Source organism: Ochotona curzoniae, unplaced genomic scaffold (genome assembly GCF_017591425.1).
Source record: "Ochotona curzoniae isolate NIBS_2020 unplaced genomic scaffold, NIBS_Ocur_1.0 scaffold_3890, whole genome shotgun sequence".
Classification (NCBI taxonomy): Eukaryota; Metazoa; Chordata; class Mammalia; order Lagomorpha; family Ochotonidae; genus Ochotona; species Ochotona curzoniae.
This window is the reverse complement of record NW_024467115.1, coordinates 36,091,037-36,233,138: the sequence shown is the minus strand read 5'-3', so window position 1 is coordinate 36,233,138 and position 142,102 is coordinate 36,091,037. Positions and strand designations below refer to the sequence as shown.

At 52.8% G+C, this 142,102-nt stretch overlaps 2 protein-coding genes across 2 annotated transcripts; one reads left to right on the top strand and one right to left on the bottom strand.

Annotated features, from left to right (window-relative positions):
• Positions 1-53,057: 53,057 nt before the first annotated feature.
• EZR (ezrin) lies at positions 53,058-80,955 on the top strand. Its single transcript, XM_040965328.1, has 13 exons — positions 53,058-53,170; positions 68,642-68,725; positions 69,682-69,777; positions 70,310-70,584; positions 70,822-70,905; positions 71,512-71,658; positions 74,622-74,718; positions 77,255-77,418; positions 77,512-77,642; positions 78,157-78,317; positions 78,496-78,588; positions 79,478-79,726; positions 79,820-80,955. The coding sequence occupies exons 1-13, from the start codon at positions 53,159-53,161 to the stop codon at positions 79,982-79,984; spliced, it is 1,758 nt and encodes a 585-aa protein (XP_040821262.1). The 5' UTR covers positions 53,058-53,158; the 3' UTR covers positions 79,985-80,955.
• Positions 80,956-81,087: 132 nt separating this feature from the next.
• On the bottom strand, positions 81,088-132,858 carry SYTL3 (synaptotagmin like 3). The gene is made up of 16 exons (XM_040965393.1): positions 132,560-132,858; positions 129,632-130,168; positions 127,603-127,821; positions 120,894-120,958; positions 107,862-107,913; positions 106,275-106,344; positions 104,802-104,874; positions 102,688-102,812; positions 97,720-97,854; positions 91,534-91,712; positions 88,725-88,827; positions 84,673-84,843; positions 84,108-84,213; positions 83,314-83,419; positions 82,107-82,312; positions 81,088-81,394 (listed from the first exon to the last, which is right to left on the bottom strand). Exons 2-16 carry the CDS (start codon positions 129,757-129,759, stop codon positions 81,285-81,287), a joined length of 1,848 nt encoding a protein of 615 aa, XP_040821327.1. The 5' UTR covers positions 129,760-130,168; positions 132,560-132,858; the 3' UTR covers positions 81,088-81,284.
• Between the last annotated feature and the right edge of the window lie 9,244 nt (positions 132,859-142,102).

The window sequence follows — 142,102 nt, the reverse complement described above, 5'->3', positions numbered from 1 at the left end:
GTCAGGCTGCCGTCAGGAGCCAACAGATTCACTCAGGTCTCCCACCTGGCTGCATAATTTACCTTTCAGCTGCTTTAGCAGGAAGCTGCATCAGAAGTGGAGCATTCAGGCCTCAAACTTGGGCTAGAGCAGGGGTGCATCAGGCTACAGAAGGCTCAGCCTGCTGCACTGGCAACCCATATGGGTGGCAGCTCAAGGCCTTGGCTGCTTCACTTGGCTCCAACTCCCTGCTTGCTTCCTGGGAAAAGCAGCAGAGGACAGCTCAAGTGCTTGGGCCGCAGCACCCACAGGGGAGACCCAGAAGAAGCTCCTGGCTCTCAGCTTCAGACCAGCCCAACACTGGACATTGCGTCTCTTTGGGGGAGTGAACCAGCAGATGGAAACCACTTGGGTAGGAGACACCAACACGGGAAGCTGCACTTTAACTACCTGTTATCATGCTGGTCCCTTTTTGAAAACTTCCCGATAGGGGAATACTACAGAGCAACCCATAGTGTGGGGTCCTGGACAATTACTTTTTAACTTAGTTTATTTTGATTAGAGAGATCTGCCATTCACTTAGTTCATCCCCAAATACAGCAGTTCAGGCTGGAGCCAGTCCAAACTCAGGAGCTCAGAAACAACTCCCGGCCTCCCCCATGGGCTGTAGTAACCCAAGTACTTGAGCCATTAGCACTGTTTCCCAAGTTGCACGTTAAAAGGAAGTCGAAAGTAGAGCCAGGACTGAAACCCAGGCACTGTGAGAGGCTGTGCAGCTGTTCCAAGCAGAAAACAAACCACGGCACCAGTGCCTTTCCTATAGGCAATTTTGTATGTGTGTGAGGTGGGGGGAGGGTGTGTGGAGGTGCAGTGGTGGGGACCACCATCTATATATAAAGGATTTAAATTGTCTGAAAACACTGTCAGCCCAGTCCTGGCAGTATAATCCTATGCTTATGCCAGCAACCAGCTCTCTGCTCGCTGTTCTTCCTACAACCCAGGCTTAACACACAAAAGCATAGTAGAGAGCTATTCAGGGCATCTGGTCAACCCCAGGCATGGTACAGGGATGGACAAAAAGATGGGTCCAAGTTCAGAGTGCTTTTTCCAAAAAGCAGCCACTTCACCTGGGACTCAGAACAGGAGCCTCCTGCTCCAGTTTAAGCCCCAGAGTGGTTTACCTCTGCATTTAACAATTCTGCTTTGATGCTGCAAAATTCATGACAGCTCTGGTTGGTTTTCATTTTGCTGAGCATTCTATTACAGGAAAAGTCAGCTTACTCATCCCACCTCATGATAATGCCATTTCATTTGTCTTCCGGCTTCCACTATAAAATAATGACTTTCAGTGACTCCTCTGTGCATCTCCTGTACAGGATGCTTGTCTAGAAGGAATCACTGGATCATAGCATATTATGTTTCCAACTTCATTAGCTTCAAATGATTCTACCAAGTGACTGCCAAATTAAAGGCTCTCACATAAATTATTTCCTGTCCACACTCACAGCATGATTCTGAATTCCTGCCAATATCAAGGGTTTGAAATGTTGTTTCACTATGGCTTCAATGTTCAATTTCCTGATTTGACTTTTTCTGTTCTCTTGCTGTTTTTCCTTAGTGAACTGCCTGTCATTTTTTCTTGAGTGATTTGTTATTTTGCCATTAGGTCTTCATGTATTTGCTATTAGGTCTTCATATAACTTGCTATGAACACTTAGGGGCAAATCCATTGCTCACAGCTTTCTAGTCAGTGATCTGGTCTTTCATTCTGCAACTTGCCTTTTGGGTGCGAAAGCTTTAAACTGGACACCGGGGTTTATTAACTTCTTATTTATGCTTTCCATGACTTGTAAACAATCTTTCCCTAGCCCAGGGTTGCAGCATACTCTTCTAAGTTGGGAGATTCTCTTTCCTGCTTGGATCTTTAACCTGCCCTTGAGTCAAGGTTTGTTTACATTGTAAGACATCTTCGCCTTGGGTAATGAGCTGTGGCTGACGTGTCTCCGCCCCAGGTGTGCTTCCTGTGCTCCGTCCTCTACGTCATCCATCTGCTGTGCCCTCCCCAGCACTGCCCTGCACCCGCAGGCGTTTGTGACAGTGGCTAGTTAGAGCTGCTACAATAATCCCTAGGCCCCTTCACAACTAGTTACTCTTTATGACTCCTACAGAAAACGAGTATTTTTTCAATGTTTTATTTTTCAACCATTTGTTGTCTGCTGCAAAGCGCACACAAGCAGGCTTGTCACGCGTCAATTTGAAAACGTCTGTCCCTTCAGAGGCTGATTGGTCTATCAACACTCATCACTATTATTGATGGATTTTTACCCATCAATATTATTGTAGATTTAGTGTATGTATCCACATGTTCCCTTCCCCCTTCTCCACCTTATTTTGGATTGAGGGGCTTGTTTCAGTTATTTTCTCCATCCCATGGATTCAGATGCGTGTTTTTTTAATTTGGGGGCTCTCAATGTCAGTGATGTCAGAATCACCTTGAAGGCCTGCTACAACCCAAGGCACAGGGAACCACATTTTGAGAACATTGTTTGGGCTGCCATGGTGGCTCAATTGGCTAAATTCTCACCTTGCAAGTGTTGGGATCCTATTCAGGCACTGGTTCATGTCCTGGCTGCTCCACTTCCCATCCAGCTCTGTGCTTGTGGCCTGGGAAAGCAGTGGAGGATGGCCCAAAGCCTTGGATTCCTGCACCCATATGGGAGACCCAGATCAAACTCCACGTTCCTGGCTTCAGATTGGCTCAGCTCCAATGACCACAGCCACTTGGGGAGTGACCCAGCAGATAGATCTGTCTCTGCTTTTCTCCATAAATCTGATCTCCCTTTCCAATCGAAACAGAGGGAGAGAAACATGGTTCTACTTCTGTTTCTTTAGTGTTCAGCCTGCAATTTTTAAGGTTAATATAAACAAAGTATATCACGGGCAAGCATTAGGGTGTAGTGGGTTAAGCCACCTCTTGGGATATGCTAAGCATTCCATACCAATGCCAGTTCAAGTTCTGGATCTTCCATTTCACCTTCTTGCTAATATGCCTGGGAAAGCATCAGATGGTGTCCAGGACCCTCGGATCCCCACCACGCATGTAGGTACCCAGATGCAGTTCCTGACTCCAGGCTCTGGCTGACTGCTGAAGCCACTTGGGCAGTGAACCAGCAGGTAGAAAACCTGTCTCTCTCCATTTCTTTCTGATGCTTTGCTTTCCAAATAAATAAGTCTTTTTAAAAAATAAACAATACCTATACTGTTCCTAAAACTAGGAAGACTTTAGAATAATCCAACTATAATTTTCCTCTCCTTTCTCCACATGTGTTTATGACCCAAGGTTTTAAAGTTTTATTTTTATTATTTTTTCATTGGAAAGGCGGATATACAGAGAGGAGAGACAGAGAGGAAGATCTTCCGTCCGATGATTCACTCCCCAAGTGAGCGCAACGGGCCGATACTATGCCGATCCGAAGCCAGGAGCCTCTTCCGGGTCTCCCACGTGGGTGCAGGGTCCCAAAGCTTTGGGCCGTCCTCGACTGCTTTCCCAGGCCACAGGCAGGGAGCTGGAAGGGAAGCGGGGCTGCCGGGATTAGAACCGGCGCCCATATGGGATCCCGGGCGTGCAAGGTGAGGACTTAACCACTTGCGCCACCGCGCCGGGCCCGACCCAAGGTTTTAATTCTACTTTTTTTCCAAACCTCCCAAATCAGACGATATCCTTTTCGGACTAAGGATTTACTAACTTCTTTGCTGAGTTGTTCTCGTGAGCTTCCTTCCAGACTTGACTTCCTTCTGCACCCAGCACATCCTTTAGGAGTTCCTTTGATGTACACCTGCTGGTAGAATATACTCAAGACTTTCCAGGGCACTGCTTGGTTTGTTATTTGGTTTCCCATTTCTGATTTTGCTTCGATATGAAAATGTTTTTCCACTCACACTCTTGAAGGGTCATTTAGGTTGACATAGAATTTTGTAGCAAAGATTAGCAGGGCACAACATCTGAAGTCGTAACACCTGCCTTGACCCTGTGGCTGCCTGTGGAGGTTTTTCTTCAGCAATCTCAACATCACTGTGACGTGTCCTGGGGTTTGCTCATTTTACTTATTCAACCTGGGACTCACTGTTTTCTTTAAGCCAAGGAGTCAGAACTTTGAGCAATTTCAAGAAAATCTCAGATATCTTTTGCTGATAATCACCTTTATGCATTCTATTCCCTCCTTATAGAATTTTTATCAGAAATATGAATAAGAATTCCTAATTTCATCCTTCACGTTTCTTAATTCTTACAATTTTCCATCATTTTGTTCATGATTTTTTTTTCAGTTTTAAATCAATTCCCTCTCTACCTTTCTTTCTTTATCCATATCAAGGCATTTAATCCATTCAGATTTCTCAGCAGGGGTTGGGGAGACGGTTCAAAATTTGATTAAATGTCTTGCTTCTCAGAAGCTTTTAAGCGATCTTAAGGTTTTTTTTGTTTGTTTGTTTGCCTGTTTTTAAAGTTTATTGAAACTAATCCGTTATGAGAAGGTGGGATAGTAGTTACTCTTGAGGGGTACCAGTAATGACTGGAAAGGCACTAACGATCAGAACATCCGGGGCATTGGCGAACCAGGTGTGTGCAGTGTCTGAACATCTACCCAGCTGTATACCTGTTCCCTTTCTACTGTATACACTGGATAATAACATCTCTTACTCCTTTCTGACATGCACTGTTAAATGTAACCAAACATTTTAGGTATGTTTGTTTTACCTTCTGCGTTTGATAATGATCTGAAGCTCTTAAGGGTTTGTCCTGACTCTACCTTTAGGGGGTTTTAAATCCTGGATGAGACTTCATGTCCATCTAGGGCTTATCTCCGGGAACCATATAAGGCCTGGGTTGAGACCACATCTGGCAGGAAGGAAGGACCTGCCTCACCTGTCTCAGATGTGCAGAATCCCCACCACTCGGGATCCTGAGATGCACTTCTCATATCTGCCTCATGACCTCACTTTGCTAAAATCAGCTTTTGTTCTTTCACTCTGTCCCATCTTTGCTTGACAGTATAGCTCCTTCAGTATCTTAGCACATGCACAACTCCTGCTTTCAACTCCCTAGCCTGCATGGGTCCCCGCCAACGTATCATCTGCTAGGCCCACAAGGCTCACCATGCAGCAGTTCGCCAAGATGGCCAACACCCCAGCAACTGGTTCAGTGGAGCTTCCAACTCTAGCTTTATTTCCACTCATGACCCTTGGGAATCTCCTTGGCAGTCTTCTGATATCCTAGAATTATTTCAGCCCAGTTTATCACATGTAACCCAGCATTTGTAAACATCTCGCCTTTGAATTGTTCTGCTTTTGTTGTTGTTTCTCTGTTGGCAGAATAAGCCCATCCAGTCAAATGCCTACTCTGTCTTGGGAGCAGGGCACAGGGCCTTGGTCCTTCAGTGAGGCGCCAGCAGACCTCACAGGACGCCACTGACCACAGCGCCCAACCCTTAGAGGGACGCTCACTGGGCAGAAGCAGCAGGTTTCCTTAGCACGGAGCTGGGCTTCCAGCCCTTCTGGTCATTGCAAAGGGAGTTAATGACCTGTATCCAAACTCTTTCTCCTCAAACTACAAAGAGTGAGTTTTGTTATCTGCAAATGAGTCCTGCCTGACACAGACATCAACTCACCACACCCAAAGCTCAACTCCAAATGGACCAAGTGTCAGACCTGACACTAGAAACCACTGGAAGAAAACACAGCGAAACACTTCGGGACATTGGTTTAGACAAGACCCCAAAGCACAGACAACCAAAGTAAAACTAGGCAAATGGAACTGTATTAAACCAAGAAGCTCCTGTCCAGCAAAAGAAACAATCAACAGAGACAAAAAATCTATAGAATGGGAGGAAATAGTTGCAAACGATTCATCTGTCAAGAAGTTAATATACAGGATATATAAGATGTTTAACATTTTTTAAAAATCCACAATTAATCTGATTTTTAAAAAAAGATTTACTTATTTTATTTTAAAGACAGTTCTATGGAGAGAAAGAAAGTCAGAGAGGATTTTTCATCTGCTGGTTCACTCCCCAAATGGTTGCAACAGCCAGAGCTGAGTTGAACAGAAGCCAGAGGTTTCTTGGTCTTCCACGCAGCTGCAGCGGCCCAAGGACTTGACTGCCCTCCCAGGCCATAAGCAGGGAACCGGAACAGCCAGGGCTATAACCAGCACTCGTATGGGATGCCAGAGCTGCAAGGCAGAGTATAATCTATGGGATCACTGTACCAGCCCCAATAATTTTTAAGTAGGAAAGTTATCTAAATAAATATTTCTCTAAAGGTGATATATCAAGTAAGTAAGTATATGGACATCACTAATCATCAGGGAAATATGAACCAAACCACAATAAAATCACCTCGGTCCACTTGGAATGGTTATTGTCCAAAAGACAAAATAAAAGGTATTGGTGAGGCTATGGAGAAAGAGAACTCGGCTACACTATTGGTGGGAATGTAAACCCGTACAACCACTGTAGAAAACAGCATGCAGTCTTCTCAAAAAAAAAAACAAAAAAAAAAAAAACCACTGAAACCACACTCCCATATTATCCAACAGCTCAGTCTGACATATACAAAGAAGATGAAATTAGGTTATGAAAGCTATACCTGTACATTCATGCTTACTGTGGCACCATCTGTAACAGCCAAGATATGAAATCAACAAAGTTATCCAACACAAATGAATGGATTTTAAAAATGACATAAATACACAATAGATTATTCAAGCACAAAAAAAGGAAAGAGATCCTATCATGTGCAAGAACATGAACATTATCCTGCATGACATGAGTCAGGCCCAGAAAGACAAATACCACACGTTCTCACTCTCCTATAGAAGCCAGAGAAGGATCACTCACACAGGAATAGGAAAGGAGTGGTCCCTGTGGGGCGGCTGTTAAGCTGAGCTTGGGACACCCACATCCCACTCCACAGTACTCGGTCCAGTCCCATCCGGCTTCCCTGGGAGGCAGCAGGTGATGGCTCAAGAACTTGGCTCCCTGCCACCTTCATGGAAACTCATGGAGTTCCCGGCTCCTGGCTTCACCCTAGCCCAGCTCCGGCTACTGTGGGCATGTGTGGAATGAACCAGGGGACAGAAACACCCACTCTCACCCCCTACCTGTGCCTCTCTCTCTACCTGTCCTCTGTAGCTCTAACTTCCAAATTTCAAACAAATAAATCTTTTTTAAAAAGAAAGCACGCTTCATGCAATAAAGTACACATGTCAATTGATAAAAACAAGAGGTAAACCTCTCTCTGCTAATGTTGCCCAGCTCCCTGCCCCAGTCCTGGCTGCCCCACTTCCCAGCTCCCTGTTTCCCGTATCCAGCAGCAGAGGAGGGCTCAAGCCCTTGGGTCCCTGCATCCATGTTGGAGACCTGGAAGCAGCTCCAAGTTCCTGGCTTTAGACTGGTCTGGCTCTAGCTGTATAGCCACTTGGAGTGAATCAGCGGACGGAAATCTCTCTCTATTCATCTATTTCTACCTTTCCCTTTCTCTCTGTAAATCTACCTTTCACATACAAACAAATCTTTAAAAACAAAACAAACGAAAACAACCAGGAATTTCCAAGTAGAGACAGTGGTTAAACCCCCTCCATTACAAACAGAAAAAATACATCATAAGACAGAAAAGCAGCACATCAGGACATGCTGCCACTGCTAGCTCTATTTTTTTAAATATTCTCAGGGCAAATGTATGCCACTTTTTGCAATAAGGAAGCTGTGTTCATGCCTCACCGGACTTAAACCACATACCGCTCAACAGCTCCCCACACATCCTGTTCAGTTGTGATCCTGGGTCATCCTGCCCTGGTCTCAAGCAACTTCAGACCCTCCGAGGTCCGCAATGACCTTGGCTGATTTACCACCTTGAAGACTATGTGGGAGACACGATTTGGCTGGGTATCTTTTCTCCTAGAGAACAAATGACTAAGGAGGTAGCCAAGAAGGGAAATGTGTGCTGGGTTCCCTCCAACACCACACACAGGCAGGCCCAGCCTAGAGCTCTGAGCCAAAGGAGGTGATCTCGGGCTGCCTCCAGTCATGCCCCAGAGGCTGCAAAGACTGATTCTGAGTTCAGAGAGACTAAGTGGGAGAGATCAGAGCCCCCAAAGAAGCTCAGAATCAGAGGTGAGAGTCTCAGGCTCAATATCCAGTTGTAGATACAGGCGAACAGAAGCAGCTGCCACACTGGTGTTGTACGGGCAGCACAGGGAGCCTGCCTCACACTTTTCACACATTCCTCCCCTAAACCCCTACCTCCTCTATGACCCACACTCACCCCCACCACCATCCCTGCACCTGCAGCTCATTCCTGCTAAGGCTGGGCTCTGGTTGTCACCGTGCTACACAATCATGCCAGCATTGCCCGCACTTGATTCCATACCTAGTAGGTGCCCAAGTGCCACTGACCAACAGAAAGTTGGGGTAGCCCAGGATGACCCCAGGAAAACAGGGCTTATCCAATTCTAGAAAGATGCCAGTAGTTGGGACGGGCAAGAGCTGGTGCAAGCACTAGGAGGCAGGATATATTGAAAGCCCTCTGATTTGAGATCAGTGCATCACTGCAGATGGGACCTTTCTCCTGGGAGGCAGAGCAGACGCTCACGACTCATGGACCGGTTGGATGGATGAGATGCAGGACCAGGGAGGGCGAGCTGGTTCTTACCCCGGAAGTAACATGCAGAGAAATGAATGGTTCTGAGTGACCATGGACAAGCCAAAAAGCCATTCAGAAAAACGAGGCAGCCATCAAGACAGACATGAATCGGAGTCTGACTGGATGTAAAGGTCACAAACGGGGAAGAACCACAGATGCTGCCGACAGATGAAGCCTGAGAAGAGTCCATTCACTCCCGTCCCACTTTCCTGGACACTGGGTTGAGCACTCACAGGCCCTGGCCAAAGAACTGGAGATAAAAAAGAGAAACACGGGCTGCCCCCAAGCAGCCCAGGGCTTCGGAGGATAAAATCAGCAGGCCTAGCAGGGGTGTGGGGCTGCAGGACTGGCCCCTGGCCTCGGCCCCCTGCAGGTGCCTAAGGTCTTCAACTGGGTCTGCCAGGCCTCCTGTGTGGCAAGCCTTCCTCACCAAGGCTTTACCCAGAGGCAGAAGCCCCTGGAACCTCCCCAAGGGGATGGGGAGACCCTCTAGGACTTGGAGAAGGGGAGCACTGGGGATGGGAAGGACCTCCAGGAGCATCAAGCACCACCGAGGTGTGGTGGGCAGATCAAACAGTACCAGGCTCCGTGTATTTCAGCATTAGCGTGCTGTCAACTCCCTCCTCTTCCCACTATTCTGCAGACAGAGCTGGGATGCTGGACGTGGGAGTCACGAATGGTAACTCAGTGTAGTGAAGAAAGTCTCCTGGCAGCGTGCCCTGTTCTTCACAACTCCTCACCTGGTCTGCCAGCAGGACCGGGAGGGGGCATGAGAAAGCCAAGCAGTCACACACAGGGTGATGTGCAGCAGAAGTGACGGACCAGTGACAAGCCTGGGACTGCCTTAACCCGTCTTCCCTTCTAAGGATATTCACGTTTCATTTCACAAAGGTCTTGAAAGCCCTTACAAGAAAACAGATGAGGGAAGGCACGCCCCCTCCGGAAGCAGGCTTTATGAGTGAACACAGAAGAGGGTGGAGGGACCACCTGCCTGGCCCGGGATTCCATCCTCCAGATCCAGGTCCCGCCACCTGGGGCGTCCATGGAGGGGCTGGTCCTGCACATTCTGACAGTTTCCCAGGCACCCACACGGGGGTGTGGGAGGGCCAGGCGGAGAGAGCTGCCAGAGACAGACATCCGAGGGCACCGGGGTCACAGGCTGGAGTGATGACTACGCCCCACCCGTCTCTCCCAACACTGGCATTTCAGATGATTTCACAAGCGACGGGAGGTATGTGGTGCTCCTTGCCTATCAGAGCTTTAGATCTGGGATTCCAGTCAGCCCCTGGGAAGCATCAAGAGGAAACCTCTGTTCCCACAGCTGGCTCTGGGAAGCTGACCTCCAGTCCCTGGGGGCACTGTGACTGTTCTCATGTCCACACCACACAAGAGACATAAATCCAGTTCACGCCCAGCTCACCAGACCCTTGACACCGGGTCTCCAATAATCCTGAGAAACAAATGCCTTTTCAATGTGTTTCTACTATGCAGAAAAGCATACACAGATTGGGGGCATCTACTGACCTATTGCTGGCCTGGAACCTGCAAAAAGCTAAGAGGCTGCAACAGTGAATAAGCAGTGGCCAACCCATTCCCTCAAGCAAAACCCATGCGTATTTTTTGACTGATTAAAAACTTAGCTTGGGGCGCAGCGAGCTAAGTCCCCACTTGCAGTGCTGACATCCCGCATGGGAGCCGGTTCAAGTCCTAGTTGCTCTACTTTCCATCCAGCTCCCTGCTTAAGGTGTGGGAGAGCAACAGAGGATGGCTCAAGTCCTTGGGGCCCTGCACTCATGTGGGGGACCTGGAGGAGGCTCCTGGATCATGGGTTAAGAATGGCTCAGCTCTGGCCAGTGTAGCCATTTGGGGAGTGAGCCACTGGATGGAAGAACTTTATTAACTCTCGTTCTCTCCTCCATCCCTTCTGAAAATAAATATTTTTTAAAAATTAACTTTTTTAAAGATTCACTTAAATCCTCCACCAAATGACTACACCTGAAAAAAGTGAGAGGCCAGGAACTCCACCCTGGGCTCCTGCATGCGGGAGCGGGACCCAGGCACTCAGTTACAGTGTAACACTCTCCCAGGTGCACCAACACCTAATTTCTCCACTTTTCTATATTCAGCCTACAAGTTACATCTGCCAACACTTTGATATTGTCACAAATCCCGTCCCTCAAAAGAACGTGTAACTAAACGAATCCAGACAATTCAAACCTGTGTTGTTCAAGCTCAAATACAGCAAAATGTTTAACAACCTAGTGGGCAGGAATCCCCCTCCTACTTTCAAGTCCTTTGAAGAAGGGAAACTAGAAAAAAAATACAAGCCTGAATCTAGTAGAATCATAATTAAAAAAAATACAATTAAAGGAAATATTAACAAAATTGAATAATATAGAAAATTCAGATTGTCATCATAACCGTTATCAGGGATGAAGGGGGAGGAGCTCACTGCAAACCCACAAACATTAAAAGAATAACAAAGGGGGAGACGCTGAGCACCTGGAAAGACGCCAGCTGGGGAGCCACATCCAGCCAGAGTGCCCAATTCCTGCACTGGCTGCTCCACTTCGGATCCAGCTGCCTGCAAAGGCACCCCGGGGAGGTTCAAGCCGCTCTGTTCCGTAGCCTGCTTCCTGCCACAGCACAAGGAGGCGGGGTGGTGGGGGCAGCAGGTAGTACCTGCTGTAACTAGGCCCTCACCCCTCACATGGCACACCTGGACTGAGTTCACAGCTCCTGGCTTGGCCCAGCTTTGGCCATGGCAAGCATCTGAGGCCTATCTCTGCCTTCCAAGTAATTGTTGGCTGAAAAAAGAAAAAAAAAAAAAAAAACCCTTAAGTATGCACCCTGACCAAATGGGGTTTAGCTTACGAATGCAAGATCTGACAACATCTAAAACACAGACAACATCTACAAGACCATATCCATTAAGAAAGGTGGGAAATGTATCTGACATTAGTACATGAGGAACAGAAAAGGAACTCTCCAGAAACATCTAACATTTGTTAACATGAGGAAAGCCCCTTAAGACCAGCAACAAGGCAGGCTGTACATCCCCCTGGCCTCTCAGCACTGCACAGCAAGTTCCAGCTTGTCCAATAAGGCGTACAACTTAGCAAGAGCTACACAATTTGGAAGGGGGAAACAGAATCGTGCCTATTCAAAGCACAGGATTCAGCAACTCCACAAAAGCCTTCTATAGTGAATGCCACTTTATAGCGAGATGGGAGGGTACAGGACAAACACACCCAAACCAACTGTACCTGGTAACAAACAACGAACGCTTGAAACTTCAAACCTCTAAAAACGACTATCACTCAAAAAAAAAGCAGCCATACATCTAACAACAAAAAGACCTACATCCCGACGACTACAAGATGCTACGACAAACAGCAAGAGGCCATATTCAAGACTGAAAGAGACAATATGGCTATCATCTGAATGTTCCTGAAGGTACCAACAAGTGTAAAATACCCGTGCCAAAGCAGGAAGACAGAGAGGAACGGGTAGGGCCTGTTCTCTAACCTGAAGAGCCCCAAACTCCCAAGTTTGCTGATCCGAGCAGCGTAAGGGATAAAACCCAGGTGTGGTGACCCCCGGCAGGGCCACCTCACAGGATGAATGAACCCCTTTCCCCTGGAAAGGTGAGTGTTAGCACCTCCGGCCTTCATGTGGTCCGCCCCCCCAAAATGAGCCTGCCCCCCAGAGGGCAGAGATTCCTCTCATTCAGTCCCAAAGCGCCCGCAGCGGCTCATAGACCACACACGTCGGCAAAGAGTGGACAAACAACCTAGCGGGCAGGAAGGCAGGAGGAAGAGGGCGGCGATGTTCCACCGGAGGACCGGTTGCCAACGCGTGACTCAGACAAACACCCGGGACCAAGTCTCGGCCGCAGCAGCGCAGACGACTTCCGGGTCTACGTCAGGCGCGCGCAGGTGCGCGGTGGGCGGGCCCGCCTCGCAGGTGGAGCGGACACGACTGCCCCGCCCTTCGCCCCGCCCTTCTCCCCGCCCCGCGCACCTGCGCGCGCAGCAACGGACCGCGCGCAGAGCTCCGCGCCTGCCGAGCCGGCCCTCTCGTATTTATACGGTGCTATTTTAGTCGCACTCCTTGATTGGCCGGCTGCAGGTGACGACACGCTCGCGCGCCGCGGAGATGTGGTAGTGTGCTGGGGGCAGGGATGCTTCCGGGGGCGGCTTGGCAGTGTGAAGGACGTGTGTGGTTTGCAGGCGTGGTCGGCGGGGCCTGGCTCCCCCGGTCCCCCGACTGCCCGCCAGGTTCCTGCCAGAAAAAGGCGTTTCTGTGCCGGACCGGCCTTGGCGGAGAGGAGTCACCGGCCGGCGGAAGCTGTCGCCCTGCCTGTGTGGAGAGATGGCGCATTCCCATTGTTGGCCCAACCAGCCAACATGGTTGGACACCTCGGAAAGAGCACGTGTCCGCCGCACTGGCACCCTGGATTCTGGGTGACCATCAGTCAAGTGGACTTAGAGGGGACCCTGCCAAGCCAGGGCAGTGTGTTGGGTGGCTGCCCGTTCGCGAAGGTTCCAAGACCCCGGTTTCCGCTTAGAAACACAATAACACAGAGGCCTCTGAGGTGGCTTCCATTTAGCACTTGGAAGCTCATTTGATACTTGAATCTGAACAAGAATAACGAATGTTCCTTAAGTCATTTCAGAGTGCCAGACATTGTGAAATTCCTGACAAGTGTTTCATTGGGTCCTCACGGAATCCCCACAATTTAGACTCTTGCGAAACCCGTGTGACACTGAGATTCCGGGTTTTGCAGCTTTTGGCTGAAATCACACGGTACCCCGGTAGCAGCGCCGGGACTGTCTGGCTGCAAGTGTGCCCTGAGCTAGGAAACTCCGTGTCATGTCGAATTGGAAACTTCGGCACAAAAAGTTGAGCTCAATCACCAAGTCGCAACAAATCCTCAGGAAGGCTTGTGTCCTGCAGCTGGTTTAAGGAAAGATTTGCTAGCAGTTAAGAAAATGGGGTTCTCAGGGTCCTTGTCAACGACTTCTCTTGGGAAACAGATCCGTGAAACCAGCAGAATAGAGGTTTTATTGGAAAGGTATTGGACTGGACTTGGAGACAGGACTGTTCACTGAGTGGCCTCCCTTAGCCACGTGGTTGGTTAGAACCAGGAAGCAAACAGATAAGGGCCAGTGCTTGGGAGGTGGGCAGTCCTGGGTATATTCCTTGTTTATTCTCTCGTCAGATTTCAAACTTGGCTGAACCTTTGAGGGGTGGATTGTGTGATGTTCCTGGGTGAAAGTGCCATCCCCATGTATGCACAAGTGTTCTGTTGCTCACCCCTTCTGCTGAATGATTAAGAGGAAAAGCATCTGGTGGTGATGATATCTTTATTGTTCCTTTTACACAGCTGTGTTGACTGTACTAGTTTCAGTCGGTAGTTTGGGCTTAATTCAGACTTAATTACCAAGCATGACTTCAGATATCTTCCCAGAAACCTCCTCACTCCCAAAAAGCAGTTTTAGCTTTACTTGTGTCCATCATTCATTTAGCAGGTAATTAGTGAAAGTCTGTTTAGTATGTGGCGTGAGTTGGTTTTGTTTGTTTTTTGTTTTTTTGATAGAACTTTTTGAAGATATTTCAGTATTAAAGCTTGGATCACAAACAGATATTAGAGAAATATGATACTTTGTGGTAATAACTGATTCTTTTTGTTTCCAAGTTCCAACTCTGAGCAACTCTTAATGGAAATACATTGGTCTGGCAAGAGTAAATACACAAACAGGAAAATAAAACTTTACTGAGAAAAACAGGTATACTTGTGGCCTCACAGTTAAGGTGCCCATTTAGATACCCCCATTGCATACTGGAGTGCCTAGATTCAACATCAACCTTGAGCTCACTCCAGTTTCCTGTGGTGGTGGAGTACTTGGGTTTCTGCTCTCCACTTGGGAGATCCACATTAAAATACCAGCTCCCTGGCTCAGTGCTGGCCATTGTGGGCATTTGGGAAGTGCACCAGCAGGTAGTAGCTTTACATCTAAAATGGGTTTTTAAAAGGTGATTTTAAAATTTTTTATTTTTACTGGAAAGGCAGATTTTACAGAGAGAAGGAGAGAGAGAGAATTTCTATATACCATTTCACTCCCCCAGATGGCCACAAGAGCTGTAGCTGAGCAGATCCAAAGCCAGGAGCCAGGAGCGTCCTCCAGGTCTCCCGTGTAAGTATAGGGTCCCAAAGCTTTGAAACATCCTCTACTGCTTTCCCAAATAATAAGCAGGACGCTGGATGGGAAGTGGGGTAGATGAGACACAAACTGGCACCATGTGGAATTTGGTTGCTTGCAGGTAGAGGATTAACTAATTGAGTGATCACATTGGATGCTGTCCCCTAACTCTTTACTTTTGCCCCAGCACTACATCTTCTATTGACAAAACTGAGGAACCAAACAGTAGCAAATAGTGCCAATGCTCTCTGCTACTGCTAAGCAAGTGCAACAGCTGCTGTTCTAGCCCCGAGCCAATACGGACCTACATTTCAGATGAAGCACCAAGTCATCCATTCATTTAACATGTATTCATTCAACAAATATATGGATTTTTAATTTGTTTATTTTTATCAGAAAGGCAGATATATAGAGAAAAGGAGATACAGAGAGGAAGATCTTCTGTCCACTGGTGTACTCCCCAAGTGGCTGCAACGAATGGAGCTGAGTCAATCCAAAACCAGGAGCCAGGAGTTTCTTTTGGGTCTCCCACATGCAGGTCCCAAGATTTTTGGCCATCCTCAACTGCTTTCCCAGGTCACAAGCAGGAAGCTGGATGGGAAATGGAGCAGCCAGGACATGAACCAGTGTGTATATGGGATTCCAGCATGTGCAAGGCAAGGACTTTAGCCACTAGGTTATCTTGCCGGGACCTCAACAAATAAATTTTGCTGTATTTACACAGCACGCATATACAGATGAATAGGAAGAGATCGCGGTCCGTGCTATGGAAGGGCCTGCAGTCCAGCAGAGCAAAGGAGATGAACAAGCAGATAATTCAGTTGAGAGCCAGTCACCAATAGAGAGGATAAACCTCTGTGCAGGGGTGTGAAGTGGATGATGGAGAGCCCAGGCCCACACCAACACAAGCTCCAGAGTGCAGATGGCACCAGCCCCATCTGGAGGGCAGAGTGGGCCTTAGCAGGAGTTACCAGAGCTTTCTAGAGGCTGCCCGCTAAAGCCCATGCTGCTGCAGGACCAGTTCTGCGCTGTTTGTGAATGTGGATCTGCCCCCAACGCGAGCTGTGGCGAGACATTTCATGCTGTTGCAGTGTTCTGGGACTAGAACTTCAGGTGAATTTGAGGATTTCTCAGGGAGACAGTGTTAGCAGATTGCACAAACCCTTGCTCTTGGATGGAAAATGCATGATCCTAGTGCCTGGGGGATAAGAAATCACCACTTTGTAATCTGTACAGTTTCAGTTTTCCATTTAAAAACTACAAACCAAGACCTTCTTACTGCCATTCCTCACTTACATACAGTAAAATGCAGGTTGAGAGTCCAGAAGGGTTAGGAGCTTATAATACCCACTGAAGCCCCAGTCAGGGCTTGTGTGTCGCACTACAACAGGTTTAAGCCAGGCTGACACAATAGCTCGATTTGCTAGTCCTTTGCCTCCAAGCACCAGCATCTCATATGGACCCCAGCTGTGTTCCAGTTGCCTCACTTCCCATCCAGCTGCCTGATATGGCCTGGGAAAGCAGAGGACAGTCCAAAACCTTGGGACCTTGCACCCACATGGGAGACCTGGAGGACGCTCCTGGCTCCTGGCTTTGAATCAGCTCAACTCCAGCTATTGTAGCCATTTGGGAAGTTAGCCAGCAGATGGAAGATCTTTCTGTCTCTCCTCCCCTCTATAAATATACCTTTCCAATAACATTAAATAAGTCATTTAAAAAAAAAAAAACAGGTTTATACCTCCATTTGCAATGCCAGCATCCCTCATGAGTATTGGTTCACGTTCTGGCTACTTCACTTCTGATCCAGGTTTCTACTAACACACCTGGGAGAGCAACATAGAATGGTCCAAGTCCTTGGATCCTGGCTCCCACGTGGGAGAACCAAATGGGATAAGAGGCTCTTGGTTTCATGCCCAGCTTGTTGCTAAAGCACCTGAGAAAGCAACAGAAGATGGTCCAAGTGCTTTGACCCTTGCGCCCATGTGGGAGAACAGGACAAAGCTCTGGGCTTCAGCCTGGCACAGCCCCAGTTACTGCAGTCATTTGGGGCGTAAAGCAGGGGATGGAAGATCCATCTCTCCTTCTCTCTATGTAACTTTGCCTTCCAAATAAATAGAAAGTCTTAAATGGCGATCGAATTTTAAAAACCTATATAAAAAACTGAAGTTTGTGTGGTACCTACTATTGTAGATACTAAATGCAATGGAGTGATTTTAAATTGTGTAATAAATAAATGAGGCCCTAGTAGGGAGCCTGCTTTACGAGAGGCCGTAATCGCTGCAGGGACACTATCTTCTTTTTTTATTATTATTATTTTATTTTTGATGATGTTTACACAGGTGATTAGGGTTGGAAGGGTCGAGGACGAGGGGAAAGCGGCAGGTAAGACCACTAGTTCCACACCTCCTTATCTTCTTCCTGTATCTGGAGAGAGGAGGAAGACAAAGGAGAAGCCACACCCAGCTTCCCAACCATCTCAGTACCCAGGAGTGGGGAACAGCCACCTGATGTCATCCTAGGGTCCCTGATGTGGAGCAAGTTCTGAGGATTCTGTCCAGGTGGTTTTGATAGTCCCGATATGCTGTCGATCTCGCAGATCCAAGGATAAGGAAATCCTTCCAAGATCCATTGGCTGACAGTCCACCCGTGTCTCCATTCATCGAGATTTGCTGTCAAGCTTCGCTGGTGTGGTTGACCTGTGTGTACTTCCGTCCTTCCTCTGCTGTGGTACCAGATGTTTCCACAGGCTCCAGTGCACTGCAAAATCCTCCTGCAAGTACATTGTCACATGAACATTCTTGGAAATGGGAAGGCAGTGCTCCCATCAAAACAATCCACAGAATGTGAGAGACGCACACCCTGGAAGGAGCATCTGCAGGTGCAAGGGGAATCAGCCTGGAAGGGTGGCAGACACTGGTGTTCCAGGAATGTCTGTCTGCGAAGAACATGTGGCTCAGAGTCCATCTGGATGAAACAGACACCTACCTGCTCACAGCCTCCCTCTATGCCTGGAGTTTTGATGTGTCTTGATTATTTGCCCTGACAGTGAAAGAAAGGAGTTGTACATCAGGCAAATCTGGACAGGATGACCTCCGCACTGGAATTGTCAGTAATCCTAAAAACGCATGGAATGCAAGATAAGCTCTTCTATCCCTGTGGGGAGGAGGCCTGATGCGACCCTCCTCCAAAGCTGCTGAGGATGCCCTGCTCGCTCTGGATGAACAGGACCAATGGCGGAAAGTCTGTGATGCTTGCCTGAGCAGCTTCACAGATGTGCATGGAAATCTCTTAGCAGGATAACTTCTCACTTCTGGAAATAAGTGTCAACATGAGCAGGCCATGAACATGCCGTGTCTGGCAGCTTCCCAGAAATCCTTCAAAGACTGGACCTTCCAAGGAGGAGTCAGTGGCATTCCCTGTGGACCAGCCCACGGAGCAGTTCACTAGAAGCGGATCTTTTGGGTGTCTTCAAACCAGGTATTCAGGCCTGGGTTTCAGATTAAAAAAAAAAAAAATAGACATCGTAAAAAAAAAAAATAGACATCTTAATTGGGAAATGTTTTCACAATATAACATCATAAAATACTGGACAAAATACAGTGACCTTCTCTTTAAATGCCTAATAGAACAAGACCTGCTGGTTTCAGTAACCTGGAGGCTTAAGAGTTTCGCTCCTATTTTATCACTGCTCCTAAAGTTTTTCATGAATTTTGTTAGTGAGAAGTGAAAGACATAAATTAGAATTTATTATTATTTTTTTAGATTTTTTTTTTTTGGAAAGTTGAATATACAAAGAGAGGAGGAGAGACAGAGAGGAAGATCATCCATCCACTGATTCACTCCCTGAGTGGCCGCAATAGCCAGAATTGAGCAATCTGAAGCCAGGAGGCAGGAGCTTCTTCTGGGTCTCCCACATGGGTGCAGGGTCCCAAGGCTTTGGGCTATCCTTGACGGCTTTTCCACGCAACAGGCAGGGAGCTGGATGGGAAGTGGAGCAGCCAGGACATGAACCAATACCCATATTGGTACCCATGGCACCTGACATGGACCCAAATTAGCTTCTGAAGTCAACTTGTTCAGTGAATGCGTTACTGCTGGCATTGCTAATCCACAAATATAAGATATCTACAATGCACAGAATTTCCATTCTAGAAGCAAAAGGCTTTACTGGCTGACTTCGTCCAACTTAAGTTCCAAAGCCCTGAAGCCAGGGATGCATCAGGATGGTGCACTGGCAGAGTGGGAAATTGCTGCCATTCAGAGATGCAGCAGAAGAGTAGCCAGGGTTGAGAATGGTGGGAGTTGGGTTTCTCACTATTGAAAAGAATTACAGATATGGAAGGAGAATTTAACATGCATCACATCGTGTTACTCGGAAATCGCTGGCATCAGTAGGCACTGAAGATTTTCAAAAGCACTGGGCGTGAGGCTGTGCATATGCACCCATTTTCCAGTTCTGACTGTTGGGAGAATGTGAAGTCTGACTGTTGGGAGAATGTGAAGCCATTCCAGTAGCAATAAGTACACCAAGCCCCAAGTCATGGGTTCCTAACAGCCACTCTCCTTGAGAAATAACCAGGGCTGGGCAAGCACAACACACTTCTGCAACAGATGTTTTTGGGCTATAAAGCCAGGAAGCATCTAACACATGATGTAAACAAGACCAAAGGGCACAAAAACTTCCGCTTGCCAGATTTGGGACAAGTTAAATGTCAAAATGTATAACAGAGACAAGAGGCAATAAAGTCAGTGAGTAAAATTGGAGTCCAAGAGTCCATGCCCAGCTCAAGGAAGGACAGATGACATGAACTGATAGGAGAGAAAGCTCAAGCTGACAGTAGCATGCCAGCCAGTAACTGACTGATAGAACAATGGATTGAGAAAACTCACCTGTTGGGTAACTATCACTATTAGAAAATCAGCAAGAAACCTCAATGAATACTAAAACTATTGACTGAAAGCTTGATGAGTAAAGGAATCTTGTCTTTAAAAAATCATGATTACAAAACCAAAAAGAGAGATGGCGTTATAATACCAACTGCAAGGCCAGCATCCTTTTATTCTTTAATTGAAAAGTCAGATTTGCAGTGGGAAGGCAGTGAAAGATGGCTCAGTGTGCCCCATCATCCATACGGGAGACCGGGATGGAGTTCCTTATCTCCTGGCTGCAGCCTGGCCAAGCCCACCACTTCAGCCATTGACCAGAGAATAGAAGAGCTCTTTGTCTCTCTGTGTCTCTCACTGTGTATGTGTGTGTGTGTGCCTCTTACCCCTAAAGTGCCTGCCACAGCCTTGGCTGTACCAGCCTGAGGCCAGGCATCAGTAGCTTAATCCAGGTCTCCCAGATGGTAGTAGGGACCCAAATGCGTAGGCTATCAGCTCCCAGGGTGCTCATTAGCAGGAAGCTGGAGTGAAGTGCTGGGGACATGAACCAAGCACTCTAGTATGGGAGCCAGGCTTCCTGGGCAACATCTTTACCACTGTGCCAACCACTTGTGTCTTCAATATGTTGACTCCAGGTTCTTCTGGGATTTTTCTCTGGAAACAAGCCAAGCATCTACTTGGACTTTGCCCCTTTGTGCACCCACTTGGCATGAGTAGAACAAGCACACTCACATCCCAAAGGCACTGCGCTCAGCAGAATGCCAGAATCCAGCATTCCACAACCAGCCGCACCTGATTGTTCTGGGTGGGTCATAGTTCATATCCAGAGGTCACACAGCAGGGCCCTGGAGAACCACTTTAGCACTTGGTTCTTTGGGGGGGGTCCCCAAGGAACGGAGCCATCCTCAAGCAATGTCATCCTCCCTTGCACACGTGAGGAAGAGTCACCCAGGAAGGCAGCCAGTGACACATCTGGTGGGTGACACATCTGGGTGTGTGCCGCTCCTCAGGGAGAAGCACCCGCCCCCTCAGGGAAACCCAAGGCCCTTCTCTTCACCTAACCTTCCTGAGCAATGCCCCACCTCCAGGTCACAACTTGGGCTCCAGAGCTGGAACCACTGTGCCCTACCAAAGGGTGCAGTCTCAGGAGTCTTTGGATGTTCACAGAACCAGGTGCTGAGCCTTGGTGGCATGCAGGGCATGCCTCCAGCCAATTCACCATGCCCTGCAGCCTCCATTCCCACTCCCTGCTCCCCAACAGCCCAACCACACTACCACATTCCCAAAGGGGCTGTATTCTGTGGACTCCCCCTGCTCCTCCCACAGCCTGACCCTTCCTCTCTTCTCCTGGCAAAGCTCAGCTGAGTCCCAAAGAAACAGCTCAGATGGTTCCTTCCCCTCTGAGGTCTTTCCCACAGGCCAAGGGTAGAGTTTTCTCCATTCGTCACTGGTGCTCTGGGGCAGAAGACAAGCAGTTCCTGCTTCTGTTTCATCCTCCCTTGGTGTCACTAATCTGTTCCCCATCTGTAGTGCTCCTGGCACCTGCCAAAGAGAGGCGGGGCCCGCATGCTGCTCATACCTGCAGACCCAGCACCTAGCACTGTGCCTGGCACAGAGCTGGCTCTCAGCTCCAAAGGGTACGAGTAGCATCAGCAAGGGTTCTGTTTACTGCCTGCCTCTCCCCAGCCTCGCTGTTTGCTCAATGCATCTGCAAGCGCAGCTGTTCAAGGGCATGTTCAAGTATAAACCAAGCAGAGGGCAGACACCTCCTGCCAGTGGAGGGCCAGAGGACCTGTTGCCTTGGAGGGCAATGGTCTTGATCCACCAGGACCTGGGAGGAGGAAGTCAGGGGGTGGGGACTGAGGGACTCCTGGTCACAGTAAACTTTGCTCAGCCTGAGGCCATTGTGGGAGCGTCCAAGGAGTTCTCTCTGGGTGGGGCTGCCCAGGAGGGCCGTGAGGAACAGGCCATAGGTAGCACGGTTCCACGGGCAGTGCCAAGGAGGACAGGACACAGGGTGCAGGGACAAAGGGTGGCTTGGGGTCCACTGCCTCTGCACTGGCAGCATTCCTGCCTGCTGGCAGAATTCCCCAGGAGCAGGCAGGGACGGGAGTGGCATTTGTATACTAATGGGAAGGTTGTTCAGGAGGCTCAGGGAAGAGGTGGCTTCAGTTTGGGGGGGGTGGGTACCAAGGATTTCTTTTATAAATTTATATTTGTTTGGAAGGCAAACAGAAAGAGGGAAAGATCTTCCATCTACTGTCTCACTCTCCCCATTCTTGCCACAGCTGAGACGGGGCCAGGCCAAAGTCGGGAGCCTGAACTCTGAGTTTCCCATGTAGGTGTGAAGGCCCAAAGCACTTGCTGCCCCCAAGGTGAGCATTAGCAGGAGTCAGACCGTGGAATCAGGACTCAAATTCAGGCATTCTGACACAGATGCGGGAGCTGAAGCAGCTTCTTAACGAATGCGCCAAATGTCTCCCTCCAAAAACATACCAAGGTATGGCACGCTCAGCCTCTACCTGTGACACCAGCAACCCGTATGGTTGCCAGTTCAACTCTTGGCTGGCCCACTTCTGATTCACCCCCTAAAGGCCTTGAAAAGCAGCGGAGGATGGCCAAAGTGGTTGGGCCCCTGACTCACATAGGATATCTGGGAAAATCTTCTGGCTCCCAGCTTTGGATTGGCTCAGCTCTGGCCATTGCAGACATTTGGGGAGGTAACCAGGAGATAGAAAATTCTCTCCCGCTTTCTCTCTCTCTTCCTCTCTCTGTATAGCTCTGCGTTCTAAAGATTTACATTATTTTTATTGGAGAGTCAGATTTACTTACAGAAAGGTGTTCTGTCTGCTGGTTCACTCCCCAAGTAGCCGCAATGGCTGGAGCTGAGCAGGAGTTGAATTGATCTGAAGCTAGAAACCAGGAGCCAGGAGCCTCTTCTGGGTCTCCCACATGGATGCAGAGTCCCAAACTTTGAGCCATCCTCTAATGCTTTCCCAGGCCACATCAGGCAGGAAGCTGGATGGGAAGTGGAGCAGATGGGACACGAACCAGTGCTGATATAAGATCCCAGCTCAAGCAAGGCGAGGATTTAACCAGTAGGCTTTCATGCCAGGCCCATAACTGACTTGTAAGTAAATAAGAAATGCATCTTTAAAAACACACCTTTTCATTTTTTTTTTCCACATTTTCAAGTTACCTGCATAATGGCCAACAGCAATTCAAGCTTTCACACGTGGATCAATGCGGAGACCTTGCAGAGCACTGCCAGTTGGCGTAAGGATTGTTTGCCCTGCCCTCTTTCAAAAAGGAGGGTGAAAAGTAGGGATTAAAAGGTGCCAGCAAGGATGGAAATAAATCATTGCTGTTTAGATTCTCGCCATGTCATCCGCATTCTCGGGCAGGCTCCTGGAGGCCCAGCCCAGCTGGTGCTTGGCGTCGCCTGATACCTTCTGCTTGGTTTATCTCTCCAGGGGAGACTTGGAAACAGACGTTCTGCACCTCTGCCAGCGCCTCTGCCAGCTCCACCCCTCTCGGCACCTGCCTGCCATGGGGGACAGACCCTGGCACTCAGAAAAACTGTCCTGTGTGCTGGACTGTAACACAGGGAGCTGGCCATCGTGTGATAGTGAGGTGCTGTTTAGGAACTTTTAGACTAAAAAAATAATGATTTTTTTAAAAAGATTTATTTATACTTTTTATTATAAAGGCAGATTCACAGAGAGAAAGAGAAACAAAGATCCTCCATCCACTAGAGCCGATCTGCAGCCAAGAGCCAGGAACTTCTTCCAGGTCTTCCAAGTGGGTACAGGTCCCAAGGCTCAGTCCATCCTCTACTGCTTTCTCAGGTCACAAGCAAAGTACTGGAAGGGAAACTGAGCAACCAGGACATGAACCTGCACCCACGTGGGATCCTGGTGCATGCAAGGCAAAGACTTTAGCCACTAGGCCACCGCACCAGGCCCAAATGATAATAATTTTCAAAATAATTGTGCCTGGAGCTGTGACCTCATGGCTAAAGTGCTTGCCTTGAATGGGCAGGGATCCCATATGGGCACCTGTTCTAATCCCAGCAGCCTCGTTTCCTGTCCAGCTTCCTGCTTGTGGCCTGGGAAAGCAGTCGAGGATGGCCCAAAGCCTTGGGACCCTGCACCCAGGGAGACCTGGAGGACGTTCTTGGCTCCTGAATTCAGATTGGCGCAGCATCAGCTGGTCATTTGGGGAATGAATCATCGGACAGAAGATATTTCTCTCTGTCTCTCTGTCTCTCTGTCTCTCTCTCTCTCTCTCTCTATATATATATATATATATTCTCTATATATGACTTCGCAATAAAAATAAATAAATCTTTTTTTAAATAATTAACTTAATTTGAAAAGCAGAGTTACAGAGAAAGAAGAAGCAATAGAGAGAGAACTCTTCCATCCACTGGTTTACTCCTCCACATAGTCACAGTAGCTGGAGCTGAGCTGATCCAAAGCCAGAAGCCAGGAGCTTCTTCCAGGTCTCCCGTGTGGATACCAGGTCTCGAGGTATTGGGCCAGCCTCCGCTGCCTCCCCAGGACTTAAGCAGAGTGCCGGGAGGGAAGTGAGGCAGTTGGGACATGAACCAGCGCTCCATATGAGATACCAGTGTTCTAGGCAGAGGCTTTCCTTGCTGTGCCACGGTGCCGCTGGACCCTAGAATCTGTTGGGAGTCCCCTTTTGTAGCCCAGTGTGTTTGTCTTGAGTCCCCAGAAGCCCCCCCCCCCCACCCGTGGAGGCAGGGAGCCAGATTGTTTCAGGTATTCAGGGATTGAGGCTGCTCTGCTCTCTGGCTGGCAGCTGCCAATTCTCCAGTCCCAGTTGAGCATGACCACCACCCTTCCCCCCCCAGGGGCCACAAGTGGGGAGGCGTGAAGCTGCTGCCTCAGCTGGGGCTACCCATCTTGGAAATGCCGGCCTCAGACTCAGAAGTCAGCAGACTCCACGGCTGTACAGCCCCACAGCCCTGCTGCTGTGCCAGGTCCTATGGTAAACATGTGTATAGCATCTCATTGAGTCTTCACACCAGTGCCATGGGGCTGATATTACCCACGTCACAGACTAGAAGTTACTAAATCTGACTGTCTTCCCAGCTACTAGATAGCAGGCTCAAGTTTCCCAGCTCTCACTCAACCTTGCAAAGCGTCAACAGGGTCCAAGGCTAACTTACCCAAGCACAGGGCAGCAGATATGATGTGGAGAGGCCACTGGCTTCCCTGGAGTTAACCCTTCCTACACGGCAGATCTGAGTGCTCTGGTGCTCTGCTCCATTGACTCTTATCATCGGGACCCCTCTTAACTCCCAACAGTGACCCCAGAAATGATTTGAGACCCCAGAAACCCTGGGTGAAGTGGGACCACTGGAGCCTTGTCCAGTGTGGAGTCTGAGCCTTGAGCCTCCACACTTCTCACAATCTGGAGCTGAGTGGCAGGGGGGCCCTTTGTCTCTCTCTCTTTTTTTTTAAGATTTATTTATTTTTATTGAAAAGGCAGATATACAGAGAAGAGGAAAGACAGAGAGGAAGATCTTCCATCTGATGATTCACTCCCCAAGCGGCCGCAACAGTTGGAGCTGAGCTGATCCAAAGCCAGGAGCCTGGAGCTTCTTCCAGGTCTCCCATGCAGGTGTAGGGTCCCATCCTCGACTGTTTTCCCAGGCCACAAGCAGGGAGCTGGATGGGAAGCAGGGCTGTCGGAATTAGAAGGGTGCCCATTTGGGATCCCAGCATGTTCAAGGTGAGGATTTTAGCTACACGATTGCGCCAGGCCCGCCCCTTTGTCTTTGAGGAAGAGTGAGTAAGAGGCTGCAGGTCAGCAGTCTCCATTGCATACAGGGGAGACAGTGGAGCTGGTCTGGGAATCCTTGTCCCCCTGGTGAGCGTGCACAGTGGCATGATCACCTATGTGGCCCCAGCGATGGCAATGGCCTTGCAGGCCTCATCTCCCTGGGCCTCTCCCTTGGGCCCCAAAGGAAGGGAAGGAAAAGGGAGACATAGACATAGACACTTTGATCTGTGTCGGTTCAGGGCGAGAAAAACCCAACCCCGACTCTGGAATGCTCCCCAAGGGCGGCCCCTCTGACCCCGGTGCTCTGCGCATTCTTGGTGGCTGAGCTGGAGTCACCTCCCTCCCAGGGGCTCTGGGGAGCCTGGAAGGGGACTGCCATGTCCTCCTCCAGAACTGTTGTGACCTTACAAACCTTCCTGTGAGCACCGATGTGATGTGTCAATACTTAGAGAAAACTGACATATTTGCTCTTTCTCTCCTGTGGGAAGGGCAGGCCCATAGCAGCGGCCTGCAGAGCGCTCTGCAGCACCAGTCCTGGTTCCTGGAGGAGTCCAGGCCCTGCGTGGTCTTTGGAATGTGGACCTGGGCTCCACCTGCGAGGGAGTGCTTATACAGGGGAGTGTGGCAAGGCTAAGCTGTTATGCAAAGGCACGTAGCATGAGGGCTGTGTGTCTGTGTGTGCGGGTGTACAATGGCAGCGTATTGGGGGTAAGTCCAAAAGGACAGCAAAAGGTAATTAGAAGACAAATTTATCCGAGTACAAGGAGGAATTTAACGCATTCCTACCCTGTGTGCAGTGTGTGGTGGTGTGCAGTCAGTTGCTTACAGAGTGACTGCGTGAGCAACATACTCCTGCGGGACCCCACCCCCGTGGGCCGTCTGCTTTTACAGCCTGTGGCAGGGTAAGAACACTGGAATGTTCTCTCAATAATGCGTGTTGCTTGTCTCCCTGGATGCAGTCCCATGCTTGAGGGGAGCAGCTGGTTGCTGGGTGTCTTACCCAACTCCCCATGAAGGCCGACTCCAGGCTTTACAGGTGTGAGACTTGAGGTGAGCCTCAAGGGGTCCCTGGGAAGACCCCTAAGGACAAAGGGCTGATCCACGTTAACATTCGTGCTTGCAAGACTCAAGCCTGGGACCAGGAGAACCAGCACTCCACCTAGACTGCCCAGGACTAGGATCAGCAGGGCGTAGGCGTAGAGGGTGCAGATGGGAGCTGGCGTCTGTGTTGGGTCTTCCTTTTCAGAGTCCCAGCAGGGTCAGGAATGTGGATTCTTCAGCCAGCCAGCTTACATTCCACACTCAGTTCTGCAGTGCCTTGGGAACAGTGCCTCAGTGTCTTCCCCTATAGAACACAGCAGCATCCTCCACTGAGGGCTTTTTGGTTGGTAACAAAAGCTTAGAGAAGCTTAGGAGAAGCTCTTGGGCAAACAAGAGTAGCCATTGTTCTTGGGGAACATAAACCAGCATCCTGGAGTCTGGCAAGGGACAAAGTTTCACCCCCAAAGACCCAGGAGACAGGAAAAGCAATGGAGGATGACTCATTGACTTGGGCCCCTGCACCCATGTGGGAGACCCAGGAGATGCTCCTGGCTGGTGGCCGCAGATCAGCCCAGCTCTGGCTGTAGCAGCCATTTGGGGAGTGAGCTAGTGAATAGATCAACTTCTGTGCAATTCTAACTTCCAAGTAAAATAAATAAATGTTTAAAGATGGAAAAATGAAAGAAGAAAGAGAGAGGGGGAAGGGAAGGAGGATGGGAGGAAAAAGCAAAGCCCCGCACACGTCTTCCTTCCACACATGCCTTTTGGGGTGCAGGGGAGCCGGTAGCCACTGGAAGTCAGCTCCAGGAGACGATTCCTTAGGGAAAATGCTGGCCCTCTCAGCTGCTCCTCAGGCCCAAACCTTTTCCGTTTCTGGAATAAACTCTGTGCTCTCCTAAAGTTGAATCTGTTGTGTCTGCATCTGGGCCTGGGAACTTTCTATTGCTTATTTCTGGGTCAAACAGCAAGTACGGAGGAAGGGCTCTGAACCAAATGGATGCAATATGTCTCTTTTCATGGAACTGCAACAGTCTAGAGATCATTTCGATGGTCATTGCTTCACCCTCGGAACTAACATTCCTTTAGGAAGCAGCAGCGATGTGCCAAGTTCTGGGTCTGGTGGCCCTAAGGCTGTCACAATGCAAGAGATATGGAACTCTGCCTCTAAGAGATCACAACCAATGTGTATTTCACATGATGACAGAGCCAATAAAGGACACCATCACACGCTGACTTGTGGATTTGCTAAATTTGCAACAATAAAACCAAAGGTCCCAATGGTGCTGCCTGTTAAGATGCCCTGAAGCACGTTTGCTACTCCATCCGGTCCCGAGGCTCTGAGAGAATCCCAGCCACACGTAAATTCAGCCTGGACCAGCCGAATCACACAAGTCACATGAGTCAAGGAAGGTCACGGTGCAAATCCTCCAGGGACAGCAGGGCATTCCAAACAGAACCGCTTTCACAACACTGTCCACGAGTGTCCACTGCGGGTGCTTCTTGGACTCAGAACACGCGTGGCTTTCCTTCAGCCTCCTCCTTCAGTGGAAACTAATTGTTGTCACATAAAATCTCGTCACCTAGCAACCAAACAGCTCCCGGCCCACCTTTCCCTCCACCACTACGGCCACAGAGCCCCACCCTCCCGCAAGCTCATTCCTCTCCACTGACAAATCCAGGCTTCTTTTTATAGGACCTGTGGTTGGAATAACTGCATCCGACCACTCTGCCTTGAAAGATCGGTCGATAGGAAGGTTTGCGATTGCTAAGCATTTAATCACACAGTCAAAGCCTCTGCAAGTGCCCCGACGTAATAAAATGAGAGCACCTCGGGGCTGGGCTTCCTCTTGCCTCCTTTTCCTGTCCCAGAACCTGTCCGCCTGAGCCAGGACTGCTGCTGGGGGGAGGGGAAGAGTCCTTCTGCCCAGGTTTCCACCCTCAGTGTGCAGAGGCAGTCATGCATTGCAGCATTTCTGTTCAGAGCCTGTACTCCCAGGACAACCCCCACGTCCCCCAGGGTTAACGTCATTGCCTCCCGCTAAGACAAAATGAGCACCCCTTCTTGCTTTCAGATAGCATGGAGCCATGAGACTCAGTGTTTGGGAGCGAGTTGCTAGCCAACATTCTATAGAACAAAGTGTGTTCAACGATATGACTCACAGATAAACCACTGCACCCTGGTGGACCTCAAACTGGGTGTGCCGTTTGCTGTACATTGACTCAGGGCTTAACCCTTCCAGGTGTGGGGCAATTCCACTGCCCTTCTGGCTGCTGCTTGGAGGCAGGGCTGACTGTAGCAGGAAGAGATAGCTGGCCGAAGGGGGGGCAGCACACCGCAGCCCACCTCCTCGGAGAACTTTTTTTTTTTTTAACATTCCTTCCCACTACCCATGGAGATGATGGTCCTGGAGAAATGTGCATTTCTGCAATTTATAGGAATCAGGCATCAAAACAGGACGAGTTCTTCCCTCCCTAGTCTTCACGTAGGGCAACTTCGTCTTCCAGAAAGATTCCCATGAGATTACACGCATCACCATCCACCCCTTATCCTTGTTGAAGCAGACCTTGAAAATCTATCTTTCAAGGTCGGCATTCCCAGATCTTCAACCCCTACAGCTGCAGGCCTGGACGGGAGGGAGCCGTCTGTCCCCCCGCCTACGTGTTGATTCCACCCCAATGCTGGCACGGTCCTCTGTGCGCATAGGCAGGGGTGCGGCTGAGACGTCAGCACGAACGCATTCAGCCTTGCTCCCTGCAAGCTTTTGGTGATGTGATGATGTGTCATTTTCTTCTAATTTCCGTTTCCTCTGTTTTATTGTGCCTCTTAGCATTTGTTCATCTGTTTGAAAAGCAGACTGATGAGAGAAGCAGAGATGGAGAAGGATCCATCCGCTTATTCATTTCACCAAGTAGCCACAACAGCTGGAGCGGTGCCAAACTTAAGCCAGGAGCCAGAGAGGCATCTGAATCTCCCCCAGGGGCGGCAGGGGCCCAGGGACTTGGGCCATCTTCTACTGCTTTCCCAGGTGCAGTAGCAAGGAGCTGCACTGAAAATGGAGCCTCAAGCCACTCAAGAAATGGGCATGAGAAATGGGAAGACGTTTCACAAAGGAACAAGCCCAAATGGCAAACAAACACATGAAAAATGCTCAAGCTCCCTGGCAATAAGGGAAATCCAAATTAAGACATCAATGAGGTACCACCTAACACCAGTAAGATTGGCCCACATACAGGGAAACAGCAACAATTCTTGCTGGAGAGGATGTGGGGAAAAGGGAACCCTACTCCACTGCTGGTGGGACTGCAGGTTGGTACAGCCTCTATGGAAATCAGTATGGAGAACACTCAAACAACTGAAAATATGGTATATATGGTCCAGCAATAGCACTCCTAGGAATATATCCAAAACACCTATTACATGAGAAAACAACATGCACCTCTATGTTCATAGCAGCACAATGAATAATTGCAAAAACTTGGAAGCAACCGAAATGTCCATCAGCGGAAGACTGGATAAGAAAGCTATGGTTCATCTACTCCATGGAATGCTACTCAGCTATTAAAAAAAACAAAATGCAGTTCTTTGTGGCCAAATGGGCCCAACTGCTGGCCCCATAATGCTAAGGGAAATGAGCGAATCCCAAAAGGTTAGATACCACATGTTTGCCTTAATTTAACCTGTAATTCTTTTTCTTCTTTTTGAACCTGTAATTAATACTGTCTCAACCAATGTGTTTTGAAAAATTGAACTTGCATTATTTTTAACATATTGTTTACTCAATACTATGTCAATTAATGCCATAACATTGTATGTTGTTGCTGATGTTATGTTGGGGCTTTTAATTGATCGGGATTTTACTCTGTTGGCTCTACCTTCAGACCAGAGAAGGTCTCCCCAAGAAGCCGTTGAACTTGTCTGGACAATAAGATGCTGGACTCTATGCTTGATATATGCTTGCAATGAAGGAATCTCAACTGAACTTGAACTGTGGTTACGCAACAACGGGGAGGAATCCACCATGGGAGGAGGGTTATGGGAGGGGTGGGGATTCCTATAAAACTGTATCACATAATACAATGTTATTAACAATAAAAAAAGAAAGAAAGGAAGAAAGAAAGAAAAGAAAGAAAGAAAGAAAAGAAAGAAAGAAAGAAAGAAAGAAAGAAAGAAAGAAAGAAAAGAAAGAAAGAAAAAAGAAAAGAAAAGAAAAAAAAAGAAAAGAAAAGAAAAGAAAAGAAAAGAAAAGAAAAGAAAAGAAAAGAAAAGAAAAGAAAAGAAAATGAAGCCTCCAGAACTTGAACAAGTGCTCCTAAGGGATGCCAGCGATGCAGGCAGTGGCACGACTCGCTGCACCATGATGCCAGCCTGTTTTCATCACAAAAGTCAAGCTACTTCACGTGTCCTCTGGGGTGTCAGGATGGACAGTACTGACGGGGCCAGTGATCCTCCGAACCCAAGACTTAGGAAGGCTCCAGAACCCAAGAGACAGGGCAAGTAGCTTTATAGGAGTTCATCTGACCTCCCCACCAAGCACCCAGATGTGGCAGTTATACCTCTAGGCCCCACCGTGCAGCAAGGCTGTGCCCCAGAACACATACTCAGGCCAGTGCAAGGGGCTCCGAGTTGAAGGTAACACCCTGCAAACCCCCTACCTCTGTTCCCTTCCTACCAGAAGACCCTGGGTAAGGGATTTCCCACCTCTTCCTCTCAGTTTCTCTTACTCTGTAGTGTTTTCCAGCAAAACCCGAGACCCTAGCAGCCTGTCTCTCCAGGGTTCCCAGCGGCAGCTCTGCTGTCCTGGCGCCTGGCCTGTGGGGTGTGCCCGGGAATGCACATGTCATCATGGCACGGATTGTCAGGTGAACCGTGGCTCAGACACGCATGTTGGCCAGTTCAGAGTGTTTGGCTTCACTCTGGCTGCTGTGATTTAGTCCTACAGCCCGAGTGGTGTCCTGGTCCAAATCACAGAAATCTTGTTTCCCATCCTGCCACAAAAAGCAAGCATGAGATTCAGGTATGGACAGGGCTGCTTGCTCCCACGGTCTCGCCTCGACTTGACTCCACTGTTCTTACAGTTTAAAGAATTTTTAAATCACTAATCTCTCTTTCTCTTCTCTCAAACAACCATACACCAGTTGACTGGTGACAAGTTAGCAGATTTGCTGAGCTAAGACTTTTCTAGAGCTTCTGGACTTAAACTAGCTGAGTACCGAATGAGTTTAACTGCAGTGTGCCTCTGCCTCACCACTGATGTCCCGCATGTCTCCCGGGCCGGGCCGGTGTGAAGGGAGGAGCCAGCCCTGCAGGGCCGGTAATCCACCAGATGCACCTGTGATAAGTACGACCAGACGAGTGTGCACACAGCCATCGCCGTTGCCTTCACCTGTGTCGGGCCGGCGGAACCCAGGCTGCCACACTCACCCCCAAACCTCTCCCCTCCTCCCGGGATCATGACCAGAGAAGGATTTAATGATACTATCAGCAAACAGGGAATCAGATCTTCATTCTCCCTGGCCTCTCAGGAAGAGTGAGCTAACATGTTCTTGGGTTGTAACTTGATGAACAAGCTGTCTTCCTCTCTCCTTGCTGAGAGCTTGCCCCTTTTCACCAGTGGCTTCTCACTTGGTGGCTTCTGACTGGCTTTGCTTTCTTTCTTAAGAAACAGTTTCAGAGTGGGAGTCAGAAGGAAGTCCAATCCGTCAGATGTAGGTGCGTCCGTCCTTGGGTTTCAGGTCCAGGGCTGTAGAGTCTAACCACCTAAACAACGGAGCAGTTGATACAGGAAATAAAACAAAAAAATGCTGCTGCACTCAGCACAAATGGTTCTTCACCTACGTGCTTGATTTAGTACTGACTGCTCGTCTTCTGACCTCAGCAGGTAAAATTGCTCTGTTGAGTCAAAGTGTCTTCTGCTAATACATTCTCTTAATCTGTTGGATTCTATGAAATACTGAAAATATTAGTAAAGAACGCTAGTATAGAAGACCTGTGTCCATAGTTTCTAGGAAATGGGCTTCTTAGGGACAGCACTATGACATAGTGGGTTAAATCACCAGTGTCTACCCCATACTAAAGTTCTGGTATGAGCCCTGGATGTGCCACTTGTAATCCAGCTCCCTGCTGATGTCCTCAGGAAAGCAGCAGAAGTGGCCCAAGGACTTGGGCCCCCGAACCCATGTGGGAGACCTGAATGGAATCCCAGGCTTCAGGCTTGGACAGGGCCGAGCCCCAGCCACTGCAGCCAGCTGGGGAGTAAACCAGGGCATGGAAGAGCTTCCCTCTTCCCTGGTTTCTTACTCGGTCACTTTGCCTTTCAAATACATAAACCTTTCAGAAATAGAATCTCGGGATCTAGCACAAAGGCTCAATGGTTAAATCCTCCCTTTGCAAGTGCCAGGATCCCATAAGGGTGCCAACTCATGCCCCAGCTGCTCCACTTCCCATCCAGCTCTTTGTTTATGGCCTGGGAAATCAGTTTAGGATGACTCAAGTCTTGCGATCCTGCACCCATGTGGGAGACCCAGAAGAGGCTCCCGGCTCCTGGCTTCGGATCGGCTCAGCACTGGCTGTTGCAGCCATTTGAGGAGTGAACCAGCACATGAATGATCTTTTCCTCTGTCTTCCTTTTCTGCATAGATCTAACCTGCCTTTCCAATAAAATAAATAAATCTATAAAAATATACATATAGAACCTCTTGTTTTAAAATTACTTAACGAAAGATGTCTCTTGCTTTTAAGCATCTTTATTTATTTGAGAGAGAGCTCCCATCTGCAAACTTACTTCCCAGATGCTCACAGTGACTAAAGCTGGGCCAGGCTGCAGCTGGAGTCTAGAACTCAACACTGTTGTTGCCGGTGGGTGAGATAACCCTGTGAGCATCTCTGCTGCTTCCAGCAAGCTGGAGTCAGGGGCCCAGGGTGAGTGCCAGTGTCAGGCGCCGTGACGTGGGGCCTGGAGCATCCTGACCAGTGTTGCTACCTGCTAAGCCAAGTACCTGCACGAAGAGCTACCCCCCTCCACCTCCACTCCCATAAATGAGAAGAGGGAACGAGGCAGGAAACTGCAGGTGGGAGGAGAGTGTCTGGGTCCTCGGATGCCAGCCATGACTCCTTAGCCATTCACAAGGTAGAGATACATGGCCAGTCAAATGGTCATTCATTCATTTAGTTATTCATTCTTTCAGATAACATTTGCTGAGTGCCTTCTATGTGCCAGGCACCACCCTAAACTACCATGTCTATCTTCATGGCAAGCAAAGCCGACTTGAATGTAACCAGACACCTATATGTCCAGTAGAACAAGCAGTACGAAGACATTGAAGCCGGGGGCAGGGGGAGAGTTGTTGAGAGCACCAACTTTAAAAAAGATGGTAAGAAAGGCTCTCTAGGGCTAGATGGTGTGGCACTTGAGATGCCAGCATTCCGCCTGGGCACCTGTTCAAGCCCTGGCGGAGACCTGAGGGCGGTGAGAGAGGAGGCCACACAGCACCTCAGGGAAGAGCATCCCGAGCAGGGGACCTGAGCACATGCAAGGGACGCAGACAGGAGCGTGTCCAAAACCCAGCGTGTGGAACCCTGCTCTTTTCTGCTTTCATCCAAGCAGCAGCAGCACGTGCGAAGTTCATTTTGGAGGACATCAACTGTTCCCAAACTCTGGAGCGGTGCAATGCTTCATTTCCGTTAACAGTGCTCGGTGTCAACCTGTTAATCTGGAAAGATCTGAGATATTTATTTTCTACTCTTTGGTACCTTCCTGTTCCTGATATGTGTGTGCGTGGAGGAGGGCAGGAGACTGAGGCAAGTTCAGGTCAAGGGGAAAGAACAGAATTCACAGGGTGAGGCCTGGTCAAAGTTCCTTGCAGGGAGCCAAATTCACCTGACATGTGCCTTTTGCTCTGTGCCCTGCTCATCTTCCTGTCCTAAACATAAAGGGGACGCTGGAGTCAGAGCAGCGGATCCCTCAATCATTTGGCAACAAGCATGGGGACAGAAGCATGCTCAACACAATGCTAGATGTAGCCCTGCTCCCTGTGGACGCCGCGAGCTACACTCACCTCGCCAATCTCCAGTCAGTTTGTGTGCAGAAGAGAAACCAAAAGAAATCTTGACTCTGCCAAGCCGGTCCCGCCACCCTCAGCCAAGGCAGATAGCAATCTGATAGTATCTAATCGCAGGCAGGTGTGTTTGTCCAGATCCCGGGGAGAGACTCAATCCTCTGGAGACCGGGTAGGAGGAGTTACAGTTTAGAGTCTGAATCCAGATTCCCATGCTGCATTGAGGAGGAAGTTGGTGAAAGGGGGCTGAGTTCTCCCACGGGACCCAGGTACCTGGGGAAGCTCTGCCACAGTCGCAGGCTTCCGGGTCAGTGACGGCAGAGAGCAGCCGTTCCGGCTCATTCCCCAGAGACGTGCTGGTGTCCCAGTATAGCTGAGGGGCCCAGCCTGGCTCATGTATTGGAAGACGGCACAGGTATTTGAGGATGTTGAGAGCACCAGGACCAGGCTTTGGTTCTAACGTCTTCACGCAACATCTTCCATCCTTTGATTCACTTCCCAAAAGGCTGCAACAGCCAGGGACGATCTAAAGCCAGCAGCCAGGAACTCCATTCAGGTCTCCCACACACGGTGCAGGCCCAGGCACCTGGGCTGTCTTCCACTGCTTTTCCAAGGCACACTGGCGGGGAGTTAGAGCAAGAGCACAGCAGCACGGACTTGAACCATGCTGGCTTGGGATCCTGGTGTCGCATCAACAGCTTAAACTGCCGCATCACAACGCTAGCCCTAGTAAGTCTGCACACATTTCCGGAATAGCAGTTTGAAAATTCTTTTGATAATATTGTTAAAAATTGTTGAAAATTCTCACTAGCAAGGGCCAGCATGGTAGCCTAATGGCTAAAGTCTTCACCTTGCATGTGTCAGGATCCCATATGGGCACCAGTTTGTATTCCAGCTGCTCCACTTCCCTTCAGCTCCCTGCTTGTGGCCTGGAAAGGCAGTAGTGGACGGCCCAAAGCCTTGGGACCCTGCACCCGCGTGGGAGACCCAGATGACACTCCTGGCTCCTGGCTCCTGGCTTTGGATCTGCTCAGCTCCAGTTGTTGTGGCCACTTGGGGAGTGAACCAGCAGATGGAAGGTTTTCTCTCAGTCTCTTCTTCTCTCTATAAATCTGACCTTCCAATAAAAGCAGATAAATCTTTTTTAAAATTCTAGCTAGCATATATTCAGAAAAAAACTGATCAAAATCTGCAGGCAACTTTAATGTAATTAAGTTTATCTGCTAAGAAAAAAAAAACACCAAAATTCAACATATATCATAAAGATTCTTAGGCTTTCAACTATATGCACATTTAAATGATCTGTGCCAAATATTTTAAAATGTTCAGAGTGCAATGTAAACTTAAAGCTTACTTTTAGTGTTAGTAAGGAGAAGTCAAGGTCTGGAACATTTTTAAAAGGGTCTACTTAATTTTCTCCTTTAAATACCCCAACAATGGCAGGCAAAGTGTGATTTATGCATTTTATTTGAATGTCAGAGTTACATAGATGGTGGGAGTGGGGAGGACAAAAAGAGATCTGCCATCCCCTGGTTCACTCCCCAAATAGTCAACATGGCTAGAGCTGAGGTGATCTGAAGCCAGGAGCCAGGAGCCTCTTCTGAGTTTCCCACATGGGTGCAGGGTCCAAAGGTTTTGGGCCATTCTCCACTGCTTTCCCAGGCCACAAGCAGGGAGCTGGATGGGGAGCGGAGCACCCAGGATGCAAGCCGCTCTCCTGCTCACATGGATGCAAGCACCAAGAAGATTAGCCAGCCACACACACAAAAAAATGATTTTTAAAATATACACATATATTATATTTATTTCAGCAAATATATATATTTACTTTCACAGGCGCAGTAGCAGGAATATGGGTCAGAAGTGGAGCATCTGAGACTTAAATTGGCACTTAGCTATGGGATGCTGGTATTTCAGGCAGCAGCCTAACTGCCTTAACATTAGCTCTTACTTTAAGGTTTTGAGAACCCACTGTCTTGTACTCTACGGGGGCTGCACCATTCTGCAGTGTTACCACGAGTGTACTGGGATCCGATCCCTCTGCATCCATGGTGACACCATCGTTTTCTATCTTCACGTGTGCGTGCGTGCGTGTGTTATGTGTGTGTCTGACTCTAATGAGTATGAGGTGAGGTCTTGCTTTGCATTTACCCGGTTATTTTGTTATGCATGATCAGAGAGGTTCACCAGCTGTTCACCTGTGCCTGTCTGTCATTGGTATATCATGTTTGGAGAGATGTTTTATCTCAAGCCTCTGACTCATTTTGATTGATTTATACTTCTTCTTGTCTTTATCTCAGACATGAACCTGTTCACATGTGTACTTCTCCCCTGCCCTGGACTGCCTTTTCACACTGTTGGTTATTTCCTCTGTTTTGCGTCTCTTCCATTTGATGTAGTCTGTTTTGTCTCGGTTTGCTTTTATCCCTAATGCTTCTGGTATCATCTCAGCAAGCCTCACCACATCAGATGGCATGAAAATTCCCCCCTGTGTTTTCTTCTGTGAACTTTATAGGATCCAGTTTTAGGTTCAGGTCACTAATGTACGCTGAGTTCCTTTCTGTATAAGGTGCAGGGTGAGAGTCGAGCGTATTCCTTTGCGTGAGGGTAGCCAGTTTCCTGGTGCCGTTTGTTGCCTTGTCCGCTGTGCAGGGTTAGCAGCCTTGTGGGAGCTTACTCAGCTCTGCATGGAGAGGCTTATTTCAGCTCTTTCTGTCTGGTCAATTGCTCTGTATGACAGTTTTTATGCCAGTTCCATACTGGATTGATTATCAGAGCTTTGTAATACGCTTTTGGAATCAAGAGCTATTAATCTTAAAAAAAAAAAATCCTCAAGATTATTTGGCCCATTCAGGATCCTTGGAGATTTCATAGGATTTTTTAAATTTTTTTTCTATTTTTGAGGGGGAAAATTCCCCTGAGATTTTGATAGCAACTACATTGAATTTGCAGATAGCTTAGGGTTATAGTTGAAATAGGACTTGGCTCCCTAAATACATGCAGACACGTAAACTCCAAAGTCTTTTGTGGGTTGGTGGATTACAAGTGGAATTTAACTCAATTAGGATATGGCACGTTGAGGGCTTTGGAAAGCAATTGGATGACCTGGGCTGTTGGAGCAAAGCCTGTGATGGGATTGTGATTTCCCTTTAAGAAGATCCCACACCGAGGGCAGAGGAAGGGTGCATTGTGGTGTCTCTCTGCTTGCCATGTGACCCTGCTCTACAATGTTCCCCACCCTTGTCAGCCTCCATCAGATACCAGGCTGATGGGCTGCCTGATCTCAGAGTAGAAATCTAAAAAACGAGAAAACCAAAACAAACTCCTTCCCTTGGTAGTTCTTATGAAACATGTTTTTTAATGTTCATCTATTTTCATCTACATGAAATGTAGGAGCAACAGAAATGGCTGCAACAGCTAGAGCCGGGTCAGGCTGAAGCCAGGCACCTGAACTTCTCTCCAAGTCTATGTGAGTGTTGGGAGCCCAAGCACCTGAGCCTCTTGGCTGCATGTGCAGGAAGCTGACCCAGAAGCAGAGCAGCTGGGATTCAAACCAGACCCTCCAGTACGGGATGTGGGTGTCCTAAGCAGGGGCCTCACCCGCTGCACCACAATGTCTGCTCATCCTCAAATTAGTTAAGGTCACACTAAGCTGACCAGCGCAGGCAGTGTGGCAACACTGGCTTCCAACCCGCATGCAGGGACTCTCTCTGGTCACTTGCATCTCCAGCTTCTTCAGAGTACAAGTTTTCCACCTTCTCAGCTTTTATTCCTAAGTCTTTTACTCTTGGTATGTTCAGTGGGATTATCTTCACCATCTTCTTTTGAGAGCAGCTGGTCTCCATGTGCGTTGATCAGCATTCTGCACCCGGACAGGTTTGACCTATCAGACCTGGCAGTCTGCTGCTTCCTTAGGACTGCCCGTGTAAGGCTGGGTCAGCCGCCAACAGGTTCAGTTTCACTTCCTTCGCATTCAGACGTCCTTTCTCCCAATTTCTTGCCTGGCTGCAGTGAACAGAGTGGTCAGGCCTTCTCGACCCCACCTTATTCCCAGCAGGAGGGCAGCTTTCTGTCTCCCAGTGAGTGCACTGCTGGCTGGGGTTGTGCCACAACACTGACCCTATGTAAAATATCTTTTAAAAATCTATTTTAAGCTTACGAGAAATTAACTCCAGTCACAGACTCAAAGAAAAAACAAACAAAAAAACTCGTTTATATTGCCTCTCTTCAGGTTACTTCTTTTTACATTATGTGTCCATTAATAGACATATAATGGATTCTAATGCAGAATTAAAAGTGGTTTACACATCACCACTGCAGCATTACAATGTTTTGTATTTGCCATTATATTTACTGTTAGCATTCAACTTTGTATTTTTGTATGCATTCATGCTATTGTATAAGCGATTTTAGGGGAAAGAGATTTTTGTCGTTGTTCATTTTAGCACTGCACGAAGTCCTGGTCCTGGGCACAGCAAGTTAAGCTGCCTCCTGCAATGACACCAGCATCCCATAGCAAAAATCAGGTGAAATGCCAGCTGCTCTGCATCCAAGCCCACTCACCTGGAAAGGCAGAGGAAGACAACGCCAAAATTGGCCCCCTGCCACCTGATAAAGACTAGACTAGATAAAGTTCCTGGCTTTAGCCTCGCCAGTCCTTAGCTCTTGCAGTAAACCAGTACACAGAAGACTATCTCCGTCTTCCTCCTTCCCCACCACCCGACCCCGTCTCTCTCTACCGACCCTGTCTCTCTCTACCGCTCTACCTGTTCAAATCAATACTTTCAAAAGTCCTAGCACTTAAACAACCTTGCAGTTAACACTGTTACTGTAACCACATTGATACGTTTGAGCTCCTCCTCCAAGCGAGTGGTCTTCGCTGTGAGCTCAGGCCTGGCTAGTCTATTCTGGGACTTCAGGAAGATTCCAGCTCTTGATGTGGACGGTGATTGGAAGTGTGAGTGATTTTGTTTGGTTTATTTGAGACCACAACATTACGAACAACAAGCACAAAGGCTCCTACCGTAAATAAACCAGAGTGGTTTCTGAAAGGAGTTGGCAAGCAGGCACTGGGGTATTCTGGGGCTGACTGCGGTGGGGGCCGGCCAGCAGCAGGACCTGCTGCCTGGCTGCCTTCCTGGCGCAGGACAAAGTGTTAGGTACTTTTTCCTGCATGTGGAACATTCGCTTTGGTCTCTGCAATTGTCCTAAGAGTCATTGCTGAGATTGCCACGCAGCTTTGGCTAATGATCATCTGGACTTCTGAACTCCCAAGTCAGCCTTTTGACAGCAGTCTGTGAGGACCGCGGCGCTTGCTGACTAAGGCAAGCCATCTATTGCCATGTGGCAGAACCTGGGGACATGCTGATGCATTCATAGCCGAGCAAGTGCCTGCAGTCATCAACCATCGCACTCAGGCTTGCTTTCCCACTGCTGTCGCCTGCTCCATTGTCCTTACCTGGCTGGGCTCTGTCCTGGAGCAGAACTCCAGATGTGCCCCGGTGCTCCCAGACGCTCCCAGACCCTTTCAGGTGCTCCCCAGCTGCGCTGCTCGTTCACCCCCGGAGAATATGAGCTCTTTGTTCTTCGACTTCATCACTCTTCATCAACATCTCTCAGGTTGTATCCATGTATCTGGTCCTTACTCCTCACCGTCAAGCTGGAAACTTCAGGTTGGGCAAGAAGACCCCTCAGCTCTTGCCATGCCTGAGTGTTGATTGGCCACTGGGTTCCCGGGCCTGTGATCCTGGCTGGTGTCAGCACTGTCTTCTGTCCCCAAAGCCTACACCCCACCTGGCGTGTCTCCCTCTGACTGCTTCCCTAGAACCTCTGGGGAGCTGATGGTCAGACGGCACAGGGCAAGGCTGACAATGGCATGTGCTGGGCCAAAAGCCGTCCAAGTGACGGAAGTCCCTCCAAACAGAAGGGCACACTCAGGATGCTCACTCAGTGTGGACACCATAGCAGCTGCTCCGGCAGTAGATGAGCATGGTGCCAGCCGCAGCCCTGTTCCTTTCTCCCTAGCAGAGACTGCCAAGCGACATGTTCATTTCCAGTGTAATTGACAGCAAAGCCAAGCAGAGCCTTCGGAATGCTGAATGTGCACCAGCAGGAACTGAGACATAGCAAGGGCACAGGAGCGTCAGTAGCTGGCGTATTGACCAGTGCTTCTCAGGTAGGGCAGATTTTGTCAGGCCCACCTAACAGACAGGGTCACAATCATGGCCTAGCCACTCAGGGAAAAGTCCAGCTGCAGACTGGGGCCTCTGCAGCCACTGTGCTGTGTCACCAGCCACCTCTTCCCACGTGACCATTGGAATCAGGAATTATGCTGAGGTGACCGAATTTCCCATTAGCCTTTTCAGGCATGCTTCATTGCTCAGGCCCTCATCCATGCACACACACACACACACATACCCACATGGATGGCATACACCTACACAGCACACATGCACACACACGTGTAGCCATGAACCTAGCAAGCAAAGTGGGTATGCACTCCCTGCAGTGTCTTTACCTCTTCTCCCCTCTGCTGCACAGCCAGCCAGATTCTGTGCTGTAGGAATCAGAACTAAAATATCCTGGTCCCTGGGCATGGAAGGGCAGTGTCACATGAGCCCTCAGTGCCAGGGCCAGGAGAAGGTTCTAGAGCTCTGGAAAATCTCACCAGCCCAGGTGCCCTGCAGCCTGTCTACTTCACAGCCACCAGAGGACACACGTTCCGTGCTGAACGCACAGTGTGAATTCTGCTTTCTCATGTTGGTGATGGTGTGACCACAGGCACAGGTGTGCTACAAGCCCAAGTAGGCCCAGCTACCAAGAGAGGGAAGCGACAGGCAGAGCCTCCCCTGGAGCCCAAGCTCCAAGTTCCTCATCAATGACATTGAAATACGCATGCCCAGCTATCATCAATTAGTGTGTGTTGAAGGTTTACAGTGAGAGCTAATGCTGTGGTATAGTGGATAAAGCCAGTGCCTGCAACACCAGAATCCCATGTGGACACCAGTTCAAGTTCCAGCTGCCCCATCCCTCATCCAGCTCCCTGATAATGACCTGGGAAAGCAGCAAAAGAAGGCTCAGTCCTTGGGCCCCTGTACCCATGTGGGAAACCAGGCGGAAGCTCGTGGTTCCTGGCTTCATCGGGCCCAGATCCAAACATTGTGACCATCTTGGAATGGGCCAGCAGATCTCTCTCTCTCTCTGGGTCTTTCCTTCATTCTTTGTGTAACTCTGTCTTTGAAATAAATATTAAAAAATTAAAGTTTACAATGATCTACATCCAAGAAATGGGTCAACAAGTGGTAGGCCCTCAACACAGATTCTAATTGTTTGGAAAAGGAGCAAGTGTCTCCGATAATCCTAGACTAAGTAAAAGCCACGCAGGAAATGGGAAAGAAAATCAAACTTCAGTTATCAAGACCAACCAGCACCCGGCATAGAACTATGGCTTTGTAAACCAGAACAAAGAATGCAGGGCTGGCAAAGCAAAGATACAAAGGGCCAGATCTGTAGGGCAACTCAAGAGGAAGGGGTAGAAGCCAGCAGTCAAGGAGGGACCCCCTGGTGCACGTCATGGGGCTAAGGTGCAAGGTGCAGGGCCCAGCATGAATGCCATGTGAGGCACTGGGGTGTCTTCAGGGGTGACCGAACCCTGCCATGTCCAATTTGCCAAGCTATACAATCCCATTATTCATACATCAGACAAGCGAGGCCACATCCTGGCCATGTGCCCAGGCCCTTCAGCGACCAGTGGCCACATCTCAGATGGCACAGGGGCTGTGTTCATCTGTGCAGAGGTTTATGCTTGAAACACTCTTACCACCATTATGGCTGAGTAGACGTGAAATGCCACTCCAGTCTGAAACAGCAGCTTCCAGCTTCTAATGGACGTTTTGTTTGATGACCAAACAACATGACAGAAGACAAAGTGAAAATCTCCAAGTGGATCAGCTGAGCTACTCCAGAGGCACCCAGACGGAGAGCCACAGGAGGTTCACTCATCCTGCATGGGTTCCCATGGAGAGTCGCATCGGGGAAGGGGGGAGGGCACTTGCCCCCTATCGGATGCTAGATCTCCCTGCCACAAAGCCAGGCGCAATGAGAAGCAAGAGCAGAGAGACCCACTGCAAATGGAGACTTGGCAGACAGACCCAGGCACACATGGGAACTTTATATACCACAGGGGGAACATAATCAGGGAGATAAAGAATGGACGGTGAAAAAAATGGAGCTGAGACAACCAGCTCCCTGTATGGAGAAAAACAAAACCACGTCCCTACCGAAATCCCACCTGGGCACGGGCTACATTTGCAGGGAGAGTAAAGCCCTGTCTGAGGCAGGCAAGTGGGCAGAGGCAACGGGGAGCCAGCAAATGCCTCCAACCTGGATGTGAACACACAGAACTACAAGGCGCATGACTGAACAATGCACTTACAAAGGACCAAGAAGACCCTGGCAACATCTGGAAGGAAAGGGGTGAACAGTAAGAGAATAAACCCCACACTTATAAACCAGCAGGAAGACAGAACAGGCCGAGCTCTGAACTGTGATTCAGTGAACGAAACCCCAGGGCCCATCACTCAGGGTAGAGACGCGCCTACCTGTCACTCAGAGGAAAGCACGGGGACACAAGCACGAGCCGTGTGGTCATTCTCATCTGGGCACCGACGTGGGGACAGGGGTCCTTTTCTGTTACTGTAACAGAGTGCCTGAGAGTGAGACGAGGTGGTCGGAGAGGGCAAAGCTCAGCTGGATCACCACTCCCCTAGAAAGCCAACTCTTCCTTACCCATGAGTCCATTCGTGCAGCCCAGCCACTCCCGAGCTCCCCACTCCACGTACATGACAGGACTTCCCAGCACAAGAAATCCAGGACCCACATTCTAACCGTAACAGGACCCATGCCCTCCTGGTTGGGAGGGCAAGCAGATGTGCCTCGCTCGATCCACATGAGCTCATCCTTGTGTGGATGGTAAGGCAGGTGGGTGGCTGCCCTCCCGGGACCTGTTTCTCTTGCGATCACATGTCGCAGAGAGACGGGTATGCGACGGTCTTGCCATCAGCGGGGTGGGGAGCTGGAGCAAAGCCGAGCATCCAACCTGGGAGGGGTGCGGGGGAAATGTGTGTGAGAAGGACTGTGCGGGTGGGAGAAGCTCCAGGTTTGATAAACCCACCGCAGCACGAGTGGATGATTGAAGGCATGCTGAGTGGGAGGAGAAAAAAAAATGAGAAGGCGACTCCCCATCTTATGTGATTTACATACACTAAAAGCCTGTACGTGCAAAAACAAACAAACAAACAAACAAACATCTTTTGCAGAAAATACAGGGAAACAAAAACATGTATACCATGCATAAGGATGATGGGGAAGTGGAGGGAGTGGATTCTGTTTGAATAAATACCACCTTCTAGGAAAAGACTGAGAATGAGGCCTCGGGGACACCGCCGGCACTGCATCGTGGTCATTGCTGTGTGCTGAGCGCACTCAGTGCTATGGGAAATCCCAAAGGAAAACATCCTGGCGCATCTGACCATGCTGATGGAACTATCCTGCTAGCTGAGCATGCTCGGTGTCACCCTGCGGTAGAGCCCGGGAAATCAGAGCAGAAGACTTGAGCATCACAGCCAAGTCCCCACCTAGGAACGCTGAGCCACGGGGAAGCCTCCGACATTCATCCTACTCAGGAGAAATGAGTAAATGAAACCTCGGGCATTTTGAGAGTTGGGATAGTCTTTAGAGGGAAGGGAATCAATCCTTTCCTTTGTAGAAACTGGATTCATATTTTAGGCGCGGTAAGGTAGACATTCGTGGCTGAAACATGGAGAGAAGCCATAGAAAAGTGCTGCTACTCAGAGGACGATGGGAAGGCTGGTGATGAAGGATGCTGGGCAGCAGGTGCCCCCTCAGACAGTCACAGGTTGTAGGGATCAAACATGTCAGGCTGGGGGCTAGCTCTGTGGTGTGACAGGTTGAATTGCCACTTACAAAGTCCACATCCTGTCTTTAAGCACGGGTTCAAGTCCAGGGTCCTCCGCTTCCCTCCCAGCTTCCTGGTAAAACAGGCTGAGAAGCAGCAGAGGATGGCTCAGTCACGTGGGTCACCGCTCTGCCCTCCGCGTGGGAAACCTAGATAGAGTTCCTGGCTTCTGCCTGACCCAGGCTGCTGTCCGCCTTTGGGAAGAAAACCAGCAGGTGGAAGGCGTGGCCTCCAAGGAGTCTGGGAGAGGTGAGAGGGAGGCAGCCATTGCAGCTTCTCTCGGTGGCTCAGTTCTGAGATCACGGAGGAAAAACCCAACAGCACAGACTTGCTGTGAAAGGCTCCTGCAAGTGGGCAGGCAAGCGGCACCCTGGCCACCCCTCAGGGCAACCCTGGAACAGGTGCAGCTGGCAGGGTACAGCAGTGTGAGCTGGCAGTTGGGGTGCTGAGACCTGCGTGCACAGAACTGGGGAGTCTGCTCCACCCAGGGCCAGGGAGGCAGCCCTCAGAGGAAAGCTTGCACCCAGGCTTCCCCCACTTAGGGCAGACTAACCGAGGCCTGGGGATGACAGGAAGAGCACGGAGAAGAAGGGAGACGGGGAGGCTTGGGAGCCACAAAACCCAGCCTGTCCACATTCCTAGGGACTCACCCTGGCCAGTTAGGACATGCCCCGGAAGCAGGCGAACAAACTGCCACTCTGGGATGCAGAGTAGCTTCTTGATTGGGGGATAAGCTGTGTTTGCTTTCCCGCTTAGCAATTATTTTAACAATCATTTCCGAATGGAAGTGAGACTTTCCTGGCTGCAGGTCCTGGCTCCGCTGTGGGCAGGGCCAGGAAGAGAAACATGATCGCCGGTGAGTGGGGGCCCCTTGAACAAGCAGGCTGCCCGGAGTGGGATGCTGCACCCCAACCACGTCCAGCAGGTTTATGGGCCATGTAATGAAGCAGATTGAATGTGGCATGGCCAGGGGACTGGCCGGTGATTGGGTGACCTGGAACACTGCCTATCTAAAAGGCAGAACACGCTGCTGGCAAAGAGGTGCCCAAAAGACCAGATGGTCCCGCAGGTCTCTTGGGCAGCGAGGAAGCGAAGCAGAGGCCGGGCAATCAGCTGAGGACCCCACAGACCGCTGGGGTCGCCGAGAGGAAAACTGTGTGTGCCCAGACACTCAGGGGACCCGTTTCCTCTAACACCCTCGCGGTCCGAGGCTTGGAGTTGCCAGTGGTGACAACTCCCTTAAGCAGAAGGTGACCACAGTGACCGCACACCTGCCGTTGTGATTTCAGAGAATGGCCAAGCCTGATGCTTTCTCCCAAGGACACGGGGGACAGTCAGTGCCAAACATGCCTGGAGTGACAGCATGGACAGGAGTGGGATGCCCCCTGGCACCTGGCTGGACACACACGGGACGGGTGCTGAAGCAGGTGTGCAGAGAATAAGAAAGCTGCGGTGGCCCGCTCATAAAGCTCGTAAAAGGGCCTTGAAAAACAACTCTCCTTCAATTAATATTCCTTTTACTCAAGAGGCCGACAGAGAGAGAAATCCGTCCTTTACCACTCCCCACGTGTCTGCAAGCAGGGCCAGAGCTGGAAAGCTGGGAACATGGGATTCAGTTCGGGTCTCCCACATGGGTGGCAAGGCCCCAACTAGCTGAACCACCCTAACGGCTTCATTAGCAGGAAGCTGGAATCAGAAGCAGAGCTGGGACTTGAACCCAGGCCTTCCTGGGATACAGGCAACCTGAGCAGCTAGAACTTCACAGATTTTATGTAGAAATCAGGATTCCAGCAATTGGTGCAAATGAGGCACGGGCAGGACCCTCCGCTGCTGCGTTGTTGAGGATCCAGAAGAAGAGGAGGTGGGCACGGTGGCGAGAAGGAAAAAGCCAGGAAGCAACTCATGACGATTTTTAAAAAGATTTATTTATTTTTATTGGACAGGCTATATAGAGGAGGAGAGACAGAGAGGAAGAGCTTCTGTCCGATGATTCACTCCCCAAGTGACCTCAACAGCCAGAGCTGTGCTGGTCCAAAGCCAGGAACCCGGAGCCTCTTTTGGGTCTCCCACATGGGTGCAGGGTCTCAAGTCTTTGGGCCATCCTCGACTGCTTTCCCAGGCCAGAAGCAGGGAGCTGGAAGGGAAGTGGGGCCACCGGAACTAGAACTGGTGCCCATACGGAATCCTGGCGTTCAACGCGAGGACTTTGGCCACTAGGCTACCGCACCGGGCCCCATGATGATTTTTAAATGTGTATTGTTTCTGTTTGGTAACAAGACAGGTTATTAATTGCATCTCATTTGATTGGGAGATCGTCTGCTTCACATTAGTGGATTGTTCCACAGAAAGCATTAGCTGCTGTGTCGCTGAATCTCATTTAGAAGCATGATTGTTCTCCAGCGGGGGTTGAACCAGCTCCCTGTTTATCTCCAGAGTTTAGCTTCTTGTCTTAAAAGCCCACAGATAATGGGATTAAAATAGCACCGCCACTCATGGGCACACAGCTATCTGTTGGATTATTTCCTGAAGACTTAGGGCGTTTTGCAGTTCCAAACAGTTACAACTAGTGTGCACGTTTTCTGATCCCAGGAACAGATGAAAATCCTCCTGGAGAAACTCCCGGTGGACAGCACACTGCCTGGGCTGCCTGCGGCTGGGATGCTCAAGTTATGCCTCCGTCGGGCTCACTTCTGCTGCTGCTTGCTTTTTAAAACATTGGCTTAGTTATTTGAAAGGCAGAGTTACAGCGAGGGAAGACACACATGAGGAGCCCTACTGGCTCACTTCCCAAATGGCTGCACCGGCCTGGACAGGGCCAGGAGCGGGACCTCCATCTTGGCCTTCCACACTGGAGCAGAAGTCCAGCATCTGGGCCAGCCACCACTGTCTTCTCAGATGCATTAACAGGGACCTGGATCAAAAGTGGAGGACCCGGGGCTTGAACTGGCACTTATCCAGGATGTTGGTGTCACAGACAAGGGGCTTAACCCACTCTGCCACATCACCAGCCTCTTGTTCACTTCTTATTGCTTGGTCTGCTCGTAGCTTGTAACTTCTCTGCTCCTCTGCCATGTACCGGGGGGGACAATGAATCAAGCTACAACAGCAGTGAAAACAAATTAGTCAAGAAACCCAGAAAGATCCTAAAAGTGGCTCCTGTTATTTTACTGCCTGCCTGGTTTTCCGTGGTGTCTTGGACAGCTGGTGTGGCTAAATAACAAACTTCAGGTACTAGAGAAGTGCGTTTGTAGTCAGCAGCCAAACAGAGCAGGGCCATGTCCCAGGAGAGAAGACGGGCCTGCGTCCCCCAGCCCTGGCACCGAGCCACGGCGCTCCTCTGCAAGGTCAGCAGGCCTTCATGGAACAGCTACTGTGTGTAGCTGCTGCGGATCAGGCCGGGGCTTCGGTGCTGCAGGGCGAGGACACCCAATGACGAAGTGTGGACGCACAACAGTGGCAGGAGGCTGAGTACTAGGGCAGACTGGGATCAGTCCGGTGGCAGTGAGGGCCCCTGAGGCCATCGGGGTGCAAGGTGCTCTCAGAGCAGAGGAGGGAGACTCAGGGCAGAAGCCGGAGTGGAGGTAGGGAAAGGTCCTGGAGGCCAAGGCAACAGGCAAGGGGCCGTCGAGTCCAGTGAACAAAACATCAGGCACTGGAGCGGCGCTGGAGCGTGGTGACAGAGCGACAGAGATCCCGGCCAGGGAGCAGAGGCGGGTGTGCGAGAATCAGCCTGGCGCATTCTGGGAGTGAGCAGGCGGGTCAGCTGGGTGGGCTGCCCAAGGGCAGGGGATCAAGCCCAGTAGGGAGAGTGAGGTTGACTTGGAGATTTGGGGCCAAGCAATAGGGTACCCAGTGGAGCAGATGCCAGACTAAGAAGAGGAAGGCTGGGGAGAACAGTTTTCTTTCTTCTCATTTTTTAAAATTACTTGATGATTATTAATTTTAAAGATTTATTTATTTTATTGGAAAGTCAGATATAGAGAAAGATATATATAGAAAGAGAGTAAGATTTTCCATCTGCTGATTCACTCCCCAAATGCCTGCAAAGGCCAGAGCTGAGCCAATCTGAAGCCACGAGCCAGGAGCTTCTTCTGGGTCTCCCACGTGGGTGCAGGGTCCCAAGGCTTGGGGCCATTCTCTACTGTTTTCTCAGGCTGTAAGCAGCTGGATGGGAAGTGGAACAGCAGGGACATGAACCATCGCCCATACGTGATCACGGCGCTTGGAGGCAGAAGATTAGCCAATTGAGACATCGCACTGACCCTGAATCAGGGAACTTTGAAAGATCGCCGTGATCCTTATTTCTCTGTGGCGATTCGCTCTGCCAAATGACAAGCTCACCCAAACGCCAGAGCCACAAAAAAGCAGCCAGCAGGCCAGGGAGGTCCCTGTGATTATCAACACAGGGGAAACCTCCGGCTCAGACGACATTCCCTCCCCACCCTCCCGCTTCCCTCAAGGTTATCACAAATCAACCCCCCCTCGCCACCGCCACCAAATCCTTCTGACTGTTCTTTGGAAATGGGTGAGGCTGGAGATTGTCCAACTGTCTGAGGACTTTTTTTTCCCCCCTTTGGTTGAGATTAGCCTGGCACCCAAGTGGAGATAGACTCGGAGTAGAGCTGACAGGCAGCTCAGACTGAGTGTCGGGGATGTGGCTGCTGTATGCATGGCGCCTGTGGCCTTCAGTGCTGGTGTAACCTCGCCTCAGTCCTCCATGCAAGTTAAGGGGATGGACATAGGATGCTGTCCACCACTCTAACTGAAGACCTGAAACCCCGAAGGAAGGGGTTGTCCAAGGTCAGAACCAGACCAATAAAGCAGGGTGGAGGGCCCAAGGCTTCTGGGTTCCATCCAATAACGCTATGGTAACAGAATCATGACTTTCACATCCAGGGTACAGCCCTGCAAAGGGGCATGGCAGGTGCGCTCTGCCAAGGTCTTGGCTCACCACCGTGCCAATAGCCAGTGCACAAGACCATAGACTAAACGGAGCAAGATGAACCATCAGAGGCAGCCCGTATAGGCAGGCATTGGAAAGCAAAGACACCCGACAAGGTTTCAGGCGGTGATAAGGAAGCTTTGGCAGTGTGCTAGGAGGAACCTGTCCAGCTGGAAACCTTCCCCTTGGAGGCGTTGTAAACATCTTCCCTAGCCTCCTGCCTAGGACAATCCATCCTATGTGCATTTCATTTAGAAGGAATTCCATGTGGCAGCCCCACCCCCCCAACCCCACCCACCGTGGCATTCCAAATTAAGCCTCTGCCTGCAGCACCGCATCCATTTGGGTGCCAGGGAGAGTCCTGGCCGCTCCATGTCTGGTACACGTCCCTGCAGATGCATCTGGGAAAGCAGCAGAGGATGGCCCACTGCTTTGGACCCCTGCACCCACTGGGAGACCCAAGGAAGGGCCTGGCTTTTGGCTTTGGACAGGCCCAGATCTGGTTGTTGCCACCATTTGGAGAAACTAACCAACAGAGATATCACTGTCTTCCTTCTCTCCGTAAATCATTCCTCCTCTTCAATAAAATTAAAGAAACCTTTTTTTTTTCCCTTTAAGGCCATTCCATCATGCAGAGAAACTTCCAGAAGGAACTGCCACCTCAGCTTGACCTCCGACCTGCTGCTGGGAGGTCACAGGTGCTGACAGGGTCATCCCCCCCCCCTCACTTCCGCCCAGCGCAGAGCTAAGCAGCTTGCCTGTGTGATCTTGTGCAGCCCTCACAGGCCTCCGCAGGAGGCTCCAGCAGGAGCAAAGCCCTACAGAGCCAGGAACCTGGCTGCAGTCAGTGGTTACTCTCAATTCGGACAGAGTAGTCCATCGAACACACAGGGCAACTTTATGAAACAGGTGGCAAAGTAGCTTAAAAAAAGATCTACAGAGAGAGGAAGAGTAACACACACACACACACACACACACACACACACACACACACACGGAGAGAAAGATCTTGTATGAGCTGTTTCGCTCCCCAAATGGCTGCACTGGCCAGGACTGCACCAATCCAAAGCCAGGAGGCAGGAGCTTCCTCCAGGTCTTCCACACAGATTCAGCAGACTAAGGACTTGAGTCATTCTCCACTGACTTCCCAGGCCATAATGGATTAGAAGCAGAACAGCCAGGACATGATCCGATACCCATGTGAGATGCCAGCACTGCAGGTGGAGGCTTAATTTACTATATCGCAGCACCAACTTGTGGGGTTGGTTTTGTTGTTGTTGTTTGTTTGTTGCCTCTTCGGCTTCATTTTTCTTGATTTGTTGATTTATTTTTGATGATTTTTTACATAGTTGATCAGGATGGGAAGGTGGAGGATCAGGGTGAGTGGGTGAGCGCATTGTTTACACATTTCCTTTTTCTTCTTCCTGTATTTGGGGAAGGGGGTGGGATACAAAGGGAGAAACCACGCCCAGCCTTGCCTCCCAATCACCTCAATACCCGGAGTGGGGAACGGCCACTCAGTGTCATCCCAGGGACCCCGGTGTGGAGTGTGTTCCGAGGGTTCTACTCAAGTGGTTTCAGTAGTTTTGAGATGCCGCCAATATCGCACGGCATCAACTTGTAACAGGTGCATTTTACTGTCCAGAACATTAAAGCAACAAGGAGTTCAAGAACTAGGCCTGTTCACACGTGAAGCCAGTGGCAAGGGCAGGAGAGGGGCAGGGGGAAGGTCTGTCGCGTCCATCAGTCACCTAGGGGACTTGCAGACCAGGGCGCTAGGCACCCAGTTCCTGCGCCCTAGGATGAGGCAGTGCCAGGGCAAGTTCCCGGGTGATGCCGCTTCCCCACCAGCCACCAGCCACCAGCGTGCATGTCTGCCTCGCTTATGTATTTTTAGGATTGACTGACTTTGAAGAGGGGCAGAGAGATCGTCCGCAGGCTGGTTCCCTCTGCCAGGACCCTGAATTCCACCCAGGTCTCCCACTTGGCTGCAGGGGCCCAAGCATGTGTGCCATCCTTTGCTCTTTTCCCAGGCGCGCTAGCAGGGAGTAGGCTCCAAACTGGAGCAGCCGGGACTTCAACCTGTGTACACGGGCTGCCCGAGGGGCAGTGCCTTTCAAGGAGGGCCTAGAGCTGTGTTTTAGAAAGTCCTCTTGAGAGTTTGGATGTTGTGGCAAAGTGGCTTAAGCCGTCACTTGGGACAGCCCCCCGCACCCCCGGAGTCTGGCTAGGATGCTTGGGAGGCAGCAGGTACTGGCTTAGGACTTGGGTCCTGCCCCTCACGTGGGATCCCAGACAGAACTTGTGGCCTCTGCCTTCTTCCCAGCACCCAGCGCTGGTGTGCACCTCTGGGGAGTGAACCAGCAACTCAAGAGAGCTCCTGGCCCCTACTCTTTCAAAGAAGTAAATCTTTCATCATTAGCGACAAAAATTAACTGACTTATTTCTAGAGTTGCAAAGAATGCTCCTCAGGGAGTTTTTTGCTCTCCTCCACCCCGCAAACCAGCAGAAGCCACAAATTGCTTCTTTAACCAGGGCTGGCTGGAACCCGCGGGGACTCCGGCTCCCCACGCCGGGACCCGAGGACGGCTGCGGTCCTGACTCTAGTTTTATTTACTTTTGCTTTATTTCCTCCTGTGCACGGCTAAGAACAAACTCAGACTCAGCCAAGTTGTCCAAGGGCCAAGGGACAGGTGCGGTGGGTCTTTAAATCGCAGGGCAGAGGGGGACGGCGCGGCGGTGATGCGGTCCCCGTGCGGCTCCCGAGGCCGCGGGGGTCCCAGCCAGCGAAGCCGCGGCGACCCTCCCGGCAGCCGCCGCCATTTTGCTCCGGGCGCACCTCGCAGGTTGCACCCCGCCCCGCCGGCGCCAGCAGAGTTGGGCCCGGGGCGCACGGGGCGCTCGGCACGCGGGGTCGCGGCGTCCACGCAGGTGCGGCTCGGAGCAGCAGAGCGCGTGGCCTGGGCAAGGGCTCCTGGCCCGGTGGGCGCCGAGCAAGGGACTCGACAGCAGGTGCGGTGGGGCAGCCAGCAGGCCAAGGGCAGCCGCCCGTGCGCCCCAGCAGGCGTTCTCGAGGGACCGAGCCCAGCCTGGGTGCCCACGCCGGGGGCAGGTCCGGGAGAGGCTGCAGGCTCGGTGGCCGCCCTCCATCCACCTTGCTCCTCGGTGCCCTCCTGAAGCCCCCGAGGGCCTGGGCTGCGCGGCCGCGCCCCTCCCTGCGCCCCCCGCGGCCGTTCCAAGTTCTCCGAAGTTTCTCCCGGGCTTGGAAGTTACGGTTTCGGCCCCGGGGCAACTGTTGCTAAGCGAAGTGAAAGCAGGCGGGCGTGAGGCTCTCGGGGCAAGGGGTGGGACCCGGTGGACCCGCCCTCGCCCTCCGCCACTGCCCGTCCCCTGGGCGGGGACTGCAGCCGGCGCCCCGCCCGGCCCGGTCTTAAGCGGCGGCGCGCAGCGGGCGCGGGAGTCGGGCGCGGCGGGTTCGCGGCTACGCGCTGAGTTTTCTGGTCGTTCCGCAGGTCAGGGCCGAGGACAGCCGCGTTTCTGAGGAACCCGCCAGGAATCGCCAAGATGCCGAAGCCAGTGAGTTACCCCGCGTCGTCGGGGCCTCCGAGCGGGTGTGCGCCGGGCTCGCTCCCGTGGGGGCGGGGGGTCACCTGCGCCAGGTACTGGGCTGGTGTTGGCAGGGCAGGGCTGAGCACGGAAGCCCGGGCTTCCGGTCGACTCCGAGAGAACTCGGGCAGGATGCGCGCGGACTCTCTTTTTCTCTCGGCCGTTTATTCCTGAGTCCCCAATTCTGCCCCTACCTGAACCCCATTAAAAACCGATCCCTCTCCGAGACCCTGGCTTCGTTGGCTTTGAAATTGCTCGCGGGGGTGGTTCCCTACGCCCTCCGCCGGCTCTCCCGGTTCCTCTTGATTCCTCCCGGAGTCCGAAACCAGGTGCAGCCCTTGGCTCCCCGGGGCGGGGAAGGACGTGGGCGTGGGACTGCGGGCGGGGGCCTCGAGGCCGCCTGGCTCACTGACTGCCCTGTGAACTGGACGCAGCAGGATTCCTGTTCCCAAAGCGTCCGAAGCTCTTGCCAGGGGAACGGGGAGTTGGTTAGGTCTGGGAGACCCAGGTTGGCCGCGCGCTCAGAGCGCACCTGCCGCTGGGATCCCGGGGCCTGCTGGAGCTTGCTAGCCGGGCGCGGTGGGGGGAGCAGGGGACCTTCGGAGTTCCAAGGGTGGCGCTGGACACCCGGGGGAGGGGGCTGTACTTGGCGGAGGTTCGAAATCCGCTTGCGGGTGCAGGGTTCAGGACTCGGGAGCAGTTAGAGATGAGTGTGGAATTTGTCATTTTTGCGAGGAGTGAGTTTTGCATTCTCTTGAAAAAATCTCTCCTTGACTTGTTATGTGGCCGGGGGAGGAGCCTCCGCTACTTCCCCGGGAAGATTTGCTCACGGTGCCGCAGGTGTTTTTCCTTCACAAAACTCTTTTTGGACTTTGAGTGACACACGTGACAGCCGGCATAATAGCTGTAAAACCAGCCTGGCACCACCCCTCGCCCCGCACCCCCAGCTGGGTGGAGTGGAACCTTAGGGGAGTGGTCCGGAGGTGACCCTGCCCCCTGTCGTTTTCTGAATGTCACCACTCGGGCTCAGAGATCTGGTTGCTAAGATGGCACTCGGAAAACCTGTTTCTGTCCCTGCTGCTTGTCGTCCTGTCTCATCAGCAGTTCTGTCTCATCCTGTCCTTGTCGTTAGGATAGAGTACACTTAGCACTGTTGCTGCCTTTCAGGGGTGCAGCGGGGTGCCTCTGGGTACCTCCTGCGTGGAACTGGCCTTCTCCTAAACCGCCGGTGCCCCTCCAAACTGCCACTCCCCATCCACTTGCCCACCAAGTTGCTGGCGGACTTCCCAGGGACCTGCAGGTGCAGTCACACAGGGTTCCCCAAAGTGCTGTGTGTGTGTGTGTGTGTGTCACAGCTTCCTTCCTTTTTAAAGCTCTGGGACTTTTACTGTCTGGTCGTTTTGGTTTGCTGTAAATGTCCTGCACTGGAGAGGTGCTGGTGGGCCTGCAGGCAAAGCCAGGCGTGGCTTGTGGAGGAGCCTGGGTGAACAGGATCCAAGTCTTGGGTCCCTGCACCTACACGGGAGACCCAGAGGAAGCTCCTGGCTCCTGGCTTTGGATCAGCTCAGCTCTGGCCACTGTGGCCATTTGGAGAGTGGACTTTGGAGAGGCTCGGCTGTGGGAGAGCCACAGCTATCAGTCCCTCCCCTGGGGGCGGGTTGGGGAGTAGGGGGCTGGGCAGCCTCCCTCCAGGTGAGCTGTTACCTGTCTTCCAGGGCTGTGTTGCCTCCTCTACTTCAGGAAAGCAAGCTGCGGTTGTTTTCCTCCCCTGATGGGGCCCACACCCTAGGTTACTCCTGAGAGGAGCTTAGCAGTGCTGGGTGCTTGGATCTCGGTTTTCATTTAATTTTGTTTGCTTGAATGCTTGTTTGCTGTGTTTCCATACCGGAACTTACTAACAAGCTGGAATGTGGATTTATTCAGCCAGACCAGGCAGGCTGCCCAGAGGGGCGGGAGGTATGGGTCTCTTGCACCGGGAAGCCCACTGGGTACCCTCCGAGGGGAGGCCATAGCGAGCACCCTTGCATGGCTGGGGCTGGGGAGTTGGTGCTGAAGCAGCCCTTGCACCTGGGCAGAACCGAGGAGCTGTTCCTCTTTCCTCCCCCCCAACCCCCCGTGACATGGGGACAGGAGGTCCTGTGGGGTGGTCAGGTGTGCAGTGAGCTGGCAGTCATGGCAGGGCTGCCGGTCATGGCAGGGCTGCGGCTGTTGGAGAGCTCAGGGGAACCAGGGTGCAAGCCGGAAGTGCCACAGAAGCTGAGGCCTGGCAGGCTTATGGGAACAGCCTGTCTAACCCCAGTGCCCTTGGCCAGGGTCCCAGGGGCTCCCACCTCACCTCCTGGAGAGTAGTGGTCATCTCCACTAGACATTGTCACAGGGACAGCATTTACTGAGGGCTTCGTATCTTGTGGGGTCTCCACTGTTCTGATCTGCCTCTCCTTTTTCGTCCCATCCCCGCTCCTCACCCCTGGCAGGTGGCAGAGAGTGAGGTAGCCAGGGCTGAACCAGGTGGCGGTGAGAAATGTGGCAGGGTCTGGTGCCTTGCCAGCGTTTGGAGATGCAGTGGGTCAGTTACCCCGAGGGCTGCGGACACAGCAGGCACAGTGGCAGCCTGGCACCAGTGGGGACCTGAAGCGCAGAAGGGGGGCTGGGAGCCTGAGTGTACAGATGAAGATGGTGCCTGGGGAGGCGATTGGGCAGAGGGGACAGTGTGTGGAGTCCTTAGACAAAAGGGAGTAAGGGGGCAGGGTAGGATGGGGGGAGGGGGGTAGGAAGGGAATGATAAGACAGACGTGCTCAGCTCAGGGTTAGATCCGGAAGCTGGGGGCAGGAGAGTCGCTGGAGGCTGGAGGGAGGTGACAGGAGCCGCGGCCTAGGGTGTGGAGGTCACCCAGATGAGCGCTGGTGCTCTGGGCTGTGGTGGTGACGGACAGCCTTGGGCTGGGCTGGGGGCGGGGCACCTGCGTGAGAACTGCTGCTGAGGTGGGAAACCTGGCTGAGGGCCCAGCGCTGCGGGAGGAGACGGTCTGGTTTTGTGCGCGTTGCCAGTGTGTGTGATGGGAACTGGCAACACGATTCCCTGCCTTCTGGAAGCCCACCTCCAAGGCCACTGCACCATTATTGGGCCTGGAAACAGGCCAGGAGGGACCAAGGGGCCCATGGGTAGCTGTTGGAATCTCTGCCTCCAGAGGCCAGCAGGGGGTGTCTTCACTGGCTCACTCCCCAAATGGACCTCAGTGGAATGGGCCTCAACGGCCGGAGCTGAGCCAATCAGAGGCCAGGAGCCAGGAGCCTCCTCCAGGTCTCCCAAGTGGCTACTGCAGGATCCCTAAGGACTTGGCGGCATGCTCCACTACCTTCCCAGGTCACAGGCTGGCTGGGAAGTGGAGCAGCCAGAACTAGAACTGGTACCCATATGGGATGCCAACACCACAAGGAGGAGGATTAACCTGTTGAGCCACCACACTGGTGTCATGATTTATTTTTACTTCTTTGAGAAGTAGAGGTGAGGGCTGGGCGGGTGGCCTAGTGGCTGAGATCTTTGCCTTGTACGTGCCAGGATTTCATATGGGCACCAGTTCTAATCCTGGCAGCCCTGCTTCCCATCCAGCTGCCTGCCTGTGGCCTGAGAAAGCAGTTGAGCATGGCCTAAAGCCTTAGGACCCTGCACCCATGTGGGAGACCCAAAAGAGCTCCTGGCTCCTGGCTTCAGATCAGTGCAGCTTCGACTATTGTGGTCACTTGGGGAATGAGTCATCAGACGGAGGATCTTCCCCTCTATCGCTCCTCCTCTCTGTATGTGTTTGACTTTGCAATAAAAATAAATAAATCTTAAAAAAAAAAAAAAAGGAAAGCAGAGGTGAGAGATCTTATGTCTGGTGGTTCACGCTCCAAATGGCTGCAGTGACTGGGGCAAAGCCAGAGCAGAGCTCAGCGTCAGGAGCTTCCTCTGCGTCTCCTGTGGGTGCAGGGCCAAGGGCTTGAGTCATCTTCTGCTGCTTTCCCGGATGCCTGAGCAGGAACCTTGGTAGGAGGTGGAGCTGCAGCCGGGCGTCAGGTAGTAGCTTAACTTGTTAAGCTGCAGTGCTGCTCCCCCATCCCCTCTTAAAGGCTTCTTTTTGATTTAATTATTAAAAGGCAGGCAGGCAGGCAAGAGACAGCATAAAATCTGCCATCCACTGGGTTCACCACCACCACCACCACCCCCCCCCCCACGCCCAGATGTTCCCAGTAACTAGGGCTGAGTCAGGCAGAAGCCAGCAACGCGGCCTGGGTTTCCCACGTGCGTGGCGGGAAGCCCAGCCCCCGAGCGTCGCCTGCTGCCTCCCGGGTGGACGGGAACGGGCAGCCGGCCCTTGAGCCCAGGCACTCTAACTGAAGACTTGAGTGAGAGAGTTTCTCTGTGTGGCTTTGGTGGCTTGGAGTTCCTGGTTGGCCCTATGTGCTTGGCTCTCCCAGCTCTGCCGTCGGAAGCAGGGAAGTTCAGATCGCATTTTGTTTCAGCTCAGCAGGAGCCATGGCGGCGCTCCTCGGCCACTCCAGCAGGTCTGGCGTGTCAGCACGAGCTGTGCACGCATGGGGTGTTTGCATAGCTTGCCTTCTGCCGTGTTTACCACAAAGAATAAAACTATGCTTTGGATTTCTGTGAATGGTTTAACGTTTCCCCGCAAAGCTCTTGTGCTGCCGTGCGACGCAGAGACCTGCGACTGAATTTCTAAATAAAACGGGGGAAAAAACGCAATCAGGTCTCTTCTTGCCGCCTGTCATCCAAGAGGCCATTGAGCGGATCAGCCTCGAATCTGTCCTGTGTAAAATAACGGAAGTTTGGAGGTGGCAGGAAGTGTTTTGTGCTATAGTTGGAGACAGAGTTTTGTATGTCTTTAATACCCAGTCTCCCTTCTGATGCTGGAAATCGCTTCCTGCCCGTCCCCATTGTCTCCCACCCTGCAGGGTCACCTGTCAGCCACGTGCAGCGTGCGTGGCGTGCTAAGCATTTGGGAGAGCTCTGCTTGTCTCCCACCTTGCTGCTCACGTGGGCTCACACACAGGCGCCATCACGTGCCTGGCGCTGGGGCGACTTTGCCTCTCGGGTCAGTTCTCAGCCCAGGAGGGCGGTGACCGGGCATGAACTCCCACGAGGCTGCTTCCGGCTGGAGGGGTCAGCTCCACTGACCCTCACGCGCTCCGGGCGCTTGTATCACCTGGCGGAGGACGTGGCCATGCTGTCTTAAGGAGGTGGGAGGTTTCCTCCACAAGTTCCTTACCCTCCTAAGCCAACGTGTCCAAGAAAACGCTGACCTTGACTCCTGGTCCTGAGAGAGGCAAGCAGAAGTGGCCTGCCACAGGATTAGACCGTACTCATCAGCGAAGGCATGCCGGGTCACCCGTGTCCTTTGGCTAGGTTTGGAGTTGCCAGCCGAAGCTTAATCTTGTTCTCTGTGTTTGCCAGAGAGGGGGGTTTGAAGGGGCCTGGGTGGACAGTGGTCACCTCACCTCACGTGCTGTCAAGAATGGCTCTGACATTTGTCGTCCGTGGACTTCAGCCAGCCTTGGCCCGTGTCCATACGTTCTGCCGGCTAAGGCTGAAGATGCATGGATTGACTTGAAGAGCAGTGTTTGAGATGGAGAGAGAGATCCTCCGTGGGTCGCTCTCAAAAAGCCCTGTGAGTTGCTCGCTGGTGTTGAGAGCTCCCTAGCTCTGAGCACAGACACCTGTCGTGAAACTGTCCCTTGTGGCTGGCGTTCTTGTCACCCACCAAGCTATGGTCCTAGTGAGAGAGCTCCGGCGTGTGCTAAAAAGAAAGCAGTGTATACTAATCATTTGAGTTGAGAAGAGAATGTTGTCTAGATGGGGTTTTTTAGTATTGCTGATTTTTTAGAAAAAGATTTATTTGAAAGGCAGACACACAGGCAGGGGTAGGGGGCTGGTCTTTCATTGATTGATTGATTCACCCCCAAGGGCTGGGGCGGAAGCCAGGAGCCAGGACTTCGGGGTCTCCCATGTGGGTGCAGGAGCCCAGCACGCTGCTACTTTCCCAGGCCCGATCACAGGGAACCAGATTGGAGGTGGAGCAGCCAGATTTCGAACCTGCATCCATGTGCAATGTTGCCAGTGTGGGCGGCGGCTTAACCCACTTAACATGCTTTGCCACAGCGCAGGCCCCACTGTTTTTGTAGTCAGGATTTACCAATGCATTTGAAAGGCAGAGGGAGAAAGCATTGGGCAGAATAAATCCGGGCTGGGCAACATGTGATGGGCTCTGTTTTTGTTGATCAGTCACTCTTGTTTAAAACACCAGCCATAGCAATCTTACCTGAGACGGTGTTTTCATGTAGGCCTGATGAGGGGCACCGTGTCATTCACCCACAGAATCTTGTCTCGCTGATTCGGGGAGATGGGTTGATGGGATGTCGTGCCCCTTGCTGTGTCTGTGCAGTACTCGCACGCCAGTCTTCGGGGAGGAGAGCCAGGCCTTGTTAGATCAGAGCCCCGATGAGTCGGTAAGGGCCTCGAGCATCAGCGTGGATCCATGTTTCATGTTAAGAAATGGTGCTCTGTGTGTGTGAGCACAGACGTCTTGTTCGCCTCGGTCTAATAATTACAGGCGTTGGGGTTGGGTTGCAGTGTTTGCTTACATAATACTTGGCTGTTGGAGTGGCGTTCTAAGTGGAATTTAGTGCAGAGGAAAGGGTGGAGAGACACTCAGGCCCTGGCCAGCGTGCTGCGTGGAGCTACAGCGTGATCAGGTGGCAGGGCACATTCGTGTGCGTGGCGCAGCTCGAGGGAGATTGAAGATGACCTGAGTTGTTCCTGTTGGGATTCCGAGCTGTGTGGGTGGGCTCATGAGAAGCTGGTGGAGCCGCCTGCTGAGTTTTTCCAGTAAAGAGATGTACGATGGCCTGGAAGCAGGCCGGCACAAGCAGAAGGAAAAGCAGGGTAGATGGAAGGCCCTGGAACAGCAGTGGCCGTGAACCTGGAGGGAGCCTGTGGAGGCGAGTCCTCTGCTTTCTCTTTTTCATGAGCCTTTCCGATTTCCCATGATGGAAAGTTTCAGATGTGCTCGAGGGGTGACGGTGGAGATACGTGTCTCCCCTTGGTTCCAGGGAAATGTCTGAATCCTGGAGGCACTCAGTGAGGGGAAAGTCTCCCGTCCCTGGTGCAGAGGGGGTGGCATCCCAGGTGGGAGGAGGAACGCACGCCATCCCAACTGCGAGTCAACGCACCTGCTTTTTCACACTCGGCTTTCCCATCCCACTCTGGGCTAGTAACAAAGCCATTGGAAATGAACTCAACAGGAGCTCATGTATGCTGCTGTTTTAAGAAGCCCAAGACCAGCCAGTGGCTGGGGGCCCTGGGGTGGGCAGGCTGTGACATGCCCCTGATGACAGCCAGAGTACAGTCCCACACTGGGTGTGACCTGCCGACAGTGTCGAAGCATAAATGGATAAGCTTGCCTTTGTAACTTAATGTAATTTCAGAAGTTCAGAGAGAGACGTTTAGCCAGGGTTTCCTTATCTAGGCAAACTGTGTGAGCTTGCCGGTGTAGTTTGAATTTTTGTTTTAAATAGGGACTTTACATTCTCACTGCATAGTTGGCTCAGGTAGGTGACAGGAAGACTTTTGGCCGAGTGTAGGTCAGCCCTGTGAGGTGTGGACTGTGCCTGGGGGATTGTGCTGTCCATGTCGCTGCAGCCAGGGGCACTTGGCACAAGGGTGGCTTCTGGAAGAGCCTGTCTGCAGAGGAGTTAGGTTTCCACGTTCGCACCGTCTCTCAGGCTATCCCTCCTGCACTGGGTCAGGCAAGGGAAAGCTCTCCACAGTTCCCAAGTCCCCAGGGAAAAGAAAACATCCCAAGTGGGCTATGAGGACCTGGAGGGCTCTGCTTCCACCTGCAGCTGAAAGCATCTCTGCGTGTAATGGCCGACTTCACCTTGGCTCCCGAGCCTGGGTATCATTAACCTCACACTCCGTGACCTGCGTCAGTGCTGGGCTGTGAGTGACACACCGGGCAGCAGTCACGAGCTGCAGGACCCGGAGTCCACAGGTTTATAGATAAAGAGAGAGTGACCTTGAGGGAGTAATTATTTTGCCTACCTCAAGGTGGGTAGGCATAATAAAAGGGACGAGTGTTGCATTGCTGAGGGGGGAGAAACCAGTTAGGACACCCAAATCCTGGGTCATCCCCGCCTCCCGGCTACTCCACTCTTGATCCACTTGTGTGCCTGGGTGGCTGCAGTGTTTGAGACCCATCACTCGTGCAGGAGACCTGAGTGCACATCCTGCCCCTTGGCCACAGCCCGGAGTCCAGCCTTCCAGCTGTTGGGAACATTTAGGGGTGTGTGTACAGGATCCACCCCACCCCCGCAACATGCCCCATCAGTCTGCTTTTCAAACAACTGGGTTTTTTGGTTGTTGGTTTTTGTTTTGTTTTGTTTGTTTTTTTATATTAACAGCTAGCTGGTACAAGAGTTTCTTTGCCTGTGTGGGTCAGGAAATGCCCCACGGGTGTGACTGTGGGGAGACTGGCCGTGACTCACAGAGGTGGTGCCTGGGCCCATGAGCCCCGAGGGGAGGGCTGGGCGGGTCGGTGAATGCTCCAGAAAGTTCCCTTCCAGTTCGAAGGTCAGCCTTCTGATGGGACCTGTTTGTCAGCTTTGTCTGTTCAGCAGCCTTGGCTGAACAGGAAGTGGGTCTGGGGCAGGAAGTAGCCCCGTCACAGAGGCAGAAGGAGCAAGGAAAGGTGGTGGCTCAGGTGAGCTCAGAGGCCCAGACTCGCCTTCCAGAGTTACCCTTGCGCATGATATCAGACCAGTGTTTGGTAGCCAGTTTGGTAGCACCCACAAGTCGCCCAAACCTTCCCAGCCCCGGGGGAAAAGCTGGGAGTCGGGGATGACTTCAGACCCGCTATGGGGGTTAGAAGGACACCTGGCTTCTCCGTCCAGCCTGTTGCTGTCCCTGCATGTGCAGGACTTAAGTAGTGAAGGAGAGGAGGGATGAGAAGTTTTCAACATGAAAGCTACTGGCGAGGTTTCCCCGAGGTGCCTGTGGCCGCCTGTGGTGGTGGCAGGATCCTGGACCTGGGTGCACCTGCCCCCTTCCTCCCCTGGGAAATCAGATCCCAGCCAGTTGCCCCACCCTGCTAGGGATGCATTCACATATGTGGCTTTTTGTGCTTTAAGCATACAAAACCCTCATTTATCATACCCAAGCATAGACATGTCCATGTATGTAAATGGTGAGGCTTTCATAAATGAGCGTAGAAGTGAATATGTGTACAAATGAATATTTTTTTAAATTGCTAAGTGATCCGTGGGGTTGGGCTCACCTTGGTTTGGGCCAGAATGCGGCAGTTAAAGCGAAGCAATGACTGTGTTCAGAGTGTTTGTGCGAAAGCTAAACCTGACATGTTTTATGCACAGTCTGGTTACAGCCTCTTGGTTTTTTGTAGAATTATATCAACTTCTGCTTTAAACTCCAGTTACAACCTTGTTTCCCCTTGGTAATTAGCACCTGGATAGTCCCTAACTGGGGTGTGACTTTTACACCTCCCAAGGAGGAATGGAGTATAACAAGCACCCCATCACTGGGCAGCATCGGGCCCGCGTGGCTGGACTTGACCTTCTGTGGGGAGCTGACCACTATCATGGCACAGGGTGTACACAGTGCCCTTGGGGGCAGGGGAGCTCCAGGAGCAGCGACCGGCAGTACTTCCTTCTCCTAGGGCTGGTTTCCAGCGGAATAGCCGGGAACAACAGTTCAGGGCAGACACTGACCCCTTTGGGGGTATGGTCTGGTGGCTGTCGGGTGTGACCAGCAACTCGGATCAGTACGAACATCTGGGGACTTTAAAGGATTTTGTTAAGCATTAGATAACCAGTTTCTATTCTATCTTGATGTGTCCTGTGGTGTGGAAGCTTGAGTCAGAAGATAGCTTCAGGTCTGTCACCGTCCTAGCTGGATTGATGCTTGCTGGCTGAGCCACGGACTTCCCAAGCCGCCGATGCCTGGGCCGTGCTGGTCATTTACAGGGCCCATAGAGCTGGCAGGTGGCTTTTCTGCTCAAGCATAGCCCCTCACCTCCCTGTGTTTTTCTTTAACCTGGGGGGAGAACAGCAGCAGGAGATGGGCAGAGAAAAACTATTGTGCCACGGCAAGTCTCCACTTGTGACACCAGCAGCCCAGTTCAAGCCCCAGCTGCTCCACTTCTGATGCAGCTTCCTGCTGATGGACCTGGGAGGACAATGGGGGATGACCCCGGTGCTTAGATTTCTGCCAAAATGTGTTTGTTCGTTTATTTGGGATGCAGATCTTCCCTCTGCTGGTTCACTCTCCGTATAGCCACAGTGGACACCAGGCTGGAGCCAGGAGCTTCATCCTGGTGTCTCACATGTCTGTAGGGGACCAAGCACTTGGGCCATCTTCTGCTGCCTTCCTAGACACATTAGCAGGGAGCTGGATCGGAGTGGAGCAGCCAGGACATGAACTGGTGTCCAGGGAGATGCTAGTGTCATCTGCTACAACATGACACCTCCCCCCCCTCAGGTATTTTATTAGTAAGATGGATTTATTCTGTCTTCATCTCCTCCGGTCCTCAGGAAAGCCAGTGTTGGGAGAGCTGCAGCCTTAACTGTGTCCCTGGAAATTCTTACTTTAAGTCCAGCCTGCCTTTGGGGTCCTGGAGACAAGGGACTCCTGCTGGGTGTTAGCTCAGAGCCCAGCTCACCGCCTAGTGTCACTGCAACATCAAGCTCTTACACCAAGTGGCATGCCAGGGTACTTCAGAAAAAGTTTATTTTTGTGCGAAGAAGGAGGGAGGGAGGAAATGATAATATCCTTGCAGGGATTTTAAAGTTTTTACGCAAAATGAGCTTATCTTTTAATTCTATTTTCATGAATTTTTTTGGATGGGCCTTCGTAGATGGACTGCAAGTTGGGAGGCCATTGCTGCCACCCCCACAGTCGTGTTCTGGTATTTCATGAAATCCCTACAGCTATCTGGAGTTTGTCCTCTGTTGAAATGCCGAGTAGAGCAGATGTTCTGGGTTATCTGCCAGCCTAAATGTTAGATTCTTCTGTGCTTAGTAGAAATGGTAACGTTGTAAAAGACAATTTAGTTTACATGAGCAGTCACTAGGGAGCCATGTGAGAAAGACAGATTCATTTTGTACAATAGCTAGCAAACAAAATTAGGGGCTGGCATCCGTGGCTACTCTGTTTTGATCCAGCCCCCTGCTTGTGGCCTAGCAAAGCAGTGGAGTTGGATTCCAAGTCCTTGAGCCCCTGTACCCACGTGGGTGACCTGGCCCAGACTTGGCTGTTGTAGCCATTTGGGGAGTGAACCAGCTCAAAGTCAGAGTTAAAGTGAGATCTTGCATCCTGTGGGCCAGATGGGAGCCAGGAGCTTCATCTGGGTCTGCCGCATGGGTGGCAGGGGTGCAAGCACTTGAGCTGTGGTCTGCTGCTTTCCCAGGTCGTTAGCAGGGAGCAGGATTGGAAGTGGAACAGCTAGAATATGCCCTGCACCTAAGCCACCTGCAGAGATGAGATTAATGTGGCAGGAGAGCATTGGGGCGTCAGCATTTCTGCCCTGAGCTGGCTTTGTGGCAGGGTTTTACAGGGGCTGGCTGTTTATCAGCATTGGTGGAAATAGTGGCTTTTTATCTTTTTCGGAATGAAGAAGTGGGCTGTTGGGATCCTGAGTCAGAGCTAAAGTGGGGTTTCATCTCTAGTCCTCACACGTAGAGTCTTGGTAAAAACTCATTCCCATGGTGGCCCCGGGGTGTAAATGCATCCTCCTCGCAGGAGAATTGAGAACTTTCGTTTGGGGATCGGCACGGTGGGGGTCCCTTGGGACCCCAGCACTGCGAGGGAGCTCTCCGGGGGTTCTTTTGCATGGTTAAGTTGGAGTGTGGTTAAGCAAGGCAGAGGAGGCTGGCTGGACTAGGAAGGAGCATAGCCTGCACTCGTCCTCACGGCTGGCTCCCAAACACGCATCTGGGATGGCCAGTGCCCCGGAGGAGCCCCTGACAGTGGTCAGGGCCACTGACCCCCAGCACCCTGAGAGCTGGGCAGGAGGGAGGGTGATGGTACACCTCTGAATACATGCACCCCCCCACCCAGCATGTATTTTAAATGAGTTGAGGTGTGGGCAGTGTGAAGTCCACTCCAGCAGCTGTTCAGCCAGGCCTGGCTTGCAAATCACCCAGCTTCACCTGGCTCATGTGGGCCGCCTGCCAGGTAACAGAGACCCAGGGGCCCCTCAGCCTGCCTGGGGTCTGCAGCAGGTCCAGAGTCACGTCCCAGAACCCCTGCCACTATCCTGTGTTCTTAAGAATCCCTCTGGACAGGGCGCAGAGACTCGAGGCGGCATTTGGTTCCCATGTCCCGTACCTCGGGGCCTGGCTGTTCGCCCTTGAAGTTGGCCTCCCTGCTGAAGTGCATCCCAGGACGCAGCGGGTGGGGGCTTTCGCTGCCTCTAAGGAGACTGCGGGGATTCTGGACTTGCCTTCAGTCCGGCCCTCCATATTGCTGGCATTTGGAAGAGTGAATCCGCTAACCAAAGAGCTGTGCTTGCATCTCTCGCTCTCTGCCCTTCAAATTTAAAAACAAAAAAATGACAGTGGATAAGTCACTGCCTCAGGGCAGCCATTCAACCTAGTGGGCGAAGTGGGGCTGTCCCCGTGGGAGCTCCTGGGGTTGAGCCCAGCCCTGGCTCCCAGGGAGGAAGTCCCACCTCCAACTCCCACACGGGAGACCCAGCTCAGGGCCATCCCTGCCGCTGCAGACACTTGACACCTACACTGGCAGAAGGGTCGCAGATGAATAAAGAGACATGTGGGGCTGAGGCTCCAAGCTGGGCGCCTGGGAGCAGTGCTGGTGTGGGGGTGCCGGCCACAAGTGGGGTGCAGGCCCAGTGGTGGGAACGTGGTCTTGGGAAACTCCTCCAAGGAGAGGAGGTCTGAGCTCGTCGGGCTGACACAGATGTTGGTGTAAGTGCCACGTGAAAGGTGCCCAGTGGCTGGGCAGTGCCTGTGGTCTGCAGCCACAGGATGCCAGAGCAGCACTGCCGACCGCCCCTGTGGGAGTGGGGTGGGTTTGAGCTGAAGTAACTTATAATGAGAGTATTTTTAGAGTAGATTTATGACGCCAGGGGGAGGTAGAGAAGGGGAAACTGGGGGTGGAAAGTGGGGGTTCGGTAACTTGGCTGACTGAGGCAAAGATGGGGGTGTATGTGTTGAATCTTACTAACGTAGCATATGCACCGCATGGCCTAGTCGTCTGGCGCAGGGAGCTGTGGAACTCTCATTTTCCATTTCAAAAAGTTGCTGCCCATGTCCCACGTCGGAGTGCCACGTCCTAGCTCCGCCTCTGGTACCAGCTTCCTGCTAAGTGCGTCCTGGGAAGCAGCAGATGAGGGCTCAGCAGGTGGAGTCTCTGGCCAGGACAAGCATTTGAGGGAAGTAACCGGCACATGGAACCTGTTCTCTCAGTATCAAAAACCCAACAAAATTTTGATGGATAGTTTTGTTTAAAAAAAGAAAATTCTGGCCTGTTTGAAGACTGGCAGAGATGGCTGTAGTGTCTGGACTGGGCCAGGCTGAAGCCAGCAGCTTCGGGGTGAGCAGGACCCAAGCACTTGGGCCATCCTCCTGTGTCTTCCCAGGTGCATAGCAGGGAGCTGGGTCAGAAGCAGAGCAGCTGGGACTGTTGCGAGTATCCCCGTGGCTGCTTAACCCGCTGTGCCGGAACTCAGTGCCATTTTTGTTCTTTATCTTAATAAAGATTGATTTAGTTCACTCCTGTTGTTGAAAGGCGTTGCTCTTAAGATACAGAGCAGTGACGGCCAGTGACGCCCTGGTAACAGGTTGGAGTTGCGTCTCCTACAGCAGTGAGAATGCAGCTCACCTGCTAAGCCAGGTGCCCCCCAACCCCAGGGCACATGGGGAGGGCTTTGCCGTTGCTGAGTGCCCTCTGTGTGCAAAACAGCCCTGTGCTCATTAGAGCCCAGCGCTGCCATAGGGAGGTGGCGAAGGCGGGGTGGTACCAGTTGCTTCAGTATCCGATTGTCCTGCCTTGGGTCCGAGGTGAATTGTTCTGTTGTAGAACTGACAGTGGCTGGGCTGGGTTACCCTGGGATGCTCCCTCAACCCCTGGACCGAAGCCTGTTTTTAAGTTTCGAGACACACCAGGCATGGGCCAGACCTGGGTTACCACTGTGTGTGGCATGCTCGGGGTGGGGTAGGGGTCGCAGAACCCCATTCTGTGTCTGGGGCAGGAAATAGTTTTGGGGGACCGCTCAGTATGGGGGCTGCCCTGCTGGGAGACTCATAGCCCTGTGTCCTGAGCTATTTGTACCTGCCAGAGAGGACGCAGGAGGGCACCTCGGTGGATAAGCGATGAGAAACAGTTGAGCTGTGCCCGTTGCCAGCAGAGCTACCGGGTCTGAGCATGTGTCACCTCCTGGGTAGATCTGGTATACTTGCAAGGAGTTACTTGAAAATACTGTTATTTTGTTTCCATTTTACTTGAAAAGCAGAATGAGAGCAAGATGGATCTTCCACTGGTTCACTCCCCAGTGAACCAGTGGGTAGAGCTGGGCCTGGCCAGAGCCAGGGACCCAGAACTCTACTGGGGTCTCCTGCATGAATAGCAAGGACCCACATACTTGAGCCACCCACTGACACCTTCCAGGCATTGCGTTAGCTGGAAGTGGAGCCAGGAATTGAACCCAGGCATTCCAGTAGGAGACACAGGTGGCCACAGTGGTGACAAAGGGGTGACTGCTCTTAACCATTCAACCTAGCACCTGGGAAAGCAGTGGAAGATGGGCTGGGCCCCAGGGCCTTGCACCCACACAGAAGACCTGGTTGAAGTTCAAGGCTTCTGGCTTCAGCCTGATCCAGCTCTGGTTATTATGACCATTTGGGGAGTGCACCGGTAGAAGGAAGACCTCTCTCGGTAACTCTACCTTCCAAATAAATAACCCGCCACCACACTGCCCTGATAGTTTGCAAAGTTGCCAGCAAGCTCCCAGCAGCCTCAGAGCCTCCGCCCTTTCGTCATTGGGTGTCAAGTGTGACGTGCCCTGTGGCCGGCCTCACGTGGCCGGCCTCACGTGGCCGGCGTGGGGCTCAGCGAGGTGTGTGCGGGCCACAGACTGCTGGCTGATGGAGCAGGTGCGTGCGAAAGCCCTACAGACCCGAGTGTGAATGTGCTGTGGAGCAGGCAGGGGCTGTTGGTACAGCATGTGTGGCAAGTGCCTGCCCTCGCCGTGCGGGTGCTCAGAGCTCAGGGAGGCCCTGGAGGTTCTCGGAGCTCAGGGGGGCCCCGGAGGTGCTCAGAGCTCAGGGGGGCCCCAGAGGTTCTCGGAGCTCAGGGAGGCCTCGGAGGTGCTCGGGAAAGCAGCGCTCAGCCAGGTGTCTTTATCTCCTGTTTTCCAGATCAACGTCCGCGTCACCACCATGGACGCAGAGCTGGAGTTTGCCGTCCAGCCGAACACCACAGGGAAGCAGCTGTTTGATCAGGTGGGTGGCTGTCCAGGAACCCGCAGGAATGATTTGAGCAAAAGACTGTTCACAGCTCCCAGATCATGAGGTTTGCTGGGTGGTTTTGTCTGAGTTTTGCTCCCTTGAGGTCATGGAAAAGCTAAAGGTGCTCAGATGTTTTGTGCTGGCATTGTAAACACGTGCTAGCGATGTCCCCATTTTAGGACACACTCCTTTGCTAATCACGGCTGCTCCAGGCACAGTCCTGTTCTCACAGCCTGGCCTTTCTCCCATCAGGCTTTGCTTTCACAACATTGTGTCCCAGGCCAGTAGACTTGATCTGCAAAGGGACAGGGGGACAGCTTAGGCCTGTGCCACCCAGCCATCACTTGTTTTAAAGGCCGCTGGGAACTTGAGTCATCCTTTGCTGCTTTCCCAGGCACATTAGCAGGGAGCTGGATTGGAAGTAGAGCAGTCAGGACTCAAACCGGTGCCCAATGGGATGCCAACACCACAGGCTTAGCTGACACCCAAGCTTCTAGACGACTCCGCCCTTCCGTCCCCAACCCATCACTCAACAGATGCCAGTCTAGGCTCATGGGCGGGGCAGACAGCAGAAGGGTTGTGGCCAGTGGTCCTTCCACTTGTATTCCTGAGTGATTGCATCCCCGGGGGCTGTGGCAGAGGCACAACATCTTGAGCACAATACTTTCTGCTGGAGAGCTAGGTGGGCAGCCTGGAACAGGTGGGCAGGAAGCGAGCTCGCTTGGTCATTGTGTGGGTCCAGTGGAGAGACTGACTAGGGGGCTCTCGAGGGCTTTCATGGGCCTTGTGGGCCAGTGAGGCAGGCGTCCCCACAGAAGTGACAGTACACAGGTGAAGTGTGGCTGGTGGATCCAGCTGCGTGGGCAGGTGGGCATCTTGCTGTCCTGGGTGCAGCCATCCTGTGCAGAGTGCCCTGTGACCCAGCTTATCCCACTGATGTCCCCCCATAGGTGGTCAAGACCATCGGCCTGCGGGAGGTGTGGTACTTCGGCCTCCAGTACGTGGACAATAAGGGCTTCCCCACCTGGCTGAAACTGGATAAGAAGGTGAGTGTCTGGGTTTGCTCTGGCCACGCTGCTGCCGAGGTGCTGTGTGCCCCAGCCCTGGCTTTACTCTTGGCTCTGTGTGCCTTTTGGGGGCTCCAGTACTTGTGGCTCTGTTTGGGGGTCAGTTTGTGGCTCTTTCCACCTGATGCCGCTCGGTTGCTGGTGCAGATGCTGCTGGCGGCACCTGCTGCTGCTCAGTGCCTGCAGTGGATCATCTTCCCACTCCAAAGATCCGAAGCTCCTGTCCGAGTGCGGGCTGGAGGACCACGCTCTTTCCCAGCTCCCTGACTCCTGTGTCTCTGAAATAAGCTGGGGACAGGGTGGGGAGACAGGTGGGAGTCGGGTCCCAAGTGGGATGAGTGAGTGCAAGGTGCTTTGGGGTGACTTGGTTTTGTTTGTGGTATTGGAAGGGCGTTTTAGGGAGGCACTCACTCTGAAACCTGGCCTGCAGGCTCCTGTTTTAGAGCCGGGAAGTGTGTGAGGCTTCACGTCCAGGTGTACGAGCAGGGCACGACTCACTTTCCCCCCGCAGGTGTCCGCGCAGGAGGTCAGGAAAGAGAACCCGGTGCAGTTCAAGTTCCGGGCCAAGTTCTATCCCGAGGACGTGTCCGAGGAGCTCATCCAGGACATCACGCAGAAGCTGTTCTTCCTGCAAGTGAAGGAGGGCATCCTGAGTGATGAGATTTACTGCCCGCCCGAGACCGCCGTGCTGCTGGGCTCCTACGCCGTGCAGGCCAAGTTTGGAGATTACAACAAGGAGACGCACAAGTCGGGCTACCTCAGCTCCGAGCGGCTCATTCCGCAGAGGTGAGCGCAGGCTGGGCTGCCTGGAGCGCACAGTGGCCATGTGAGAGGCACAGGGACCCGGCCAGGAGGAGTTGCCCATCCTGACAGAATCACCATCGCTGGCAGGGCTTGTCTGTCTTGTTGAAGATGCTCAGTCATCCAGGCTGGTGCTCACAGATCTGGAGGGAGACGAGGATGTTGTCTGCAGGGTGAACAGGGGCCCTAGGGGTGACTGTGCATCCTTCTTTCACCACCCAGGGTCATGGACCAGCACAAGCTCACCCGGGACCAGTGGGAGGACCGGATCCAGGTGTGGCACGCCGAGCACCGCGGGATGCTCAAGTGAGTGCTGGCCAGCGGCCGCAGTGGTCACTCCCAGCCTAGAGCCAGAGGGTGGGGTTAATTTATTTGAAAGGTGGAGTATCAGTTGACTCACTTCCCCAAAGGCTCTAACAGCCCAGGCTGAACCAGGCTCAAGCCAGAAGCCTGGAACTCTTCTGGGTCTCCCATGTGGGTGCAGAAACCATTCCCATTGGCCAAGGTCCACTACTTTCCCAGGTACATTAGCAGGAAGCTGGATGGGAAGTAGAGCAGCTAGGACTCACATGGGTCCGTATGGGATGCCAGCATCACAGGTGATGGCTTAACCCACTGCCTCACAACACAGTGCCCACCTGTACTGTGTTCTTTGGCCCAGACATCCTTTGTAGAGGAGGAATGATGCAAAGCCTGCAGGGGTGGCTCTGGTGGTACAGTGGGAGGCGAGGGGAGGTCCCGAGCGCCCTGTGTGAAAACCCTCCTGTCTCTAGGGAGACACGCATCAGTGGGTCAGTGTGGGGGGCGTGTCGGGGGCAGCGCTGAGGCCGGGCAGCTTTGTCCGCACTGCCCCTATCTCCAGGGTGTAGCTGGCAGTCTGACGGGCACGTCTGTGTCTCCCTCCACCAACAGAGACAGTGCCATGCTGGAGTACCTCAAGATCGCCCAGGACCTGGAGATGTATGGGATCAACTACTTTGAGATCAAGAACAAGAAGGGGACGGACCTGTGGCTCGGGGTCGATGCGCTCGGCCTGAACATCTATGAGAAGGACGACAAGTGAGCCTGCAGTGGTGGGGGAGGCAGGCAGTGCTGGGGGGCTGGGGTTCGTCCCCGTGAACAGTCATGACACCGTCAGAGACGGGAAAGGTTCCAGAGCAGCAGCTGATCCTCGGAGCCTGGCAAAGCAGCCCTTGCTTCCCTTGGCAACTGTTGCCCAGCTGCCCCGTGAGGGGAGCCATCTCCTCCCAATAACAGACCCTGTATGGATTCCTCCTGTTGGCCTGGGGGAAGAGGGGCTGTGGTCCGTGGGCTTCTGTGAACATGGGGTGTGTTCAGCTTCTGTATTCTCACCCGAGTGCCTGCTGTGGGCCCGTTGCCGATGCCAAGCTCAACCCCTTTGTCCTTCCTGCTTCTGCAGGTGGGCAGCAGAGGTCCAGGGCCACGGGCTGTCGCTGAGTTCTCTGCTGCGTCCTGGCTGTCCCCAGGAGTGATGACTCTAGCTCAGCTGTCTCAGTTCCCCTCCCTCTGTGGTCTGGGCAGCCTAGTGTGGGACAGAGAGTCGGTGCCCGGGCACTGCACTGTGCACACCCAACAGGGAGTGGCATTGCCCCTCAGAGAGGGGCAGGGACTCTGGGCTGCAGGGAGAGAGCTCCTGAGGACGGGGGTGCCCAGGACCCCGCCTGCTAGACACTGTGCTGCTGGGGAAGGTCAGGGTCCCCGCCGTGTCCTTCCTCCAAGCTGGCACAGAGCCACAGAGAAAGTGGCCCTGTGGGAAACTGCCCTGGGCCTTTGAATATGTCCCTTGAATGGCCTCAGCCAAGGCCGTCTAAACAGGTTTTTCAGGCTGCAAGAAGAAGCCAGAGGCAGGAGCTTGCTAGTGTCCGCCTGTAACTGCCCTAGCCCATGTGAATGCCCACTTCTTCTCCGTCACAGTGGGAGCCCCCGTCCCGGGTCAGGGTCCTCACACCCCCCTCCCTCGAATTTGGCACACCCTCGGCCAAGAGCCGGCTAGGTTCCTGTCCCCGGGAGCGGGGGTCTGAGCGGCAGGCTGCAGCCGTGCTGTGCTGAGTCCTTAATGCGGGAGAGAGGGAGAGGAGCTAGCAGTGCAGCAGTCTCTGGGATGCTGTTCCCACAAGAAATCTGAAGCGCCGAGTAGGTAAAGGGAACAAATCCACAAACGCCTCTTTGTCTTGCAAGGCGCTCGGAGCCGGCCGGGAAATGCCTCTTGAGGGCCCCTGTTTCCATTGTGCTGGTAACCACTGAGTAGCACGGGGAGCGGGCAGAGACGTCTGTCTTGGCCCCTCTCATTGAGTCGTCGTTTCAGAAAAGAAAGGACTAGGAAGGGGAATAAGTGGGCAGGGACCTTCCCCAGCAGGTGCGCACTGGGAGCCTGGAACAACGGGGCGAGGCTGCCTTACAGCTCTGCCTGCGCTGGGACCAAAGTCACAGCCAGGGGACCCGATCCTGTCCTGGCAACGTCTCTTCCTTCCCCACATCCCTCCCTGTCTGGGCCACAACACCTGCCCACCTCCCTCCCTGTCATCCACCCTATCATAGCAGAATTTGCGTGGGCAGATCTGCAAGGGCGTGGGATTCAGGCTGGCGACCTGGACTGGAGGTGTTGGTGGGGCTGCAGGGGGTATTGCAACCCTGTCTCTTCCCTCAGTTGGTGGCGTGTGGTGATCGGGGCAGTCGTCCCTTCTCTCCATCTCCACAGCCCAGGACCTGCCACGTGGGAGTGGGGCAGGAGTGGGGCACGGCGTGCTTGTCCCCGAGTGGAGGAGTGTAGCCTTATGTGGAGTTCAGCGTGCTGTCTTACTTTCATAGAAACTTTTTTTTTTTCTTGTCTTTGTAATGTAGTCTCCTCCAGGCTTTCACTTCTAAAATTCCCTACTTTGTCTCTGCAAAACCCGTCTCTGAAGTGCATGCACCTGCGTTGCTTAGCGACCAGGGCTCGCTGTCCTCACTCTGTTGCCCCCGCCCCAAGCTTAGCTTTCTGCCCAAATCTAACCCGGCCTGGCTTGCTCCCTCCCAGCTGCATCGGCAGAACCTGTCTGCTCCTTCTAGTGCTCCAAGGCCTATGCAGCCAGTCACAGCTCCCCTGACTCCGTGCCACACGGTCAGCCATGTATGTGTGTGTCTGGAGATCGGCAACCAGCAGGACAGAGCAGTGGGGCATCCACCTGCCGCCCTCCCTGCAGGTGCACTGCAGGCCTCAGAGGCCAGCTCACCCGCTGCCCTGCTCCAGTACCAGACCAACATTTCCCAGCAGTTTTCATCTGAACTCTGGGTGGGCAGCACACCCGTCCTGTGCTGCTGTGGGCTGCGAAGCAGGGTTGTCAGGGTCACAAGAGGAACTTCAGCATTGCTGTGACTGGGCTGCTGTTGCTCCATCTGTAGTTGCTGGGAGGGAGGTGGTGTCAGGAAGGAGAGCAGTGTGGTTTGATGTGCTTGGCCGAGGAGCCAGGTAGCCAGGGTGTGGGGCAGGGGGAGTCTGAGGGTCCTCCTGAAGTCTGGGGTGACCAGGAAGGGCTGGCCAATGGAGCACCCCACCTTGGAGCAAGCAGTGGGGGCTGCAGCTGGCCCCACATGGCATGGCTGGTTTCAGGCAGTCATGCTGAGGGAGCAGTGTGCCACGGACAAGTGAGAGAGCTTGGGCCACGGCAGGAGGGAGGGCGGGCTTGAGATGTGGGGTGGCTATCCATCTTAGGAAAGGTCTGTCTCCCTCTTTGGAATTATTGTGTATTTTGAGGGGAGATACTTTGAAATTATGCGGATTTCTTTTTGTTGTATTTCTTCAATAAAGACCACAGGATTACCAGGATAGGTTTGAACCAGCATGGTTGGCGCTGGGGCAGGTCCGGGCTGCAGGGCGAGATGGCGTTTCAGGTCCTGGATCTCTGCACACTGAGGCTGGATTTGCAAACCTCTGCTGCCAGTTGTGGCATGATACATGCATGTGTGTTCACAGCTAATGAGGCCTTTTCTTTCTCCCCTTCCCCACCCGCCCCCGATGCCAGGTTGACCCCAAAGATTGGCTTCCCTTGGAGTGAAATACGGAACATCTCTTTCAATGACAAGAAGTTCGTCATTAAGCCCATCGACAAGAAGGCCCCTGTAAGTCTGGGTGACGTTTTCAAGGGTCTTGAGGGCGCTGAGTAAAGGGGCGAGGGATGTCTGCCTACCAGCTGTCGCCTGTACAGCCAGGGGGTCACGTTGCTATGTAGCAAAGGGCAGTTCGAGGCTGCGACCTCGGCCATGGCGTGAGCACCTTGCGGTGTTTGCTGTCCCCTGTGCTTGGGGAAACGCATGCTGGCTCTGTGCATTCTTAAGCACTTGGACTCTGAGCAGGTGTTTGCCGGGGACATCAGGAACTTGGCCCGTCCATGGTACCCTCCTTCGACCTCGTTCTGAGATCAGCACAGTGATTTAGAAGAGGACGCGGTGTTCCCTGTTGCTCTGAGGCCCCACACCTGGGGCGTCTGTCTGGGCTGCTCAGCCCGCCGAGAACAGCAGGTGGCTGCACTGTGAGGCCTCGCTTCCCCACACGCTCCTGCATGTAATTGAAAATCAGCAGGTCTCGGCATTGTTTGCCAAAAGCGCTGTTTATTGGAAATGTTTCCTGCTGTTTGCAAACTCCTGCCCCGTGGGTGGTAGCCCAGTTACTTACACTTAATCCCGCCTCACAGGGCCCATGCCCCGCAACACCACAGGAACCAGGAGTTCCCATTAACACAGCTTGCAGCTCAGGAGCCAAGGGTCAGAGTGTGCCCATATCATGTGGGCAGCAAGACAGGCTCTGTGGGAGAGCAGGGAGGCCCCACCCCCTCTGTGAGCTGCCATCTGCTTGAACTTCTAGAACTTTCAGAGATTCAGCTTGCAGTGGCTCAAGTGTGATGAACTAAAGTGAGAGGTGTAAAGGGGTCCCCACCAGAGAGAGGCGAGGGAAGGAGGACCCGGCTGGAGGGTCTGCAGTTCTGGGTCCCTGCATGCCCTGACATGAGGGCCACTGGGCACTCCTGCCTCATCTCAGTCCCATTCTTTTTGCTAAGATATATTTGTTTATTATTTCATTTGAAAGGCAGAGCGATGAAGAGGGGAGGAGGGAGCGATGGTTCATCCACTGATTCTCTCCCCGAACAGCCTCAACTGGTGGGGCTGAAGCTAGGAGCCTGGCCCTCTGTCTGGGTCTCCCACATTGGTATGAGGACCTGGGCGCTTGGACCGTCCTCCACTGTCTTCCCAGATACTTTGGCAGGAGCTTGATCGGAACTGGAGCCACTGGATATGGATCTCTGCTCCAGCCAGGACTACCCGTGTCACAGGCGGTGGCCTGGCCAGCCGTGCCACGAGGCCAGGACCAGCCTCAGCCTTTTGCTTTGGACAGGCAGCTTTTTGAGTTTAAACAGAAAAGCGTCAAGGGATCCCCTCTTTGGGCGCCTTTGGCTCTGTTGTACTGGCCTTGGGGGAGGTTTCCTGTCCTGTACCGGGGACCTGCACGTACTGTTCCCACCCCCACCCCGCTCTGTGGACCTTTATCTCCCATTGGCCTTGAGCTCTGTGCCCGTGGGGGTTTTTGTTCCGGGAAGACCCTGGTCAGGGGCCTGTGTTGGGTGAGGAGGCTGCTTTGTCACCTGGAGCCAGAAGCGGGTGGGAGGAAGCCGCCCGCAGCCTGAGGAGCAGCCAGCCAGCCAGATGCCTCTCTGTGGGAGTCTGGCAGTAACCTGCCGATCCTGTCTGTCTCTGTGCTCCTTGCGGCCAGCCTGTCTGAGTCACACAGGGACCTCCCTGGGCCCCGGGGCTGTCGCTCAAGATTGCTTTCTCTTGGGTAACAGGAGAAGGGTGGGTAATAAAAACTCTGGTTTCTCCTGGCTTCTGGACTCCTCCCTGGGAAACCCGATGACTTAATAACAAGTGTGCAAAACCCCAAGAAGGCCCCACCCAGGAAGTCCAGGGCTTTTGTGGGGGTTGGGGAGAGCCACACCCACTCGGCCCAAAGAGACTGAGATGAGCTTGTTGCACAGGGCACAGCCACTCCGCCTCAGGCTCTCCTCCCCGTTCCCAGAGCCCCAAGGTTGCAAGGTGGCAGGTAGAACCTCTTAGGGTTTCTAAGCCACGCTCCCTCTACTGTCCTGTCCGAGCTGCGTGTCTGCCATGCCTGTCTTGGCCATAGAACTCCACATGCCCGATGCAGTCATTTGCAGGGGCCTGCCTGGGCAGCCACAGGCCAGCTCTCGGGATGCCCACAGGTACCGTTCTCAGTGTCTTCCAGGTATCTGCCCTGGTGGGTGACAGACCCGCTGGGTGCAAGCATCCCTGTTCTGTAGCTGACAGTGCAGAGGCTGAGCTCAGGAATGCTGGGCACCACCTTGGTGCCAGGGTGAGGGCGAGAGGCACCACAGCTCCTTGGTCCTGGTGAGGCCTGCAGGAGCTCACGGGTGTGAGTGGTCACAGGGAGCCGAGATGCACCGAGGCCTCGAGGGCCAATGAGGCCTGATGCCTGAGGCGGGCGTGGCAGGCACCCTGAGCAGCCCGGCTCCCTGGGCCGCGTGCACACTGTGTCCCGTCCTGCGGAAGCTGGGCGTTCCCGGGCCTGGGCCAGCTGCCCTCGCAGAGTTGTTCTCAAGCTGCTTTTTCCCACTCTGCTTCATAGGACTTTGTGTTCTACGCCCCTCGCCTGCGCATCAACAAGCGGATCCTGCAGCTGTGCATGGGCAACCACGAGCTGTACATGCGCCGCCGGAAGCCCGACACCATCGAAGTGCAGCAGATGAAGGCGCAGGCCCGCGAGGAGAAGCAGCAGAAGCAGATGGAGCGGTGAGCGGCTGGCAAGGGGCGAGCCCGGCGGCACCAGGCCTCAGCTCAGACCCGGGTGGAGCCTCATCCTCTTCCTCTTGCTGCCCCGTGCAGGCAGCAGCTGGAGTCGGAAAAGAAGAGGCGGGAGACGGTGGAGAAGGAGAAGGAGCAGATGCTGCGGGAGAAGGAGGAGCTGATGCTGCGGCTGCAGGACTACGAGCAGAAGACCAAGAAGGCCGAGCAAGGTGGGCCCCGCCGGGCTGGGTGGCTGGCACCGTGGGCTGCAGCATGCGCACGCCCGGGCACACGGCACTAGTTCCCGAGCCGTGTGTGGCTTTGGCGCAGATACCAAATATCGCCATGACGCTGCTTGCACTGGAAGCCAGCTCTGGGCTTTGTTCTGTGCTGGGCTCAGTTTCCCTTTCCTGGAATTGAGGTCCAGCTAAGTCGCCACCTTTTTGCTAGCGAGGACCTTCAGGTTTAGCAGGGGAATAAGCTCAAGGCCACTCCCTCAGCCACTGAGGGGCAGCCTCCCACGCTGTGCCCCCAACCTGGCGGCAGACACCACGGCCTCTCTGCAGACCCACCCGAGACATCTCAGCACGGTGTGGCGGTGACCGGGATGGGCCATGGAGCCCGTGCCACGGCAGAGGGGCTGCCGAGAGCTGAACCTAGAGCACGTGGCAGTGGCTTTCTCGTGGAGTGAGGCGTGTGGCCAGTGCTCCCTGCAGGCCTGAACTTGCTGTGGCCTCTCCCCAGAACTCTCCGACCAGATCCAGAGAGCCCTGCAGCTGGAGGATGAGAGGAAGCGAGCCCAGGAGGAGTCGGAGCGCCTCGAGGCCGACCGTTTGGCTGCGCTGCAGGCCAAGGAGGAGCTGGAGAGGCAGGCGGCTGACCAGATTAAGAGCCAGGAGCAGCTGGTAGGGGCCGTCGGGGTTCCATATGCTGGGTCTGGAGGGGTGGCTTGGGGTTGGAGAGGGGAGACTTGGCTGATCTGTGGGTGGGTACGACCAAGGCAGGGACAGACCCTGCCAGGTGGTCCCAGTAAACATGGACTCTGTGGGAAGCCTTCCTGAGGTCACCATGACTTCCTCACAGGCCGCGGAGCTGGCTGAATACACCGCCAAGATTGCCCTGCTGGAAGAGGCAAGGAAGCGCAAGGAGAACGAGGTGGAGGTGTGGCAGCACCGGGTAAGCCTGGCCCGTGTGGGGCTCCTGGCGCGGGAGGCGCTGCCTGCTGAAGCAGAAATCCCAGCATGAACGGGCTGCTGGATTAGCCAAGGAACAAAGACCTGCCCCATTCCAGCTGCGGAGCCCCGCTCCCTGCCAGGGGAATCCGATTACACAGGGTACCCACAGAGCCCTGGGATCTTGCAGATCAGTAGACTGGGTGACAGCCAGGCTCTGCCACCTGCCATGCAGCTGTGTGCGGGGCAGGGGCTCAAGGTCACCAGGCTGCCTGGGAGTTGGAGGTCGGGGCACTGGAACGGGAGGCTCTGGGTGAGGACCCCGCCAGAGACCCCCACATGAGGTCCTTCTCCGCTTAGGGCCGTGTCTCCCCCAGTGGTGTGAAGCCCACCCGGTGCCTCCCCACCATGGACACTGCTGGGTTTCTGCAGCGCTCAGCCCTGTGCCTGCAGGTTGGGTTAAGAACGGATGGTGTCTGCACTGAGTTGTGTAGATGTCTTTCCTGACATCATCCCTGAACAGTGCAGTGTGACAGCCACTTAGTCACATGCTTGCTGCATGCACTAGGTGTATGTTATCCCAGGAGGTGCCCTGGGTGCCAGCTACTATACCAGGTCCGTGAGGACCAAGCACCTTTGGATTCTGCTGTGCTCAAGGTCCCAGTGCCCTACGGTGCCCAGGGAGGCTGTCCCATATGTGTTCAGCAAGAAACATGCCCGAGGGGAGCTCCTCCAACGTTGGGTTGGGGATGACAGGCACCCAGGGGAAGGATGTCGTCTGGTGAGCAGGTGCCTGGATGCTGGCCCGCCTAGTGCCATGTGCCCAGCCTCAAAGGAACAAACGTCCTGGGCATCCTGGGGACATGGCTCACCCATCCCTTCACTTCCTACAGGCCAGGGAGGCCCAGGATGACCTGGTGAAGACCAAGGAGGAGCTGCACCTGGTGATGACCACGCCCCCACCGCCACCCCCCATGTACGAGCCGGTGAGCTACCACGTGCGGGAGAACCTGCACGAGGAGGGCGCCGAGCCGCTGGGCTACAGTGCCGAGCTGTCCAGCGAGGGCATCCTAGATGACCGCAACGAGGAGAAGCGCCTCACCGAGGCCGAGAAGAACGAGCGTGTGCAGCGGCAGCTGCTGGTGAGCACGTGCGGGGTCGGGGGGCACAGCTGGGGGGCACAGGGATCCCCGCTCGGGAACCCCCGAGGCTGACCATCCCTCCTCACCTCCCAGACCCTGAGCAGTGAGCTGTCCCAGGCCAGAGACGAGAACAAGAGGACACACAATGACATCATCCACAACGAGAACATGCGGCAAGGCCGCGACAAGTACAAGACGCTGCGGCAGATCCGGCAGGGCAACACGAAGCAGCGCATCGACGAGTTCGAGGCCATGTGAGGGCCAGGACTGGGGGCAGAGGGCCTGGCCGCCGGCCCCGCCCACCCACGGCCTCGGGGTCCAAGCCCCTCACCACGGTGCATCAGTGCCTCGAGCAGAGACCAGGTCGCTGGAGGAGTTGTCCGGCCAGCCCAGGGAGGCCTCTTTGCCTTACTCTCCCCGGTCGTACCCCAGTGCCAAGCGGGCCCCAGCGGGCCCCGCCCCATGCCAGGCCTCACACAGGCCTGAGTGGTGCAGGCCTCAGTGTCCTGGCACCTGGTCTGTGCCAGTACTTCCTGTGTATTTGAAATGAGTTCGGATTGATTGATTTGTCCTGATTTCTATGAAGGCTCCATCTCTGGGCACTCCGAGGGTGGAAAATTACTTTGGAAATTGAACGTGTGATTTGCCTCCTCAGCCCCGCTGGCACAAAGCCGCAGGGCCACGCATGGCTACGCCTTTTGTTTCTTAATGGTTAGAAGGCCACCTTGTGGACTTCCACAGCTAGGAAATGATCAGCTAGTGAGCATCCTATTTATGTACATGATAGTGGAGTTTGTAACATTAGTTTTAAAAAGGGAAACGTTTCTGTATATTTTGTTACCTTTTATGGAAGAATAAAGGGTTAGTGACAAAAACCCCACCCCCGGCACCTGGTCTGGGCGTGACTGGCGAGCTGCGATGGTGACCTCTGTAAAAATGATTTTTTTTTTTTTAACACTGAGACCACTCAGACCCTGTGAGCGATCTTCTGTTGAAGCTACTCGTCTGGAAGATGCTGCAGGCTCCAAGCATCCCGACCTTGGGCAGCAAGGGACTCTTGACTGTGCATTGTCCATCCTCCCAGGAAGAGCCACCTGCAGGCCCGCTTCCTTCCAGCCCCACCCTGGAGCTGCCGAGCCTGCAGCCCCGCTGTGCCCTGGGCACCTGCATGGCCAAGAGGTTTCTGGGTGGCTGGATTGCACCCTGCAAATAATAAAGGCTGTTCCAGGCAACATGCTGTGGTGGCTGTCTCCTTGGGTGTGGGGCAGGAGGGCACCTCTGGCCTTGTCTCCTTGGTGCACCAGTCTATCGGGGGGCCAACCTGACTCAGTGAACTGCGTGACACCAGACTGCCAGAGCTCAGCCGTTTATTGACATCGGGCTGTTTGCCACGTGTCCCGAGACCTGGCCCAGCCCGTTCTCGACTTAATAACAGAGCATCAGTTTAACATAAATACGGAGAGGTGGCCGGCGGTCTCAGCCACAGGACACAGTGGAGCACTGGATCTCTCCCGTATATTCCATGCACCCTGGGCTTTGCCTGGGACCAGGAGACTTCTCAGTGCAGGATGAGCGTCATGTCTGTCCACAGGTTGGGGCTGGACAGCACCCTCTGCCACTGGAGTCGGGACTGTGCGCATGCGTCTGCACCCCCAGCTGCCTCGCCTCCTGCAATGTGAATGGTACACCTGTTACTGGGGGTGGGGGTCAATGCCCAGACCTTGCAGGTGTAGGACTGTACAGCCCACTGAGGAATGAGAGACCCACCTTCCACCACCCGCCCCCCTCGAAAACAGGACAGACGAGGCGGGAGAAGCAGGACCTGGGCCAGGGGCTGGTCACCAAGGGGAGCGTACAGTCATTGCCATGGTGGTGGGCAGGTCTGTGGCAGCCACCTCAGAGGGGCCAGGATTACTCCCAACAGCTTGAATAGTATCCATGGAGATGGCAGGCAGGTGTTCCTGGCTGTCACAGCGTTTGGGGGTGGAGTCTGGGATACAAGACCACCCTCATGGGGACCTGCTGCCCTGCAGTATGCCACACTGACTGGCCTTGTCGCCTCCTCTCCCTTCCGGGGGTGTGTTCCTGACTCCCCCTTTGGTTAGGTTAAGAAGGTATTTTCCTGTAAGAAAGTAATCCTTGTACGCTTGACACCAGGAACAAAAGTGCTGTGCCTGGCCTGTGTTGAGACCTGTTGTGTTTCCTCAGTGGATCCAAATCTGATTGACATGGTCTGAATAGTTGGTTGCCTTAGTGCCCAGCAGTGGAGCAAGCACCGGCCCTGGAACCTGCTGCTTAGCGGGGAGTGGGCAGCCATCAGCAGAGCCTTGTTCCCCTCGTGGCACCATCACTGGCCCCACAAGGGTCTCCCCAGACTTACGTGCCCCGAGCTTGGCTCCCCCAAGCAGACGGTCGCTCATCCCGAAGATGGTGTGGTCCCAGACGGTCAGCTCCAAGCTGGCCTGCCTCAGCTGGGAAGTGCTGACGCCATTGAACACAAAGGAGTGCTTCCACTGGGGACAGGCCTGCTGCTTCAGGACTGGGGACCGTAGCCTCAGTGTCTGTTGGTCCGGCAGGGTGAGGCAGCTGCAAGAGATGGACAGGTACAACATGGTCCTTCCTCTGCCCGCTGTCCCCGTCAGCGTGGACTGCCAGCCCCGAGGAAGGTGCCAGCATGGAGCGAGCTGCCATGCACAAGCTGCCCTCCACAGCAGATCTTAAGGCTGAGCTGGGTTGCTGCTGCCCTCACCCTCCTCCCACCTTGCTGGGCCTGCTGCCCTGCCAGCGTGACCAGTGCTACCTCACTGTTTTAAGGGATCCTAGGGGCAAGCTCAGAGTAGACGACCCTTGTCCAGGGCCTCTGGGGTAGGCAGCAGCGTTAGGGCAGAACCACAGCCATATCTACACGGTTGGTTGTCAGTGCTCCATATGCAATTCAGAGTCATAATGAGTGGCACCTGCTGGGCTGCCCACCTCTAGTGACCAAGAACAAAAGGTGGAACTGTCTGTCTTGGGCAGGTCCCCAGGGGAAGTGGCAAACTTGGGAAGTGTTGATGGGACACGCTGCTTTTCCATGCTTGACTCTGAAACTAACTGACAGAACCATAATCAGTAAGATTGGCTTTTAAAGCTAAAACCTCCAGGTTGGCAATCTGGGCTCTAAGGTGCCTGGGGCTGGACTAGGTTACAGATTTCTGGATGTTTACACAGATACCTTTAAGATATCTTGGGGATGGGACCAAAGCATTGCACACAATCATTCATGTTCCACACACACGTAACCTGAAGGTCACCTTGGGTGTGGGACTTAGCACATCCATGCTTGGTCCTGGAGTCATGTCAGCACACAGCAGGTCCACGTGCCAGGGCACTGTGGGTGGCTGGGCTCTGGATTAGGAGTGCCCTGTATCAGTGCTGCCTCAGCACACCCAGAGCCCAGCAGTCCTTGGCAATCTTTGGCACGGGCAGGACCACGTTGAGTTTTCACAGGGAAGCCAAGTTACAGCCCACATTCTGGCCTTCTTGCAGGCTCTGGCCGAGTGTATGCCAGCACAGCGGTCAGTAATGAGATAGTATTCGATACCCACCCTTTAACAAAGGCGTTTAAGGTGCCATCTGACCGCACAGGCAAATGCTTGGCTCCCAGCACGACCAGACACAGCTGTCCACTGAGAGATGTCTGATCTCCCGTTCCTGGAAGGAAACCGATGTTGGCAGTTGAATCCCTTTAACCTGGGGATTAGTGTGTGGTACCACTACCACCCCCAGACTGAGCCAGAGTATTGGTTGTGATCCTTCAGACTCCCAGGAGAGCAGCCAGGAAGAGGCTGTGCCACCAGTGGGTAGCTGAAAAGCACCGGGAAGGCAAGGTTGGGGTGGGGGTCTAGTGGGAGCCCCAAGCTTCCATCCCAGCTGCCCACCAGTGGGAAGGATTCTCTCCTTCCAGCCAAACAGGAAATGCCTGTTCTCCCGCCTCTAGCTTTGTACTCGCCCACCTGTCCACACCATTTATAGCCAACCCTCCTTGGGAGCAGCATTGGAGCTAAGCTGTGCCCTTGGTTCCTAAAGAGTCGGACCTCCATCCATGCATGTGGCCCTGGAGGGTCCCCTGACCCCAGCAGATAAAGTGTCACCTTAGACCATTTCCAGTCTGCCTGTCCCCGGTAGGAAGCTGGCTGGAGGGCAACAGAGAGGTGGTCCTGCTGCTCTTGCTTCCTGCCCTCAACTCTCCAGGGGCAGTGGGTTTGAGGCCCCCCCGTGGGTCTCAGTAAGAGGCACTGGGACATGCAGAACCTGCTGTCCACGTTTCAGCACACCAGCCAGGCCAGAATTTGGGGGCGGGTGCCACAGGGGCACATTTGGGGTGCTGGAGGCCACCTACCATCTTGAGTACCCGGGAGCTTTCTGGGCCCTGTAGGCAGGACCAGTTTGGCCCGGACAGCAAGTTCGCCATTATTCTGAGCACGGGTGTCTTCAGATCTTTCCGCCTGGGAACAAGCAGCAGAACTCAGAGGTGGGGTTTCCCGGGATGCTCCCTGCCACCACCACCCCCCAAATCTTCTGGGCTCCTCCGGCTGTAAGCGCTCCTGTCCTACCCAGCTCAGCTATCTTCAACAAAGCAGTTTTTCATGCCCCTTGGGTGCCACACAGGACAATACTGCTTCCACCCCCAGCTTCCAGAAATGGAGCCTCTGAGTGGGCACTTCTCTACCCAGCAGCAGGCACCAGGATGGAGGGGAAGGGGCTCCCGGCTTGGCACCCTCTGCTCTGGCCAGCATCTGTCCCCTGCCAGGCCTGTGCTGGGCCAGAGACAGAGGTGTTCCCAGCCCTGGCTTCGGGCTGACAGCAAGCAGAATGGGAGAGATGGAATGCAGGGGATAGTGCCTCGGAAAAGAGGAAGCTCTCGTGGCAGGGCAGGGGGCTCCCAGTCCCCAACCAGACGTCACCTTGGTCTGGAGCAGATACCAGCGGGCAGACTGCGTCGTGTCGTCCTTAAAGTCCCACGTAGCCAGAGGGACGACCACTTCTCCCAGAAATGCTCGCCGGCCCAGCACGCCTAGGTGCCACACAGAGACCTGCAGCCGCCGTGACACGAGCTGGGCAGGGTCCACCTGGTACTGTGGGGGCAGTCAAGAAAATCAGCTGGGTTCTTGGCCCCCCTACCTTTGCCTGCTGCCAGGATCTGGTGTGGTCAGAGAGGGGTCAACCTGCTCAGAGTCAGGTACAGGGGCATCGCACTGTGTCCCAGAGCTCCCCAAGGTTCTGGAACCAGGCTGAGATGGCCTGGCAGCCACAGAGCCCCCTCCCTACTCTGGCTCCCAAGCACAAATACACCAACACCAATTATCAATTCCAATCCCCTCTCATTACCATTCAATCATCCACCCCATCACCATCCATTACCAATCCCTATCACCCACCCCTCTTACCCCACCCACCTATAAACATTTACAAACCCCCTACAAATCAATAACTACTCCTCCTATATCATTCCCCTTACCTCTTTCATTCACCTCATATTAATCCCCCCAAATTCCCCACCCCCATTTCCTTCTTCCCCCCACCCCTTTCTCTCATTTTACCATTTTCACTTAAACAAATCTACCACATCACATCACATTTTCCTATCCCCAATTAATCAAATATTCTCAATCAATCTTTTTTCACTTTCTAACCACCCTTATACTTCCTCCACCATTTTCACTTCAATTTCAACCCCACCCCATATAATTCCCCCCCACCCAATACCCATCATTCTAAATCCACATACATCATATTTCCTTTTTTCCCCTCCCCCCCCTCACCCACCACATCATTCCAAATCCTATTTCCCATCATTCTCTTCCATTCTCATCTCTCCCCATCCCCAAATCCCATTCCCCACCATTCCATATCCTTCATTATCCTTCCATATTATCTTCCCTGGCCAGCTCTGACTCTGGGTTCCCTCAGCCTCTGTCCACCCCGACCCTGGGACAGGGTCTCTAGGGGAGGACAAGTTGCTCTGGACTCCATAGGGTTTCCCAGGGCATGTTGGAATTAGTTCTCAATCTTCAACTTCCATGCCCTTTCCTCCAGCTGGCACAGATGGGCCTTCTAACAGTCCCAGCCACCCGACCCCAGGGACCGTCTGGGCTGTGGAAGCCAGCTAGGAGCCAAACCAAGAGGCCACTTGAGATACTGCTGAAGGGGGTGGCACCTGCCGCTCTGTCAGTTAGGGTGACTTCACTTCTAATCCAGCTCCCTGCTAATGGCCTGGATAGCAATGGAATACGTCTCACCTTCCTGGAACCCTGTCACCATGTAAGAGATCCAGATGAAGCTTCTGGTTTCAACCCGGCCTAGCCCCGTCTGTTAGGGCCACCTGGGAGGTGAACCAGCAGATCAAAGATCTGTCTCTCCTTCTCTAACTTGGAATTTCAAATAAATAGATAAGTAAATCTCTTTTTAAAAAAAAATCTTAAAAAGAAAGAAAATTGGATCCTGTGAGGCTATTACAAATCCTCCCAGCTCGCCCATGTCACACGTATTTCTAGCAGGTGACTGAATTTAAAACAGATGGGAGACACGGATTCTTTAAGATGCATATGGAGGGCCCGGCGCGGTGGCGCAAGTGGTTAAAGGTCCTCGCCTTGCACGCCCGGGATCCCATATGGGCGCCGGTTCTTATCCCGGCGGCCCCTCTTCCATCCAGCTCCCTGCTTGTGGCCCGGGAAAGCAGTTGAGGACGTCCCAAGGCTTTGGGACCCTGCACCCACGTGGGAGACCCTGAAGAGGCTCCTGGCTTCGGACCGGCATAGTATCGGCCGTTGCGCTCACTTGGGGAGTGAATCATCGGACGGAAGATCTTCCTCTCTGTCTCTCCTCTCTGTATATCCGCCTTTCCAATAAAAAATAAAATAAGTCTTAAAAAAAAGATGCATATGGAGAGACTGGCACTGGGCCATAGTGGCATCCAATATGGGCATCAATTTGTGTCCCAATTGCTCCACTTGTGATCCAGCTCCCTGCCAATGTACCTGGGAAAGCAGTGGAGGGTGTGCCAAGTGCCTGGGCTCCTGCACCCGTGTGGGAGACCTGGAAGAAGCTCCTGGTTCCTGGGGTCAGATCACCGAGCTCTGCCTGTTACGACCATTTGGGATATGAACCAGCAGATGTAAATTCTGTCTCTCCTATCCTGTCTCTGAAGGTCTTTCAAATAAAAGTAAAAACATCTTTGAAAAAATTCTTCAAAAAATGGATCTCTAATTCATTGTGAAAAATTTCTTTGGAAAAATTTGCACCAGCATTTCTATGAACTTTTGGAAGCACCCTCAAAGTTTTTCAAATTTTCTTAGAAGCAAAAACTGCTGGTGCCCAAAGCTCAGTGCAAAGCCAGCATCTTGGGGTCCGCTCACACCTGCCAGAGCAAAAGTTGGCTTTTCAAAAAGCCTAGGGGACTCTCACACATATCCACATTGAGAAGGACAGCCAACCCATCCAGCCCTGCGGTGCCTTCCATATCTAGCCCTCGGGCTGCCCTGGTGGGGAGCAAGGCTTCTGCTGCAGGCCCCAGAGCAGCCCAGGCCAGTACTGCTCTACCAACCCGGGACTCTAGGCCATCTGCCCAGCTGCCCACTATGCCCAAGCTGTCCCAGTCAGCACACCAGCTTCACTGCCAGCTGAGCTGCCCTGGCTCCTGGCTAGCTGTCAGCACACACCCGAGATCAGAGCATGAGGCCCCATCTCTAACCTACACCCCAAGTCCTGTTTCTTAACGATGATAAGAGAGTTCTGAAACAGGGCAGAGGGCAGAGGGCAGGAGGGAGGAGAGATGGGGCAAGATTAATCAGTAACAAGCTACAAGTGAAAAGCAGTCTGGGCCCCTTTGAAAGCCTTGAATGTGCGTGGAGACCTCCAAACTCTGTTGCGACGCCTGCCACTGCCACCAGGTATTACCACATGCTGCTGCCACCCTCAAACCCATCCACATGCTGCTGCCACCCCCAAACCCATCCACATGCTGCTGCCACCCCCAAACCCATCCACATCCTGCTGCCACCCCCAAACCCATCCACATGCTGCTGCCACCCCAAACCCATCCACATCCTGCTGCCACCCCCAAACCCATCCGCAGATGCTGCCACCCCAAACCCATCCACATCCTGCTGCCACCCCCAAACCCATCCACATGCTGCTGCCACCCCAAACCCATCCACATCCTGCTGCCACCCCTAAACCCATCCACATGCTGCTGCCACCCCCAAACCCATCCGCAGATGCTGCCACCCCCAAACTCATCCGCAGATGCTGGCCTCTCCTGCTGGCTGCCACGTGTCTCAATGCCTTCCCCATACCCAGCAGTGCTGCCCTGCTCCTCTGCAGCTCCAGGGGCAGTAGCCTACAGCCTGCAGTCCCCGGCCCAGACTGTCCTTACAAAGTGCTCCGGCTGCCTAGACCCCAGTGGGAGTCTCAGGAACCTGGCCCAGACCCGGCACCTGCAAGGGGCGCCTGAACCCCCAGAGCATTGCACCTCGCAAGCTTTGCTCCCACAGAATCCACGGTGAACTCCTGTGCTGTGCCTGCTGTTTTTCATAAAATAAACCAACATTTGTCAGCCTGCCACATTTGTCTGCTGGTTAATTTTCAGGGTCCTCCCCGCTCGCTTCCACCCACCCAGGGAAATGGTTCTCCAATGGTAATAAAAACCCAAGAAGACAGAGGGATTTTTGAAATGACCTTCTGCCCTGTTGTTAGTCCCAGACAGAGACAGCAGGCTGTTTTTTGCACCATTTACTCAGAAATTATTAATCAAAAGCCATTCCCAAGTCTGGGGCACTGCACTTTTGCCGGACACTTTTTTCCTCCGTGAGCTTGCCTCTGACTGAGCCACAAAAGCTCCGGGAATGCATGTCTGCACAGAAGAGAGGGCTGGGCAGAACCACTTGCCAGCCTCTGCCCTCCGTGCCCAGCCCGATGTGCAGAGGCCTCGGCATGTGAACCCAGGGTCAGCAAGTACCGTCAAGGTCTCATGGAAGGTGGGGTCGAGTGTGTTCCTTTGGACTCCAGTCTTGCGCTTTCCCTGGGAGGACCTGTCAGGCAGCAGATAGGTCTTCACGTACCTAGTGGTCAAAGGCAGAGAGGGCCAAGTGAGAGCCTGACCGGGGCGAACGCAGCTGGGGGCACAAGTGTGGGTTCCCGCTGGGCTGGGAGTGCATGGGGAGGACTCAGCCACCACGCGGCTCAAGCGTGGGTTCCCACTGGGCTGGGAGTGCATGGGGAGGACTTGGCCACCACGCCTGCCACAAGCAATGTCAGTGCTACAGTCTTGCTACATGTTGGCTCCATAATGTTCTGGAACATTCCTGTGGAATGAGAAGCTCCCTCTGCCTTCCTCACTCCATATTCCTGGGATCTACAAGGGGTCTCTGGGAAGTTCCTGCAAAATGTCTATTATGGAAAAATCACGCATGCATCTAAACAGTCTTCCATACCAAAGCAGATTTTGAATTGCATTCTTCCACTCACTCTTAAGAATGTCTAACTTTTCAAAATATCTGAAGGGTTGACATTATAATGTAACAGATAAAGCATTAGCAAAGTTCATGTCCTGGCTGTTCTGCTTCTGACCCAGCTTCCTGCTCATGTACCTGAGAAAGCAGCACACAGGCAAAAGCTCCTGGCTTCAGCCTGGCCCAGCCTTGCCTATTGTGGCCAAACGGAGAGTAAGCCAGCAGAGGGAAGATCTCCTCCCTCGATGTAACTCTGACTTTCAAATAAACAAAGCACATATATATAATACATGCATGCGTGTGCGGGGGGCATCATTTGAGCCACAGCATTCCCGTCTATTGTCCCACTCCACCAAATGCCTGTAACATCTGTGGCTGAGCCAGGCTGAAGCCAAGAGCCAAGAATTCCATCTGGTTGTATCACATACGTGGCAGACCAAGATCCACCATGTCCAAGTTCTTGTTGTCCCTTTATCCTTGTGTCCCAGACCGTTAAACAGTCCTGTACATGTGAAACAGAATATATCAACTCCACCCTGACGGCGTGACGCCAACACAGAGATTCTGCTCCATACACCTGTCACTTCGCTTAAGGGACGCAACCATTGACTTCCCACTCACAGCCATACTCATGAGCTGGAATCCCTACACTTCATTCTGCCATCTTTACATCACCACTTGACATTTCTCCTCAGTCTCCCTGGCTTGTCTTTTCCATTTTCGAGCCGTTCCCTAAATCGACTCGTTCCGTGGTGTTAATTACCCAGTTGTGCTGCGGTGTGCTTTGCTCTCTCGGTGTAAAGCTGCAGCTGCACACTCGCTCCTTCCTGTACGGGTTCTCATGGTGTAAGCCACCTGTAACTCATGCACCCTCTTGAATGTTTGTCTGCTACAGTACACGCCTCCCCAATCCGAAAAGGCACCCCCTGTAATGCCAACAGCTCGCATCCAAGTGCTGGTTCAAATCCCAGCTGCTCAGTTTCTGATCCGGCTCCCTGCTGGTGCGCCTGGGAAAGCAGCAGAAGACGGCCACCCATGTTGGGAGACCCAGATGGAGTTCCAGGCTCCTGGCTTGTGGCCATCTGGGGAGTGATCCAGTGGATAAAATGCATCTCTCTCTCCATTATTCTGTCTTTTAAATAACAAATAAATAAATACAGTTTAAAAGAAAAATCCAAACCACTTCAAAATCTGCAGCTTTCTGAGCACAAGCAGTGTCAAAACTTGCCCAGAGTCCAAATCCAGACGCCACAAAAACACCTTTCCACATGCCTACAACAGCTGTGTTTGGGCCAGGTGGAAGCCAGGAGCCAGGGACTCTCTCCTGGCCTCCCCCATGGGTGGCAGTGGCCCAGGGACTTGGGCCATCAAAAGACGCGTCCCCTGTGAGCATTAGCAGGAGGCTAGAGTGGAAGCAGAGGCGGGACTTGAACTCAAGCAGTCTGAAACGGGACACTGTTGTTCCGAGCAGACCTGCTGTCCCATAGAGCCCACCTCCAACAGCAGCTCTAGATATGTCCCCATGAACCTTTAAAACGCCCTCCTATTGCTCTTTCTTGCACGAGCATGCCATCTTTCTGTCTGCTCTTTCCTTCCTGACATCAGTATTTGTGCATGGCCCCTTTGTTTTGAATTTAAATTCTTTAGTTAGGGATTTAGCAGCAGTCAGTGAGATTCTGCTAGAGCAGCTGCCATGGACCAACACTGCTGGTCTTGAACATCCCACGCCCTGTGGGTTCATCTGCTGATCTGTGTGTCTTCCCTTAACACATCGCTGGAGTCTCTGCAGCACAGGATTCCTAAAGCCGGACTCTTCCTCTTTGTTCTTTTATTATTATTATCTTTATTTTGAATTTTTGAATTATGTGATACAATTTTGTATAGATTGGAATTTCCCCCCAAACCCCCATCCCCCACACAGAATTTCCCCCATTTTGCTACAATGCTGTAGTTCTTCGTAAGGAATCATGATTCCATCAGTCTCTTATTTAAGTGTACCCCAACACTGCTGGTACAGACAATGTCAGACAGTCCAGCATCCCTTTGTCTACACATTGCCAACAGTTCCACTGGGAATCCAGGGGTGCATGTTCCATTATACCCCCGTATCTGAATATGGCAGACCCCAGTACTCCATCACTATACATTTCCACAAATGAGAAGCCATGATACAAGGTCAACGACTGGTATGAGTTAGAACAACAGCCCTCTCTGTTCTTTTCCGCAGCTGTCCTGGCCTTCCTTGGATGTTCACATTGCCATATGCATCTTAGATCAACACATCTATGATCTCTGTGAAAACTTAGAAACACTTACGGATTGCACTTTTTCTTCTTCTCGTCTCCATAGGCAAGGTTCTTACAGGCCTTGACGTATACGTTTAACGAGTGGGTGTTAGAGCAATAATGAATGGCGAATTCTATTTCTCCAGTAACATTGGCGTTATCAAAATTGCCCAGTTCTGTGCTCGTGCTGTTAATGCTAATTAAGCTCTCCTGAAATCGAGATGACAGACACAATAAATGACTTCACTATCTGTTGTCAGTCCTGCAGTTCTACCCCTAAGATACTAAATCCATACCCAACACAGATGTAGACTCCCACCCAGTCAGTAACGCACCAGCCTGTACTTTGCCAAGGTCAGTAACCACGTGCCCTGTCCTAAGGGGCAGAGTCCTTGGCAGAGCCTGTGTTGCCCAGAAAAGATCTCTGCCTAGTGATAAAGGCCACGCCATCTCTCACAGGAGTCACTTAGGGTGAGGCAGACTACCTCCTGTGCAGCTCTGCAGTTAACTTCCAGGAGGGCACACGGCATCCACACAGGACATGGAACGAGGGTGCAGGGCTGTACCTGGGGATCCCAGAGAGCCGAGTTCCAATGCCAGCTCTGCTGTTCCTTAGCTATGTCAGTTTCCTCGGTTTAGGGTGGAAGGAAACAGAATGAGCTAGGCTAAGTGTAACAATGAACCATGCTTAAATATATATGGGCACCCAAAATAAAAACACAACTACCACTACAAACTAGGGCAACCAAACTTCAACCACACAGAGAAGTGGCACAGACTGTGCCTAATTTGTCATTGTCAAATGTGCTTTAGGAATTGCCACCATTTGTGTACAGTAGTCCCACCACTCTCATTAATGTGGTCAAGGATATAGACGAGAATACGGAGAATCTCCTCGGGGTACTTGACTCCAAGGAAAATAAAGGCCTACAAAGTAGGGTGACGCAAATGAAGACTCCATAAATGAAGGTAACCTTAGATCAGACACAACCTAGAGGATTAGCGAACCAAAAGATGGGTGAGCAGAACATGTATAGAACGGAGTGGGCATGAAAACAGAGGCCAAACTTGGGATCTGAAGTTATAGGAGTAGAAAAGCCTAAGTTGTTTCAACATGCAATTACCAATCACTTTCTCCAAGCTACAAAACATCCCCAAAGAAACGAAGCAAGCCTTGGGACAGTCAGAACCACCAGAGAGAGAAATCAGACCAAACTAGCCACTCATCAGAGGGATAGGAATCTGAATCAACTAATGCCAGGAAGACAACCCCTACTCCACACCCAGTGGCTGGCTCTGAAAAGTGTAAAACTATAAAAGTACTTGAGATGGAGCAACAGCGTGGATGAGGGAGGCATAAAAAGTGGAGCTGGAAGAGATGAGTAAGGGAGAACGGATAAGGGAGAATGGGTAAGGACAACTGTGTAAGGGAGATTGGCAAAATGAGTGGGCTGCTTGGGAGAAGAACCAGACAGATACACAGAAGAGCTGATTGGGCCTGCGTCATAAAAATGGCATCATCATGGGAGTTACATCAGGCTAAGTTGGAAATTCTCTGTAGTTACCCCAACTTTCCTGCTAAGAATTAGAAAGCCACATTAAACAAGCAGTTTCCGGGCACTGCAGAGCTGCCAACGCAGCTAGGAAATGAAGGTCCAGGATGAGGCACATGGAGGCCGGCCTGATTTCCAGCCCTCATCCGTGCTGAGGCAGCACAGGACGGCAGCAGGTGAGCAAAGGTTTTAGCAGCTTCAGAGGGGAGAGGAATCCGAGGATATGACGTCAGGCAGAGCTCAAGGATCCCAGTTCCCGGAACAAGGAGAGCTTCCCGGGGAACGAACCAAAGGGTGGAGAACTGTCTCTCCTCTCTCTGTAAAATATGCATTTCAAATAAAGATAAAGAAACCAGCTTTTTTTTTTTTAATTGACCATAAGCAAGGGCATAAAGCAACTCTCCCAGAGTTGTCCATGGATGGGCCACAACCACGTGAGCACCTGATCCATGAGAAGATCCACCAGTGCTGGCTGCACTAGGACACGCACGTGCAGTACAAAGTTGACTCCGCCAGCCCTGTTAGATCAGGAAGCAACAGTCCAGCATGGCACGTTCTTTCCTTATGCTGGTTAACAGCCCGAATGGCCAGGGTGGCCGGGCAGAAGCCAACAGCCTGGGACCCCAGCCAGGTCTCCCACGTGAGTGTAGAAGCTCCAGCGCTTGGGCTGATTCCTGACCTCAGGGAAAATCACACAGACATGCAGTCCAACCTGGAGAACATGGGCCACCTCAGTGGCTGACCTTCATGCAAGAATGGAGAGCAGACCCAGATGCACACGAAAGACAAGACAGCTGGCTCGTCTAAGGCAACAGAAGGCTTCAAGTACCACATCAAAAGATGCAAAGAAAAAGTTACAACAACACTCCAGGCCAGCTCTACAATAAGCACCTGAGTATTTGGGCACACCGAGGTAGACAAGGATAGCCAACGGGCTTAGAAAGGAATTTACACCTCTGGTGTAATGAAGCCAACAACCTTCTAGAACAACAAGACTACTCCAGTGACTCCCTTAGAACATTCTTCCCTGCATCGAGGCCTCACAAAACCAATGTGACAGCAAGAAGCAGTACACTTTCTCCCTGCCCACTGACCTGCCTCCACACAGCGGACACAGATGACACATTGGTCTCATCACCTTTCCCTCCCCTGAACTTCTCCATCCTAATCAGAATCAGAGGTCCACATAGCCCTGTGTCCCCTCCCCACACACACTTTTTTTAAATAAATACTAGAACAAACTTTAAAAAAAAAAAAAAAGGAGTAGAGCAATGAGGACTACACCCAGCACCCATTACTTAGGATTTCCGCTATGCCACAGCACTGGCCCCCAAGAGCATGCATGCTAAAGGTTTCTTTGATGTTTTGCTAATTGCCTTCCATAAACATGGCAGCATCCAAACAGCCCCTAAGACCACTGCTCTGCACTCCTGCCAGCCCACGTTCACCACCGCGGGCCCCAAAGGCAGCTTGCTTCCTTTGCTCTGAAGACCACATGGGAAGTTGAGCAACTTCCAACTGTACGGCCCACGGATACTCTCGTAGTACACGGAGATTCCAGTTGGCTCTCCGAGCCCCAGCTCAGTGGACAGGATGTGCCTAAAGGGAAGGCAATGTTCACAGGAAGCAATAACTGGTTGTTCACGCTGTGGGACTTTCGTTTCCAGGGCGTTTCGTTTCGTTTGGTCTAACTGAAACAAGACACATGTAAATGCGCCATAACTCCATCTCGTGACCCTAAGTTTCAAGGGCACAAATCAGAGAGAGTTCCAGCCAAGATCAATGGGCCCAGTGAGTCGCGTGGAGACAGACAGGTGAGCTCTCTACCCCACTGCTCCAGCACCCTGCCCCTAACCCTGACAGCATTCCAGGTCTGGCTGAGCACCAAGCGGGTGAAGCCAGACCACAGGGCTGTGGGTCAGGGGAACCACACTACGGCGCAGGTCAACAAACACTGCGGGCAATGAGGCCTGGGGCCCCAGCAGACCTGAGCGGGTCCCTCACTCCTGCAGCTCCATTTTGCTGACAGTGGCATCCACCGTGGCAGGACCTTCCTGGGTCCAGGCAGCACCAGCCCAGGGTGGGGAGGACCATGCGATCACTCCAGGAGTATTTACAGAAGACCACTGTGGCTCGGATAGTACTCAAGGCACCTGGCGAACTGCATTCCAGTGCGGAGGGGGACATAGCAACAGATAAGCCAATTACACAGCCAGGAAGGTGATAAGGGCAGGGATAAACACAGGCCAGGGAAGGAGCTGGAGAGAAAACAGGCTCTCCTCCCCTGCAAGGTACCCTTGGAGCAAAGCCCTCATGGGAGTGGCTTGGGGCTATCTGTGGTATCCTAAGGTTCAAAGGGGCCTGGCTGAGTGGAGGGAGCAAGGGCCCAGGGAGGTGGGGTCAGAACAAGATATGGCAGGTTGCTCAGGACCCCAGCGGCTACAGGGTGATGCCTATGTGCTGGTTTCTGGACCTACAAAGTTCTTAAACCTACAGAGCAGTTGAAGAACTTGGGGAAAACACAAACTTCTTGGGCCGGAAGTAGATAGAGGGACGCCCACCCACTGCCCCAGAGAACAGTGGGAAAAGAGGTCCTGCTCTGACCAAAAACAGACTCCAGACCGACACTGTCCAGTACAGACGTGAGCAAAATACGTGCTTGAAAATGCCCGAGGGCCGGGGTGTGGCACAGCGGATTATGCTGCCTCCTGCAACAGCAGCATGCTATTAGAGCACTGGTTCCAGTCCTGTCTGCTCCACTTCCAATCCAGCTCCCTGTGAACATTCCTAGAAAAGCACAAATACTTCAAGCCCTGCCACCCACGTGGGAAACCTGGATGGAATTCCAAGCTCCTGGCTTCCGCCTGGCCCAGTTGTAGCCCTTGCAGTCATTTGGGGAGTGAACCAGCAGGTGGAAGATTTCTGTCTGTCTGTCTCTCTGAAACTCTGCCTTTCAAATAACTCTTAAAGAAAGAAAATGCTTCATCAGCTACATTAAGAGAGCAATAGATAAGATGTTCATAGTACGTCTTTCTAATCCAAACCACTGTCAACATGGGTTTATATAACATTTATGAATGAGGTACTTACACTTTTTTCATGCCAGCCTTAATGTCCAGAGTCTTAGACCAGCTCAACCACATCCCTGTGGTCAGCGACCACCTGTGACTGATGACGGTCCCCCTGGACAGCCCAGTCCTAAAGCGGTCAAGTTACATGCCTTGCAAGTTACATGCCTTCCTCAGGGCTCCAAGGCGCCACCCCACCAGTGCTGCTCACACTCTGTGTCGCCATTCCCCTGGGCTTTTGTCAGGTTAAGCATCCTGACTCAGCAGGGCTGACCTCACGTAGCGCCCAAAGTGCCATGTTTCTCCCAAGACCCCAAGGGAAACAGGTCTGTGGTTCTGCAGGTGAGGGAACCACCCGCTCACAGGGGCCGGGGGCTGGGGAGGAGTGGATAGGGACGGGGACCATGGTGTGTCAGTGTGACAAGGGGGTCGGGGATTGAACAGTGGACGTGAGCTCTCCTGCAGTGTGGAGTCTGCCCGCCCCCTGCTGCTGGACAATCACAAACAAAAGGGAGGCGTGCCCAGTTCTCAGAGCCCAACAGCACTTCACAGCGGAACACAAAAACCCGAGGGCATCAGCGCTTCAGAAAGCGTGTGCTGGTTCACACGCCGTCACTGCAGGAACTGGACCATAAGCCAAGAAGGCAGTTTCCAGAGATTTCTTAACATTATGTCACACCATGGGATTCATTTCACTCAAAAGGCAGTAAACAGGACTGGGACACTGATTGCCCCAGCTGGGGACTAAAGTTTAGAGAGCTTTTGTCATTGTCTAAGGGCAAACGTCATGGGGAAGGGAGCTGACTTTGAGGCCTCAGAACCCCACATCCAGAACTCTCTACTGAACCATATCCATCACAGTTCAAGGAATAAAGCCAGCCATTCAATTACATTTTAAACAAATGACTAAAAATGTCTGTCTATAAACAGAAACTGCACTTAAAATATCACAAAGTGATCTCTGAAAAGGACCGACTTGGAAGTCTTATGTAATCCAACCTTGACTTAGTCACAAAACTACAGTACCCAAGACTATTGCTGGCCTAGAGCAAGTGACAAGGTCTGCGGGATGGAATCAAGGGCCCAGAAAACAGAGCAAAGTCACCAGGGGAAGTCAGTCTCCAACAAATGGACTAAATATTCAGACCGACAAAAGACGAGCTTCAACATCAATAAAGACAAAGCTGGGACACAGACCTAAATCAAGAGCAAAGTTTTGGTTTTTTTTAAGCTTCTCAGTGGAAATATAGAAGAATAGCTTCATGGCTTGTGGCTAGACAAGACACAGAAAGAACTAAAAAAGAAAATCTGATCAATTAGACTATCAAATTGCAAATCTGCCTGTCAAATAACATGATTAGTTTATATTATTCTCTAGAAGTATGATGATGTTCGCAAGAGGTAAATATACTTTCTCTCTCTCTCTCTCTCTCTCTCTCTTTCTCTCTCTCTCTCTCTAAATACAAAGCAACACATTCCTGCCAAGCTCTGTTGTCCTGGTCTGGTTGATCTCGGAGGACAACAGCTTGTTCCTGCCCGTGCGTCCATTCCTGTGACACCGCACGTTGTGTGTTGGGGTGGTGGGACAGGACTCACGTGTCTCAGGCCTCTGGAGAATACAGTGCCGGATTCTGGGCTGCAGGAGAGGTCTTCTTGCTTCCGGTCAGGGCTAGCAGGGTCTCTGGGCTTCTCCTGGCCAAAGGGCCTCAGGACATCTGGAGCACTGACCTTCTGGGGAAGGGAAGGTCACCCCATCAGCCTTGCTCCATCTGCTCAGGTGTGGTGCCCCCCAGCACGCCCAGCAGCCAGGCCCTCCCATACTTCACTGCCCCCACACCCTTACCCCAACCCTCCCACTCCTCCACCGTCCCCCAAGCCCCGTTCCCCTGCAGGGCCTCAAGCAGACACTGCTAAGCTTTGGTACCGATGAGCAGTAATGACAGAGTTGCAGGCTGGAAAAACATTAAAGTCCAAATGTTGACCTAACAATAATCCTGGCATTTAATAATATTCAAACTAGTAAGCTGAGTTATTTAGCCCTAGCATGCTCATAAAATAGGGGAAAACCGAAATGTACCTCTAAATTCTACAAAAACACCTGGCTATTAGCTGGTGCGTCTACAATGGGCATGACTGTGCTTTCCAAACAGTAACCTCTAGCCATACGGGCTGTTTAGATTTAAGTTCAGATTAACTGACACCAAATAGAACCAAGGAACTCAGCTCTTTGGTGACACTGGACACATTTTAACTGCTCAGTTGAAGCCTGTGGTAGTGGCTCCCATCTCATCTAGCTGAGAAAACAACTTCCACAGTTGGCCAGAAGTTCTACCAGACAGCGCTGGCACAGAGCAGCAAACTCAACAGGCAGCTTGGGAAACCCTCCTCCTGGCCAAAAATGGCAAGTTTCAAAATGCAGACTTCAGATCTTAATGCTGGGTTAAACTTGGACATCCCACAGTTGCACACTAGTCTTCATTTTCAGGAATAAAGTGAGAAAGAGAACAAATGAAAGGAAATGGTGACCTCCACATTACAATTCACACAACCCACACCCAGAGGTCAGCTCAGTTCCAACAGACATTTGATTAAGCGACACTATGTTCAACCCATCACTCTCAGGCCCGGAGCTTGGGACGGGGAGAAGATGCCACATCCGTTCTCTGATGGCTCCCTCGCTCACAGGGAGAAAGAGATGCAGGGAAATCGGGCAGGCAGACGCATCTACGGGGAAAAGGCGAGGGAGACTTCAGCATAGGCGTCTCCGGGGATGTGCTCTGAGTGAGCTGTCATCAGGCACTGGAAAAGAACAAAGGGTCCGGCATCCCAGTGGAGCAGCCATCACAGGCCCAGTGGGGGAAAATGTCCCTACAGCTGCAGACCCTGAGGGGCCAGGCAGAGAACTGGACACAGAGAGGGTGACACACAGGGAGAGGGCTGCTGCTCCTACACAGAGAAGCATCAACCAAAGGCACGGAGGAGGCGGCAGAGGGCTACAGGAGGCAGCAGGTGCAGTGAGAAGATTCCAAAAATAAGGGCTGCCCCAAAAGGAGAAAGAAGCAGAAGAAAAAGATCGCTCCCTTACCCACCCATAGCACAGAGCCATGTTCCTCCTCGGTGGGGACCATGGCTGCACTGTGCTCCCAGACTCATAGCTTGAAACCTTTATCCTCAGTGGGAAGGAATTTGGAGGCACGGCTTTGGGAGGTGACAGCATGGAGGAGGGGAGAAGGTCAAGGTAGGAAAGGGCAAGGTTTGTGACACATCAGGAAGAGCAGGTGCCCCAGGGCCCTGACTCAGACCTCAGCCCCAGGACTGCAAGAACATGAGCAACTGTGGCCAAACCCCTGCTCTGGCTAAGCTGCCTAGTGTGGGGTTTGATACATGAAGTTCCCCAAAGGAGCACAGAGCAAGCCAGCCATCATTATAGCAGGGAGTGCACAGCCCAGCAAGCTCACAGCTCAAAGACCTCGCAGGGACCTGAAACGCAAAACTAAGTACTTCAAAGCCACTAGCAGAGTCCATGCTATTCTGAAAGCTAAGGCATGCCCAAAATTTTGTGCTCTAAGCCCCTGCCTCCAGTAAATCCTGAAGGTTTGGGTCCGCTCCTATCGGGATGGGTGGGGGTGGTCGGGACCCCAGCTGCCCATCCATGCTCTTGAGACAAACTTTTTAAAAATGTATTTCAATAACTGCCTTGTTTGGGCTGGATACAGAGGGGAAATGCCTGCTCTGAATGAGGCCTTCATCATCGCGGATGAGGCAAGGTCAACGAGGAACAGGTCTCATCTGATGCATTCCTAGATGCCCTGCACCTCCTTTTCTGCCCCTGAGGCCCTCCAGCCCGTCAGACCATGCCCCCCACCATCTGGCAGGCTCGCCTGTCAGCACCAGCAGCTGGGATGGCCTGTGCCAAGGCTGCCACACTGCGTCAGCTTCTTGGGTGCTGAAGGCTAAGCCTGTGGCTCCTTGAGCTGGCGACCCTCGCTCTGCCCACCATGCCACAGTGGGAAACACACGCCTCACGGCAGGATGGTGTGAGAACGCCTGGCTCCACCGGGCCCTGTCCCTTCTGAGGACATGGTCCCCATCTCTAACAAGGAGGGTGACAGTGAAAACTTCACAGGATTGCATTCGGGATAGAAAAGGTCAAACACCAAAGGGACTGTGACGCCCAATAGCACCTGCATGCCACCGGGCTTGGTCAGTGCTAGCAGCAGATGGCTTCCACTGGCCCAGGTGACTACGAGAATCACCCAGGCTTCCAGAAGCCCCTCCCTGGACCCTTCTGACTCACTCGTCCTCATGTGGAGCACAGAGCCAAGTCCCAAAGAGTTGAGAATGTTGGGGTCCTGGGTCCTCCTAGGAGTTCTGGGTCCTCCTAGCCCTGGCTCATCTTAGCTCTGTGCCATCGGGGCATGTGATCAAACACATTAAACCTCAGGGACTGGGTTGGATCAGGGGAGGAACAGCATCCTTGTCAGTGCGATTTTAGGAACTAAACATGGAGGCTGGCATTGTGGCATGGCACATTAAGCTACTGCCTACAACAGTGGCGTCCATCTGGGCACTGGTTCCTGTCCCAGCTGCTCCATTTATTATCCAGCTCCTGCTAATATGCCTGGGAAAGTGCTAGGATATACTTAAAATCATGCTGACATGCTGCTGGCTGCTGGCTTCAGCTATTTGGGGAGTAAACCAGCAGATAGAAAAGCTCTTACACTTTGCTTTTTCAAAATCAAACAATAAGTAAACAGGTTTTTAAATAATAAATGAATAAAAGAACTAAATGTGATAAATATGTGTCACTGATAAAAAATAAAAATGTGTCACTGTGCCCAGAACACCTCATAAACAGATGTAGTTCAGGTGCAACCCCAGGGGCTGAGACATAACCCTCCCATCATGCAGAATTAAGAGGGCAGAAATTTCACTGGATTGTGGGGTTTAGATGGAACTCCTACAGGGCACCCAGGCTTGGATGAGCCCTCCTGGTGCCATGGCTGGATACAGGTGGATTCCCAAGAGGGAGGGAGGCAGGAAGACACCGGTGGGTGCGCACACTCCCAGCCTCAGCCTCTGGCGCCCCACAGCACCTCTGGACTCTGCTGGTGAGAGGTGAGCCCTCAGCTCTAGATCAGAGCCCTGAGCCAGAATAAACCTCTTGTCATCCTAAGATTGCCCAGCTTGCCGTACTCCATGAGTCCTGGAAAGCAGGTGGCTGGCAGGTGCTGGCTTCTCCTCCATCTGCTTCACTTGAAGCAAGGGAGCGGATTCCAGCACAGCAGACGGGATGCTGACATGACCTCACCTTGCCCGCACTGCAGGACTTCAAACTCTCACCAAGCACACATGTTTCAAACCCTTGAGACACCTGGCACTAAGTTGTGGCCTAGGAACTGGCAGCATGTCCATCACCTGACTCCTGGCTGGGGTGGGAAGTTTTGGGGATTGGCTGGAAATGCATCTGCGACTGTCTGGAGTCCAGCCCAGGGAAGGGACCCCAGCCCCACATGTTCTGACCATAGAACTCTGGGTGTGTGACTTCATCATGCCAAGCCTGTTTCCTGGAATGTAAAATGGAGCAATACTTCCCGGCCAGGAACAGTTATGATAGAATGAGACAGGGCAGCTATGGCCTGTTGGTAGGCAGCCCAGAAAGGGCACTTCGGGGTGACCCACTCTCCTACACTTGCTTACAAGAGCCCTTAGCTGGGGGCAGAGCAGGGATTAGTGCTCAGGTGTCCATTGTGCAGAGGGAGGATGGTCGCACGTGGAGAGGCATCAGGAGGCGGGAGAGGATGCCAGCATGGCAGCAGCACAGCGGGGCCAACTCACAGTGCGGCCTAAGGGACAGTCTGCTTGAAGACGCCCTGAGGAGAGCCCACAGCTGCTGAGAGAGGACACCTGTGTTGTCCTGTCAAATCCAGCTGAGTACAGCAGCCCTGTCTGGCCTGCAAACAGCAGGTGCGGGTGCCTGGACAGCCAGGTCACCTTGACCACGTTGGCCCTGATCTTCCGATCCTGTGCACCTGCTTTGGGACTGGCTAATCCCTTGCAAAGCAAAGTAATTATTACCCTCACAGCCTTCCTTAGGGGTCTGTTCTCTCATGGTGTGGATGCCCTGAGAGACAGCTACCACCTGCTTGTGCAGGATTACGTGGCACTAACAGTGCCAAAGCTCCCTCGGGCCAGGTTTTCACCACAGCTTGTTGGCTCTGAATGGAAAGGAGACCTAATCCTGGACACTCCATGAGTGGTCCTCAGACCCCACAGAGAGAGCAAATGTCGGCCCTGCAGGGAAGCTCCCAGCCTTCGGTCTGGCCGTGGAGCTGCCGGGACACCCTGGCGTCCCCACTGCAGGTCCCAGCCTGCTCTGTTCTGAACAGCTTCCAGATGACCTTGAAGTCTGCCCAGCCCTGCCCAGATACACCTGCTCCTGATTACATTTCTGCAGCTGCCCAATGTCTGCTATCACAGGAAAAGCCAATCTACAGGACAAACAGGGAAAGCTTTGTAAAGACAGTGTGAAGGCAACAGCTCGGAGGCGGCAGGTCTGGGTACCCTGTTGGCGACGTTGACGGCCGTGTCAGACTGGCTGCGTCTCTCGGAGCGACCCCTACACTGCCGGGGGTCAGTGGCCAGCAGGTGCTTCTCAGAAGTCACGTCATTCTGGGACTTGGAGAGTTCTGGAAGACAGAAGGGATGGCAGGTGGGGCAGTGCAGCCCACAGGTCCAGGGTCCCAGGGCACCATGACTACTGCCCAGGACTGAGACGCCTTCCTGGACACCAGACCCTCGTGCTAGACGCGGGAGGAGGGCTGGGGTCCTTCAAGAGCCCCATGTGGTCACACAGGACTCACACCACCACAGCAGAGCCAACATCTAGGTAGGGGATGAAAGGAAGGCCCCACCCCCACCTTCTTCTGTACTATGGGCTGCCCCACACACGCCCGCCAACTGCAAGGCAGCTGTTACCGGACAAGCCCACTGTTTAGGGATTCCTGCCACACACCTTACAAAATAATTCTATTTCTCTGAGCTTTTTGAAGTGAGGTGGAGTAGGATTCAGGGGGATGGCATTATGCAGTGGTTAAGCAACGTGAGCACCCCACGTGAGCACTGAGTCAAGTCCCGGCTGCTCCACTTCTGATCCAGCCTCCTGCTAACACACGTGGGAAAGCAGAGGAGGTACCTGGGGCCCTGCCCTGCCAGGGGAAGACTCAGTTGGAATTTCAGGCTCCCGGCTTCAGCCTGGCCTGGACTGGCCAATGTAGCAGCTTGGGAAATAAACCACTAAACAGAAGATCCCTCCTTCCTAAATTTGCCTTTCAAGGAAATGACTTTTTTTTCTAAGTAAAAAGAACAGGTATGATTAATTTTAACTCTGTATTTAGCCAACTATGTCCAAAGTAACCGTTGAAACATGGACTCTAATAAAATGATTCATGAAGCCACATCTATGATCTATGAAAGCTGGGGCTTCTTCTACAGCCTTGCGGTAGGGGGTTAGTTGCATGTGGCCAGCGGCCACCTGCAGGGAACACACAGGCCTCAGGTGTGATCCACTTGTGGGAACCCCCAAGCTCCTGTCTGCACCACCCACAGCTCTGTCCCAGGACATGTGGCTTTTCTGCTAAGGGAGACCCCCTAGTAGTCACCCCAGCTGCTGGCACCTGCCTCACCCCTGGGATGCCTTTGAGGCTCTGCCCTCTGCCAGCAACACCACCCACGCTCTCAAGTCTACACCCAGAAGCACATGCATCTGTTTGTGGTTGGCACCCGGAGAGACCAGCACACCTTGGTCCTCAAAGACCTCCTTGCCTAGGCAAATGGCAGCCCATGGGGTGTGAGACGCTGAGGCTGTCCGAGGTCACCCAGCCCTCAGGGGATGCCTCCCCCACAGCTGTGTGTCAGGAGCTTCCCAAAGCCTGCATCTAACTGGATCCACTTGGGAAGTTCATGATATATGGACAGGGAGAACCTGTCTGAGAGATTTGACTGCTAATGGGCAGGCTTAGGCGAGGGGACTTCGGAAATTCCTGGGACCTAGAGTTACACAGTTTGGTTCAAAACTGGTTGAAATTCATGCACTGCTCTTTCATAATATGGAGTGTGCGTGGACTGCTTACGGAGACATCTCCTGTGTACTCTTAGCGGGGAGGGAATGGAACAGGAAGGAATTTGGGTGACTCCTGGATGACGCCCAGAGTCTTCATTTTCTCTTTCTTGTCTAAGACTGCCCAGCACGCCAGCATCTAGAAATTACTGATCATTAAAAGGACTGGAAGGACCTGTCTCTCCTGCCGGCCTGACCTCCCTGGGCAGCACCAGCAGCTGGGAGTGGCCATGCAGGGCCAGCCCGCCCAACCTCGCCTGTCAGGCGCGGGCCTCCCCTGCAGCTTCTGGCCCTGCATTTCAACATCAACAGGAAAACACAAGTTGCACAGAAGAGCAACTCCAGGGGCTGATACTGCAGGCTCATTCCCTTTGCCTACAGCACCAAGTCAGATTGGCCAGGGTGCTGGGCAGGGTTGAAATGGCATACCCTCTTCCCACAGGCAAAAGGACCAGAGGCTGCTGGAGGTGCAGGAGAGGGAGACACAGAGAGTTGGGGGACAGGCCCAGCCAAGGATGTCAGGGTTAAAGGGAAAGCTTCTTGTGAAGCATCCACTTACTTTTCATGTGGGTGGTAACAGACAGAAACAAATTTTCCAATGATTTATTAAATCCTTTAAACTGGCCCAGGTCCTGTATGTAAAATAGAGACAGGAGAGCATGAGGGTCATGGTTGACTGAGTTCCTTGTCCTGCAGCTTCCAGGCTGCCAGCCCCACAACACTGCCAGGTGGGGGTGGGCATGGGCGTGGACACACGTGTCTGGAGGTGAAGAGGGCAGAGTCCTCCCAGAGCTGGGTATCATCTTTACTCAGCGTTTCTCCTGACATCCTCATTAAAAGGAGACAAGATAACAGCTGCCTCTTACAGGCAGCTTACTGCCTCTGACAGCTCAATGGCTTGATGACTGTCCACAAGTCGATTACTGCTTGTTTAACCTTTCTCTTCGGGCCCCACCCGCACGTGACACAGGGGCTGAGAGCACTGCACAGCACAAGGTGACCGGCCTGGGCCAAGGAGTTTTGCTCCCCAATGCAGAAGAGGAAAAAAGGAAAGAAGAAACAACAGAGAGATCACTTCCCCTCCAAGGTACACTCATCCATCCTTCCATTCATCCAGTCACACACCCATCTACCCATCCATCCATCTACCCACCCACCCATCCACCCACCCATCCATCCACCCACCCATCCATCCACCCACCCATCCACCCACCCATCCATCCACCCACCCATCCATCCATCTATCCAGTCACCTACCTATCTACCCATCCACCTGCTTATCAGTCCATCCAGCCATCCATCCATCCACCCACCTACCTAACGTTGAACACCTAAGTGTTAGAATAACTGTGGAGAATTTAAAATGTCTAGTTGAAAGTTGGGCAGGATTTTATAGGTTACCCTGGAGTCCCAGTTGGGAATGAGAAATGAATAAGCTTCCTCTTTCATCAGCAGACACAACCACTCTTACAGATAAAACTGCTCCCTTTAATTCACAGAATGATGGTGAGAATCAGGCCATGTTTTTGGCACTTGGTGCTTGTCCAGCGCGAGCACAGACATCATTACTGAAGACTTCTCGCAACAGCTGTAGGAGGCAGTCAGACACGTGTAATTATGTGCCCCTCTCAGGTTGGAAACCTGGGCAACTCTCCCAAGGACGTTACATCAAACGTGCATCTGCTGGCCCGGTCAGCACTGGCCCGCCGTGCAGCAGGGCCTGCAGGCACGAGGACAGTCTGCTCTCACTGCATAGCATCTTCCACTTGTACACACCCATACGTCTCCTGCAACCTCAGAGGCTCTCCACTGGGACAGGAAGCAGGCGACTCACCAGGAACAGAGAGGGGAGACTGCAGGGGGTGCAGGCAGGAAGGGACGGCCAGCTGACCATGCAGATGGCCTGTGGCCACCAAGGCTGACCTCACTTCCAACCTCGCCTGGGGCCTGGGTCTCCTGCCTCCTCCAGCCCCAGGTACCTTGGCCTTATCTCCCCCGAGGGGCACAGGGCTCGAACAGGCAGATACGTTACCCCCCCAGGGCTGCAGCCACACTGGTTTTCACTGAGAGGAGGGGGAGTAGGAGGAACCACGGAGATCTTGCTGCCAAGAGGAAACAGAAAAGGCCAACGTTACAACCAGCGGGTGACTAGTGCCACAGGCCACACTGCGCGTCACTGTTCTGGAAAGCCGGCCCAATGTCGTACTTTTTAGAAAAAGACTCCACCATCCTTCCTGGTTCTGCTCCCCACCCCAAGGGGCACTGTTCTTGGCAGCTGAACATGCTCGCTGCCCAGGCCATCGCGTGGCATGGCTCCCCCACCAGGCTGCTCCAAAACCCAAGACTCCGCACTCCAGGGGGTCTCATGTGGCTTCCTGTGTTGTCTGACATCAGAGCACAGTGACAGAAAGAGCCAGAAGTGCAAGCTTGGGCTAAGAGAAGTGGAAACAGGAAAAAAGTTCTATGTTGGAAAAATCTCATTGGGACCAAAGTCACATGGCCAGTGGGGAACCTGCAGAGGCACTGGTGCGTGTCTTCAGCAGCAGCAGGGGTGTGAACAAGGCCGGCAACAAAGCGCATCTGTCTCAGGTGCGTCGTTCAGCCCCACTCAGGAGCTGCTGGGCCTGGAACGTGGTGTTGGAGACACGAACTATGACACAAACCAAGGATCTGATTTAAAAATTCCATGGACCAGGCCTGGCGGCATGGCCTAGCAGCTAAAGTCCTCGCCTTGAACGCGCCCCAGGATCCCATATGGGCGCCAGTTCTAATCCTGGCAGCTCCACTTCCCATCCAGCTCCCTGCTTGTGGCCTGGGAAAGTAGTGGAGGACAGCCCAATGCACCCGCATGGGAGACCCAGAAGAGGTTCCTTGTTCCTGGCTTCGGTTCGGCACAGCACTGGCCATTGTGCTCACTTGGGGAGTGAATCATCAGACGGAAGATCTTCCTCTCTGTCTCTCCTCTCTGTATATCTGACTTTGTAATAAAATAAATAAATCTTTAAAAAAAAAATTCCATGGACCATGCAGTCAAAGACACATGTAAGTCTGTGTCCTTACAGAACCAAGCAGGAGAGAATTGAAGAACCAAAACAGCAAGTTTAGGGAGGCCAACATGATGGCTCAATTTGCTCATCTTCCACCTGCTAGCACCTTCCATCCACTCTGCCTGTGGCTGGGATGGCAGTACGGGTCAAGGGCTCTGATCCTGCACCCACTTGGGGCTCCCAGCTTCAGATCAGCTTATTTCTGGCCATCGAGGTCTCTGGGAGAGTGAACCAGCAGAGAGAAGAGCTTCCATCCCTCCTCCCCCTTCCATTAAAATCTGCCTTTCAGAGCCTATAGAACTGTATCATAAAATAATAAATGACTTTAATATATGTCTCTTTTCTTTTTGTAAAGAAGGTTTTGGAAGAAAATGCTAGACTACCTAGAAGCCTTTTTATAAGCAATCTCTGTTGGAATGTCTTCCAGGCACTTCACCATAAAAAAGGAAAAAAAAGCTGCATTCCTAAGCAGTGACATCTGAACATTGAGCCCTCGGGGGCGCCCTCCCACAGTTGCCCGGCCCCCACCCAGGGGCCCAGGACACAGTGTCCTTCCCAGCACCCACACTCACCTCGGCTTCTGATAAGCCTGCAGGAGCCTGGCCCCAACTGTCTCGTGTTTGCCTGCAGGAGATACCAATAAAGGTCATTCATTAGCGCGACTCAACACGGGAAGTCATAAAGGACTTTCTTCCCCCAGCATCCCTTGTTATGGTTGGAAGAGCGAGGCTTTGGGGCTGATAGAAACATTGCTGGAGACGTTTACACTGTTCTGCCATTGAGTGCTGTAAGAACCACCAAAGTTACCGTCTCACAGACAGACGGATCCTAACTGTTGGTAATGAGTGCACTTATTAAACGTTGCTAACAGATTAGACTTTTTCTAAATCTGGGTAATTTGAAAAATGGTTCAAACGTGCCCAGCTCCCATTTGGAATCAATTCATAATCGAATGCAATGTTCCTGTAAACACCCCTCGTGATGAGGATTAAATTAATCTTATAAAAATGTAATCTGCTTAGTGCTCCTCGCAGTGGCTAATCATTGCCCAGACGGGCCTGCACCTGTACCCTTTCTGGGTCGGGAAAAGAGGCTTCGCCTTTGCTGAGACGCCAGCCGCGAAGCCAAGCATCTGCGGCCACAGGTCCAGGCAGGGACAGACCGGGACTGCAGCCGAGGCTGTGCCCACTGGGAGCCCCCGGAGGACTCTGCCACCTTGTTCCTACCAGGAACAAGGGCATATCCAAAAGCTCACGGGGAAAAATGAAATGAAAACCTGAAGCTCATTTTAGAGAAAGGAGAAAAAAAGTTGAGTCCACGCTTAGTTTTTTTCAGAATAGGCATTTTCACGAACGTTTCGAGAGCTCCCACCTCTGCATGGACTTCGAATATTTTTGCACTAAAATTAGGCTCATCTTTCCTCCCCTCTTTTGCGATACTGAAATGCCCTTTCAACCCACTCCTAAGACAGATTTACCTTAACAGGTAAATGTTAGCACGTCTTCCGGGGGACACACTGACAGGTGGAGTAGTGAGAAAAATGAGGGACGCAGAGGGGGAGGTCCTCAGAGGGGCGGACAGCAGCGGGGGTGAGCGCCTGGGTCAGGCTCAGAGGTCAAGGATCCCGACCTGGGAGAGGTTCCTGCGCTGCTCCTCCCGGCCTCTCCCGAGCCGCGACCCCCGCTGCCCCGACCACCCCGACAACCACTGGGTCGCCAACCACTCGGCTTCCCGGCAGCCCTGCCCAGGACGGCTCTCGGCCGCCCCCTGCCGGTCCTGGCGGCCACGGGCACTGGCCAGGGAAGCCTGGAGCCAAGCATTGCACTGGTGACAGCTGCGCATCTTCCATGCTGGACCAGACATCCCCTCCCGCAGTCATTGTTCAATTCCATTTTTGCCAAATTGTTTTTAAGTCCTCTCCATGGCTGTCTCCTCAGCTGGACAGTGAATTTTTTTCCTAGATTTTTTTGTTTAAGGTAGGGAAACACGAGGCAGGAGCAGACACAGAGAGAGCTCTGGATTCTGTTGACTCCCCCATGGGCCACCATAACCACAGCTGGTCCAGGCTGAACCCTCTGCCGGAGACTGCACCCAGGTCTCCCACGTGCACTACAGGGGCCCAAGCAGCTGGAGTGGCTTCCATGGCCTTCCAGGCGCACGAGCAGGGACTTAGCTTGTAAGCGGAGTGGCCTGCACTCAAGTGAGCGCCCACATGGAATGCTGGTACGGTAGATGGCAACCTCTGCACCAGTCCTGAGCTGCAGGTGCTCTGAGGTTGCAGGCTCTGCACCAGCGCAGAGCCTTGTCCCCCCAAAGCCTTGTCCCCCGCAAAGGCTCCTCTTCGAAGCAGGAGCACAAGACACGAGGCAACAGCACGCGGCCCAGAACCACGGGCCCTCCTCAGCAGGGAGGGTCTTGATGAAATGCCTGATAAAGAATTTAAAAGAATCATTCTAAAAAGGCCCGGTGAGAATCCAGAGAATTCATACAGTTCATCAAAGTTAGCACAACTCATGAATGAGAAGCCCAGGAACGTGTTGCCAGCCATATCTGTATGTACTGGCTACATGCCGTACCCAAAATGGCGCCGGCCAGAGAGGCTAGATCTTGGTGCCTGGTGGAAAGTCACGTAGCTTTCACAGTACTGCGCACGTGCCTAGCGCATGCGCAGTGAGCTGCGGCGCGGCAGGCACGTAAACACTGGGACTGACGAATCCAGTCGCCCAGAACCCTGCGTAATCATGTCGCCGACCTATCATCGGCAGAGGCGGGGCCAGACAGCACATAAGAGCAAAAAGCTTGCCGGGGTTCGAGGTCCCTCCTCTTCATGTTAGTGTGCACAATAAATTTTACCGCAGGAGGCTTCACTCGCGTCTGCGTCTTATTGCTGGGCGGTAAGACACGTGGGCGCGACAACTGGTGCCGGGAACCCGGGACTTGGAGGGGGCCTCCCGTTTTGAACGGGACGGAGTCAGAACTGCGGCCAAAAAACAGGTAAGGAGCTCTGAGAGGGAGAACTTTCGGGTGACTAGGAGCATAAATCGGAGGTATATGAGCCGCCGCTTCTGGTTATAGACATGGGCGCACAAGTCTCTCTGGTGAAATTTTTGCAGATGGTTTATGCCCCCATAAGGGAGCGGTCAGAGAGAGTGACGAAGCCCTTCAGTCTGCCCAGGATAGTCTCTCAGAAACAGAGCGGGAGAGGAGAACCGGTTTGAAGCAAAAAATAAAGGTGAAACTTAAAGCAGTATCTTCCTCATCAAGTTCGGAGACTTCCGACGCTGAGGAAGGGTATAAGTGGGATAGGCGCTTAGAACGTAAACCTGCAGGAAATAGACAAGGATTAGAAAAGGAGAAGAAAGATAATGGCGGTGCTACTGCGCCGGCCACGCGCGGCCCATGGCCTCAGGACTCTGGAGCCATTTCATCAATGGCTCCTCCTCCTGTGACGCCATCTGCCCCGCCCATGAGTTATGGTGCCGGCTCTTCCTTCATCGATGCAGCCGCGCGCCGGGAACTTCAAGATATGTTCCCCGTCTTAGAAGAAGAAAGGGAAAGAGTTTACAGACAGGTAGATGCAGCATTAGTGCGAGAATTGGCCATGTCTGTAAAGCAATATGGTCTTCACGCCAATTATACTTTGTCCCTGTTAGAACGTATGGGGGGAATGAATATGACTCCCTCTGATTGGCAATTTGTGGTGAAGGCTGTTCTCCCTAATATCGGATCATATCTAAATTGGAAGAGCCTATGGCAAGAGCTTTTGGCTGAGACCGCCCGGGCAAACCAACAGCGCGGCGGTGATGCTTTGACCTGGACTTATAATATGCTTTCCGGACAAGGCCAATACTCTGATGATCAAAATAGCTATCCATGGCCAGTGTATACCCAGATCTCTACTGCAGCTATAAAGGCATGGAAGGCCCTTTCACTTAAAGGGCAAGAGAAACTGGGCATTACACAGGTTAAGCAGGAGCCGGATGAGCCCTTTGCTGATTTTGTGGCACGTGTAATGCAGAAAATGAGTGTCAAATTAGTGACTGGCATCCCTTATAATCCACAAGGTCAGGGGATAATCGAACGTGCTCATCGCTCTATTAAGGAATTGTTACAAAAGCAAAAAACCACCTGGGAATCACTTGGCCTCGCCAGTCAGAGCCCTCGGGCCACTCTAGCCCTGGCTCTCTTCACCATCAATTTTTTACAGCTGGATGAGAAAGGCCTCAGTGCTGCAGATCGTCATTCCCTCAAGACGGCGCAAGAGCAATCTTGGGTCAAGTGGAAGGATGTTCTGGAGTCCAAATGGAAGGGCCCAGACCCAGTTATTAGGCAGGCTCGAGGAGCCATTTGTGTGTTTCCACAGGACGCCCCAGTTCCGGTTTGGGTTCCAGCTCGATTGACTCGTTCCTGTCCATCACCGCCTTCTGACATTTCTGCAACCGCTGGAACGCTTGCACGAGGATCTGACTTGGGGAAGATTCATGCAACCCCGCAATCAGAAACTCCTCCTACAATCCCACAGGACAATGGTGCCCCGCCCAGTGCAAACACGGCTGATGGTGCAACTAATGGTCTGTATGGCGCTTGTGAGGATCGTGATTGCTGAGCCACGATGAGGAGTTTTGAGTGTTTTTCCATGACCCTTACCGGTCGCCCACTCAGCCCGAGTGTTTCCTTGATTTTTTCTTCTTTGGATTTGCCTTTTCTCCCTTATGATGATATTAAGGAGAATATGAGTAATTTTTTATTCTCCCTACAGGACACGCTTTGTTTTCAAGCGTCTCCTGAGAATTTTAGTGTCAAGGTTTATGTGTTACTTATATTCCTTTTCAAAATGTTTCAATGGCTGCTAATCTTTCTTGCCAGCTTTCTTCCTATCTTTTAGGAAATTGGACGAGAGAATTTGATATTTTACAGTCGGAGTTGAGAATTGCCATTGTCCAGATTAATTCTACACGGGTGGATCATGTTGTTGCTGAAACCCTAGCCACTTGGATTTGGAACATCACTTCCCATATTAAGGAATGGGTGGGAGTGGTTGTGCTGATTCTGCTCTTATGTGCAGGCTGTGCCTTATGCCTTTTTTGCCTGTGTCGTCTGAGACACCGCGCTCAGCGAGATTGTGTGACAATACATCAAGCCCTACTAGCCATGCAGTATGGTGACTCCCCCATGGTATGGTTGAGCATGCTTCAACAGGCTTAGTTAAGAGCATGGACATCATGGCTCCTGCACCTCAGGTCATTATGGCATTGCACTGAGTTCGAGCATGATGCATAATGCACCTGACTAGCCCTTGCACCTCGCAGGATTTTTCCATTGCACGCGAGAGGGTAGTCAATCTTATAACTAACTTGTCGAGACATTGCTCTTTACAACCACCGCGGTTGTAGCCCATGACGGGTAAGATAGACCCAGACAATTATCGGTCTAAGACAGGGACTACGTCAAGCCACGCAGCCTCCCTATGACGGATCGTGCGCCTTGAGTCTACAACCTAAGACAGGCCCATACCAGCTTATTTTTCTATTGTATAAGAAGGAGGGAGATGTTGCCAGCCATATCTGTATGTACTGGCTACATGCCGTACCCAAAATGGCGCCGGCCAGAGAGGCTAGATCTTGGTGCCTGGTGGAAAGTCACGTAGCTTTCACAGTACTGCGCACGTGCCTAGCGCATGCGCAGTGAGCTGCGGCGCGGCAGGCACGTAAACACTGGGACTGACGAATCCAGTCGCCCAGAACCCTGCGTAATCATGACGCCGACCTATCATCGGCAGAGGCGGGGCCAGACAGCACATAAGAGCAGAAGCCTGCTGGGATTCCGCCCCTTTTTTTCCGCTTCATGTTGTGTGCACAATAAATTTTACCGCAGGAGGCTTCACTCGCGTCTGCGTCTTATTGCTGGGCGGTAAGACACGTGGGCGCGACAGGAACGAGCGATTCTGAAAAACCCAAAGTCTTGAAAATGAGGTGTTCAGGAAGTCCAGAACATCTGTCCAGTAAACCAGAGTTGAAAATGTCGTCGAAAGCTTCATCGTGGACTAGATGAGCACGAAGAAAGATGGGAACTCTCCAAACGTTCCAGCCGGGGAAAACAGAGCAGCGAAGGCGGCCCTCGGACCCTCGGATGCCGTGAACTGAGCCGACACAGTCAGGGCTTTCAGAAAGTGAAGGAAAAAGGAAGGGAAATCAGAGAAGAGTTATGGAAGCAGCCCCAGTCTTGGGAGAGACACGCACTTCCAGGTACCGGAGGCCTGCAGGACGCCAAGTGGACATGGCCCACTGAAGACGCCCAGCACAGCATGGGAGGGGCTTCACCCAGTTCCCAGGAAAATGGGGCTAAAAGGTAAGGCATATTTCCACAAATGTTTCAAAGTACTCGCATATCAGCCAAACAATCAAAGATATAAGCGAGGCCCTGCATGGTGGCCTAGTGGCCAAAGTCCTCGTCTTAAACACCCTGGGATTCCATATGGGCTCTGGTTCTAATCCCAGAGACCCTGCTTCCCATCCAGCTCCCTGCTTGTGGCCTGGGAAAGCAGTCGAGAACAGCCTAAAGCCTTGGGACCTTGCAGCTGTGTGGGAAACCTGGAGGAGGTTCCTGGCTCCTGGCTTCGGAACAAATCAGTTCCAGCTGTTGCGACCACTTAAGGAGTAAATCAGCGGATGGATGGAAGATCTTCCTCTCTGTCTCTCCTCCTCTCTCTATATATATGACTTTGCAATAGAGATGAATAAATCTTTTTTTAAAAAAAATATATAAGATAGAGAGAATTATAGAAACTACATGAAAAATATGCCAAGTCAGACCACAGAGGGCTGAGAAGAGCAGTATTCTTAGCAGACATGTGAGGCGGAGGGCGCACAAGGACACAGTCCAAGTTCTAAAGAAAAATACCGCAAGCAATGCCACCACCAGCAAGGCTGCTCGTCGCTGCACAGGGTGAAAGGGGGTGTCCGTCGCCTCCAGGGCAGCCTGGCACAGAAGCAAAAGCAGGGTGACTTCCAACAGTCTCAAACCAACATGGTCAGCCCTAATGGGACAGATAACAGTGGCGCATTTCAACTCATTACTTTCACACGTCACAGATCGCCCAGAGCAGATCAAACCAATCAGCCAAGACTTTCCGGTGCTCACCGACACCAGGCCCAACGGACCTAGCCACACACAGCCGCCAGCCTCGGGAGGTCATGCTGCGGGGCTGACGAAACGCACGTGTTAGGGCCAGTCCTTCGCAACATGGGCCACGCAACATGGGCCACGCTGGGCCACCAGGGAGGCTGTGCAAGGGGGAGGGCAGGGAAGCCATCACAGCACACACACAGTTCTCATGGGAACACCCCCTTGGGTGTGACCCGCTTGGCATGGGCTTCCTCTGGGCACCTGGGCATGACAGCCCCCATTCTAGGGGTCCAGTTATTCTGCCTGTGCCAGAGGAGAGTGAAGGCAGGGCTCCGGCGGGCGGGCGGCCCCGGCGTTGTAGCGCCTCTTAGATGCTGGCCGAGTATTTACTCTCACTGTGTTCACAAGGCAGACAGAGAGATTTCTCTGCGGATCTGTCCTCCTGAAGGTAGAGTCGACCGAAGCCAGGAGGCCAAAACTCAGCCTAAGCCTCCGCTGCGGGTGACAGTCACAGCCTGAACCATCAGCTCCTAGCTCCGGGGTGCATATGAGGAGGAAGTGGGCATTGGGAGTGGAGCCGGGACTTGAACCTGGGCAGGCAGAGCGGGGAGGCAGGTGTCCCAGCAGTTGTTTTTTGAAGAACCACTTGCCCGTGGCTGCATCATTCCTTCAGCAGCACAGCGACGCTCCAGTGGCTGCCCGCGCCAAGCCCGCTGCCATTTGCGTTTCGCGTTGGCTGTTGGGCTGGACGCGAAGGGAGCCGCACTGGCAGTGCACCGCTTGCTTGCCAGGTTTTCAAGTAGCCATTTCCACCCTCTTCTCCCCTCTTCATAATGACCGTTTTAACATTGTTGCATGAAGTTCTGCCCTCTTGGACCATCCTCAGTCCTTATTCATTCCTCTTTCTAACGTTGCCAGGCTGCACAGGTGTGGTCACATTCACTGCATATGGAACTACAGCTCTGCCTAGCTACCTAGCCATAGCACCAACGACAACAAAATGAACAAAGTCGCTGACCGGGGAGCCCTGGCTGGAAGCCACAGGTCAGAAGGTCAGCTCTGACTCCAGTGGGTAAACGACCTCTGCCCTGATGACCTCTGCCCCACCCAGTGTCTCCGGCTCCCGTGGGGACAGGCGATCTGTGACCGGCCCCACTGTGCCCTGCCGTGCCCGTGGACCCCGAGCAGCTCCCCACAGGATAAGCACACTTCCTAGCCGAGGGGGAAGGAGAGGTGGCGGAGGCTTAAAGTTGTTCTCCATCAGAGTATCAGGATAGCCAGCCCAGTCTGTTACATGACGAATCACTAAGAGAATGACCAGAGGCCTTGCCTTCCTAAATCTTTTCATTCCTCCCCAGAATTAACACCACAGTGGACCTGGCTTTGTGGCACAGCAAGTTAAGCCGCCATCTGCATCCCACAGGAGCAGCAGTCTGAGTCTTGGCTGCTAATGTGTCTGGGAAGGCAGCAGAAGACGGTCCAAGCACCTGGGTCCCTGCACCCGCCGGGGAGACCCCTGGAGCTTCTGGCTCCTGGCTGTGGCCCTGGCAGGGTCATTGCCACCCCCTTGGGGAGTGAGCAACGCCTGGAAGATCTCTCCTCTCTCCTTGTCACTCTGCCTTTCACATAAATCTACAAAATGCCGAGAGTTATTTCTAAAAAAGCCTAAATAGATCGCTTGTATATTCAATTTATTTTTTTTAAAGATTTATTTTTATTATTTTTTATTGGAAAGGCGGATATACAGAGAGGAGAGACAGAGAGGAAGATCTTCCGTCCGATGATTCACTCCCCAAGTGAGCCGTAACGGTCGATACTATGCCGATCCGAAGCCAGGAGCCTCTTCCGGGTCTCCCACGCGGGTGCAGGGTCCCAAAGCTTTGGGCCGTCCTCGACTGCTTTCCCAGGCCACAGGCAGGGAGCTGGAAGGGAAGCGGGGCTGCCGGGATTAGAACCGGCGCCCATATGGGATCCCGGGCGTGCAAGGTGAGGACCTTTAACCACTTGCGCCACCGCGCCGGGCCCCAATTCTTTTCTAAAGTAAAATGTCTAAATTGAATATACAGGGCCCGGCGCGGTGGCGCAAGTGGTTAAAGGTCCTCACCTTGCACGCCCAGGATCCCATATGGGCGCCGGTTCTAATCCCGGCAGCCCCGCTTCCCTTCCAGCTCCCTGCCTGTGGCCTGGGAAAGCAGTCGAGGACGGCCCAAAGCTTTGGGACCCTGCACCCGCGTGGGAGACCCGGAAGAGGCTCCTGGCTTCGGATCGGCATAGTATCGACCGTTACGGCTCACTTGGGGAATGAATCATCGGACGGAAGATCTTCCTCTCTGTCTCTCCTCTCTGTATATCCGCCTTTCCAATAAAAAATAATAAAAATAAATCTTTAAAAAAAAAAAAAAGAATTGGTCTACATTGTCAGCTTTCTGCTTTTAATTAAGCGTGGCCTCCTGTTGACAGGCAACCCTGAAACAGCAGGTGAGGGTACGCCTCCTGGCTCGGGGAATGAAGCACTGAATGAAGCTCTCTCTTGGCCTCTGTTTCCCCTTTTGTTTCTCTCCCCTCAAATGCCATCTCTTATCAAATAAAGAAATATAACTTTTTGGGCCCGGCACAGCAGCCTAGCGGCTAAAGTCCTTGCCTTAAATGCGCTGGGGTCCCATATGGATGCTGGTTTGTGCCCCAGTGGCCCCACTTCCCATCCAGTTCCCTGTTTGTGCTCTGGGAAAGCAGTCAAGGACAGCCCAAAGCTTTGGGACCCTGCACCCGCGTGGGAGACCCGGAAGAGGCTCCTGGCTTCGGATCGGCATAGTATCGACCGTTACGGCTCACTTGGGGAGTGAATCATCGGACGGAAGATCTTCCTCTCTGTCTCTCCTCTCTGTATATCCGCCTTTCCAATAAAAAATAATAAAAATAAATCTTTAAAAAAAAAAAAAGAAAAGAATTGGTCTACATTGTCAGCTTTCTGCTTTTAATTAAGCGTGGCCTCCTGTTGACAGGCAACCCTGAAACAGCAGGTGAGGGTACGCCTCCTGGCTCGGGGAATGAAGCACTGAATGAAGCTCTCTCTTGGCCTCTGTCTCCCCTTTTGTTTCTCTCCCCTCAAATGCCATCTCTTATCAAATAAAGAAATATAACTTTTTGGGCCCGGCACAGCAGCCTAGCGGCTAAAGTCCTTGCCTTAAATGCGCTGGGGTCCCATATGGATGCTGGTTTGTGCCCCAGTGGCCCCACTTCCCATCCAGTTCCCTGTTTGTGCTCTGGGAAAGCAGTCAAGGACAGCCCAAAGCCTTGGGACCCTGCACCCACGTGGGAGACCAGGAAGAGGCTCCTGGCTCCTGGCTTTGGATCGGCACAGCTCTGGCCGTTGTGCCTACTTGGGGAGTAAATCAGTGAATGGAAGATTTCTCCCATCTCTTCTCTCTGTATACCTGACTTTCCAATAAAAAAATTAATAAATTTTTTAAAATAAATATAATTTTTAAATGTCATAGTAATTTTTAAAAGGAAAACACATGCAATTACAGGGCATAGCCAGAAGAGGGAGACATCCTTACAGGTTTAGCAGATGCCCAAAAAGATTTTTCAGTTCCACCATTCTAGTTATTAATAATCTAGAAATTTCCGCTACAATGATTTACTAACTTGCTATTTTGCCACAGACTCTCAGACCTGAAGTGCATCTGGGGAACTCCTGGAACTTCTTCCAGATCCCCATGTGGATAACAGGGGCTGGGCTAGGCTGAAGCCAGGAGCCCGGAGCTTCTTCCAGGTCCCCGTGTGGATAGCAGGGGCCCAAGGCCTGGTTGTTTTTCGTTGCTCTTCCCAGGCCATTAGCAGGACGAGATCAGATTGGAGCAGCCAAGCCACAGAGCGGTATCCATGTGGAATGCTGGCTCCACGGGCTCCTTACCGCCGACAGGGAATCAAATGCTGCATGCATTTCACCGAGTCACCAGTACATGGCGGGAAACCTGCAGAAATGTCCCTGGCTTTAACTGGCCCAGCCCAGCCACCGCAGCCACCAGCAGATGGAAAAGCTGCCTCTCTCAGGGCGCTTCGGGATGAGCTCATGAAGCTGTCACCATCCGACCCCGCTCCCGTCCTGACGACCTTCCTGCAGGGCCAGCTCTGTCCTCCAAACTGGCCCGTCCCGGCCTCTCTCCTGCCCCTCCAGCCCAACTCTGCTGAACCAGGACAGTGCGAAAAGGGGGTCCCGCGGCATCGGAGGGGTTTCTGTGAACAGGACATAAGCCGGGTCTTTCGTGTGTGCGTTTTACATCTTGAGGGACACGCGATGCTTCAGCTCAGGCCGGCTGCCCTCCCCCCTTCTTACTGATGTCTTTCTTCTTGTAGACTTACCTCCCAACACAGAGAACCCGCGCGTGCCAGTCCTCTCCTCCCTCCCCTAGCGCGAGCAAAGGCCATGGTGACCTACCTCCGCTCACACAGGAGAGGGCGCTGCAGAGACGGTGAGCAAGTGAAGTCAGGGACACACCCCGGCACTCGCACACACTCACACACGTAACCACATCCCTGCACACTCGCATACACACACATATGTATATACACTCACACCCCGGCACTCACACACACTCACACACGTAACCACATCCCTGCACACTCGCATACACACACATATGTATGTACACTCACACCCCGGCACTCACACACACACGCACTCACATCCCTGCACACTCGCATACACACACACATATGTATGTACACTCACACCCCGGCACTCACACACACTCACACACACACTCACACACGTAACCACATCCCTGCACACTCGCATACACACACACATATGTATGTACACTCACACACACTCACACACACACTCACACACGTAACCACATCCCTGCACACTCGCATACACACACATATGTATGTACACTCACACCCCGGCACTCACACACACTCACACACGTAACCACATCCCTGCACACTCGCATACTCGCACATATGTACATACACTCACACCCCGGCACTCACACACACTCACACACACACTCACACACGTAACCACATCCCTGCACACTCGCATACACACACATATGTATATACACTCACACCCCGGCACTCGCACACACTCACACACGTAACCACATCCCTGCACACTCGCATACACACACACATATGTATGTACACTCACACCCCAGCACTCACACACTCACACACGTAACCACATCCCTGCACACTCGCATACACACACATATGTATGTACACTCACACCCCGGCACTCACACACACTCACACACGTAACCACATCCCTGCACACTCGCATACTCGCACATATGTACATACACTCACACCCCGGCACTCACACACACACACACACACTCACATCCCTGCACACTCGCACACACACACACATATGTATGTACACTCACACCCCAACACTTGCACACACACACACACTCACATCCCTGCACACTCGCATACACACACATATGTACATACACTCACACCCCGGCACTCGCACACACTCACACACGTAACCACATCCCTGCACACTCGCACACACACACATATGTATGTACACTCACACCCCGGCACTCGCACACACACACACACACACACACACTCACACCCCGGCACTCACACACACTCACATCCTTGCACACTGATGTATACACACTCACACCCATAGACAGTATCCTTCACATGTATATACACTCACACACACACACACATCCACATACACATAGGTGCTTGTGCGCACACACGTATTCTGGCTTGAAAACTCATTTCCCTAACTGGAATCCAGCAATAAGTACAAAATTTCGGCAAAGGAGACTTCTTCAGTGAGTTGTTATAAAGAAAGCATTGAAATCTCATTTTTCAGTGTTAGTATTTCTAAACTAGGGATTTGAGTACTATGAGCTGGAGGGATCTGCCACCTGCCAAAAGTATGTCGGCCAAACAAAACGGGCTGGCATGGTGGCACAATGGGTGAGCCATCTCCTGCAGCACAGGCACACCACTCAGGTACCAGCTCGAGTCCCGGCCACCCACATGGGAGACCTGAACCAAGTTCTAGGCTCCTGGTTTCAACTTGACCCAGCCCCAGTTCTGGCGAACACTTGAGGGCGTGAAACAATGGATAAAGAACCTCTCTCTCTTTGCCTCGGCCTTTCAAATAAATTAAAATTGTTTAAATGACAAAATCACAGGCTGGCACACCCCTACCCCAGCTCAGCAAACCTGGCCTTGGTTCCTGGCCCCAGCTGTCTGCCAGTGCAGACCCTGGCGAGTCTTGGTGGCGGCTCAGGTCACTGGGAACTGCAGGTGCTGGTTCCACGTGTAGACTGAAAGCCACCGGGCCAGGAAGTCTAAAAGCCCACGTAACCTGTAACGTGTCGTCACATTGACTCATGACCGTACGAAGGCCATCACAGCCCTTCTCTTACGAAGTCCTAACACCCAACGTTTGCTAGGCGTAGGAAGCCATCGTTGGCCTCACCACTTACCTTTGGTTGGAAATTTCTTGGCTCGTTCCTCAAAGAACCACTCTCCGGTTTTTATTTTCACATTTCTGGAAAAGCAAGCGGAAAGCGGGCTTCAGTGTGGGCAGACAGGGAACACCTCGAGGCCATTGCAAAGAGTTCCTGACAAGTTGAATTAAAAACAAATCAAAGATGGACTCCCGATGAAACCAGTGAATGTATCTTGATAATAGGATGCTGGAATGTCTGGCATTGTCAGCAACGTCAGGATACACTTAAATAACAGAATGATGGACTATGACTGCTTATGAAGAACTCTACTCCTGTAATAACATGGGGAAAAGCAGACAGGGGGAGGGAACCTGGAGAGGGGATAGGGAACCCCCAGACCTTATGGAATTGCTCCATAAAATTTAAAATTAAAAAAAAAGATTTTTCAAGACCAATAATAATAATAATAATAAAACACATTTGCATGAACTTGCTGAGCCCCTCACATCCCCTCTTATGTTTGGCTCCAAAGAGCTGGGAAGGCAAGATGACTTGAGGCTGGCATCATGATACTGTGGGTTAAACTACTGCCTGTAACATCCACATCCCACAGGGGCACCAGTTCAAGTTCTGGTTGCTTCACTTCCAATCCAGCTCCCTGATAATGTGCCTGGGAAAGTAACAGAAGGTGGCCTCGGGGCCTTACAGTCACAGGGGAGAGCCAGATGGGGTTCCAGGCTTCTGGCTTCAACCTGGCCCAGACCTGGCCATGGCATCCACTTAGGGAGCAAACCAGCAGATGGACAATCTTTCTCTCCTTCTAACTCAGCCTCTCAAAGTCTTTACACATTTGCCAGCTCCCTTTTCTCTCCACGGCCACTTCCCTTGCTGAAATAAAGACCACCTGTGTGACTTACTGCATCTGGCGTGTTTGGGTTTGGGGTGATAAAAGCTAACCGTGCCTTTGACTTAGGGGAGCTCACCCTTGGGCAAAGGTTGGCATGTGTCCACATTTGCCCAGAGCCAAGAAGGTTCCAGAAAGGACCTGAAGTTGGGAGGGGGGCTTGGTGTGCTTTGCTGGAGGTTCAGCAGAAACAATCTTCTCTGCCAGTGGTTCCTGAGGGCAGGACCACACTCCTGAATGGTTAGGACAGGAAATGCTGCACCTGCCTGCCGACCCCCTGCTGACCACTGCCGACCACTGCCGACCCCCTGCCGACCCCCTGCCGACCACTGCCGACCACTGCCGACCCCCGCCGACCCCCTGCCGACCCCCTGCCGACCACTGCCGACCCCCTGCCGACCACTGCCGACCCCCTGCCGACCACTGCCGACCCCCTGCCGAGCACTGCCGACCCCCGCCGGCCACTGCCGACCCCCTGCCGAGCACTGCCGACCCCCTGCCGACCCCCTGCCGACCACTGCCGACCCCCTGCCGACCACGTGAAAGCAAAGTCCTAACGTGGATTTTACCCTGGAGGGGTCCCAACTCAGAAACCACACTCCACCGAAGAGGAGCTGCTTCCTTTGAGGAAGGCAAGAGGTAGACATGCGCATAGCGCACCACAACACTGCCCGTTCACCAGCTGGGGAAGAGAAAAACACGGCAGAGGAAGTGGAAGCAGCTATCTGCTGGAATAATCTCCTTACATTGAAGCCACGCATGAACTCTGATGGACATCGCTTAATGCTACAAACGCTATTAACGTAAGCAACGCCAAATACATTCAAGGCCACAATAAAAAAAAGTCTTTCTCTGCAGTGTGCTCATAATGGTCAGAAACTGCTGTCCCCTTCTGGCTAGAAGCCGTAATTCTCTCCTGAGCACACCAGTGGCTAGAATAGGAAAACAGACACACAGCATTAGTTTCCTAACAGATTTTTGATCATCAGTAACTTTTCCTTTGGAGCTACGGAAAACAAAAAGAGGTCCAGGATTTAGACAGAGGCAAAAAGTGTGCCAGTAACTTGGAAACCAAACCCCTGCCAGCCTCCGTCGCATCGCAGCAGAAGGAATCCCCACTGGCACTGGACGGCAGGTGGAGGATCAACAGCCAGGGCGACTGACTGAGGTGATGGAGGTACTAAGCCCAGCCTGGTGGGAGTCCAGCATGTGCCAGCTCTCGGGGTCTGGGTTCTCATCCACGTGTGCACGCAGGGCAGGGAGGGTACACTAGGCGGCAGGGAAGGCCCAATGTGAGCAGAGCGGCAAGTGCCACCGAGGGCCCAGCCGACAGAGACCTTCCCATCCCAGGTTTCTCGTTCCTGCAGGTCTTCTCACTCCGGAGACCCCCACCCTAGCAGGGCACAAGCGTCCTGCACAGAGACCCTCCCATATGTAGTCAACAGGACTGGGACCCAGATGGACCTGGATAAGGAAATGTGCCCAGAGATACAAGATCGTAACCAATGACAGCCAGGCAAGGGGAAGAATCAGAGGAAGATGCAGACACCTGCCACCTGGAGGAAACTCCAAACCAGCATTGCAACTTATGGGATTACGCTGCTGCCTGAAGTTCCGGCATCCCATACGAGCAACTTGTTCATGTTCCGGCTGCTCCACTTTGGGTCCAGCTCTGTGCTCACACACCTGGGAAGGCAGTGGATGACGGTCCAAGGACCTGGGCCCCTGCCACCCATGTAGGAGACCAAGATGCAGCTCCAGGCTTTTCTGGTTTCAGCCTGCTCAGACCAAGCTATTATAACCATTTGGGGAGTGAATCAGTGGGAGGGAGGAAAGGAGGGATGAGGGAGGGAGGAAGGGAGGGAGGGAGGGAGGAAGGGAGGGAGGGAGGGAGGAAGGGAGGGAGGGAGGGAGGGAGGGAGAGAAGCAAGCTTGCAGCCATGGTCTCAGATCTCACAAGCTGCCTATCACCTAGTGCCAGGCACCTCGCATCTCATCTGACCTGGATGCTTGCCTGTGAAGTTTAAGTCGGAGTTGGCACAAGCCCGCAGGACTCTGGAGCTCCTATGTGATCAAAGAAACAAAGAATAAAAATACCAGCATCCTATGCTATGGGACAAGCAGCCCTTTCTGCAGCTGGGAACGCCGGGCCTAAGCTGCCCCTGTGTGCCAGTCTTCCTGCAGGACCAGCATGGCCTGCTCCATTCTCTAATACACTTCAGGAGGCTTCTCTGCCAAACAGGTGGACACTCCTGCCCTGCCCGTCCATGACGGCAGGTGAGCAGGTCCAGGGGGCCGACACAGCATGGTGTAAGTCACGCTAACCAACGTAGCCGCGTGGCACTTCTCTCCAAAGGAGTCCATTACAGCGGGGTTCTGGGGGTGCTTGGGCCATTGGGTTACCCCAGCAACAAGCAGTTGTTTTCCTGACCTGGTTCTTCAATCCAGTCTGTAAATACTTCTTGAAAGGCCAAAATGTAGAGATGGACAGAGCAAGTGCAGAGTCAGGAGGCCTGACCCACACACCTGCCCCAGGCAGGCCGTAGCATCAAAGTCCCCGGAGTTGTAACACCAAGCACCTGGTGCCCAATTCGCTCCTAATATCCTTGTGAGGGTTTTGACATTCATTTCCACAGCCCTGCACCCCCCGACTGCTGTCATCCCCTCAGCCAAAGAGAAGGAACCGTTGGAAATCATCTTGAACATTCCAGTGCACAAAAGTCCAGTGATGAGTTCACAGAGGACCTGAGCCAAAGACAGCTTGGCCCTGTTCCTGCCCCCCTTCAGTGACCCCCACAGCCGTGTTGGAGTGTAAGTACCTGGACGCAGGTGGTTAATTCTTGCACCGGGCAAAGTCAGAGATGTCCCGGGTCTATTCACCCCTCTGCTGACACAGGCAGGGAATCGGTCTGCCGAGCTGGGGTCCTGCCAAGGCCCAGCAAAGTCCTGCTCTCCACCCAGCCCCGACCACAAGGAAGCATCCAGAGGGCCCGCGCGAGGGCCGGGCGGCTCATCAGGCCCACCAGCAGCAGACTGCCAATGAAGCAGCTGAGCGTTGCAGAAAGGCAATCAACGAGGGCTAGTCCAGCTGCTTGGGCATTCCCAGCTGAAATCGCCAGGGCCTGCCTGCAGTTGAAAACACTGTCACTTTAAATAGTGTTGCTTCTGAGATGGCTTGCAGTTACAAAAGAGTAGGGGTTTTTCCCAAGAGCTTGGCTGATCAGATTGCGGTGATCTTACAGGAAAGAGGAGCGATGGTCCTGATTAAATCCTAGGTAACCAGAAGAGCAGGCAGGGACACCAGAGGAAGACAGATCAAGATTTTATCAAGTGGCTACCAATACTTCTTGCAAAAGTCTCCCTGGGCCTCGAGGGAGACCGGGAGTTCATGCATGTTGCCCCTCCCCCAGCAGGGACACCCTGAGACCCCTGGATCGAATCCCAAAGAGGGAGGACCTGACGCTGGGTCCTGAAACGTAGCACAGGTAACCATGGGCTACTACCCGGGAGGAACACTCAAGGCAACGAAATACCAAACCCAGAAGCAAGGGCTGGCTGCTGGTCTGAAAGTGAGAGAGATGAAGGCCGGCACAGCAGACAGGTGCTGCACACACCCTTGCCTCCCCACGGAGCTAAGGGACCACCTGAGCCGCAGGTGCAGGGGGCTCTGAGAACAAAGGTGAGATGGCCACCTGCTGTTGGGTGCCCCGCCCGCCTGTCTCGGGAACTTCCACAGCCAATTCCTGCGTGTGGATCTCCTCCTCTGGCTCCTTGTGCACGTTTTCTTCACAAATGGCCACTGTCTCCCAACTCACGCAGCCCGGAGCCATCTCAATGCTCCCCAGCCCCTTGCGTTGTCAGACCTCACTGGGACCCGCGTTCCCGTCTGCGCTCTGTGAACATTCCCAGGGATGGCGCTGTGGTGCAGCAAGCGAAGTTACCACCCACAATGCAGGCGGCCCCTAGCAGGTGCAGGTCCCAGTCCTGCGTGCTCCACTTCCCACTGCCCGGGAGAGCAGCAGCAGACGGCCCAAGTCCTGCACCCTGCCTTCTTCACGGGAGACCTGGCAGAAGCTCCTGGGCCCTGACTCGGCATTTCCCAGCCCCTGCTCTTGTTGTTAGTGGAGTGAGCCAGAAGATGAAAGAGCTCGCTCGCTCTCTCCCTTTCTCTGTAACTCTGCTTTTCAATAAGTTTTTTAAAAAGAGAGAGAGAGAGAACCTCCATATTTCACAATAAGGCAGCTGCGGCTTCAGTAGCCACACTTCATGTACGGAGTGGTCAAGTTACACGGGCAGGGAGGAGGGGCGGGGGACAAGGTTTACCAGCGCATTGCCTCAGCTCAGCTCTTGCTTTTGATTAATTTACAGTTAACTATCAGCTGAAGGAGAAAACCTTCCCAGGCCACGATTCTCACAGAACTTCAGATACCAGGGGACTTTAAAAAGCTCATGCAAGGGTCCGGCGTGGTGGCCTGGTGGCTAGGGTCCTCGCCTTGAACGCACTGCACCGGCTGTTGCGGCCACTTGGGGAGTGAATCATTGGACGGAAGATCTTTCTCTCTGTATATCTGACTTTGCAATAAAAATAAATACATCTTTTTTTTAAAAAGTTCATGAAAAATGCAATGAAAAGGTAAGTATTTTGGTGCAAGCATCTTGAAATCCACAAATTGTTTTTTTCATGACAGCATTTTCCACAAACATTTTGAAGATCCCCCACACATACAGGGATTTAAAAAACTTTTGCACCAAAAGACATATATCTTTTAATTATATTTTCCAATGACTTGAAGTCTGCTCATCTATACATGATGCACTGAATGGGAAAAACCTTGAGGCCGTGCCAGAGACGTTCCGGCCCTGGGGCCCAGGCCTGCACACACGTGGGCAGCCGGGGCAGCTCCAGCTTGGCAAGTTTGTGAGTCCAGCAAGTCCTAACTTGGGAAGTGCAGGAGTGCCTCCGCAGGGCGGTCCATGGGGCTCGGCACATGGTCAATGGCAATGGGGAGCTATGAGGCCAGATCAGGGTGAACTCCTTCTGTGTGTGGCCAAATGACTGACATCCCCAAAGCCTTGCAACATGCCAAGGTGTTAAAGCAGAGTAAGCCCAGGTGTCTGGGACAGATGTCCCTGACTGAGCGGGACCCACCAGCCCACACGGCGTCGCTAGCACCTCTCCTGACCCTGACCTTGGTCACGTCCACCCATACAACAATGTCCAGAGGCTGGTTTCAAGTCTCATAGTCTCTCTCTCTCTCTCTCTCTCTCTCTCTCTCTCTCTCTCGGGCTCACCTGAGCCCAATGAGCCTGCTGTCTCGAAGGTTCTCTGGCATCCTGGGGCCTGCCCTCCACCAGCTCCATGTTCCCAGGGAATCCCTGCCAGCCCATTCTTGCTCTGAGCAGAGGCTGAGGGCATGATGCTGCATCTCACCCCAACACCAGTCCCAGGTTAGTGTGTGTGCAAAGCAGTGTAGCTCAGCCTTTAGGGACCGCACCCATGCTTCGGCTGAGCATCCAGCGGAGGGCAGAGCAGCACCTGCTGCACAGAGGCCTTGTTCACAGTCGCACAGGGCTGCTCCCCAGGCTAAAGCCGCTGAGAGAACTGGGGCACCGCACGAGAGCTGCAGACGAACCCTCAGCCCCAAGTTAGCGCATCCTCAGCTGCTGCAAGCTTGTGTACATTATTTAAAAAAAAACAAAACAATAGCCTGTCTGTATAATACAGTCTAGAATAACTCCAAGGTCGGGAAAAGTTGTTCCATTCTAGGCACATTTGCAGAGGGTAATGACGGCAGAGCTGGGGTCAGCAGGAGGGGCTGACGCCCTGGCCAGGCTCACCTGTCCTCGAAGCACACGGTACACCTCCAGACGGGAGTCCTCTGCAGGAACACGCGGCATGCGGCACACACGCGGTGGCTGCAACCCTGGCACACAGCCCCCCGGCTCAGCAGGAGCCCCAGCGGCCGCTGGCAGCGTGCACAGGACTTCTCTGTGTACGTCCGGCTCGGGCTCTTGGCTCCTCTCCATCGGAGATGCTGCAAGTGCGCTCGCAGCTTCCTGTGGCCCATGGCAGTAAAAGAGAGAGGATTGGGCAGGGGGAAACACTGATGCCAGGCTGTAGGGGCAGGGCACAGGCTGGCACTCCACAACATAGCAGTGGGTGAGCCAGGTAGACAGCCCTCCTGTCAGGGCTGTCCCGGGGTCTGCTCAGCCATGAAATCACCCTCCCTCCCAGGCCACCATCAGCATAGCAAGCAGAGAGATTAAGAGAGAAAGGGACAAAGGGCCGGCCATTCTAGTACAGTGGGCACATGAGCTTAAACGTGCTGCCTCCATCCCTGCTCTGGGTGAAAGTTACCCAGTACAGTGAACTGATACGGGGCGGGACTGCAGCACAGCAGCATCTAGCCATTGTCACATAGCCAACAGCCATATTGGAGCTCTGATTCCTGTGCCAGCCACTCCACCTCTGAGCCAGCTCCCCACTGCTGCTCTGAGAAAGCAGCCAAGGTCAGCCCAAGGGCCTGGGCCCTGCCACCCATGGGAGGGACCCAGGTGGAACTCCTGGCTTTTGGCTTCAGCTCAGCTGAGCCCCAGCCACTATGGCCACTTGGGGAGTGAGCCAGTGGATGGAAGAGCTCTCTCCATCTCTCTCTCTCTCACTCAGGATTCACCCTGATCAGAAGAATGATGTCTTCAAGTCACTGAGGGATCTTGACTCCTCAGAGAAAATCACGTTTCCCCAGCATTTTACAGTGTCTAATGGAGACCCACTTACAGGGATGTCTAGAACACCTTGACACAAGAGCCAGCACTGTGGCATAGTAAGTTAAGACTCTACCTGTGGTGCCAGCATGTAATGCGGGTGCTGGCTCAAGTCCTGGTTGCTCCATTTTCCAACCATCTCCCTGCTCATGCACCTGGGAAAGCATCCAAGGATGGCTCAAGTGCTTGGGTCCCAATACCCACATGGGAGACCCAGAAGTTCCTGGCTCCTGGCTGCGGATCAGCCCAGCTCTGGTCTGGCTGTTGCAGGCATTTGGGGAGTGAACCAATGGTGCTGGTAGAAGATCTCTCTGTCTCTCCTTCTCATTATAACTCTGCCTTTCAAAGAAATACATTTTTTAAATGACAGAGAGAAGTTCTGGATTGACGAGGTGGGCTGGGCAGGAACACCGAGTCTTCTGTTCAGCCTGAAGGTTTCCCCTGTTCTACAAGCTTTTGATAAGGTCAAGTTTTATTTTATGGCTATGTTTTCTTGGGAGACTCTGAAAGAACTCTGCCATTAGAAACAGAATCAAACCTATTCTGTTTGTGAACTTTCTGAATCTCACTCCCTCCATGGCCTTGATAAACAGGCACCAAGGCATTCCAAGGTGGCCCTGGCCATGGCCATGGTGCTGACACTGCCCCCAGCAGCTGCAGGTGCAGCCAAGAGCAGCACAGAGTACCTGCTGATACTCGGGCACTGCCCAGGCTGCCATGCTTGCACCTTCATGTCCCCAGAGAAATAAAGGAGGGGAAGCTTGCACTCAGCTCTTCCCTCGAGGGTTGGCTGGAATCCCGCAGGATGTCCTAGAGTTAATCCCACCCAGAAGGCAGACAGATGAGCAGCCAGCTTTAGGGCAAAAAGCAGAAGTCTAAATGGTACCCAGAACAGCCTCCCAGGTCCTGGCTAAGCTTTCAAGTTCAGATCAACAGCAAGACCAGGCTTCATGCCTGGCCATGCCTTCTGCCCTTCTCAGAGCAGAGGCCCCAGGGCAGTCAGAAGCTGCAAGATCGCAACCAGCAGTGAGCACATGCCAGCAGCCCCCAATAGGAAATGCCCAAGACGGAAAGAAGTGCCCGACCAGGGCACCCAGCGTACCGGATCCTTTCCTCCTCAATGTGCCGAACGGCCTGGTCTCGGTACAGCACCTGCAGGACGACGTTCCGTTCCAGGTCCTGCAGGGAGCTCAGATCCACTTCCTGGGCCATTCCCTCTGCGTTGGTCATGGGACCGCAGTGGCAGCGGCGGCGGCAGTGGTGACCAAGTTCATGCCATTGGCCGCGAGCTCTCCATGTCTTAGGTGCGCCGGGCCTGTGCGTGTCTCCCGCCGTCTGACTGTGTCATGCCCCTTGGGCCCTGTACCGAGTCACCACCGGAGATGACTGGGGCCCTGTGCCACCTGCACTGCCGCCTCTGACATCCGCCCGAGACAGAGGCGTATCTCTGGCCTGAGGTTTGTCTTTTCTTTTGTTTTTGTTTTTTTTTTTTTCTGACCAGAGATAGTGTTAAATTATGCACGCCCCAAGCAGCAAATTTCTGCAATAGCAGAAGTGATGTCCGCACAGAGGAAACTTGGTGAGGGTAAGCGGGCAGGTGGCGAGGAGGGAAAGCCACCTTTGCCCGGCTCCTCAGCTCCTGGAGAGAGAACAACAGCAGAAAGAATCAGAGGAGACGGAATGCCCCCTGCGGATGCTTAGTGCAGTGTTTTCTGTCGTGCCAAACTGTGAGATCGTGACATTTCACAGAACAGCCTCTGCCCTCCACGCTGTCGCTTCCGTGGTCCCTCTCGGCCTCACTGAGAATGCGCGAGGAAGTGCTTCCCACGGCTAGCCACTATTTTTGCGAGTGACTTCAAAATTCACATTTAAAGCCTCCCTGCTTCTCTCTCTCCGTAAATTGGACTTTCAACATGAATAAATAATTCCTTGAAAAAAAACACTCCAACAATTATAATCAATTAGGGAAGCGTGAAGTGGCTTCACTGCAACTTCTTCAATCAATTATTTCTGGCTTTCAGTGGCTCTCCCCACGACCGGCCGCACCAAGCCTGGTATCTGAGCCATACAGCTGGAAGGTTCTGCCCACATCCTGTCACCCAGAAAACACAATGCCGTCTTTGTTCCCCTCGGAATAAGACATCCTTCCAGCAGAAGCTAACCTCCGCTGGCCGCGCTTCACACAACGCGTGCTGCAGGCACTCCACCCAGCGAACGTTCGTGAACGAGAGCCTGATGGGGCTTGCAGGCGGAACTCTGCGCCAAGGTTCTCGACCCTTGTGCGTGTGTTAGGCATTTGCCGCATAAAATAAAACACGTTAGGTAGTAAAGGAAATTGGTAACGTGGAAATATTTTTGAAGTCTCTTTACTGGAGATCAGAACAGCAGTGAAAGAGGGCAAAAATGAGAGAGAGACAGAAAGGCTGGCTTCCTCCACCCCCTCCCTGCCCCATGCCTGCAATGCCAAGTGCACCAGGCTGAAGCTAGGAGCCAAGAACTCCTTCCAGGTCTGCTCTGTGGGTGGCAGGGACCCAAGTCCTTGACCCGTCAACTGCTGCCTGCCAGGGTGCCCATTAGCAGGAAGCAGAGGCGGGACTTGAATCAGGCACACAATAGCTTAACCCATTGCATCACAGTGCCTGTCCCTACACTAAGACATAATGGGTTAAGCCACTGCTTGAGTGCAGCATCCCACATCAGAATGTCAATTTCAGCGCTGGCTGCTTCACTTTCAGCCCAGCTCCCTGTTACAGCACCTGAGAGAGCACGTGGGCCCCGTCGCCTGCACGGGAATCCAGAGATGGGGTTCTGGCTCCTGGCTTCAGCCTGGCCCACGCCAGCCACTGTGGTCATTTGGGGAGTGAGCCAGCAAATGGAAGATCTCTCTCATCACTGCCTCTCAAATTGTTTACATTTACAATATAGTAATATATAATTTCATTAAGAAAAAAAAATATCAGGCCCAGTGCAATAGCATAGTGGTTAAAGTCCTTGCCTTAAACGTGCCCCGGGATCCCATATGGGTGATGGTTCTAATAACCGCAGCCCCACTTCCCATCCAGCTCCCTGCTTGTGGCCTGGGAAAGCAGTTGAGGACGGCCCAAAGCCTTGGGACCCTGCACCCGCATGGGAAACCAGGAAGAAGTTCCTGGCTCCTGGCTTCGGATTGGTGCAGCACCAACTGTTGCAGTCACTTGGGGAGTGACCATCAGACGGACGATCTTCTTCTCTGTCTCTCCTCCTCTCTGTATATCTGCCTTTCCAATAAAATAAATAAATCTTAAAAAAAAAAGAATAAATATCTAGCAGTAATCTCATCAACATCATAATTTCAAAGCTGTAATGAATTGGAATATCCACAGTGCAGTTATAGATACAGTGCAGTGATGTAATTATGTGGTTACGGGGACATCTGTGGTCTCAGCTGGGGACAAGGCCACGTGCACCGAGGACTCTACCGTGGCTCGCTGCCTCTTCAAGGGCTCTTCAAAAGTTCCTGGAAGTTGGATTTGCCACAGATGTCCCTCAAGGGCTCCCATTTTAGCCTGCACTAAGTTTAGCTTTCTTTAAAAAAGAAAGATTTATTTTTATTTGAAAGACAGATTTATGAAGAGAAGGAGAGAGAGAGAGAGAGATCCTCCATCCGCTGGCTCATGCCACGGCCAGAGGGAGCCAAGCTGATCCAAAGCCAGGAGCCAGGGTCTTCATCGAGCTCTCCTGGTTGGGTCCAGGGGCTCAGGGGTCTGGGCTATCCTCTGATGCTTTCCTAGCCGCAGGCAGAAAGCTGGGACTTGAACCAGTGCCCATTTGGGATGCCAGCTCCTGCAGGCAGATTAGTCTTGAGTCACAGCACTGGCTCCTGAGCTTAGCTTCTAATCCCACTTGTTTGTACATTTTTATGACCCTCATAGTCATGATTTAAGGAAATACTAAGTTTTAGTTTAAGGAAAATGAAAACAAATATGTCATCCTTCCCCCATTCAGGTTCATGGGATGGCAGGCTAAGCGCTGCTGGCTCGGTGCCACTTACCCCAGGAGTAGAGGTGCCCAGGCACAGGGCAGCCAGAGCCCGAGCGAGCGATGCATGCGGTCTCCAGGCTCTAAGGAACGCCGAGCACCCGCGCTCTCCAAGGCGTGTGACTGAGCAGCAGGAGAAGACAGGCGACAAAGACTCGGGGCTGTCACTCCGCCAGCCGCTGGATCATGCGTGCCTCCTTCACCTTCCGTTTCCAGAGGAGCAGGCAGAACTAGCAGACCTCAGCTCCCTGAGGCCCCAGGTACCTGGAAAAGAGAAGAAAGCCGCCAGTGAGGACAAGTGACAGGTGTGGACGGGGAGGGGGTGCTGTGACACAGCAAGCAAAGCCACCACCTACGATGCCAACATCCCACGAGGACGCAGGTTCCAATCCTGGATGCTCCACTCAAATCCAGCTCCTGTCCAGCTCCCTGCTAGTGGCCCAGGAAAGCAGCAGAGGATGGCCCGACTACCTGGGCCCCTGCACCCACGTGGGAGACTCAGAAGCAGCTTCTGGCTCCTGGCTTCCTCTTGGGCCAATGCTGGCTGTCACGGCCATCTGGTCAGTGAACAGTGGATGGAAAATCTTTCTCTTTGTTTTTTCCTTTTAACTCTGACTTTCAAATAAACTAATACATCTTAAACAAGCCAGTGCCTGATGGAGCGCCACGGGCTGGGTGCCAAGGGGCCCGTGTCTGTCCCACCGTCTCTTGGTCTCCAGTTCCTGAAAGCTGCCTCCTGCTGCTGTCTGGTTTCCACTCCCACTGGGTCAGTCCACTATCTGGTCGATCTGGTTCTCAGGTATTTCAAACAAAGGATTTGCTTTTGGTCAATACACCTGCCCAGGAAGTTACGTGGCTGTTTCCACTCCAGTGCCCAAGTATGTGATCCGTGCATGCTGGGCTGGTAAACCCCAGATAGGAACTCCTGGGAGTTCTGGGTTCCTTAAAGGCACATCAAGGGGGGAGAGATGGGCAGGGGACGGCTCTTACTGAAGAAATGCGAGATCTGACCACCCTTAGACAAACCCACACATCTGTGCTCTGCCCACATGAAACTCTGCCTGTTCCAGACCCAGCCGTCCACTCAGTAAACACCCACTGGGCACCTTGCAAGTGCCAAGCGCCCTTCCTGAGACGTGACACAAGGCAGAACCCGCATGGAACAAAAACTTGAGGCTCATTCAGAAAAGCTTGTGGAAGAATGCAATCAAGCAGAAGTTCATTGCGGTGGAGAAACGTTTTGAAAACCACACATTGCTTTAAGGTAATGCACATTTTCCAGGAATTTCCAGAAGGTTCCCATGTGAGGTGGAACCACAGAGGACCCACAAAGTGGGCTTCTGTGCAGCAGGGTGCAGAGGGTCCCTACTCCGCACCCTGGGGGCATGCGGCAGGGACTGCCCGCAGCAGGGCAGCTGCGGGGCTCAGGGCTCAGGTACCGCTCTTGATTCTGGCTTCCTGTGAATGTCCCCACTGGGATGGCTGCATCCCTGCCACCTACTGGGACACCCAGCTGGAGCACCCAGACTCCTGGTTTTGGCCTGGCCCTGCCTTGGCTGTTGTAGGCATCTGAGAAAAGGCAGATAAAAGATTCTCTCCCTCCCCGCCTCCCACCCCACCCCAGTCTGCATTTCAAGTAAATCAAATCAAACTGCTTTTTAGAAAACGAATTCGTTTTGAGTTCAGAAGGATGCTCCAGGAGGACCATTCCTCGTGGCATCTGGATTCTCCAATCATGCAACAGCAGACCGCATGTCTGATGTCAGATGCAACTGGATTCTACACAGGCAAGCCCTGACCGCTTGCCCTCCTCCCGCTGTGGTTTCATTCTGCAAGTTCACACTGCATTAAGATCGCTATTCTTCCCTTACTTCTTTATCACAAAAGTGACACGGAAAGATTATTATAATTATGATATGTGTAAGTTGGTTGAATTAGATAGGAATTTTATTTCAGCATAGTAAAAGGTGAATTGCAAATTTGTCTTGCTAAGGGTGAAGGCTAGGGTCTCGTAAGCGTAAGAACCACCACACCCCAGAATTCCACCATCGCTAAGGGCAACTGCATTATGTGGTTTCCTCCCGGATTTACGGTAGGGTTGGCAGAACAGGGCAGGGGAACGGTGGGCGGTAGCTCTCAGCCGTGTTGGTGTGGTGGGGACCTCAGTGTGTAAGCACATTTGCTCAGATGGTGCTGACTCCCGGGTTGAGTTCTCGTTGTCACTGACAGTTGGAATCAGAGCGGCCCACAGCATTTTAGCTGCAGATTTCAATCCTCCTGAATGAGAACCCGGGGCTCTCTGAGGCTGCCACTTGGTCTCTTGCAAGTTTTGTGGCACCTGCCAGGTAGGAGATTCTCCCTGTTGCATTTTCAAATTGCTCAAAATTGCCCAAGCCATTCTCTGCTCAGAGTCTGTTTATCCAAGACAAGATGCCCCCAGGTGAGAAGCTGCTTGTTTTTAAATGTTTTGATGGTTTTGATTTGAGCAAATTTGCCCTAGCTCATGCTGGCCTGTAGGGTAGCAGAGTTCACCAGTAAGCCCAATGGGCCCAGGCGGGTGAGCTGCGACTGCTGACTCAGGCTGGTCAACACAAAGCTGCCCCACCTCCCCCCGCCCGGCAGGTTCACACACTCCCCAGTACACACTTAGCACAGTGCCGCCGCTCTTGGACGCTTTTGATTTTGGTGATATTACAGCGGCAAACACAGTGGGTCAGATATCTGTGAGAATTCACTTGCGTGTTCCTTGCACGATTCTGTCTCCCTCACAGCAGCAGGCTCGTGCGCCACACCCTCAGGGTGACAGAAGCAGGTGTGAGGGTGGTGAGCTTCGCGGTCACACACGGGGAGCAGGGAGGCCTGGCACGGCCCAGGCGCTTGTGAGCCACAGACAGGTGGGGAGCGGCCTGCAGGAGGGGGCAGGGAGTCGTCCTGGCCACTGCCACTGCTCAGGGAAGCAGCGCATCCCGCACAGGGACTCCAAGTCAGCAAGCTGGCCTCTCGGCCGCCCCCCATCTGACTTTCCCCCGCCTCTCCCTCCTTAGTTCCCCCTACAAAGCTCACCTGAGACACCCCTCACCCCAACACACACACATCATGCTCCTCTTCTCTGGGCACAGCCAGTTCCATCCACACTGAGCAATGGAGACATGGTCAGGCCAGCAGGGCTTGGGGTCTGGCCATGTGGCTGTCTGGCAGGTGGCTGTGCTGTCACTGATAGGGTGTCGGGCAAGTTACCTGAACCCTTTGGGACTTGGGGGCGGGGGGAGGGGGAGCACAGCCCGCACCTGCTCCATGGAGCTGCTGGGGTGATGGAAAGCAGGGGTGCCCCTGAAGGACTCGGTGCGCAGTGTGTAGACAGCCGGTGAATGGCGGAGGGCACATCCAGAGAGGTTAGTGCCCACGGTCGAGAAGGGTCACCGTGAGTTCACTCATGGCAGCTGCCGCCATGGCTCCCCTCGCTCTGCTTAGTCCCCCAGGGGACCCTGACTCACGGTCCTGTGTCGGAGCTGAGGGGAGGGTCTACCTTCTGGGGATGACACAGGATTTCCTGGATCCCTCTGCTTCAGATGCCCGCATCCTGTGTGGGTGCCAGTTCGATCCACACCCCATCCAGCCCCCTGCTATTGTGCCTGGGAAAGCAGGAGAGTTTGACCTAAGTCCTTAGGTCCCTGGACTCACATGGGAGACCAGAAGAAGCTCCTGGCTCCCTGCTCAGCTCTAGCCATTGTGGCCATTTGAGGAATAAATCAGTGGAAGAAAATTCTCTCTGTATCGCTCCTCTCTGTGTAACTCCGCCTTTCCAATAAAAATAAATAAATCTTGAAACAAAAATGACGACACTGAAGGTTCGGCTTGAAGAGCAATTGGATGAGTATTGTGACTTGCAGGTGTATCCATCTAATGTGGGAAGCATGAACTCAAGTAAAGCCAGAAGCCTGAACAATCACGTGTCTTCAGCTTTTGCCAAGTGGGTCTGGTGCAGTAGCCTAGCAAGCAAAGTCCTCGCCTTGCATGCCCAGAATCCCGTATGGATGCTGGTTCTAATCCCAGCTGTTCCACTTTCTATCCAGCTCCCTGCCTGTGCCCTGGGAAAGAAGTAGAGGATAGCCCAAAGCCTTGAGACCCTGCACCCATGTGGGAGACCTGGCTGAAGCCCCTGGCTTCAGATCAGCTCAGCTCCTGCCGTTGCTGCCACCTGGGGAGTGAACCAGCCGGTGGAAGATCTTTCTATCTCTCCTTCTCTCTGTAAAGCTGCCTTTCCAATAAAAATAAATAAATCTCTCTCTTTTTTTAAGTAAGACAATGCGAAAAGAGTACACGACAATACTCCCTTTGAATGGTCCTGTGCGGAGTTCACCGTCTCCCAGCTTGAAGCTCCCAGATCCCAGCTCTGTTACTTAGCCCAGTCCCCCCACAGCCCAACACATTCCTAAACTCTGCTTGATTTCTGCACCTGAGCCAGGCTGTCTGCAGGTTCTGGTCCTCCACGCAGAGCCCAGGCCCCGCATCCTTAGCTCAGTGTGTTGCGTGGCTGCAGCAGTGGCTGCCTTGCCAGAACTAGGGTTACTTGCTTCACCTCTGGGGGACATCAGCTACCTCCTGCACCCAACGGAGAAGAGCTCTCCCATGTTAGCAACTTGCTAGGGGAACCGAGTGGGTCATGGGACTCAGCCCCAGAGCGGGGACAGGGTGAGCCCACTTCGGCGATCCTTCCTCTGTCCCCGGCATGCTCTCCACACACGCCCAGGAGCAGGGACACTGAGCTCGGCCTGTGCCCGGAGGAGATGCAGGCAGCAGAGGGAAGTACTGCGACCAAGGCCAGGGGCCTCCCTCACCCGTGGGGTAGGTCCTAAGCCACTCCAGGAGATGCCCGACTCCTGCCCACGTCCACATCTTAAATACTGTCCATACACCTGTGATCAAGTGCAATGAGCACATCAGATGCCGTGAATGAGGCAGGATCATTCAGACAGCATGCAGTGACAAAAGCTCTGGAAAACCTAGGAGGAATGACTTACTTTCGAAATTTCCCGTTTCCTATTTCCAGCCCACAGTGGCCAGCTGGTCACTGAAATGGCAGAAAGCGAATGGGTCAGGGAGCGAGGACTGCGGACTTCCTGCATTCCTGCTTGGTCCCGATCTGGTCAGGCTGTGTCCCAGGGGAACGTCGGGCACCCAGACACGCATAGGGAACTGTGGTGCTTCCTGCATCTGCCCCACGACAACTTTACACATCTTCAGGACAAGAAGCAAACACACACCTGGCCCCGAGGAGAGTGAAACTAGCAAGATGCCACATTCAAGAAGGGCACACTTGAGCCAGGCAACAGCCAAAGCACAATGTGGGTTCAAGGGCCTATGGGTAAGCAGGGTGCTCAAGGCAAGCCATGGTCTGCCCCACCTGGAGAGGACAGTAAGGGACCAGGGAAGGGGACCAGGGAGGACCAGGGAGGACCAGGAGGACCAGGAGGACCAGGAGGACCAGTGTGAGGCCACTGAGACCAGGGAAGGCTTCCTGTGGGAGACACATAGCTTTGCCAGGGGGTGGGAGCCTTCCTTCTTGTGCCGGAAGCCAGAAGCAATGCTTTGCTGGCCCTCCTGGCCCAAGAACAAAGCCTGACTTGGACGTGTTGATGTTGTAGATGCAGGGTCCAGGAGGGCATGAAACGCCAGGCTGGGTGGAGGAGACATGGGGGCAGGGATGTGTGATGGTTCTTACTTGTTGGCCATTGGCCCTACTTCTTCCCTTCAGTCATTGATGAGTTACTTTGTTAATATTTGTGTGTGTGTGCGCATGTGTGCACAAACCTCTGGAATGCACACGTACAATGGGGTCTTGGAGAAGGTTGTGAAAAGATGTGTTAGGAGAAGGTACAGAGCAGGATTGCCCATGTTCGTGTTGGTGCTGCTGTAAGCCAACTCGCTCCTCTGCCGGGCAGATGCAAGGTAGCGGTGCCAGAGCACAGAGCACCCAGTAACGACCGTCAGTGGCTGCATGACTGCTGGATCTATGCTAAGCTTTGGCCATCTCTGCAGAAGGTGCTCCTGCTTATAAAAATTGTGCAATAAAACAGCTGGCCACACCTGGCCAGCTGTGGCTTCCACGTCCCATGTCCACTGATCCCACAGCACCCACAGCATCCTGAAGGCGTGTCCTAGGTTGCCGTGAGTACATTCGGAGATGTCAGTGTGATAACTAACCAGAGGGTGATGCGTTTCTCGGAAGCTGACCCATCAGCAGGCGACACACCACTGAGTCACCTCTGAGCGGCCCATCTCAGAGGAAATGCGTTTCCACCACCTCACTGGGAAATGACGCCCGAGTGGGAAAGCCACAGATGGTAGCGGCATGAACAGCGATTGCCGTCACCCCCTCACCCCAGGACCTTCAGGGAAACGGCTGTGGCCGGCCAGCCCGCGGTCTCACCCGGGCTACCCACACAGGTGGCGTGGGGTGGGGTTTCTGCACCACGCCTGCGCTGCCTCACCACAGCTGTTGCCCCCAACAGGCTCAGCTCCAGCCTGCAGCACTGGGCTCTCCGCCTCCTCTGCAGGGAAACAACACCCGTGGGATCCCACGGAGCTAGACATTTCCAGACCTGGCTCCAGCGCCCTGTCTAGCAGACCCTGGCAAGCAGCTGTGATGGCTTCCGTTCCCACCATCCAGGTGAGGCGTCCCTGTGGCTCTGGCGTCAGCTGGCACAGGCCACTGGGGAGTGAACAAACAGATGGCAGCAGCATTTCCTTCTCAAAAAAAAAGAGACAAAGAGAAAGAGAAAGAAAGAGAGGAAGAAAGAAACATAAAAGAAAAAGAATTGCCTGAAGATTTCATTAATTTTTTGCCCAGCTAAGAAGGTGGCGAGTGGAGACCAGCTCTCTGCCTCCAGTCCACCATTGTAGGCTTCAAGGGCATTTTTGCAAAGCTGAGCTGACGTGCTTGCGTGCCCACGAGGAAGCCGACCACAGCAGTGGCTCCGTACTTTATCAGCCCCTCATCTCTCTTGTGACTTATTCAGAGATTCTATTTTTCAGGAAGCTGAAGCAGCACAAGCTTCAGGATCTTTCCGGACCAGCCCCGTCTCAAACCAGTGTCTGCTTTTGGCATTTAGTATGCGCTACAAACTCCTCTAAACTTGTGCGTAGGACTTAAACTGGCAGGTCAGAGACTACGTACGATATTGTTAGAAGTCCTACAGGGAGTCACCATGCACAGTCTGCTGGGCCAACACTCACTGTGGGCCAACAAGTGCTTTGCACAGCTCATCCCAGGGGCCCCGGGGCAGCATCGTGACGTTGATGCCCCCGTTCTGCAGACAAGGCGCCGGGCCCTTGGCGTCACCCAAGTCGCTCTGACCTGGGCCCTAAGCTTCACTGAGGCAGAAAACAAACTGGAATCCCCTGCTCTCTTGCTATCCTAGCTGAACTGTCTTTTGTCAGTTCTAACATCTGAATCCCCCTTAGCTTCTATAATGTTCATTTTCCCCTCACAGTCTCTCTCTTACTAAGAAATTTGTGGGGGGTTTCTTGGGGAGAAGGGCCAGGGAGGGCCAGTATCAAGGACACTTAAAGCAAAGAAATTAAAAGGCTGTAGCAAATTTAATTCTTTAACTCTAAAATTATGTTCCCCTTCCAAAGCAGAGATGGTGGTCAATCAAGGCAGCCTAAATCAAGGGAGCTGTTTCAGAGCAAAACAGCAAGAAAGTGTAGGTATAAGAATTTCCGAATCAAAACTGGAGTCAGGTCACACCTTAAAAAAATTCACACCAAGGGGTTGAGATGCTGGCACGCTGAGCTGCCAGGCTCTGGCTCCCGACTTCCGCGACCTCTGATGCAGTCCCCAGGAGGCAAGGTGACCAGACACGCCTGGCCGGCCACGGTGGGGGTATCTGGGGAGTATCTGGGGGTATCTGGAAGCTTGCTTGCTTGTTTTATTTTTGTTTCTCTATCTCTCTTTCTCCCTCTGCCTTTCAAACACATTTAAAAAAAAAAAAGATTTATTTATTTTTATTGAGAAGGCAGATTTACAGAGAAAAGATCAGACAGAGAAACCTTCGGTCTGCTGGTTCACTCCCCAAGTGGCCACAACACCTGGAGCTGAGCTGCAGCCAGGAGCTTCTTTGGGGTTTCCCATGCAGGTTTGGTGTTTGCCATTCTCTATTGCCTTCCTAGGCTGTAAGCAGGCAGCTGGATGGGAAATGCAGCCAGCCGGGCCATGAACCCACATGGGATCCCGCCACATGAACCCATATGGGATCCCGCCACACACAAGGTAAGAAGTTGGTCACTAGGCTATTGCATCTGGCCCTCTCAAACATATTCAAAAACATTTTCAAAAAACATTTACAGCCTAAGCTTTTAAACAGCAATTTTAACTAACTGAAGTTAATTCATCGACACCATCTACCATTCTTAAAGCATGCTGCTCAAGAAATTCATCATCTCACTTAGCACCTGCTTTCCCTGTTGTCTTTCTAATGACCATCTGCTCAGCCCTGGTCACAGTAACCACCCATCTACCTGCTCCATCCCCAGAGCCACCTGCTGCTGTGGCTGGATACAGCCGCTGCGCTCCCTACCTTTGCACCTGGTTTGGAAGAAGAGTCCAGGGAGGCTCTCCGAGACAAGGAAGTCCCACTTCTTCTTCGAGAAAGAACAGGCGAGTTTCCTCTTCCTTCCTGCCAGCCCGGCTGCAGCAGCGCCTGTGCGGCCAGCCCTCGGGTTTGGCTGCTGGTGGGTCGCTAGGGACCCAGCGGGGGAACCACAGCTCCGCCCCAAGCTGTTTTCAGCAGAGACCACGGAGGCCAGGACGTCAGTGACTGAGACAGGCCTGGTTGCCTCGGATGAGTATGCAACAGCTGTGTCTCAGACAGACCCTCCGGCCTGACAAGTGTCTCCAGGACAAGCACACCCCAGGAAGAGGCGCAGCAGCACTTTCTTCTGGGCAAGAGTTACCATGACCTTAAACGACGCCCCTTGGTCTCGCTCAGTCCCGCTCTGTGTCGGTGGAAACCCTCAATATTAATTCTCACCCACAGCTGGAGCGTCTTGCTCAGCACTGAGTCCAAAGAGTCATTCTGTCCCTTGGCACGTGGTTCACGCCGGTAGGAAAAGCACCGGGTTATTGCAATGGTAGTATTTGTGTTCTTCATGTCTTTTTAATTTTTAAAAAATTTCATTTATTTGTACTGGAAATGCAGATTTACAGAAAGAAGGAGACACAGAGAGGAAGATCTTCCATCTGCTGGTTAACTCCCCAAGTAGCCTCAAATGTCAGAGCTGAGCCGATCTGAAGCCAGGAGCCTCTTCCGGGTCTCCCACGCGGGTGCAGGGTCCCAAGGCTTTGGGCCGTCCTCGACTGCCTTCCCAGGCCACAGGCAGGGAGCTGGGTGGGGAGTGGGGCTGCCGGGATATGAACCAGTGCACATACGGGATCCCAGTGTTTGCAGGGGGAGAATTAGCCAACTGTACGGGCCCTTTCTTTCTTCATCATTTCTTCCGCCACAGTGTTGCTATAAACACCTTGGAAAAGTCTCTCTGGTAAACATTTTCCCAG

Bases quoted from the DNA above. Each gene is read 5' to 3' on its own strand.
- SYTL3 (XM_040965393.1), bottom strand. From the start codon at position 129,759: ATGACCAACGCAGAGGGAATGGCCCAGGAAGTGGATCTGAGCTCCCTG. The intron at 84,844-88,724 runs GTACTTGCTGAC...CTGCCCCCACAG, and splicing joins CCTTCCATGAGACCTTGACG to TACCAGGTGGACCCTGCCCA. The intron at 81,395-82,106 runs GTAAGTCTGGGG...TTCACATTGCAG, and splicing joins GGGAGCCAAGCTCGGGGCAC to GAGGCGAGGCAGCTGGGGGT.
- EZR (XM_040965328.1), top strand. The intron at 77,643-78,156 runs GTGGGCCCCGCC...GCCTCTCCCCAG, and splicing joins GACCAAGAAGGCCGAGCAAG to AACTCTCCGACCAGATCCAG. The intron at 78,318-78,495 runs GTAGGGGCCGTC...ACTTCCTCACAG, and splicing joins TTAAGAGCCAGGAGCAGCTG to GCCGCGGAGCTGGCTGAATA.